Here is a 144,179-nt window from a genome sequence, read left to right on the forward strand (position 1 = left end):
TCCAGGTATTTCTGATGCCATCACGCCAATAGACTGATACCTACTGTGGCACATTACTTTGGGGCTTCCCAAGTACAGTGGTCTGGGCCTGAAACGGTCACCCATGTACAAACCATCCAGACAGGTGAACCTAAACACTAATCCCAACCTGCCCTTGCACCATGCACAGGTGGATCTTAGCACGGGAACTCCACGTGAGGCTGCGGGTGTTCTGACAAGACGGAGAGTACCTCCCATACCTCACCCACAATGCACTGCTCCCCCCCTCCCTCCGTCCTCTCCCCTCCACCCAATGGCAAGTTAATGCTCAGATTGAACCAACCTCCAAACACAGAAAAGCCCTGCATGCGGCTTTGTTGGCTTCCGGAGAACTCAGTCCAATTTGCCACCAATATCCAGGCTGGCTTTTGATTATGTTGATGATTAAGACTGTAAACAAAACAGCCTTTCTCTACTAATTAATTCCCTTCGAAGAACTCTAAAGGTGTTTAATTACCCAGTTTGAAAAGCAGCGGTTACCGATCAGGCTGGTGGGCCTGCACGCCTCTCCCTGGCCACCTGAACGCAGTATTTTCTTGTTTTCTCTGCTTCGCGCACCTCGGATGGGCCGCAGTAAATCCTGTCAACTAAACGCCTGACAAAAGTGCTCTGATGTCAGGTATAAAGAATACCACCTACAGCTTAACGTCTGAAAAAAAATTCGGAGGGCCGAAAACAATGATGGCTTTTGTCTTCCTAATGCCCAGTATGCAATCGAGTGGAAATGCTACTTCCATCCGTAATCTATAAATGAAATTAAAGTTGTTGAAAGACACAGAGTGAACCAGAAGCCTTTGTTTCTTTGCAGAACAGGAAAAATTTAAACCACTAAATGTTTTAGCAGATTTACTAAATTTCCAATTAAATCATGAAATCTATTATTGCAGAGCTCTGAGAAGGCAGTGTCTTCTCTCTCTCTCTCTCTGTCTCTCTCTCTCCTCTCTCCTCTCTCCCTCCTTTCCTCCCACAACACAAATATGAGATCTGCAAACCAAACTCTGCCCCCCCATCTTTAGCCTCGTCCTAGTGGGAAAATCAGGGTGTAGAGAGGGCCACAGCTCCAAGGGGAATGAGGCCCGCTCAGCACTGGTTTTGCAGCATGACCTAGGCCAGCTTTGTGTGTGTGTTGGGGGGGGGGGGGGCGGACAGCAGCAGCAATCTGCCCCATGTGAAGAGTCAGGGCCCCCAGAGGGGGGGAGGCAGCCTGGCTGCAGCATGAAAGCTCAGGAGCTCCTGCGTGGGGAGGGAGTCAGATCTGCTATACAAGAGCACCCTCTGTCAGCTGGCACAGAGGGCTGGCTGGAGAGGCCTGTGGCCTGGACTGGGAGAAAGGACCCGGGAGCCTGTGTACGAAACCGGTGGGGCTGGGGGCCAGTCAGGAGAGAGATTCTGTCTTCCAAACTAGACAGAACACTCACCTCTGGAACAATAGCTGGTGCAGGCAGGGGCGATGCTGCTTTTCCAAGGGCTCTCCATGTTAATCCGCCCCACCAAATCCAGCCACTAGGAGCCTGAATGGTCCTCCAGACACCCATTCAGTAGAAAATGACGGGTGATTTTTGCCCTTGTCTCCGGAGATCTCCGGTGAGCACCGCTACTCTGGCTGACATGTGTTTGTTAAGATAAAGCACCAGGCCACTTTGGGGGTCCTCCCAGGCTATTACAAAGAGCAAGTGGTGCCAACTCGGGCTCTGCATGGCTTTTTAGAATTGAGCTGTTAATTTTTTTTTTTTTTTTTACATATGCACCTCTTTCTGAAAAGGATTTGAAGCAACTTACTATAAAGGCAAACACAGTAAGTTCATTCAACTAAAATTAGAAAAGCAAAGCTATGGAAAGAGGGAGGAAGCAAGCAGTTTGACTGTGAAGTGTAGTAGTTGCTGTGATTTAACATCAGATTAGGTTCTGAGCTTCCTGGCAGCCATGGCGAAAAGGACACCCACTTAGATAATCCACATACCCTACTAGAAAGAAGCAGAATAATTCTCCAAGAGAAAACATTTCTTTTTTCCTGGCATTAAAGTTTCTTTTTAGAGACTTTGTAGAGGAACTCTGAAAACATTATACAGTGTGTTTGACAATCATTTTATATAGCAAATGCAGAAGCTATTTTATATAGCAAATGATATAGCTATTTCTTGCTATAATCTTCAGTACTTGTCAAAAGCATACTTCAATCACAGCTCAGTGGTAAATTTTAATGAAAGAAAACAGCAAGGGATGAGGAGTAGCTAGATAAATATAATTCAGATTTTAGCTCTTTGGTATTTTACTCATTCATTGGGACGTTAGATACATGCCTATTAAATGTCAGGTTCTAGGTGTGGGTGTTAGAGCAGTGAACGAGCAGGCACAGTTCTACTCTCGAGGTCTTATCAGAATTTAGCACCTTCAGAGGGGTGGTAGATAGTAAGCAAGTTTCCTTGAGCTTAGTTGCTGCATAAGAACAGGTGTAACAGATAGGATGCTTTCAGACGTACGTCTCAGAAATCCCACCTCATACTGTCTTAATGAGAAAATGTGGTCCCTTTGATTCAGCAGTTCAACAACACTTTCTCTGCCTACTGTTGGCCCATCCTCAGGCTTATCGCAATAAGCTGCAGTGGTTCTGGGACTCACAAAGACAAGACAACCTCCAGCACAAGGCAGGGGACCATTCCTTCCTGCGGCTTTCACTTGGGATGGAGGAAGTATTTTGCAGCATTCAGCAGACTTGCCCTTTTGTCTCATTGACCAGAATTGGCCCAGATGCCCATTCCTGATCCAGTCCTGGCAAGAAGGATGAGGTTACCCTTAGAACATTCAGGCCAACCCTGGAGCTGAGGCTGGACTGGCTTCCCCTGTGGTTCTTGGGCAAGTGGAGAAAGAGGATACTTGAGCAAAATTGGAGTTATGTGAGGCAGGAAAAGAAGGCTTGGGGGATAAAGGAATGCTGGAGTAGACTGTTAACACTGCCAGTTAGTCTTTAAGTGCCACCCCCCTGGATGTCAAGATTCATGAAGGTGAATAATCACTAAGGCTGTTGGAGCGTCTGTCTGCTTAGCTTCCTCAGAAAAAAAGATCAGTCTTACCACTGCTTTATTATTTTTTATTTTTTATTTTTATTATTATTTTTTTAAATAGGATGTTACACAGATTTAGAACTTTTTTTTCAAAATTTTTTTTTACTTATTCATTTTAGAGAGAAGAGGGAGAGACAGAGAGAGAAAGAGAGAGGAGAGACAGAGAGAGAGAAGTAAGGAAGAAGCAGGAAGCATCAACTCCCATATGTGCCTTGACCAGGCAAACCCAGGGTTTTGAACCGGCGACCTCAGCATTTCCAGGTCGACGTTTTATCCACTGTGCCACCACAGGTAAGGCCCACCACTGCTTTATTTTTTAAGTTAGACTTACCATTTCTCATACCTTCTACCACTTCTTCAGTTTAGGTCTTTACTTCCCTTTGTACATATTAAAAATAAATTCTCCTAACTAGCCATACTACCTCCAGTTTTACTCAAATCTAATCCATCCTCTGCATTGTTAGCACATGCTTCCTAAAAACAGTGACTCAGGATACTTAAGAATGTCAGTGCTTCCCAACTTGACCTACAGATTCAATGTAATCCAGTCAAAATCCCAGAAAGTTATTTTGTGAGTATAAACAAACTGACCAGGAAGTTTATACAGAAAGGCAAAAGACCCGAAAGAGCCAACACAATATTGAAGAAGAATGAAGTTGGAAGACTGACACTACCTGACTTTAAGACTTACCATAAAGCTACAGTACATTGAGATAGTGCAGTATTGGTGAAGAACAAATAAATCAATGAAACAGAATAGACCACACACACACACCCGGAAAAAATCAGATTTATACAAATATAGTTAACTGATCTTTGACAAAGGAGTATAAGTAATTCAATGGAGAATGAATGATCTGTTCAACAAATGGTACTGGAACAACTGGACATCCACCTTATGCCTTCATAAAAATTAACTCAAAATGGATCATTGACCTAAAGATAAAATGCAAAACTGAAACTCTTTTAGAAGATACCATAGGAGAAAATCTAGGTGGGCTTGGGTTGGGTGATGAGTTTAGATACAACACCAAAAGCACAATCCGTGAAAACATGGTTATGTTGAACTTTTATTAGGATTAAAAAAATTCTGCCCTGGGAAAGATACAATTAAGGAAATGAAGAGACAGGCCACTGAATGGGAGAACATATTTGCAAAACACACATCTGATAAAGGGCTTGTTTCCAAAACATACAAAGAGCTCTTAAAATTCAATAAGAAAGAAAGCACATTAAAAAATAGGTGAAAGATCTGAACAGATAACCCACCAAAGAAGACAGAGGGATGGAACATAAGCATATGAAAAGATGAACAAGTCTTATGTCATTAGGGAAATGCAAATTAAAAGGAGATACCTCTTCATACCTATCAGGATGGCCCAAATTCAGAACACTGGTAATACCACATATTGGCAAGGATGTGCAGCAACAGAAAATATCATTCATCACTGATAAGAATGCAAAAATTATACAGCTGCGTTGGAAGACAGTTTGGCAGTTTCTTAAAAAGCTAAACAGTCCTATCATATGATCCAGCAATTGAGTGCTATGGTATTTTACTCAAATGATTTAAAACTTTATGTCCATGAAAAACCCTGCCTTCAGCATAATTGCTGAAAACTTGGAAACAATCAAAATATCCTTCAATAGGTGAATAGATAAACAGGGATACAGCCATACAATGGAATATTATTCTGCAATGAAGAAAAATAAGCCTTCAAGCCACTAGAAGGCATGGGGGGAGGGTTCTTAAATACACATTGCTAAGTGAAAGAAGGCAGTCTGAAAAGACTATATACTGTATGGTTCCAACTATGTGACATTCTGGAACAGGCCAAACTATAGAAACAGTAAGAAGATCAATGATTGCCCGTGGCTTCAGGGGAGGTGGGGGAGGATGAATAGGCAGAGCAGAGGTGTTTAGGGAAAGTGAAGTTCTTCTTGCTATAATACAGTAATGGTGGGTAGATGACATCGTGCATTTGTCAAAACCCATGCAATGCACAACAGCAAGATGGAACCTAATGTAAACCATGGACTTTAGTTGATATTAATGTATCAATTGAGTTAAGATTAATGTTTCATCAGTTGTAACAAATGCACACATTAAGCAAGATGTTAATAGTAGGGGAACAGTGTGGGCTGGGGGAGAGTGAGGAAAGGAAGCAGTATGAGGAACTCTGTACTGTTTTATCCTGAAAACCTAAAATTACTCTAAAAAAGCAGTCTATAGCATCACAGGAAAGACCCTGTCAGGGTAGTACCATTCTTTCCAGCTTTTGCTTCACAAACTTTCTTTAAACATCCTTTGCATTTTTGAACTTCTCATTGTTCTTGAATATGCTATGCCACTTTTTTTTGAGACTACATGTACTATGCACTTTCTTAGAATGCTGTTTTCTCTATTCATTGACTGGCAAACTCCTATTCTTTAAAGCAGGGGTTGGGCACCTTTTTAGCTGAGAGAGCCATGAATGCCACATATTTTAAAATGTAATTCCATGAGAGCCATACAATATATTTAACACTAAATACAAGTAAATGTGTACATTTTATGTAAGACCAACACTTTTAAAGAACAGTAAGTTTCTGAATTCTTTTTAATAACATTGTTATGTTGTTGCTAACCAATGATGAATAAAGTACTTCTTACCATTAATGCAACTTCTGGTGCTGCATGGTTTTGCAGATGGCTTTGTAGTCTGGTTGATACATGGTGAGGTTAAGCTTCATGCAGGAGTTGAGACTTCCATTCATTAAATGTGATCATAGGTTGGTCTTAATGTTCCTTAGATGTGAGAAAGACTGCTTACATGCATACATAGAGCCAAACATTGTCAGTACAGCAATACTCACACACTGCAGTGTGTGGCATGTGACGGGAAGCGTGTTCCAAGTTTTGACAATCAGCTGGTCTGTGGGTTGAAGTTTTTTCATTTCTCCCCATTTGTGTTTGCTCGCCAACTCTGCTTGCTGTAGTGCAAGTCTTTCCAAATCTTCATTCAGTGACTTGAACTTATTCACCCACATGTCTGAGGCCTTCATGTCAGCAGCTTGTAGCTCAAAATCTCTGACGGAGACACCGGGGATATAACTCAGATAGGCGCTGTCCACTGCACACTCTTGTGGGTGAGTGATGAACTTAAAAAGACGAGTGCACTCACGAAATTCTCCAAAGCGTGCTTTGAATGATTGCAGGAGATTAGATGTGAAGCCTGCTAGCTGCTGGAGATCAAGAAGTTGAGCAGGGTCACTTGCTGTGCATGCATCTTTAAACTCTCCCAGTTTTTCAAAGTATAGTAAATGACCTGTTTCAATGTCGGCAATGAAGAGTTCCAGCTTGTTTTTAAATGCAAACAACGCCTTGCGTTTTCACATTGAGCTGGTTCAGATGTTCAGTCATGTCCACGAGATAGTAAAACTTCAGGAGCCACTTAGTGTTAGCTAACTCAGGATGCTCAACATTTTTCATTTCAAGAAAAGTCTGAATTTCGCTCAGACAAGCTGCGAAATGGCTGAGCACCTTCCCTCTTGACAACCAATGCACATTGCTGTGCAGAAGCAGACCAGGATAATTATTCCCAACTTCATCCAGCAGTGTTTTAAACTGGCAATCATTTAAAGCTTGGGCAACAATAAAGTTGACTACCCGAATGACCAGCGACATCACCTCACCAAGCTGCTCGCCACACATCTGAGCGCAAAGCACCTCCTGATGTAGGATGCAGTGAAAACTTAGGATGGGTCTCTTTTTATGTTCAGGAAGAAGTGCTATGAATCCTCTGTTTTTCCCCACCATGCACAGAGCACCATCAGTACACACCAAAATAAGGTTATCCATCAGTAGATTTTTTTCTTTAGCAAACTCAGTGAAAGGCTTGAATAAATCTTCCCCTCTTGTGGTCTCTTTCATAGGCAAAACAGCAAGACTTTCCTCATGTAGTGTGTCACCAACAGCATACCTTGCGATCACGCTGAACTGGGATAAATGGCTTACGTCTGTTGGCTCATCCAAAGCGAGAGAAAAGAATGTTGCTGCATTTATGTCCTTCACTTGTGTTGCCTCAATTTGATTTGCCATGATGATGGTATGATCGGGAACAGTTCTTGCCGACAGAGGCATGTCTTTTATTCATTTGATTATCTTGTTTTTATCTGAAAAGTCATCAAAAAGTTCACTGGCAACATCAAGCATGAATGTTTTGGCATACTCCCCATCTGTGAATGGCTTTCTGTTTCTCACAATTGCTAAAGCACCAGCAAAGCTAGCCGAATTCCAGTCACCTTGTTGGGTCCAAACATGGAATTGTTGCTGACTAGCTTGCACTCTGCACAGTAGCTCTTGACATGCTTTCTTCCTGCTGTCCCCCGCTGGATATTTCCATGCAAATGTAGTATGGCATGAGTCGAAGTGCCACTTTATATTTGACCATTTCATGATGCAATTTTATCATTGCATATTAGACACTCTGCAGAACCTCCTCTCTCCACAAAGGTGAATTCCTCTGTCCATTCCTGCTGAAAAGTACGATACTCCTCATTTTTTTCTTTTAGCCATCTTCTTTGTCAAAAGGGTTTCTGCAATTAGCTAGCTGACTACTTGATTGAAAGGAAGGAAGTGTACTTCCTGACCTCACAACAACCCGTGTACATTATGCATTATCCAATAAAAATTTGGTGTTGTCCTGGAGGACAGCTGTGATTGGCTAGAGCCACCCGCAACCATGAACATGAGTGGTAGGAAGTGAATGTATTGTAATACATAAGAATGTTTTATATTTTTAACATTATTATTTTTTTATTAAATATTTGTCTGAAAGCCAGATGCAGCCATCAAAAGAGCCACATCTGGCTTGCGAGCCATAGGTTCCCGACCCCTGCATTAAAGTAAACATTGCTTGCAGGCCTACTATGTGCCACCCCTGTCAGAGTTCCTATCTTAGAGAAGCCAAAAGTCTGTTGGAGAGACAGCAACTCAGAGAACCATTATATTTACATTACTAAAATATTCAGGCTCACTTGGTATTACTGATTAGTTTTCAATGTCAGAATTATCCTCATAGTTATAAGATGGCTGCTAGAAGCTTCCATGTTTCTTCAGATGGTAATGTCACTACTCAATGGTAGAGAGATAAAATGGATGGTGGAGTATCAACTATCATGTGTGTTACTAATGTATATATTCCCATGTAAGTAGTGTACCCATTTTTAAGGGTAGCAAGTGAGGCTCAGGGAAGTTCAGAAATTTGGGTAATTTTGCTCAATTAGAAGATGGCAGAGTTGGCATCCACTCAGGGCTTTGGAAGAACAGTGACCTGGTTCCATGACCCTGGGAACAGTTAAGCTGTCGCTAGGGCTCCTGGTGGCATACAACGGAGTCTGAATCAGACCTTGAGCCAGAGGGGAAATGGATCAGCTGAGAATAAGGGAAGGAAAAAAAGAAGAGTTAAGAGGAAGACACAGCCAAACCCTGGGATGTATAACAGCCATAGGCACTTAACGATGGGCTAGGTTGCACTTATTATATCATGCAATTATTCAAACCTCTACGGAATAAATATCATTGCCCACATTTTACGGGTGAAGAAACCACAGCTCAGAAAGGTGAGGTAACTGATCCAGACCTTCAGGAGGCAAATGAGAAGGGAGGATGGAATCTCAAGCCCTCTGGGCTTGGAGCTCAGGCCTCTGACCATGTGCCACATGCCGGCTCCTCACCCAGGCTAGGGCTCCTCAGGAGGCTGCCTCAGGCCCCAGTCCATACGGCTGGGGTAGGCAGGCTCAGCTCCATCTGAAGAATCAGGGAAATACACCATCTCAAGAAAGCACCCAGGTGTAACAGTGCAGTGTAAAGGCAGGTTGGGTAACAGACTCAGCAAGCAAGGTTTGAAGGCTCAATGTGGTGCACTGACCTCCCCGAGAAATATCTCAGTTTCCAATAAAATTACACATTTTGTTCTAAATATATAAGTGTAAAGTTATGTGGGAAGCTTTCTACCAATCTCTGAAGGCAAAGAAATAGGACTGTGGCCAGAAAGCAGTGCTGAAGGAAGTGTTCCTAAGTGGGGACTCAAGGGACTTCGGGAGGCTGGCAGTGTCCCGCTCCTGACCAGCAGAGGAGAGGGAGGAAGGCTGTGTCAGGTGTAGCAAGCACCGGGCCAGGGGGTGAAGGATCTAGGAATAGCTGGGCAACACTGTGACCCTCCAGTTACCCTGCATTGAGCCAAGAGAGGAAGGGCAACAACGTGTGACAACGTAGCAAAGAAAACAGTATTGCCATGCCTGAGGTCTCCTTCTCTTTTCTGCTGTTTACTAAACTCCATCCAGAGCACACACAGTGATGTTGATAGGTGACCCCGTGATGAGGACTGCTAATTGCCACCAGCCTCAGAGAACACCAAAGTTTCCAGAGGGATCACGTGGCTTTCTCTTCCAAGTTACCCAAGGCTACTACAGATGGTATCTGGAAATGCTTTGGAAAAGAGGCAGGAAGAGGAAATACCTTTCATGCTTCCAAATTAGGGATAAATTGAAGATCAAGTTGAAGATCATGCCTAAGTGAACAGGGCCTAAAAGCATAGTTTGCTCCTTGGCTGTCGTGGGCAGGAGTGAAGAGGATCCTGAAGGCGGTGATCTGCTCTCCCCCAGCATGGGGTCACTGCTCAGTATCCTGGGGGTGGTCTGGACAGAGAATCAGGGAGACTCTGGGAATGGGAAACTGCTAAGTTAGCTCAAAGATCACACTTCTGGGAAGGCAGGCTGTAGAGTGGCATGGGCCTCTCTCTTTAGGCTTACCAGCACCTGGCTGCCATTGGGAAGGCAAATGCCACCTTACCCCTCTGTGCTGATATCTTTCTGTGTCCTCTTATGAGGACACCCGTCATTGGATTTGGGGCCTGCCTTATTTCAGTATGACTTCATTTTTTTTTTTTTATAGAGACAGAGAGTCAGAGAGAGGGATAGACAGGGACAGACAGACAGGAATGGAGAGATGAGAAGCATCAATCATTAGTTTTTCATTGCACATTGCGACACTTTAGTTGTTCATTGATTGCTTTCTCATATGTGCCTTGACCGCGGGCCTTCAGCAGACCAAGTAACCCCTTGTTGGAGCCAGTGACCTTGGGTCCAAGCTGGTGAGCTTTTCCTCAAACCAGATGAGCCCGCGCTCAAGCTGGTGACCTCGGAGTCTTGAACCTGGGTCCTTGGCACCCCAGTCCGATGCTCCATCCACTGCGCCACTGCCTGGTCAGGCAGTATGACTTCATCTTAATAAATTACATTTACAAAGACTCTATTTTCAAACAGGGTCACATCTTGGGGTTCTGGGTGTACGTGAGTTTTTGGGAGACACTATTCAACCCAACGCAAATGGTGAGTCTTTTTCAGGCTGATGGAGTAGTTCCTGCACAGGCCCTCCAGGTAGGAGAGAGCTCCGAGTGTGCGGGGCCAGTGTGCCTAGCATGTGGGCTTAAGGAATGGGATAGAGCCAGGGGCTCTTGGAGAGAGAAGCTGAGCAGATCATGGAAGAGACAGAGAGGAGCGGGACACCAATGACATAGACCCGAAGGAGCAGAGTCCTTGAGAAGGAGGTTGGCACTGGATTTCAGGGTAGGCTTGTGATGGGGACCGGAGGGTTCAGGGGTTCAGGAGCGGAGAAGGGGAACATTGGCACAGAAGCAGGTTGGTCTGATGGCAAGAGAGAGAAATCCTTGCTAATGGCTTCCATTTTCTCAACTAAATAGGAGATATCTAAGAGGTGGAGGACCAGGAGCTGGAGTTCGGGTTTGAGAAGAAAGCTGTAACAGTTGCCCCGGAGAGGAGGGATCACACTTACTGGGACTGCTGGGCAGTGTGAAAGCCCTCTCAGGGTTGAGGTTCATGGGCACATGCCCACTCTTCTTCCTTTCCACTGCCATGTGCCTGACCCAGACTGCGTCATCACACCAACAGACACAGCACACTGACCTTTTCTGATTCCTCTCTTGCTGGGGTGGAGGAAATAAAATATTCAATAATTCCCATCTCCCCCCTTTCCTGTGCCAACCTCAGGTCCTCTAATTTCTTGAGACAATCCTGCATTACTAATTTATCCATTTCTGAATGCACATTTATTTATTTGTTGTATTTTTCCAAAGTGAGAAGCCGGGGAGGCAGACAGATAGACAGACTCCCTTATGCACCTGACCGGACGGGGATCCACCCGACATGCCCACCAGGGGGCGATGCTCTGCCCATCTGGGGCATTGCTCCACTGCAACTGGAGCCATTCTAGTGCCTGAGACAGAGGCCATAGAGCCATCCTCAGCACCCAGGCCAACCTTGCTCCAATGGAGCCTTGGCTGTGGGAGGGGAAGAGAGAAATAGAGAGAAAGGAGAGGGGGGAGGGGGAAGAAGCAGATGGGCTCTTCTGTGTACCTTGGCTGGGAATCAAATGCACATTTATTTTTGATTTAAAAGAAACTGTTGGCTCTTGTGTACAGTTTGTGAATAAGCTTTTTCAAGAAACAAACAAACATGTTTTTAACTCTGTAATTTGAAGTGTAGCAGATAGTGTGTTGATATTCAACATTTACTCCAACAGCCTTTGGTGCTGCAGAGCCTGGGAAAGACACTTGCGTTCCCCAGACTGGGGTTCCGGGTGTGAGTGTGGGTCAGCCACTCAAACGCACTCACGGGGCGTTTGGAAGGCGGCAGTGTTACACAGCCCTCGTTTCTGTGGGTTTTGCTGGCAAGCGCAGTCATGATGTACATTTAACTTTGCTCTGTCTGACCACTAGTTTTGTGTGTGTAGAAAGCAGCAATGGGCCAGCCGTTTGCTGGTATGGATTCTAGTGGGCACTTGGTGGTTCTGGCTGTAGCAGATGCAGGAACCTTGTGACCATAGTGGCTTCCTGGGGGTGCCAGTGGTGTCATGGTTCTGGATTTGGAAGCAGGAACAGTAGCTTTCCATTTTGGCACAGAGCTTCCTGGAGCTCTGCTGGTGACTGGGTTCTTGCAGGGCAGTATTGGGATCAGCCTGGAAAGGTTCAACTCAGACCTTGTCTCTTCAGCCCTCCCAGCAATCCTGTGAGCTGCTGAAGGCCTTGTAATAAGTCCCTTACTGCTGAAACTAACTGGAATAAGTTCTGCTAGTTGCAACAGGACCCTGACTAATATACCATGAGTCGTTATTTGCATTAGTAAATATATCTTCTGATTACAAAGATTTTAAGGCAAAAGAATCAGCTATGTAAGACGAAAGGCAAGAATTGTACTTTTTTTTTTTTTTTTGTATTTTTCTGAAGCCAGAAACGGGGAGGCAGTCAGACAGACTCCCACATGCACCTGACTGGGATCCACCCAGCACACCCACCAGGGGGCGATGCTCTGCCCATCCAGGTGTCGCTCTGTTGCGACCAGAGCCACTCTAGCACCTGAGACAGAGGCCACAGAGCCATCCTCAGCACTCCGGCCAACTTTGCTCCAATGGAGCCTTGGCTGCGGGAGGGGAAGAGAGAGACAGAGAGGAAGGAGAGGGGGAGGGGTGGAGAAGCAGATGGGCGCTTCTCCTGTGTGCCCTGGCTGGGAATCGAACCCGGGACTCCTGCATGCCAGGGTGACGCTCTACCACTGAGCCAACTGGCCAGGGCCTAAGAATTGTACTTTTTATTGGCACCTGCCACTCTGTAGGAGCTAAATGAAAATTCTCGCCATTTTGGGTGCACATACAACCTTCTGGGACAATCCCACCAATAGGATTTTTGAAGATTGGGTGGGAGGCTGAGCTTTGGAGCTGTTAAATTTCACATGAAACTTGAACTCATCCTTAAAGTTTATCCCCCAAAATGGAACTCTTAAATTTACAAGGCCTGTAGGTTGAATTCTTCTGCACCACCCTTGTGATGACAAACTGTCTCTCCCCGCTCTGTTTTCTCTCTCCTTCCCGCCCCCTACTCATCCACCACACACACACAAGGGAGGTGCCCATTTGTAAAAAAAACTCTGCGATATAAACTAAAGTTTCAAAGGAGAAGTGACGACAAGGTCCCCAGGGAGGATCCTGGGAGAAAGGCTCACTATTCCTGTGTGGAAAGCAGCAGAGCGAGAAAGGGCTGCCCGTGACGGGGAGAGAGGCCGACAAGAGCCGGTCTAGGAATGGGCAAACCTCTCTTTATCAACTGGTCCAGGTTCCATTTCTCTACGACTTTAAGATTAGGTAATAATGGCTCATGATACAAAATTCAAAGCTGAAAAATGACACAGGGAGTCTCCTGGCACCCCTGAGACCACATGTCCGGCCCCCCACCCAGAGGCCGGCTCGTTTTCCCAGCGGGTGTTTCTGATCTGGGGTTTGTGGGGGAGAGTCTGTGGTGGAGTGCGGGAGGGGACAACAGGATTTCAGACCCACCTGTCTGCTGCCCGGCTGAGGGTCTGACCACGCGGCGTGGACAGGACAACCCGTGGCTACCCGCTCCTGGCCACTTGGTACTCAGGAAATAACCGGTTCCCTGGCAGGAGGCAGCCTCTGACTTTCTCTCTAGCACTGTTGTCTGCTAGGCTTTGTTACAGCTTACTCACACAGCCTTCCCTTTGGCGGCCAGTGAGTGCTTATGGATGAGTGTTTGTTTATAGGTCATGTTTCTGTCCTTTTAGGATCCGAATATGTGCATCTGAGGCAGGAGGCTGTGTTTGTTTTTAAACTAGGTGAGACTGCCAAACACCCTTCACCTATTGTGCAAAGCTGCCCTATTAGGAGTTTACACAAGAGAAATCTGTGCCAGTTAGAGAAAGAGAGAGAGAGAGAGAGAGAGAGAGAGAGAGAGCACCTGAATAATCTTTTTGGCAATTCCGAATGTGACACGAGATTCTCTCTTTCTTAGCCTTTCTGTGCCGTGTCCCTGATAATTTTAGGGACTGCTATGTCTCTCGCTAGGAGAATTAACATCAGCAGCTTTCAAAATGACTTACCAGTTAACCCCTCCAGAAATCTTAAGACATTATTCTTTTTCTTCTCCGAATTTCCCATCTCTAAGCCTTCTAATTCTCCTTCAAATTTCCATCTGTAAAGTTAATACAATCCAATAAGAAAATAATGTGCTCTTGAGACGTTGACGTGCTAGAGCCATTTTTATCCTGCCCTAAAGCCTGGAAAGTTTGAATTTTCCTTAGGATAAAAAAAAAAAAAGTAAGAAATAATAGAATAATTCACTGTACTGTAACAATTAAATCCAGCAATTTAACATCGTGCATTGGTAAATATAATGCTCACAACCACCAAAAGTCTACCCTGGTATTGACAGACAAAACCAAAGTTATAAATCTAAACCTCCTATTCTGAACCACATTCCTAAATGTAAATAAAGCATCCAAGCATGTTGCTACATATCTTTACAGAAGCAATTACAAACAAGCCTTATCAGTCGCTAAGTCACCAACGCACACAACGCTTATCTGCTGTGCCCTCTACTGGATAGAGTACACAAGGCAAGCCGCATTATTTCCAATTAATTTTTGGCATCTTCGCTCTGCATCTGCTTTAGGAATGCAAGGCGTGAAATTTATAGTAGCAGGTTTAATATTCCGTCCGGCCAAAATTATTTTGCTACAAGGACTTACCTTTGGTGGAATATTTCAGATTGGCAGAATTTTTTTGTTTGTTTTTTGTTTGTTTGTTTTTAATACATAGATTGCTTTTCTCCTCGCAACCCACTGTCCAAACTCTCAAGCTGTCACCAAACTCAGTACGTGGCAGGAATAATTTCACGCTGAGTAAAATGTGTTTAATTTCACATCCTGTAAGAATAATTACTTAGCATAATGCCACTTATAATGTATTTCTATCTGCAAATGCTAATGAAGCTACAAAAAACATGAATCATCTCTGGAAAGAATTAGGGTATTATGGGTGCTTTGCCTTCACTCCCTCTTCCCCTGTAGCGACTATCTGAAGAGAAAGACCTGGACCACAAGAAAAGCCCGGATGGAGCCGGCTGCCTTCCAGCTGGGGGTGAGTCCAGTGGCTTTGTGGGGAGTTTAATCCCACAGACCTCTCCTGAGCCTTCCCAAGATGCTGGACGGAGAGCTCTGGGCTCCCTGCAGATGCCCGTCCTCATCCAGGTCCCACTGGACAGCCACTAGGAGGGGGCTCGGGCCCACGGCCAACAAAGACCACCTCCCCTAACAGCAGCAGCGCTGGAGACAAGGCCTGTGGCCTTTGGCCTTAAGGAACTTGTCTCTTTGATCACTGGTGCACCCACGTCATAGAGACCACTATTCTGTCTATTGCTCATCTTGAGGCTTAAAGCAGTCAACAAGGAATGACAAAGCGTAAGATGGAAAAGGAGTGCTTTGCCCTTAAAAATGTTTTAAGGATAAAACGTTTTCATTTTGAAATAATTTTAGAATTACAGAGAAGTCTGTAATACTACAGGAGCTATTGAGTCCTTCTCATTGCTCTGTGGAAGTGGACCTGCTCTTCCAGCAAGGGTGTGCCCCGAGGGCCGGAATGAATCCGTGCGCCTCCCTCCAGGAACCTGGGTGGCGGGTCTCCAGGAGTGAGGCCCCAAGCCTAAAAGCACTTGACTGCTTCTCTTATGTGTGTCCTCCTTTCTCTGTTACTACGGCTGGCAATGGAAGGAGTGAGAACATTTCTTTGCTACAGGTTGACAGCGCCAAGTGTTTCGTTCTGTTCTGACCAGGGTTACTGAGAGCAGCAGAAGGTCGAGGCAGAGGGTTATGGATATTGGTGCGGAGAGGAGGACCAAGGTGGAAGTGTGGGTAAAGTGACCATTCTGTGGCCCCGCGCTGCCCTTTGTGGATTCGGGGGACTCCAGATAACCTGACAATGAGATGCAGACATCTCCATGGGGGGTGGGGAAGCCAGTTAATTTCTAGAACAGTGAGAAAGCAGGTTGATTTCCTCCACAGGGTGAACCATAGTGGCACTGACAAAGAATAGTTGGGATGATTTTTGAAGACTTGCATTTTGGTTTCCTCCCTGTCTAGAATCTGGAGGTCCCTCCCCTCTCCCTCAGAAAATCTAGCACCCAGAGCGGGCACATTGTAGGAGCTCAAAAAATGGTTGCTGATTAAATGGATAAAAGAAATAAGTGAGCGAATGGGATACTCATTTGTAAAACATATTATTGGGTGCTCTACTCATCCCCACTTGGAGATCTGTGACCCTGTCCCCCAGCAGGGTTTTGAAAGCCCAGCAGTGGCCCTGAGGTCAAGACTCCAAGCTTTCTGTCCTAGGTCCAGCCTTGAAGGGCATAGAGGAGCTTTGTTGGGAGGAGACTATTATTTTTAACAGGTCTCTGGGACCAACAGAATCTATACTGTTTAAGAGAAGATAGAATCAGATCAAATGTATAAACGGCAAAACATCAGTTTGGGGAGAGGTGGCAAATGGTAACAATGAAGCCTCCTCCCAGGTGGGCCATGGTGTGGGGAAGCCGGCAGAAGGGAAGGGGGGTCTTGCTAACAGGTTCCACGGCACAGACTTCCTTGTGTGCGCATGCGCCTGCAGACTGACGCGGTTACCCGATTGTTGGGACTGGTTTTTCATCTGCTCAGTGCTTCTTGTTGCTTTCTTATAATTGCCAGTTTTTCCTGTAATTTAAATAACATAATCATAATTACCACTATAATTTAAATTGAATTATGTAAGTTTTCCAAATGCATATTTAGTGAGGATCTTTTTAAACATACGAGAGAGAACCAACGCAGCAGGAGGCTCTGAAGACTTCTGTTACTCGGTTCACAAAGCAGATGAGAGCTGGCTCTACTGCACGTTAATGAAAACAGCCAGCAGTATGAGCAGCTGGTGTGCACCCAGCACTGTTCAATGCACTTGGTATGGATCAACTCATTTCCTCCTTCCAGAAACGCCATGACCTAAAGTCCATTCGTTAGGTCCACATTCTACAGAAAAGGAAATTAAGGCTCCCAGACGTGTGCTTAAAGTCATCCAGCTAGTAAGTGGTGGAGCTGGGAGTCTAGCACTAACCACTATACCCTACAGTGCCCCTGGTGCAATCTAGAAGAGGAAGGCCTGTGCTTTCTAAAATGGCCTGTAACCTGGGGCTGGCGATGGGAGCAGTGGGAAGGACTAGGTTTCTGTTCTTGGCTCTTCTAGGGACAAAGTGAGCACACGGGGCACACATTTTTGAGTGTGCTTCTTCATGCAGGCATAAGAACGACAGTGGTCCCTCCCTCGCAGGCGGGTCCTAGTGGGTCCTGCAGGAGCCTGCACACTGTTATGGGAGCTTGCAGGATGAGTCACTATAATAAAAAAAGGCACACAGAATCTATAGCTCCTCAAAATTTCAAGCAGCCACGTGTTTCACATGACAGGGTGAGCACAGTTATTATGGAATCTCATGGCATTGCTTTAAAACAGTCCTAGTTTTGATTTTCGTATAGGTTCACACATTTAGCTCATAGCATTCAACAGGTTTGAGCTCTGTAGATCAACGACGTCATTGTTCACGAGGGGATGTGTAAAAGGAGAAAAGTATCGTCCCATAAATGCTAACCCTGTGACATAGGTCATCTTCAACAAATGCACAGATGCGTGCAGCATGGTTTGTGTGGTCACATCAGAAGGAGTTGTTGTCTCATGATTGACACCAAATTTACTTGCTTCCCAAAGATAAAGGGCCAAATTACTTCCAACTCTGACAGTAAACGCAGGAAATTTAGGTGATTTCAGACCACTGAAGCTACTCAGTAAATACTGAGTGGAATTATAATACTTGTTATTGTTATGTATTTTAACAAACCATACATATATGACTCGAGCCAAATTTAGAAGAAAGTATCACCTAAACACTGACTTGGTAAGGTTCATAATGAGGAAACAGACATTTAGGTCTTCAGAGGCCTCTGGCCTTCCGGACACTTAAACTTTTTTTTTTTTTTTTTTTTTGTATTTTTCTGAAGCTAGAAACGGGGAGAGACAGTCAGACAGACTCCCGCATGCGCCCAACCGGGATCCACCCGGCACGCCCACCAGGGGCGACGCTCTGCCCACCAGGGGCGATGCTCTACCCCTCTGGGGCGTCGCTCTGCCGCGACCAGAGCCACTGTAGCGCCTGGGGCAGAGGCCAAGGAGCCATCCCCAGTGCCCGGGCCATCTTTGCTCCAATGGAGCCTTGGCTGCGGGAGGGGAAGAGAGAGACAGAGAGGAAGGAGGGGGGGTGGAGAAGCAAATGGGTGCTTCTCCTGTGTGCCCTGGCCGGGAATCGAACCCGGGTCCCCCCGCACGCCAGGCCGACGCTCTACCGCTGAGCCAACCGGCCAGGGCCAAACTTTTTTAATTGAATGGCTGACTCAAACAACCATCATGGTGGTCTTGGATTCTGGAAGGAAAAGTCGAATTTCCAGTGGAGCTAGAACATATTCTCTCCTGCAAAACAGAAATACTGTTATGTTTTGAACTCTACTCAGGAGGGGGGAAGGAATACAGAAATGAATACAACATTCATTTATTTTTTGAATTACAGTTGACACATAATATTAATTTCAGAAAGTACATTTTCCAAATGAAGCTTTTGGTAGCTGATTCAGCTGGAATGTAATTTATGCTACTTAAGTACCTAGATTTCAAAGTGACATTTTCTTATCATACTAAAATCTTTTTAATTTGGATATATATTCCAAAGTCCAGAATGGGGAGAAAATTCTGTCAAAAGCTAGAGATACTAGCCCTAGCTTGGTAGCTTATGGTTAGAACATTGTCTGGTTATGCCAAGGTTGCTAGTTCAATCCCCAGTTAGGGCACATACAAGAATCAACCAATAAATGCATTAAAAAAGTGGAATAACAAATTGATGTCTCTCTCTCTCCCTCCCTCCCTCTCTCCCTTTTCATCTCTCTCTAAAAAACAAACAAACAAAAACCCTAGACACAACTGGCCCTGTTGAAAACAGGGAAAAAGGAAATTTCACTCTAGAGGTTTGGAGGAAGAAAAAAGAAGTTCAACATATAGCTTTTAAACAAGTTCCTATGACAGGGTTTCTGATTTCACACACCATTTACTTTTAGAAAAGGTCATCATAATTTTAATATGGCTGCATTATTTGGGGACTTTAATGTGACAGAGTTGATAGTAGTATAATGTAGATGCTTTCATTTAACTGTGATGGAAGAGGAAAAAGTATACAGATTGAGCCAAGAACCTGGCATTCTAGGACCATCTCTTCCAGTGCCTAGCGACATTAATCAAGTGGCTTACTTAGTGTGGGCTCAGTTTCTTCATTCATTACACTAGATTAGTCATGCTAGTTATACTAGATGATCCCTTACTAACTTTTTTGGCATTAACATTCAATAACGTTGGATTAAGTTCTGCTAGGCCAACATATGTTAGACAAGTATGCATAACATATGTGTACTATGTGTACATATGCACAACCACACATATATATGAAATGAGTTTCATGAAACAATACTTCCCCTTGTAACTTCAGATGCATTATGACATTTTTTTTATTTCATTAAGGAAATCCATTCAATTTCCACTAAATTAATGTTATGACCCCCTTTGATAATTACCTAGCCAGGCACAGTTCTGGATTTGAGGACCTGTCACCAAATGAGTGCAGGTGACTGCATGCTAATGGTAAAAACTCTGATCACTGAAATAAATTTTTTAAACTGTGTAGAGACCAGTCCACATACTGAAGGAATGTTCTATAATTTTAGTGAACAATTATGACACACTAAATAAAAACAACCACTAAGTAAATATAAGTACTCTCCATCAGCGAACTTACCTGTTTTAAGCTCCGCATAACTAAACTTTGCTTTTTCATTCTTCTATGAGCAAATCTTAATTTTTTTTAACTTCCTCTCACCTGCTAGTCTGGATTTTAACTCTTCCATCAAAGGTACTCTAGTGTTTTTTGGTTTTTTTTGTATTTTTCTGAAGCTGGAAACGGGGAGAGACAGTCAGACAGACTCCCGCATGCGCCTGACTGGGATCCACCCGGCACGCCCACCAGGGGCAATGCTCTGCCCCTCCAGGGCGTCGCTCTTTTGCGACCACAGCCACTCTAGAGCCTGGGGCAGAAGCCAAGGAGCCATCCCCAGCGCCAGGGCCATCCTTGCTCCAATGGAGCCTTGGCTGCGGGAGGGGAAGAGAGAGACAGAGAGGAAGGAGGAGGGTGGGGTGGAGAAGCAGATGGGCGCTTCTCCTGTGTGCCCTGGCCGGGAATCGAACCCGGGACCTCTGCACGCCAGGCCGATGCTCTACCACTGAGCCAACCGGCCAGGGCCTCTAGTGTTTGGATAAATGGATCATCTTCTATTTATAAACAATCTCCTTTAAAGTTTCTATAGTTTTTGTTAAGAGTATTTTAAAAGAGCCATTGACCTTTTAAAAACAGTAATACAACAATTATATAATGTTTCCTTCCACTTTCAAAACCTATTTTGAGAAAAGACACTGTAAGAGGATCGTAGTCCTTGCATCCTTTACCCTGTCCTCAGATCCTCAGCAGGCCCCCAGCTGCAGGTTTTGAGTTCGGTCCCGGTATGCCAGGGTGTCCCAGGGATTTCTTGTGTCTTAGATGATACTCAAGGGTCTAAGGTAACAGGTACTTCATTTAAGTCCCATCACACCATAATCCGAGGAGGAGAAAACTGGGTCTGAGCCCCCACGCAGTGCTCCCTTTCTTACTTTAATTACACACACTTTCTCATGTAATTCCACAAGGATTAGAGATATTTCCGATGGTTCAACCATTGGGAATATTTCATTTAGATGAGAGAAATCTTGAAATACCTTCTTTAAAAGGTTGCATTACAAAATAATGTACCCCCTTTCAGGTAACATTTTTAAGTAGAAGATAATTATGGTCTGTGTGTATACTATTTTAAAAAACAGGACAGCCTGACCAGGCGGTGGCACAATGGATAGAGCGTTGGACTGGGATGCAGAGGACCCAGGTTTGAAACCCCAAGGTCGCCAGCTTGAGTGCCGGCTCATCTGGTTTGAGCAAGGCTCACCAGCTTGAGCCCAAGGTCACTGGCTCGAGCAAGGGGTCACACAGTCTGCTGTAGCCCCCCAGTCAAGGCTCATATGAGAAAGCAATCAATGAACAACTAAGGTGCCACAATGAAAAATCGATGCTTCTCATCTCTCTCCTTCCTGTCTGTCTGTCCCTGTCTCTGTCTCTGTCACACACACACACACACAAAATTAAAAAGCAGGACATAATCTCTACTTACTAATTTATAATATAATATTTAATAAACTTAAAATATAAAGATTGTTCTCTATCATACTTACCTCCCCAGTACTATTTACATACATTTATAAGAAATTCTAGCCCTGGCCAGATGGTTCAGTTGGTTGGAGCGTCGTCCCAAAATGCAGAGTTTGTTGGTTTAGTCCTTGGTCAGGGCACGTACAGGAACAGATTGATGTCTCTGTCTCTCTCTCCCTTCCTCTATCACTAAGAAAAAAAAAAATTCAGTCTGACCTGTGGTGGCGCAGTGGATAAAGCGTCGACCTGGAAATGCTGAGGTCGCCGGTTTGAAACCCTGGGCTTGCCTGGTCAAGGCACATATGGGAGTTGATGCTTCCAGCTCCTCACCCCCTTCTCTATCTCTCTCTCTCTGTCTCTCCCTCTCCTCTCTAAAATGAATAAATAAAAAAAATTAAAAAAAAAAAGAAAGAAAAAAATTCTAAACAAAATTATAAGAGTTAAATCTTAGAATCTTCGATTTGGCTTAGTTCTATTCATCTCTCATTAAACCTTTACTTAACACTGTTCTCATCTAATGGCAACTATGAACAAAGACTTGAGATCACTGGGTCCTCTGGGAAGTTGGATCACTGGGATGGGAACACAGTCCATTATTTATTTGCCTGTGTGGTTTTGATCTATATCTTGAAATTTTCTTAACCTTATCAATTTGACTTTTCTAAAATCATCAGAGTATTTATACTACTAAAAATTAAGCCTCACCAATAACATCTGGGATTTGCAGAAAGGACCCACATAACTCCACATATAAAGGTCGGTAATTGTGGGTCTCATGGTTATAGTCTTGGAACCTCTACCAGGCCACCCCAACCCTAACTTTCTTTTCTTTTTTTTCCTTCAATATGACATAAGCTAATCTTTCCAGCACATACAATTTCTACCAAATATGTTACATTGTTGAAAAGCAGTCAGAATTTTTTTCCCAGAAAAACCCCTTTCTTGAGATATATTCCTATTAGCTTATTTTCCTATATCCAGGTAAGTACATTGTGCTCTTCCTGAGGCTTTTTTAATACCATCCATGCTGATCTCAATCAAACAGACCTTTAGAAGGTACTGACAATGACGTCTTCATCGAATATGATTGCTGCTTCAAGTGTTAGCTCCCTGTTTGCTCTGTAATTCTATGCCAAGATCCTGGCCTTTCGATTTCCCAGAATCCCTGGAAACATTACTTATTTGTTTGTGCGTACAAGCCTTAGAATGGATTTGCATCCACAACAAAATATGAGGATGAGCAAAATAGGAAAGCAGTGTGAATCTCTTATTGGGTTGGAAACATTTTCTTTACCCACCATAGGACTTGGACCAGTTAGAAGAACACAATTTTAGATAATACCCTACCCTGGTGCATTTATAAAATAAACCAGAATTAAAACAGAAGGATTTGCTGTAACAAGATCCATTTTTTTCAACCTTTGCTATATTTTCCTTAATATTAAAACTACTAACAATTTTAAATTCTGAGGGATATTGATATGAGCTATGATTAAGGACTCATATTATTTAACTTTTAAAATATAAATTAAAGAAGTCATTAGGGTATTAAAAAAAAATAACCCTGACACTTAAAATGGGCTTTATTTAAATATCATGAAGGCTAAATAATCATGTTTTTATCACCAGAAAATACTAAGAATATGGACAGAAATAACACCTCAAAAAAGTACTCTAGTAATGGACTCCCTTCTATTTTGGCTACATTTTAAGTACTAGAACTAAAGTATTTTTTAAAATGGATACTTTTAAAAACACAGACGGGAGGAAAATCAATAGGAAGAATGGAGCATCCCTCCCATCAGCAGGAGCAGGGCTGGGAGGAGGCTTGCTAGAGAGCACAGAGCCACACAGCTCTCCCCACTTGTCCTCAGAGTGTGCCAGCCTCGGGGCCGGGCAGCGGGGCTCAGCAGCATGTGGATGGACAGACAATTCTGCTGGCTCCTACTTGCTCCTCAGGCCAAAGTCCAGGCAGAAGTTGGCCTTGCGGGGTTCCTGTCATCCTGCCAACCCCAGGCACTCCAGGGACACTGCTAGGAAAATGCTGGCCAAATCCTGCATGAGAAGTCACCTCCTTCACATTCTCTTCCATGTCGGGGGCTGGACTAAAGGAAACCCCTTCTGTCAGATGTTATGGTGTTTGTGCACTAGCCAAGGAAGAGTAAGAAAGAGAAAAAGAAAGCAACTTATTTAACCTCACACAGTGGAAAGGAACGGAGTCTTCAAAGTAGGTGATCTGGGAATGAAGCCCGATGTCCCCAGATCTCAGCTTAGTTTGTTTTTTGTTTTTTTTCATTTACTGATGGTTTTCAGAAATTTAAATAATTATGATCCTATCTACTTTGGGACATCATATCACTGCTTTCTCAAAGAGAGTGGTCCAAAGCCATTGTCGGACAAACATAGAGTAATCTGTGCACCCACCATTTGACAACAGTCACTACAAAAAACATATTCAGATATATGTAATAGATAAAAAAATTAAAAATATATGTATATATAGCTCCACTGTACAGGTAAATTTAAAAAGCAGAGATTCTCCAAACGATGTTTCCATTGGCCCTTCTTAAGGCTCTGAGTATAAAATACTACTTTTAACGAGGTCCCTCCAACACCATGCGTATGTGCAGAAGCTCAGGGGAAGATTGACACCCCATGTCTTCAGATGTCTGGGAACACACATGACCGTCTCACGCACGCCACCTCTTTTCTGAGCCAGTAAAGACAACGCATTTCAGGCAAGGGAACGTTTATATGGTTTTTATTGTACCTTTCTTTTTAGGAAAGTGGAAATCAAAACCTTACATAATTTCTTTCAAGTGACAATAAACTTAAACAATTTATCAGTGCTCCCTTAAATTTTTACAACACGCTGAACTCCAACAGGTTTTTGTTTTAAGGTAAACCAGGTTTTTGGTTCCTCCCTGTGGAGAAGTTACTTTCAAGTCAGTGAAAGTTCTTGGCCCATGATTAAAAGTCTTTGCCAATTAGTACTCAACAACTTCAATTCATTTTTTTCTGGTTCAAGATGAGTAGGAGCCTAATAAGGCTGTGATAAAAGGGCAAAAGGCACCGAGAGCCAAAAGCGGATTAATGAGCTCCTCCATTTATTTGTCTTCCTAACAGCTGAACTGTTACAACTATTGACACTCTTCAAAAGGTTCCGCTCTGAACCCTGTCCAGGCACTGCAGGCTCCAATGGACATCTTCAAATCCAGAGAATGGAGGGGCAAGAGCTTCCCCTGTGTGGTGCCAAAACCAACAAAGCCCCATGGATCAGGTAATGAAACCTCAGCTTTTCCCCCTTTGAGATTTATTTACTGGCAGCTGACAAGGGGCAAATTCAGCTCGGATTGTGCAGTCAAGGCCCTGTCAAGCTTTTAGAGGCACCCTTGTCTTGAAGCACCTTCATGACTGGCATTTTACTCAAAAGCCCTCGGCACTGGTCCTTAACAGCTTATGACATCACAAAGGACACTCCAGACAGATGCCTACATGGCATCCTGCAGCATTTTAAAAGAGAATTAGTGGTTTTAATTATGGTCGTAGTATGAAAGGGAACCATGCAAGCTCCGCAGGAGACCTTTGATCAGACCCTTTTGCTAGTACAATGCCACGGAACTGTGACTATTCCTGGTAAGGGGCCTTTTCTTGCTGAATGACTCACCAGTGATCTTTGAATGCAGACAAGCTTCTAGCCCTCCCTCTTCATTAGTGAGCATTTCTATACAGGAGCCTATATAGTGCCTGGAGTCTAGGAGCTATACAATTGGGGGGGAAAGAATCCCTACAGATTCGGGCCTCTACTTAGGAAGTGCTGAAGGACTCTGAGTGACTTTATTCATTAAAACAGGTTGCTATTAATTAACTGTCATAATAAAATAAAGAACTATTATTTGCATTTCTTACTATGTTCTCTTTAGTAATATGTATAAAAGATGCTTGTAACAGAATGAATTTATTGAACCACTTCCCCATCCTCCACCTCAATCCCTGTGTTTTTTTTTTTTGTTTGTTTGTTTGTTTGGGTTTTTTGCATTATGGCAGCTGGAGCCTACTAATTATTGGGCCCAGATTTATGAGCCCAAATAGAAGAAAAATATAAATATAAAATTAATTAAGGAGCTACGAAATCCTTTTTACTTGCCCATCAGTTTATGCAACTGAAAAACAAACAACGAATTAGCTTCATTTTGCAGTGCTTACACAGAATTCCCTAAGACAATAATACCCCAACTTTTCTCAAAATATCATCCAGTTGGTGTTTAGCTTGAAGCATGAGATTATGAAACAACAGATAATTAAAAAAAAAAAAGTTCTGACTTACAGCATTACAAGAGTCACTCTTTTAAAAAATCCTTTTCACTTTTGGGAAACGGAAAATGTCTTTGGTCTGGTATTAAGGTTTGAAGAATTTAACCTTCAAAACTAATCCCAATAAGCAGGGCCCTCAAAAGATTCACAGCTGATATTTATGTGTATGAATAGAGATTGTGACAGTAGAAGAGTGCTCTGCTCCAAAGATTCCCACTGAAACGCTAATTTGGGGACATGGGATAGCCAGGTTGCATGAAGAGCACAGTCCCAACCGCCCCTGAAAACCTGCTGCACCGTGTTACTTCTATGCAGGAAGTCAGTCTTCAATTTTTCTTTACAGTTTCTTTCCTTGGAGGAAAAAGTTTTGGACCTCGATATTCTGAAAGCAGGATAACAGGCAGATTTCCCACATCTTGCCGTCTCAGACATTTTTCATACTTCTCACACTCTGCAGTTCTTTCCTGAGGTGCTTCAGAGCAACTGAAATGTCAGCCAGCTGCGGGTCGGCGCGCGCCTTCCGCGCGTAGAGCCGGAAGTGCCTGATGGTTTCAGACAGCAGGACCTCGGGCTCCGCGCCTCTTCCCCGCAGCTGCAGCCGCAGCATCCGCTCGCATGCGATGGCGTAGTTCTTGTGCCAGTTCGCTGGGTGTTCCTTTTGTAAATAGACAATCTCCTTATAAAGCTGGAAGACAGCAAACACGTTGATATTTTATTGTTATCCCTTGATTTTTTCCCCCCCAGGAATCAGAAACACAGAGGAATTAATAACACAAGGAAAAAAAGTCCAAGCAGCCCACAGTAAAAATCTAATCGTTGCTAGGCCATGCAGAAAATGCAAGGATGTTACTGTAATTATTACAGTAGCAGGAGGCAAATGTGCTTCATCTAAAACGGCTTCGGGGCTGTTTCGGATGTTGCAGAAGGAACCTGAGACACACTGTGTCAGGACAAATGCCCTTCCTCGAGAAAGATGTTCGTTCTGGGAAAGGGATTTAGTTCTAATTCATGGAAAGCTATTTACTCAATAGGCAGAAAGGTTGAAACTCTAAATTTAGCTGTTAGAGGAAAAAAATAGCTTTCTTCTGAAAACCGCATGGAAGAACTTGAAGGAATTTAAATTTTGTTCCTCATTTTAACAAAAATTTCTCTCTACATTATAAACAACAGTGATCACAATAGCAACTTTAAAACAATTCAAACAAATCCAGCATCAAACAGGTTGGGCATAATGGAATTTAAGAAATATCCTTAAAGCGAGATATCAAAAATCTTCATAGTACCCTATAATTACAAGTTTGATAAAGTGAAAACTTTGCCCACAGGAATTAGGAACTTTGTTTCTCGACATCAGAGACAGTATTATTTGGACAGAGCTAGAATTTTTGAGACCGAGTTTTCTGGTGGAAAAATATGAAGACTGAACAAAACTAGATACATATCTGCAAAATGGCGATTACACTTGGTTACCGGGGAATTTCAGAGGCTTCTTGGGGGCTGTCGGTTGGAGTTGGACCCACAGCAACTTGAGTCTCCCAGCGGACTCTGTGGGGGCCCAGAACAAGCAGTGCTGCTTTCTCTGGGGACAAGTGCTTTTCGAATTAGAACTATGTTTGTCACATCATTGACTTGAAAGGGACCCCATGTATCACCGATTCCCCCAGCGCTTACTCCAGAGCAGGCAGATGCATATCGAACTTATTTTTAAATAGCATCCACACAGAAAGTTCCACAATCCATGTTTGATATGCCATTTTGATATTTAATAATCTCCAGTTTTTAGGTGCCTGTTAGAACAATCTCCCCCTAAGTTTCCTTCACAGAACAGGAAAGCCATCTCGCACTTTCATAGATACACTTTCAAATACATCAGCATTATGAAGTCAGCCCCTTCCCTTTCACTCGCTCGGGAAAACACTGTTTTAACACGGTGTCTCCACCCTTCCTCACAGTCTTCTTTCCTCTGCCTGTCACCTGTTTCCCTGAGGCTCCCTCCCACGAGGGTGACAGGGAAGCCCATGGCCCACTGCCCAGCACAGAGCTGGCGCTCGGGAACCATTCTGGCTCTCTCCTAAATTTTCTAAATCCTACTAAGGTTCTGGAGTCCAAAGCCAAGGCCAGCACCGCACTGAGCATTTGCTCAGTGGCTCAGGAGAGAATGAGGGCTCACTCATGACCGCCCTGCTGCAGTCTTCAGACATCAGAGTAACCATACCAACTTTTCTAGAACATTTTACTACTGACACATCAACTTGTTCTGGATGGCCTACCAATGCCACATGTGCTGTGTCATTTCTCAGCACCTGGAATTCTCTTTCCTTCTGTGTGTGTCACTGAGACATCCAGCTTGGTGGACGGTATTCTGTTTACTGGGGAGCACTTCAATTTCTCCAGTGTATCCCTAAAGATAGCTGAGATTCTCTGTGCTCCCCCACTACACCTGAACCTGATGTCCCCTGAGCTTAATGTTCTGTATATGCTATTCAACAGGATAATGTAATAACAAAAGTATATTTTATACCTAACAAGAATGTTTTTGAACAACCAGTACTCGGGTGGATTTCTGTTGACCCATAAATTATCTGGCTTTATTTGTCTTTCAAACAATGTCTTATACCTGGAGACATAAGCTCAGGAGACATGAACAGAAGTCTATAGCACAGTCTATAGACTTCTGTTCCTTGAAAAGAGTAAAGATTACAGGCCCCCCAAACAATAAATGAATTAGCTTCAGTGCCTAGCAACTGACCATGGAACAGACTGTGGATGAGAACATAAAATGTTAGTAAGTCTCAGATTTTTCTCAACTAAATACTGTTTTTCACAGAATCACAGGGTATTATAGACTAACAGGATATGATATGACCACAATATGAGAATCTATAAAGTTTAAAGCCCCCCCCTTTTTTTTTGTGACAGAGACAGAGGGAGGGACAGATAGGAACAGATAGGAAGAAAGAGATGAGAAGCATCAGTTCTTCGTCATAGCACCTTAATTTTTCATTGATTGCTTTCTCATATGTGCCTTGACCAGGGGGCTACAGCAGACTGAGTTACCCCTTGCTCAAGCCAGCGACCTTGGGCTCAAGCTGGTGAACCTTGCTTAAACCAGATGAGCCTGCGCTCAAGCTGGTGACCTCAGGGTTTCGAACCTGGGTCCTCCGCGTCCCAGTCCGATGCCCTACCCACTGTGCCACCGCCTGATCAGGCTTTTAAGAAAACGACTGAAGGCTGGAAAGGCTGACTCACAGCTGACAATCAATGGCAGAGCGAGCCTTGAACCTGGACCTCCCGACTGTGGGACAGAACTGCAGCATGTTGCCTCCTGTCATCTACCCTGCTGTCGCTGAGTGGGCACCTCCAGGACTGTGCCTCGTCCCTGTGGTCCCTCCTTATGGCATGTCCTCCCGCCCCCTCTCTCTCATTACTCTGCTCCACCATCTGTCTCGCCAGCTCCTGATCCTCCGAGGTGGAACTCCAGCGGCGTCTCCCCTAGAAGCCGTCCTTCCCCTCCCTCCTGCCATCCTGCTTGAGGGTGAGCTCATGTACAGCTCTCAGTTCCCTCAGTTCCTCTGCAAACATCTCGTATCACTTACAAGAGTGAACTTAACTAAGGGCTTTATCTTCTGCCTCCCTCTCTGGCCTGCTACCTCTTTGAGCAGGGACAGTGCTTGATCATCCCCACCATGATATTTGGTACAGACTAGCTGCTCTACAAATAGTCTGTGAGTGCATGAATGAATGAATAAACAGTGAACCAGTGATCACAAAATGTAGAAGTAAAATCAGTCATATGGTTGGACACTGCTATTCTGACTCCACAGCAAATGAATGCCGTGGCTGGGCAGACCCACAGCAGCCCAGAGCCAGCAGAAATGCCTCCGCTGCTCAGATGCAAACCCCTGGTGTGGTTCTTTCTCCTTGGCCCAAGCCAGGACGTCTCTCTCCTCCAAAGCAGGCTCTCAGACTGTGCAGGTGTCTGCCGAGCCTAGTGCTACAGATCACAGTCAAGCAGGGACTTGTTAAGACAGTGCAAAAGCAGCCTCTGCTCGGCACCCTCACTTCTCAACAGAAAGAACTGACTGTGCAAGCGCCGCAGTGCTGTTGGGCTCTAAGATCTGTTTGGCCTCCTGGGACCAGTTAGAAGACAAAGCTACTCTTTATCTTTCTCATAAAATCTCCACCAGCCGTGGCCGTATCGTTTCAAGTGTAACAAAAGGCCGTGACTTCTGCAATAGAGGGCAACCTGTCAGAACTTCTTTTTTAAATGTAGCCATTATATTAGTGACTGTTGTAACAAATCACCACAGATATAGTGACATAAAACAATACAAATTTATTATTTTATACTTCTGGAGGTCAAAAACCATAAAATCATGGGTTTTGTAAAACTAGTCGGGCCGTGCTCCTTCTGCAGGCTCTGGAACCCGCTGCTCTGCCCTTTCCCGCCTGCGGAGGCTGCCCGCGCGCCCGAACTCGCGGTCCCTTCCGCCACGGCCCGGCCACCGCACGGCGTCTTCAGCTCTTCCTCCCTGACCTCTGCTTACACTGTCACGTCTCCTCCTCCAACCCTGACCCTCCTGCTTCCCTCTTCATAAGGGTGCTTGTGATCACACGGGGCCCACCTGGATATGACCCAGGATAACCCCCCCTTCAAGATCCTTAATCACATCTGCAGTCCCTGGTGCCACATAAGGGCGTATATTCACAGGTCCTGGAGATTAGAACATGGACCTCTTCAGGGGGACCATTACTTTGCCAACTACAACCATTTACTGTAGACATTATTTGTGATATTTACGAGTGTTTTTCCGTGTACACTGCGTTATAATGCTAAATGAAGCTGGAAACAAAGAAAGTAAAGTAACAACTCTACTGTGATACACCCGCTCTCCATCCCAATCACCCCGCCCTCCCACCAAATACGTATGTGAAGGTATAACCTACGTCATATGCGTGCGTGTAGAGTTGAGCTTTCACATTTGAAGGCATATTCGCAGTCTCGGCCAGGTTAAAGATGAAGAACGGTGTTTTCATCCTGGGGTGGAACGGCAGGGGGAGGAGGGACTTCATTAACATTACTTTGTCCATTTCAAATTCAAAGCTAAATCTGCCAGACTTTTCCACTGATAAGGAACGCGCAAAACCCTTCACTGCATTGTTTTTACTTCTCTCACATTCACACACTTACTCTGAATGAACAGTAACCCCTACTTCCCCCTACTGCCAAGGCACTGCTTTCATGATAACTGCCAAACCTTTTAGAAAACAAGCTTCTGTTCATCATCACTATTACATTATTCTCCCTTTAGATGTACGTTATTGTCTTTTTGTTTTGTTTTTTAGATTTATTGATTTTACAGAGAGAGAAGGGGGGATGTGAGAAGTATTGACTCATAGTTGTTCACTTTAGTTATTCATTGCTTGCTTGTTGTATGTGCCTTGACCAGGTTTCGAACCAGTAACCTCAGCATCCTAGGTCAACGCTCTATCCAGTGTGCCACCACAGGCCAGGCTAGATGTACATTATTGTTATGCAAGAACAGCTGGGAACGGGGAGACTTGCTGAGTTTGTCAGCACATCCCTGAAGGTGCCTCCTGCATGGCTCATGCCGTGTGTGACCAACTCCTTAAAACTGCACTTTTGACCATGTGACCTCATCAGAATTGTATTCAGCATGCCAATTAAATCAATACCTGCCCGGATAATAACCTGCTTTCTTCTTTATGTGACTGACCCCCAGCTTCCCTGCATTCAGTCACGGTAAGGAGTATGCAAACATACAGCATATCTCTGTACAGTTCTTCAGAGCAAGTATTTGTCTCTATAACTAGGCTGATAACTTGAAATATGCCATTTTCTGACATTTTCAAAAATACTGCTGCACAAACTATAGTATGTCTATTTTTATAATTGCTGTTTTGGGGCTCTATTTCTTGACAATTTTTTAAAAAACCTTTTTAAACTTATAAGTAAGCCCTTTATACACCAGAAGTCCAGTCTCAGTGCAAAGCGTAGTGCCCGACAGAGTGGGCTTCCTGCCTTTGCTGCGCGAACTGCGTCCTATGTATGGGGTTCCCCCATCGGCATCAGCTAGAACTTTTACATTAATATTTAAGCCACAGTCTGTTAGCATTAGGTGTTTTGAATATTTTTAAATGACAGAACCTTGAGAGTCAGTAGCATCACCAGGAAGTACGCTGTACAGGCACAATGTAAAAGTACAGCATCTAGCACGTTAATATTCAAATCTCTTTAACCTGTCTGATTGCTCCATTAATCTGTGAACAGCTCGGGGTTAGGAACTGTGTCATATTTTATGTGTGGTCTCCATGCCTGGCCTCTAGGAAGTATTCAATACGTGCTTAAGTAATGAACTAGCTCGTTACACGTGGAGGCAGGGAATCATCAACTTCTCCTCCATTACACTCACTTGGGTTTAGTTGAGGCAGGAGAGGTTAGGACTTAACGAATATTCCCGAGTTAGACTCCATCACTAGTAGCTTTGTGGTCTTGGACAAGTGACCTCTCCACTTCAGTTTGGTCTTTTGTAAAGTGGAGATAACAATAACTTCTTGATAGGTTGTTGTGAGGATGAAATGAGATTATTCATTGTAATGATTAGTACACTGCCTCAAACAAAATGATTGCCCCCAAAATGTCATTTTTGTTATCACCACCCACCCCTACTCCCTAAATGAAAAGTGCCACAGGCTATTTCTCCTATTAGAAACGGATCCCAAACACAAAAGTGCAGATTAGTCACCTTGCTTGCCACATCTCCTCATTGGCCACAGACTCCCAGGAAGATAGATCAAACCTGTAGTTACAAGAAAACAGTAACATTTTTCTGGTAGCTACATTTATTGCTATGGATGTGTAATCTTTGTTTTATAATCTGACAAGACAAATAAAAGAGACTGGGATCTTGAAGTACTGATAGAGACCGAAGTAAAAAACTTACTCTCCCTGAAAAAGCTGATTATTAGCAATTTGAAATTTGGGTAACTGTGTTCTTAATCTGCATAATGAGCCATAGTGCCTCATGGGAACAAACAAAGGATTGGTGGGAAGAGGCTGGAGACATTAGAGGAGCCAGCTGATCTAAGAACTGTCAGGCAAAGGGGAGGGGCTGAGGCGGCGTTCACTCTGGACACAGCTGAGAGCCAACAGGCTGGGAAGCAGGGGGACAGGCCTGCAGAGAGGGGATACCTTGCTTTGCTAAGTCACTGCTGGGCCTCGATGCTGCTCAAAGAATGCTGGCTAAACCACTGACTGATTTTTTTCTTTCTTTTATTTCAAACTTATGTATCTATTTTGACTGAATGCAGTAAATGAGTTATGTTGTGTATTTGTATTGTTATCAGCTGTTTACAGGATAGGTTATTTTCTAATTTCTCCTGACGATGGTCACAGAGTGATTATCCATCTCTGATTGGTGCATAGCAATGTGGTTTGTTTGCTTGATTTAAGTAAAAAGCCTTTATAGCATTTTTCATATGATCTTGTCTGTTGTCCTTGAATTATAAACAATAATTATCTAATCTTTAAATAATCCATAGTTTTATTTTTTTATAGAGGAAAAGAGAGATGGGGTAGGAAGGGATGGAAGGAGGAAGGGAGGGAGGGAGAGAGAGAGAGAGAAGCATTAATTCATTGTTACACGTAGTTGTGTATTCACTGATTGCTTCTCATATGTGCCTGGGCTAGGGATTAAATTGGCGATGTTGAGCTCAAGTCAGTGAGTTTGGGATCGAGCCATTGACCCTGGGTTCAAGCTGGTGACCTCAGGTCTCAAACCTGCGACTTCAGCACTCCAGGTCAATGCTCTATTCACTGTACCACCACCAGTTAGACTAAATAATTATATATTAAACATAGGCAATGAAAGCACATTTCTTTATATGGTGACTCATTTGCCATATAGGAGAAAGCTGCTTCAAGGAGGGCTAATCATGCCCAAAACAACACTAGTAGGCTGATGACAAACAATCGTGAAGAAAAAGTTACTCAAGTCCTGGTCCTCCCTACAGAGAAGTTATCCGCTACGCTTAAAGAAAGAAAAGTATGACGAGTGTATGCTGTGAAAACTATAACAGATAACAGAGTGACTTTTAAAGCTTGGTCACAGTTAATGAAGCTCTTCCACTTTTTGGGTATGAGAGATAGGCTGGTTGACAATGTGCTTTACAAGATTAGGAAGTGGAAGTTCCATGCGTCTGACTATTGTGTCCACTCAATCACAGCCTCCCTTTCCCTTCCATCACCTCACTGTTCTTCAAACACTACGGGAAATACATGTTCTCTTTCTCTATTACGGTACACAGTGGGCAGCAAATGACAATGTTAATAATTAATAAAAAACAAAAATATCCAAAAATTAAAAAGGCATCTTAAAATATAGTGTTTTTCAGGCACACAAGTTGCTATAATTTGATAAAAATATAACTGCTGTTCATACCGTCCATATTCTTCAGTCCAGTTATACATATTTCTTGTCAGTCTAATCCACTCCTCAGGGTTGAACACAATCTCCGAAGGAACTAATTTGTCACAAGAACCCCATGGCCAAAGTGAATAGTTCTTTTTCCAGGTTGGGTCACCTTCATGAATTCCTATGCAAACAAATGTTTCTTTTCTATTAAAAACAGAAAAAAAAGATATATTTTTACCTTAAAGTTTTAAATATTAAATATATATAACTCCCGAAGGTCATTTTGACTCTTTAAACCTTAGTTACCAATAACCCATTTGTGAACATTTTTTCCTTTTTTTTTTAAATTAAGTGAGAGGTGAGGAGGCAGAGACAGATTCCTGCATGCACCCTGACCAGAATCCACCCGACAAGCCCCCTACGGAGCAATGCTCTGCCCTACTGGGGTCACTGATCTGTTGCTCAGCAACCAAGCTATTTCAGTGCCTGAGGTGAGACCATGGAGTCGTCATCATCTCCCAGAGCCAAGTTGCTCGAACCATTTCAGCCATGGTTGCAGGAGGGAAGGGGAGAGAGAGGGGAAGAGAGAGAGAAGAGAGGGGGAGGGGGCGGAGTGGAGAAGCAGATGGGCGCTTCTCCTGTGTGCCCTGACAGGAAATTGAACCTGGGACTTCCACATACAGGCCAACGCTCTACCGCTGAGTGAACCAGCCAGGGCCAGGAACATTTCTATTTATTTAAATCTTTCCCAAATAGACTAAACTTTACATTAGTGTGAAAAAGCTGTTTGGGGGGCTGGAGAGTAGTCAACAGACATACACGATAAAACCCATCTGTTTGTAACACTATAATAACTTACCTATGGGGCAATAATATTCATAAGAGAAAAAATGTAGAGCAGAAAAAATGTTGAACATTTTTCATATATGTAGGAATGTTCATATACGTCCTCATGCCTCCTGACTATCCAGAGTACGATCATGTGTAAGGAAACATTAAAAAAGGCAAATATATGTTCTTCTTGTTTCCATAAATTGGTTATGAAACAAACATGATTTTAAGTTAATAAAACTGTAACCGGAACTAATTTTATTTTTGGAAAAAAACTAACTCCCGGGGATCAGCAAGCATGAAAAAAACTCACTACTCAAAGCATTAAAAAAAACAATATCTGAAAAGCCTCCAGTTTTGGAAAAGAAACATCTGACAGATTCAAAAAACTCAGTGAACCCCAAACAAGTTAAACTCAACACCTACCAAAAATGAAAGTAAAATAAAGATATTTTCAGATAAAGAAAAATAAGAACATTCACTGCTAGTAGCCTTGCTCTAGAAGAAATGCTATACGAATATCTTTGATGGAAGGGTAAGGACATAAGAAAGAAACTTGGAATATCAGGATTGGAGGGAGAAAAACAGATCTGGTAAATGTCTGGAGTAATATTTTAGACCAGTGATCCCCAACCTTTTTTGGGCCACGGACCGGTTTAATGTCAGAAAACATTTTCACGGACCAGCCTTTACGGTGGGAAGAATAAATGTATCAGATGACTGAGACAAGCATCAAGAGTGAGTCTTAGACGGATGTAACAGAGGGAATCTGGTCATTTTTTAAAATTAAAACATCGTTCAGACTTAAATGTAAATAAAACAGAAATAATGTAAGTTATTTATTCTTTCTCTGCAGACCGATACCAAATGGCCCACGGACCGGTACTGGTCCGCGGCCCGGGGGTTGGGGACTACTGTTTTAGACTACTTTTTATCTTAAGTTTTAAAATATATGTAGACAGTTGAAAATAAAAATGTCTGATATAGTACAGATGACAATACAATCAAAAGTGGTATGGTAAAAAGGACTTATTTGGCAGTAAGTTTTCTACATTCCACTTGAAGTACTAAACTATTAATCCTAAATAGACTGTGAAAAGTTAAGTATGTGTACGGTAATCCCAAAAGCAACCACTAAAAATAATTTACCAAGAGACAGTAAAAATCACAATAAATAATTTAAAATGGAATACTAAAAAAGTCAGATTATCTAAAACAAGGCAGAAAAGGGGGAACATTAAAATAAAAAACAGAGAGAACAGCCTGACTGGTGGCGGCGCAGTAGATAGAGCATCAACCGGGGATGCTGAGGACCCAGTTTTAAAACCCTGAGGTCTCCAGCTTGAATGGCATGATCCCATGGTGACTGGCTTGCACTAAAGGTTGCTGACTTGAGCAAGGGGTCACTGGCTCAACTTGAGCCCCCCAGCCAAGGCACATATGAGAAGCAATCAATGAACTAAAGTGACGCAACTATAAGTTAATACTTCTCATCTCTCTCCCTTTCCTCTTCTCTCACACAAAAAATAAAAAGGTGAACAGATAAAAAAGCAAATAATAGCCTGACCAGGTGGTGGTGCAGTGGATAGAGCGTCGGACTGGGATGCAGAGGACCCAGGTTCAAGACCCCGAGGTCGCCAGCTTGAGCACGGGCTCATCTGGTTTGAGCAAAAGCCCACCAGCTTGAACTCAAGGTCGCTGGCTCCAGCAAGGGGCTACTCGGTCTGCTGAAGGCCCACGGTCAAGGCATATATGAGAAAGCAATCAATGAACAACTAAGGTGTTGCAACGCGCAATGAAAAACTAATGATTGATGCTTCTCATCTCTCTCCGTTCCTGTCTGTCCCTGTCTATCCCTCTTTCTGACTCACTCTCTGTCTCTGTAAAAAAAAAAAAAAAAAAAAAAAAAAGGCAAATAATAAATGGAAGGCATAATCTAAACCTGTCAACATTTACATTAAATGTAAATGGTTTAAATACACAAATGAAAAATAGACATTATTAGAATGGATAATAAAACAAGACCCCAAGTATATGATATCTACAAAGAAGCCTTCTTTAAATATGACAAGTGGTTAAAAGCAAAAGGATAAAAAAAGATATAATATAAAAACAGTAATCAAATTAAAAAACCCCAGAAAAAAATTTTTTTTGGTAAGTACAGAGAATGATACTAATAAATTCAATTCAATGAAGAAAGGATAATGTTTTCAACAAATAATACTAGGACAGTTTGACATTCATATGCAAGAAAAACCCCTGTATTAACCCCTCCCCATTATAAAAATTAACTCAGAATGGATCATTGACCTAAATCTAAAACATGAAACTATAAAACTCTTAGACAAAAACGGAAGAAAATCTTCATAATCTGGCATTAGGCAAAGAGTACCTTAGATATATGATACCAAAAAGTATGACCCATAAAAGGAAAAAAAAAATTGATTTCATCTAAATATAAAAAAACTTTTATCTGCAAAATATAGTTAGAAAGGAACAAAAGTTAAGCTACAAACTGGGAGAAAATATTTATGAATCACATATTTGACAAAGGATTTGTATCTAGAATATTTAAAGAACTCTTGAAACTCAATGGTAAGAAAACAAACAATCCAATAATCCCACTCTGAGGTATAAAAACATATTCACACACAAACCTGTACATTTATTTATATAAATGTTTATAGCAGCTCTACTCACAAATGCCCCAAATTGGAAACAGCCCAAGTGTCCTCCAACAGATGAATGGATAAATAAATGGTATTACAGCCATACAATGGAGTACTTCAACAATGAAAAGGAATAAACAATTGACACATACAACAACTAAGATGGATCTCAAGGTAATAGGGTAAGTGAAATATGCTAGTATCAAAAGGTTACATACTTTAAGTTCATTTATATGACATTTTAGAAAAAAGGTAAAACCCTAGTAATGGAGAACAAATAGATCAGTGGTTGCAAGGGTTAGGGCTTTGGGGACAGCATGACTACATAGGAACAGCACATGGGAATTTTGAAGGTCATTGACCTGTTCTGTGTCCTCATTGTTGGCAGGGTTACACAAACGTATACACGTGTTAAAATTCATAGGTCTATACAGCAAAAAGAGATAAGTTTTTGCACATTAAAGACAAAATAATAAATGTTCAATAAGTATTAGCTCTCTTCCTTTTAAAAAGTAGCTATTTAGAGAGCTTTCATTTATTGCTGATGGTCCAGTACCTGGGATAAAGCTTCTCTATCAGGTGTCTTTCAATGGTTCATGTCTTCTGACTGAATAATTTCACTTCTGAGAATCCACCTTAGTAATTTGAATTTCTACCTCTTCCACAAGAAAACTACATACACAAAGGTATTTGTTGTAGCCTGTAATTTTATAATAGTTTAAAAAAATTAAGATATCATATTAAGCTTCTACTAATAGTCCAACTCTACTATTATTAAATTATAGTACATGTACCTACTAAATAATATTTTCACAGGAATTATAAAAAGATTTAAAAAATGTTTTTATGAAACTCAATAGGAAAAAATAGGATTCTTCCATATTGTGATTTCAACTTTGTAAAAAATACACATTTTTTATGTATTTGTTATTTCTGAGTAATAGGATCACATTTTTTCTAGTTTTTAAGAAAACAAACTGATGCCAACAAACAATATTTATCCTGTGGCCTTGGCCTTGGTTAGTCAAAGATATCAACAGAGTTATGGCCCAGAATGTTCATCACCATGCTATCGTGATAGCAAAAGTCAACAACACTGTCCAACAGTAAAATATTTGTTAAGTTATCATGAATCTATGGGAGAATATTATACTGGCCAAAAACTGATGTTAATGATGTTTTATTGAGTGCACAGGGAAATGCTCATAATGAGATATTAGGTGAAAAAAGAATGGACAGGAAACTCAATATTATCCCAGCTACGTAAAATACCTTTTGCAAGTATTATATATATACATGTATGTGTGTATATAAAGAAATAATTTGTTAAAAAATAAATAGAATCTCACAAAGTTTCCTAAAGTGTTTACAGTGGTTGCCCTTGAAAGGCAGATGATACTGATCTCTATACTTGTCTGTCTGTCTGCAGTTTTCACAAGGAGCATGCTTATTTCCATAATGAGGAAATGCCTCATCCATGCCTAAGGATAAACCCTTTGCGGCCTGGGCCCCACCATCCCTCCACACTCATCACCTCACCTAGCCCTCTAAGCCCTGAGCTCTAAGCACACGTGGCCGACTCCAGTTTCTTCTGGAGCTCCACAAGTCCTTTCCGTACTTTGCACATGCAAATTCCCTTGAATCAATCTTCTCCCACCCACTGGACAAATTCCTACTTAGCCTCTATGTCTCCAACACTTTCTGCATACTAGCATATCAGCCTTACCAGATGATACACAATCATTTATCTGTTTCATAGTTAAAATACCACCCGAACCCCTACAGAAGACTGTAACCGCAGTCTTCATGTCCATGCAGCTTTGCTTAGCGTAGTTGTTTGGACACTCTGGATACCCAATATTTATTAAATAAATGTTGAATAAATGCTCCAAGGCAGAATTAATTGCTTCCTCAACCATGCTCCCAGAACATTTGGCTTATACTGTCAGTTAAATCATCCATTCAGTAGACCAGGGGTCCCCAAACTTTTTACACAGGGGGCCAGTTCACTGTCCCTCAGACTGTTGGAGGGCCGGACATTAAAAAAAAAACTATGAACAAATCCCTATGCACACTGCATATATCTTATTTTAAAGTAAAAAAACCAAAACAGAAACAAATACAATATTTAAAATAAAGAACAAGTAAATTTAAATCAATAAACTGACCAGTATTTCAATGGGAACTATGCTCCTCTCACTGACCACCAATGAAAGAGGTGCCCCTTCCGAAAGTGCGGCAGGAGCCAGATAAATGGCCTCAGGGGGCCGCATGTGGCCCGCGGGCCGTAGTTTGGGGACCCCTGCAGTAGACAAACACTGAACAGTTACTATGTCTCACACTCTACAAAGCTTTGCTAGTCCAGAGCTTATCCCATCTTATTATGGCCAGTTGTATTCGTATCTATGTAGCTATACAACTGGATTGTGGTTAACTTAAATTTGGACATGAGCCTCATATTGCCAGGGCCTAATATAAATTGGAACATGGCACATTCAATAAATGTTTGTGAGGTTGAATTAAATACAATTCACACACACGCAAAAATGTCTATTTGGGGATGCTAATGGTTCTTAGCATTTTATTCCAAAATAGAACAATTAAATGTTACTCTCACAGCATGTTTATTCCCATTACCTTCATATTACTTCATGAGCCACAGTAAACTTCAGGCTCTGAACACCAAAAGTATATTATTATGTTCTTAGTAAGGGATAATTTAACTTTGCAATTTACAAAGATTTTCTAAAGTCCCCATTATAAGAGAATAGAAATTATGAAATAAGTTTTCTTCTTCATACTCTGAATACTCCCAAGTATTTCACAGACAGGAGAAATATTCAGCACTATACTATTGGAGGAGTTATTAGTTCTTGACCTTAGTTATGAATAATTTTATGTTCTCAAGTGCAGAATTCACAATTCTTATATGTTATCTCAGTCAATATAACTGTGTTTTTCTTATTTATAAAAATGCCTTATCCTTTATAAAAAATCCTTAAGCTATTTTTATGTAGTGATTATTCCTGGAAAACATTTTCTTTACACTTAAAAGGGGGCCATGGTGTTTTTCAGGGGGAAACTATAATTGCTTGCGATCCACCTGCAATGAATTCAAGTAGGCAGGCACATCTCTAATTTCTCTGAATGGTACTAAGATCTTATTTGCTATTCTTGCTAATCTGTCTTTATTTTTCCTTTACCCAGAACAATAACATTTATTTCTGCCTGGCCTCATATATGCTCAGATATTCAATTTAATTACAAAGATAATCTCACCAGTGACAGGAAAATAGGTGTAGAAAATTGGTCTTTTGGATGAAGCACAGCTGCTACATAAAACAATTTTAGAACAGCTTAAGATTTTAGAAAAGCTATTATATGAAAAGAATGCTTACTGTTTATTTATTTCAAGAAAACGATAAAGATTAAACGTGACCATTCCACTAGGTAATATTCCCTCCACAGGATTCCACCGGTTCCCAGGAAAGTTGACACCTGGTAAATGCTTTGCCATCTTGGGTAAATACCACTCATAAGTCATCATCTGCCAGAAAAAGAACATGTGATGTCATGCTTTAAATATATTTCTTTAAGAAAAATCAAATTTAGCAAATACAACAAAAAAGTTCTAAAATGTGGATATGCTCATCCGATATAAACATAATTAAAAAATACATACAAGCACAACTGAGGTGTGTGGCACTGACCACTCTTAGAATGACTTAAACCTTAGATTTCATGTCTTAAGTTATGACTGCCATTGGCAAGGTCAGGGTCTAGTTTCATTTTGCCTCCATGCATTTGACAAACTATTCAGAATGATCCTCCCCCATTCTTATACTTAGAGAATAAGCCAGCTTACGCATCACTTCCCCTAGGATGCCCTCCCCAGTCTCCACAGCAGAATATGCTCTTGTAGCACTGGTACCTACCTCTGTTAAAGCTCTTAGCCTATTCCTCGCTAGACTATGACGTCCTAGAGGGAAGGGACTGTATCTTCTCATTTTTGTGCCTCTGCACCTAGCACATTGCCTGGCATAGAATAGTTCTCTAATTATGTTTGCTGAAGTTGAAATGTCTTTGATGGCCAGACTAGACAATCTAGGCAAAATAAAGATGTGTCAAAAAAATAAAAATAAAAGATGCATCATCACTCCATTCTTTCCTTCACTCAAAAGAGTATTGCTCACCTATAATGAAGAAGGTATAATCCCTGCCCTGGAGAAGCTCGATCATCTGATAATCCAGGTTTCAAAGATAAAAACTCTTTTCGCTAAATTAAATTAATTACATATCCTGACATTTAAAATAAATCATTAATAGCAGATAAAGACATTTTTCTCGATTTTATACTTTTATATGTATAATTTTTTTTAAGATTTCTATTTATATTTTCAAAGCTTTGTTAAAGTTCGGATATCATTGTTTTGGCAATTTTTCATATGTTTTACTTGCTTTAAACGTCATTTAATTAGAAGTCACTGAGGGCATACTGCAAATGTCCACAAAATACTTACTGAATTTTATTTTATTACCCAACAATTTCACTTCTTGGGGATATTAACATTAATTAAATACCCACAGTATGCTATGACATGGTTTATTATTTAATTCTCATAAACCTTATTATGTGAGAATAATTATATCCGATACTGTCGACTGCCCACTCAGCAGTTAATACCTTCTTTTTTCTTATTAACGCAATCATGATTTTGATCAGGTAACCAGGGTAGCACTAGGCTTGGGTCTAGTCGTTCCGCTTTGCTAGTGAATAGGTTAGGAGTGGGCGTATAACCCAATACTGGTTAGTGGGGCCCAAGTGGAGGTCTGCGAGGGGGTTCTGGGGCCCATGTTATTCCCAACAGAGGGAGGAGCTGGGGCAGGCCCCAGGAGAAGTACTTGGCTTGGTTTCATGATATGCTGCTTGAAAGGGGGCATACGTGACACTAAGATACCTGCAGAAAAGCTGCCCTGGAACACTGACCCCGGAACTGCTTGTGGTTTCCTAAAACCAGCTCTCTCCATACCACTTGCTATTAAAGCTTCTCTTAATCAGGTATTTTGTTTCCTGCACTCAAAAGCATTCTATGTTTATATGATGATCATTTCCATTTTATAAATAAGGAAACAGGTTCTGAGAGAAAAAATCATTAGCTCCATGTCATGTATTCAGGAAGTGACAGGATGAGGACTTGAATTTAGATCTAATTAACACTGAAATCCACACTTCTCAACTATAGTAGCTGCCATCCCAAACAGTGTTTAAAACCATACTCTGATACCATATTATCAACAAATAATCTAGCCTTTGTCCGAAGCTGGACTGAAGATCAAATTAATCAATCAGTATACTAGATATAAAGGCAAACTGCTTATAAAAATGTGTCATTTGTAAATGTCCCTATATTTGCAAGTCTGTTTATAAATTTTTCTCTAAAAAAGTTTCATTAATTCAACAAAATGTATTAAATAAGTATTGTGCCTAATAGTTTATTCATTCAAACTAATCCTAGTTTTTCTTTTTTTTTTTTAAGATTAAAAATTTCTCTTTTCCTGCCTGACTTGTGGTGGTGCAGTGGATAAAGCATCAACCTGGAACGCTGAGGTTGCCGGTTCGAAACCCTGGGCTTGCCTGGTCAAGGCACATATGGGAGTTGATGCTTCTTGCTCCTCCCTCTCTCCCCTCTCACTCTCACTTTCTCTCTCTCTCTCTCTGGTCTCTAAAATGAATAAATAAAATCTTTTTTAAAATTTCTTTTTTCCTGATGATGGCTCTAAAAACACAAGAGATAGACTTGTTCCCTTTTAAGTATTTATGGTTTAAATAATAAATCTTACAGTTTAAATATATTTCTTCAGTTTCATAGAATTGTTTCAAAAGACCTCAAAACTTTCACAAGTTCTCTCCAACAGTATTTCTTTTCATAAGATCAACAAAGTTCACACAAAAATTCTATAGCAGAATTGTGATTAATAATTTCTATTTTGAGTGAAATGTCTACTTACCTGCAGTATGACTTATTTCATATTCAACCTAATTTATTTTAATCCCTGGACCAGTGTGCAGTGTTAATTTGAATGTAAAAGAACAATTTAAAAATAAATTTATATTTTCATGGTTTATCATGTGAACTAGAGACCTAGGATATTATTTGAATCTAACATAAAACACATTCTTAAAACATTCAATTTAAATAATGAAGAGACAATTCATAGGATTTATATCATTAGTTAAAATAAACAAAAGAATGTGATATATATTCTACCTAAGAGTGATCATAATTGTACCTGTACACTGTTAAAAAATACATTTTAAAATGAAAAAAAACATGGTTTTAAATTATTATAATTACTATATTCTAGATATATTTTCATATACTTACTTCCTGATCCACTAATGAAATGTCTGGCCTCAGTCCCTCACAGTAATGCATGTAACGGAGAGAATTTCCTGGCAAATCTCCTCTGAGTAAGATAATTGCATCATGAGGCATAGAGGTTAGAAGGTTCTTTGCAAATTTATCAATCACATAGTTGTTCTTTTGGTCACAAATGCTAAATAAAAGGATCAAAAACACATTAAACTAGCAACATATTGCTTTAGTTTTAATCAGGCTGGGTGTTTTCTTCCCCATGCCTTTCTCATCGCACAATCTACCTTAAGTTTTTCAAAGTAATCAAATTTATATTTTCTAAGAGTATGCCTACAATATCTGAAAAGTGAACACTATCATCTGAAAAAAAGATGTGCAAATAAAAAAACAACAACAATGCATTATTTCACTTCTGGAATTTATAATCATGTTTATTAAAAGAGAATCAGGTAGTACACAAGAATAAGACATTTTTTCCCCCTAAAAGCATATCCAATTTTACTAAAAAAAAAAGTCAAGCTTCTGATTCCACTCAGAATTTAAGATAATTTCATGTTAATTCAGTCAAAGGCATGTTCAGAAACCCAAAAAAGAAATCTGCCAGTTTCTGGCATAAACTAGGATGACATCTGTCTGACTCCTGCATGCAAGACAGATGCTGTGTACCACTTCCTGGACCATGAGCTCCCTGGGCTCCTCCCTCCCTTCCAGACCAAGTGATCATTAGGGAATGAGACCAATGAGAGGGGAGGGAAGTACTAGATGGTTGAGTCGTTACTTCTCCCCAGGTATTATAACAAAAGCAGAATAATGCCCTTCAATGATGAGGTAGATGTTCTAACTTCAAAGAAAAACTGGCATAAATGCTGAATGCTTCCCAAAAAACAAAACAAAACAAATGTCCTGGTTGGTTGGCTCAGTGGTAGAATGTTGCCTGACATGTGGAAGTCCTGTGTTCGATTCCCAGCCAGGGCACACAGACAAAGAGCCCATCTGCTTCTCCACCCCTCCCCCTCTCCTTCCTCTCTGTCTCTCTCTTCCCCTCCCACAGCCAAGGTTCCACTGGAGCAAAGTTGGCCTGGGTCCTGAGGATGGCTCCATGGCCTCCACCTCAGGCACTAGAATGGCTCTGGTAGCAACGGAGCAACGCCCCAGATGTGCAGAGCATCACCCTCTAGTGGGCATGCCGGGTGGATCCCTTTGGTCGGGTGCATGTGGGAGTCTGTCTGACTGCCTCCCCGCTTCTAACTTCAGAAAAATATAAAAACAAACACACAAACAAAAAACTACAAGAGTAAAAGCATCAAAAAGCTGAACAAGCAATGTCTTTCCTGTTCTCATCAGGTCCATCGCCTTTAATGGTACTGAGAAGCGGAGCCTATACTTGAATCACTGGGTTAGCATCACAAAGCAAATAAACTCTTCCAGGAACAAAATATTACCCTTGCCTTTGTAACAGATGCAACTTTCCTCACGTGATCCCCTACTTTGCAGGGTGATGCCTGACATTTCACCACCCAGCAATGTTGCTATCTATTGCATTTACCTGGGGAAAATAAAAGAATCAAAACAAAATAAAACCACCCAGCCTGTGCTGACATCCTTGGTGTTGAACCTGGACTGCCCTAAAGAGCAGAGCCGGAAGACAGGATTAAAGGTTGCACACACTGTGGGCTTGGCAAACCCTTGGAAGAGTCCGGTCTGGAGATCCCAGCAGGTCTCCTGGTCAGGCAGACTTCCTAACACTGGCTTGACCCAGGTATAACAAAGAACATCTGTTTTTAAAGTTAAGTTGAAAGAGGGCATTTAACCTTGTAAAAGACCAATCAAATCTTTCTATAACAAAACACCAACACTCTTCCACTTCTGCAATGTTTACTCAATACTGCTAGAAATATATACATGAACTACCATCTAACACTTGGGTATCTTTTATATTAGAGTGAGATTTTCATTAGAACGATTATTTAAAAGATTTTGAATAATATATATAATACTAATAATGCCTAAAGGTTAAGAAACTTTTAGAACTTTATTTCAAAATAATGAATATTCATGACTAGAATGAAGTAGATAAGAAAGGAAGGAATCTTTAAAGCATAGCGTGAATCACTGGCCCAAATATCTTTCCTCTCCATCTAAGTGGTCTTTTACATCATGGGACTTTACATATGCTACAGATTCTACAAAGTATTTCTCAGGATACTTAGAGGAAAATATGCAAGTAGTTCACATGCACCAACAGAACCCTTGTTTGCAATGCCCTGAATTACACATCAGTCACACTGAGATTCGGGTTCAAAAATTTAGAGCCGCAGCATTCAGACCAAGTTGTCTCAACATGAAAATCAGTAAAGTCAAAGATGAAATAAAGTCCTAAAATCTAAGTACCCAAACATTGCTTGCTTGAGTACTACTTTTCATAAAAATAACCACTTCTTGCCCTGGCCGGTTGGCTCAGTGGTGGAGCGTCGGCCTGGCGTGCAGAAGTCCTGGTTCGATTCCCGGCCAGGGCACACAGGAGAGGCGCCCATTTGCTTCTCCACCCCTCCCCCTCTCCTTCCTCTCTGTCTCTCTCTTCCCCTCCCGCAGCCGAGGCTCCATTGGAGCAAAGATGGCCCGGGCGCTGGGGAGGGCTCCTTGGCCTCTGCACCAGGCGCTAGAGTGGCTCTCGTCGCGACAGAGCGACGCCCCGGATGGGCAGAGCATCGCCCCCTGGTGGGCGTGCCGGGTGGATCCCAGTCGGGTGAATGCGGGAGTCTGTCTGACTGCCTCCCGGTTTCCAGCTTCAGAAAAGTACAAAAAAACAAACAAACAAAAAAACCCCACTTCTTACCTGTAATTAGAATATATTTGGTAAATTACAAAAAGAGTCGCTGAAAGCCACTCCAGACACTGTAGCCCGTTGGTGTTCAGCACCCGGTGGCTCTCAGAGACCAGCATGGCCAGCCCGACACCAGCGAGCACGGCCACCACTGCATTGCTCTGCATCCAGAACCGCTCCACCTGTCAAAGAGGAGCGCAGTCAGTACGTCCAGTTGACTGACTTGCAACCGATCTGGTAATTATGTATTCTAAAAATTTATGGCATGCTCCTAGTTGCTTATGCCTGCAGTCATTCAGGTCTTGTTAACTGACTTCTCCAACCCAACTCCATGCTACTTTAGTTTTCGATTTTCAAACATTCCTTCTTCCCAGTTTGGCATGTGAATCTCCCCCTCTGGATTCACACATTCTTTTCAAAACTATGGACTTTAGGTTGAACTCCTGCAATATGTAAAGTGGAAGAGGGGGTGGCCTGCCCTGTGGTGGCGCAGTGGGATAAAGCGTCGACCTGGAACACTGAGGTTGCCGGTTCGAAACCTTGGGCTTGCCTGGTCAAGGCACATATGGGAGTTGATGCTTCCTGCTCCTCCCCCTTCTCTCTCTCTCTCTCTCTCTCTCTCTCCCCTCTCTCTCTAAAAATCAATAAATAAAATATTTTTAAAAAAAGTGGAAGAGGGGGAGAAATGCATTTGCTTTACTCCTGAGGTTCCCTTCCACGTGCAGAAGTTCCTTACTTTAACACTCCTGGCCTCTCTCTGCCCTCTTCCTTCTCTCTCCCTGTAGAACTGTAGCAACTGAGCCGACTGGGCAGTTTGGGAGCTGGGACTGGGCTTGCATAGCCCTCTCGTCCCCCTTTTTCTCTTGGAAATGAGCTGCCTACAGGAAGCTCTGGTCCAGTGGCAGACTGTCACCAGTGGGGCGGGGTGGGTGCAGCACTACCTGTGACTGGTGGGTAGGTCTGCCTATTCTGGATGCAGGGCGAGGAAGCCCCCTTGCTCACAGCATCATCAGTAACACAAGTGACTCTGCCACTCATTGTACTGGTTTATTTTGTTTCTCAACTGATTCAGAACTCAGTGATTAAGTAGGGTGTTATTTACAAGGCCACATGAACACACAAAAATTGTGTTTCAGCTGTTAAAAAAGAGCTGTCTACATTTACAGAGTTTCTGCTGTAAGGAGAATTTCAGAAATGGCGAAAGGAAAAAACAGACATGTGGTTGCTCTTTTACACAGGCCTGAACTGGTGAGATAAAATATAATAAAATGTGTTCAATAACTTAACTTTTGCTTTATAATAATATATATACAATTTTAACTATTTCTGAGACAATCTGCTTTCTACAAGATTCATTAGACAAATTGGCACATTCTTCACAAACTTTCTAGTCAAAGGATATATATCTAAATGAAACTTACCACACCCATGAAAAGTGGTTTTGAAATATCTAAATTTGCTCTCCAAGCAAAGAACAATGAATAAATGCAAAACATTCCAGTAAAAAGCCATACTAATGCTGGATTCTGTCTGTCCCTATAAAAAATCAAAATATGTGCAAAAGTATTTATATACATGAATATCAATAATATTACATAGTTTTAAACTATAAGAAAATATTTGGAACTATAAAACTTTCCATTTTTAAGTAGAAATATGAAGAATCTCATTTTCTCAAATCTGAATTGGGATAACCAAAACATAGTAATAAACTATACCATACTACATATTATAGATAACTAGGAATGTGAAGCAAGGAATAAAAAGTTAAAATTTTCAGAATACAAATTATTAATCTTGTTAAAATTTAAGATGTAATTGAATAATTCAAAACAAAAGAATAATATCATGCATCAAAATAATAAAATGACCAATCTCATTGGTGAGAATGCAGTTGTATGAGAATGTATGTTGGTACAATCTTTAAGAAAAGTTCATTTGATAATATACATCAAGAGCCATAAAAATATTCACATTCATTGATTTAGTCATTTGATATGTATGCATAAATCTTTAAGCAATAACCAGGAAGTGTGGAAAAAAGTGGAAGCTATCCGAAGGTCCTCAAACAGGAAAACATTTTATTTTTTGTATTTTTCTGAAGTGAGAAGCTAGGGGGAGGCAGACAGACAGACTCCTGTAAGCGCCCGACCGGGATCCACCCAGCAAGTCCACTAGGGGGTGATGCTCTGCCCATCTGGGGCATTGCTCCGCTGCAACCAGAGCCATTCTAGCACCTGAGGTGGAGGCCACGGAGCCATCCTCAGCACCTTGGCCAACTTTGCTCCAATGGAGCCTTGGCTGTGGGAGGGGAAGAAAGTGATAGAGAGAAAGGAGAAGGGGAAGGGTGGAGAAGCAGATGAGTGCTTCTGCTGCCTGGGAGTCGAACCCGGGACTTGCACACGCCAGGCCGATGCTCTACCACTGAGCCAACTGGCCAGGGCAGGAAAACATTTAAATTAACTTTCCTAGGTTATAGGATGAAATATTATACAGACATTTAAATGATTTTAAATGTTTTTCATGGTATAAAAAAATGCTCACAATATAATGTTAAGTATTAAGGAAACAAAACTATAAATGTATATACATATATACATATACATAAATATACACTTGACAGGCTAGAAAGTAAATGAACAAGAAATTAATGTTAATAGTGCTATTTTTTCAGTTTTCTTTATTATCAGAGGCTATTTTTATCTTCAGAGGAATTTAAATAATTGTTTGCTTCTTTTGCAAAGAAATTATAATAATTGGCTATGGGCTAAGTAAGCAAAGTTTAAGACTCACCTAGTTAGATTGTAATACACTGCTCAATCTTCTAAAAACTCTAATATATAATCAGAAAAAAACCTAGCAAAAAAGTAATATACATTTATCTTCATAGAAGTGGTTAGAGTCATATTTGGAATATAAAATACTAGTGGTAATGTTCTACAGTGACATACTGAAAATAAAAATTTAATTAATAAACAGAGAAAAATAACAGGAAAAAAAATTATATTACTCACTTTCTTACTAAACATATATTAGCCCAAACTGCAAGGGCTTGAATGTTGAATGAGAGTTCGGTTCTCATATTTGTCACCTGAGAACTGGAAAAGACAATTTAACTTATTGTTGACAGAAAACAAATTTATTCCAAATAAACCATTCTTTGTAAATTCCAAATAAAATATTCTTTGTAAAATACATCAGATCATGCATAGAATAATTTTAAGGACTGAAGTCAGATTTGAAAATTATTTTATCTTCTTTCAAATTCAAGAGAAAAAGTGCCACAAGAAAGAGTTAAAACAGCTCTAAGATGTTCTCTAATCATAACATTTGGTTACTAACTTATATAATTTGGGATAGCATCAGAACAAATAATTCTCCAGTATTTGTGATACAGGCATATTGTATTGACAGTGTAAACCAATTTGTATTCCTGATTGGTTTGATAAGAAGTCATGTGAAATGGGTTTTTGAACTTCTCCATGGCTTCCAGTGATTAGCAACTGAAAACAAAATTAATTCAAACCATTTGGTTCAAAAAATGTTCAAGGAATCTCTGAGAAATGCATCCCTTTTTCCTTACAATTAACCTAAATTCTTCCATTAGTTCCATTAACTAATTAACGAATAAGCATTTTCTGAGTGGTATCTGACTTCTAAAATAGCTCTAGCAGTCTCCATTTTTTAAAAAAGAAGTGATTCTAAATATCAGCTCAAAAAACTTTCTTCTCCCTACTGGCAATTTTACTGGAGAAAAGATGATGCCATGATTATAGGAACCACACAATGTGTGTTTTACTAATGGAGGCTCATCTACTATGGGAAGCTATCTCTACTCATTTTCAAACACACTTGAAAAATTGATTCCAGCATGAGGTCCATTTCCAGCCATTCTTCAAAAGGAATGAAGTCAGACTCAAAATTAATTCTTAGAGATCTGTTGCTTAAATGTAAGCTCTAAAACATGGTCACTGCCTAGGGTTAGATTCAATAATTTCCTTGTCAGGGATTGCAATTTAGAGATACGCATGGGGAAAGAATTTAATTTGCTTGACTGGCAAGGAGCAGATGATTAGGTTCCATCATTTTGAAGGATTTTTTAGTAGGTTAATTATGAGTTCCCTTTCTCAACACTCTTGTCTACCTGAAACAATTAAACACTAGAAATTCTCTCACTCAATCAGAGAGTGCAAGAACGATGCTTCCATTTTTACATTATAATTTGCATCGAATAAATAGTGTGAGTGGTCATCACTCTTGTCAAGATTTTTTTCTGGGTGTATAACCAAATTGCTGTTACTTTAAGGTAAAGGAGCCCTTTAACTACCCAGTATATGGCATTCATGCGCAACTTATAAAAGTTAGATGTCTAGTCCAAGGATTGCTCTTGAGAGTTCTCTGGAGTTCATGTGGGGTTGGTTAAAGCAAAATACACCAGCATTCCTGCGTGTGAGGACCCTGAAAGGTGGGCAGGGAGTCTTTCAGCATGGAGCAGAGCGGGACAGAGTAAAAGCCTGGAGACAAGGGCAAAGCTGTCTTTATCTTTAAAGGGAAAGTGAGCTTCTTGCTACCTACTCCCCAGCAAAATAGAAACAGGGGCCATAGAAGCCTCAGTCAGACATAAAAAGAAGTATGTGAAATCAATTGTGAGAACCATCAAAGGTTATAAAGAATAATTTGGAGGCAGAAAAATATTTTCAAGATACAGTATGAAATAAAAAACAGGAGGCTAGCCAGTATGGACAGGGGTGAGCAAAAGTATGTTTACAGTGTGAGTAAGTGAAAGGGTTTATTCTTGTATTATTATTTATTTATTATTTTTCCATACAAAAAACTATAAACCTACATTTTCAAACCCCTGTATATTATAATCCTATTTTTAAAAAGAAATAAAAACATTAAAAATACTAGAAGAACATATAAAAACATTAATAGATTAATAATAGTGGTTATCTCTGCACATTGGAATTATACTTTTCATCTACTTATTTTTACTTAACTGTATTTCTAAACTTTTCATGATTGTGTATCCTTTTTATGAAAAGCAAGGGAAAAGATAATTTAAAAAGATAAGAAGGAAGGATAGAAGGAAGAAAGCAAGCTAGCCAAGTAAACAAGATAGAAATTATGAGGACCTATGAACTGGCTCATACGTAGAGTTGAAATATTCTCCCCATATTTCAAAACTGTTTTTTAAATAGTCCTGAAAATCCCAAATTAATAATTAGAGATTGCTTTAGTGTTGTAGAAAACTACTGTATTCCCCATGTATAAGACACACCCTAATTTGGGGGCCTGAAGTTTGAAAAAAAAATGTATTACATAAAGTTATTGAACTCAAATTTTATTCATCATAAAATTCATACAACTCATCACTATCAAAACTCCTATCCATTAGTTTATCCTCAACTGTCTGATGACGAATCACTGTCTTCATATATTGCCTCATCCTCAGTTCCATCTATGGCATTTGAAATGCCACAACCACTGTTTAAGATGCACCCAGTTTTTGGACCCCAAATTTTTTGAAAAAGAGTGTGTCTTATACATGGGGAAATACAGTATTCTTTCCAAATTTTATATTAAAAATATTATAAAAATATTATAGGATTGATATGGATATTTTTCAAGTTGTCTTAATCTATATAAGTTTTAAAGCAAATATTAACTAATTTTTTAAAAAATGCTAGTAGATAATATAGATGAAATTTTTTGCTTGAGCTAGCTTTAATAAGGTTGAATGTTAAAAATACATACGTCAAAAAAAGAGCTTAGGATAGCTTAAAGGAAAAGTCTTAAGAGACATTAAATTAAGCTCTGAAGAATTAAAAAAGCATAGCATAATCCAAGATAATAAGAAAATAATTGTTCAGCTTGATAAAGACTATGTGATAAAATGTCTGTGGAAGAAAGAAGATATATAAAACCAGAACAAAGAATAAACTTTTTATAAAGCAACACTACATTGGGTAATTTCATATTAAGTGAAAGTTGAAACATTTTAGTTTTATAGGGTCTATGTAGTCTCCTAATAATCTCATTACTGTTGGATTTATTACTAATTTTAAGTTTTCTTTTATGGTAGAATATTGGACAGTCTGCAAAACAACTGTTAACTATGTGGGTGAAAACTACTCACAGACATATTTCACAAAGAAACTCAGACATCCCCAAAACCATTTAACAGGAAATTTTTTTTTTAATTTTTATTTATTCATTTTTAGAGAGGAGAAAGAGAGAGAGAGAAGGGGGAGGAGCTGGAAGCATCAACTCCCATATGTGCCTTGACCAGGCAAGCCCAGGGTTTCGAACCGGCGACCTCAGCATTTCCAGGTTGACGCTTTATCCACTGCGCCACCACAAGTCAGGCCCCAAAACCATTTAAAGGAACAAAAAGAATTCATTTAAAAATAGTTTCAAATATTTCATACTCACAGTAAAATTTGATACATACTGGACCCTACTTCAGATTTGGCCTAGACATAAATGAGAAAAGTTTACTTGTACAACCAGTAAACTAAAGTTCTGTTAGGCTATTGTATTTAACTATCTTGATTTAAAAGATACATACTTTAAATATACAATGCAATATCTTCTACATTCAAAGTCTTTACTTCAGAGCATACTGAATTTTTTTTATCAATAAATCATCGATAAATCAGGGTACATATATTCAAAGAAAACATGTCCAGGTTATCTTGTCATTCCCATACTGAATTTTTAAAGCAAAATCAGTAAAAACTGAATATGGACTCCCTTTAGGAAGAATTTCAGAAATAATAATTGGCTAAAAATCTGTTAAACTATTCCAGCAGAAATGATTAACACATTAATGAATTAATAGACCTTATACTTTTGTTAGAATCTCTTTAATCTCTTTTTTGGGCACTTTGATTAGAGCTCATTATTATCTGTTAGTCTATAATTTCAAATTTTTGTGTGAATTACACAAATTTCAAATCTGGAATGGTCCTCAAGCAATATTTTAATGGACTGGCCAAGATAAGGAAACCAGAATATAGATTTAAAGTGTCAAATTCTTAAGTAAAAAAAATAATAACTATCCTTTTAATAACCTATTTTATTACAAAATATCTCTGACTTACAAATAATATACATAATATATATTCAAGTGATAGTTTCAAAAAACGCTATTAACCCACCATTCTTTTAAGAAACAGAACTGTCTGAATACTAGGTATCTCACACAGCCTTGCCTTTCTCATACACCAGTGGTAATGATTATCATAAATTTTGTATTAATTATTCCCCTACTTTCTAAAAATATTCTATTCTTTTGTATATATCCTTAAACAACAGATTGTTTAATTTTTGCATGGCTTACAATTTTGTATAAAATGTGAGATTTGCCTTCTTAAGACACAAAAAGCACAAACCATTAAAGAAAAAATCGAATACAACTGTTTGTATTAAAATACTCATCTATTTATTCTTTTATTTTTCAGATGTTTACTGTAACCACTTTAGTGTTTTCCCCCAATTTTGCCCTTTTGACTTCTTTAGACAATATGAAATTTCACACATTTAGCAAAATATTTTATAAACATTTATACAAAGGTATTATACTAAATACTAACATGAACACTTCATCAAGTCTGTAAAACAAAAGTTTTGTCAACGTAAATTAAACATTTTGAGTTTTCTTTTCTTTAATATTTTCCAAATATTTTAAGTCACAGACCAAGAGCTCAAAGTGATACCTTACACTACAGAAAGTATTGGCAGGCGTCTTTTCAACACTTGTTATCCTAAAAAGTATATTCAGGATGATGTCAAGTAAAGCGATTCAATTTTTTTTCTTACATATGTTAGAGGCCACATTTCATTGAGCATAAATAACTGAAATGAAATAACTGAAATGTTACATAATAACTGAAATGAAAATTCTACATACTGTCATTGATAAATATTGTTTGTTTGTTTTTTGCAATTGCGATCAAGGTAGAACTTGGCAGTTTTGCCACTTATTCCTTAAAAGAGCTTTAAATATAAATTTACCAGGCTAAATGTTCCATATTCTTCTCTGAGAAAGTGAGTCAAAAATCCTGGCAACGTTGTCTGGTCTCCCCAGGTCCAGCGGGCTTGATTGAGGTAGGATGAGATAGGGAGATAGATATAGGGCAGCAAACCAGCAGAGAAGTACAGACTCAACTTCAACAAAGAGCCCAGGGAGAGTTCCTGCATCAGAGCACATTGTGTTGTGTAACAGTGTTTATTCTAGTTGATTCATCCTGGAACTTCAAGAACATATCAAAGGAAAACATCAAATATGTTTACTCAGAGCTGATCTCTCAATTTATATTAAGTCACTACAGAAGACCATGTTAAACCTTCCGATTACCGCGGATTACTAGAAAATTGCATCAGCCTCCACTTCTTTGCATGGCAGGTGAAATCCGAGTGAAGCAAATAATATTAGCAAAGACTCAGGAATATCATGTATAGTGCATCTTTTACATTTAAAACCATGTCATGACATGCAGCATTGCACAAGTGAGATAACCCACTTGGACATGATGACATTGTTTGATGATTTTGAATATATCCAAAATATTGCCCTAATACCAATTCATTTCATCACTCTCATCAGGAATTGAGTTTTAACTATATACTCTGTTATGATTATACATTGACAATATGATTCTTTCTACAAGAGTTTTGGACATTTCAAGGAAATATTTGGTACAAATAAAAAAGCTAGCTTTTAAATAACCCCACAGCTTACACAAATGCTCTTTATTTTCAATTTACAGAATAGCATGGCATACGAAAGAATTTTTTTGTGTGTGTGACAGAGACAGAGAGAGGGACAGACAGACAAAAAGGGAGAGAGATGAGAAGCATCAATTCTTCATTGCGGCACTTGAGTTGTTCATTGATTGCTTTCTTGTATGTGCATTGACCAGGGGGCTAGAGCAGACCAAGTGACCCCTTGCTCAAGCCAGTGACCTTGGGCTCAAGCTGATGAGCCTTGCTCAAACCAGATGAGCCTGTGCTCAAGCTGGTGAGCTCGGGGTTTTAAACCTGGGTCCTCTGTGTCCCTGTCTGATGCTCTACCCACTGCGCAACCGCTCGGTCAGGCTACTAAAGGAAATTTGTTGTTCTATGTAACAATGTTGCCTGTATGAGAATATATTTCTCATCTGTGTATTTCTAAAACAAAGGATAATATTGAGAAAGTCTTATTTATAAGTCCAAAAGAGTTCTGGCATACTACTAGAAAGATTCAAATAGCTCTAGCTAGGCCTGACTGGTGGTGGCGCAGTGGATCAAGCATCGACCTGGGACACTGAGGTCGCTGGTTCAAAACCCTGGGCTTGCCTGGTCAAGGCACATATAGGAGTTGATGCTTCCTGCTCCTCCCCCTCTTCTCTCTCTCTCTCTCATCTCTAAAATGAATAAATAAATAAAAATAATTTCAAATAGCTCTAGTAATTGGGAAAGTGGATCTCTGACAAATATCATTGGAAGTTGCCAATTTTTCCTTTATAAAAAAGGAATATTCATATGTGACAATGAGTACAAGAACCAGGATTTACATTCACCAGACGGAGAACAAGCAGTTGCCTTATTTCAGCATTTTCAAACACATATTCTTAATTGGTTATAGATTGTTTTTATTACAGTACTGATTTCATTTGATAGTTCTAAAGTGGTAATGAGAAGCATAAAAAATGATGACATGAAGAGTGTAAGACTTAACTAACTGAACCACATGCCTTTGCTATTCTTTTTTTTGTGACAGAGAATGAGAGAGACAGAGAGAGGAATAGATAGGGACAGAGAGAAAGAAAGGGAGAGAGATGAGAAGCATCAGTTCTTCGTTGTGACACCTTAGTTGTTCACTGATTGCTTTCTCATATGTGCCTTGACTGGGGTGGGGCTACAGCAGACCGAGTGACCCCTTGCCCAAGCCAGTAACCTTGGGCTCAAGCTGGTGAGCCTTACTCAAACCAGATGAGCCTGTGCTCAAGCTGGCGACCTTGGGGTTTCGAACCTGGGTCCTCTGCATCCCAGTCGGATGCTCTATCCTCTGTGCCACTGCCTGGTCAGGTGCCTTTGCAATTCTTTTTTTTTTTTTTTAATTTTAAAAAAATTTTTATTCATTTTAGAGAGGAGGGAGAGAGAGGAGAGAGAGACAAGGGGGGGGGGGAAGAGCTGGAAGCATCAACTCCCATATGTGCCTTGACCAGGCAAGCCCAGGGTTTCGAACCGGCGACCTCAGCATTTCCAGGTCGACGCTTTATCCACTGTGCCACCACAGGTCAGCCACCTTTGCTATTCTTAAAAGTAGTCTTAAAGAAAATAAATGTTTGCCTGACTGATGGTGAATAGAGTTTCGGCCTGGAATGCTGAGGTCGTTGGTTTCAACCTGGTCAAGGCATGTATGAGAAGCAATCAATGCAAAACTAAGTGGAGCAATGAGTTGATGCTTCTCTCTCTTTCTTTCTCTCTCTCTCTCTCTCTCTCTCTCTCTCTCTCTCCCCTCTCCCTCTCAAAAAAGAGAGAGAGAGAAGGAATGAAATAAAGAAAGAAAAAGAAAATAAGAAAAAGAGGAAAAATGCTTGTATTTTGAAGCTTCTGTATTTTATATAGTTCAATTTAGAATGGTAAGATGCAGTTTTCTTTTTGTGTCGGAAATAAACAGGGAGACCATTACATGAGAGTTATTTCACAGAGTCTAAGAGAGTGGTTCCAAGTCCTAACTGCACATATACTACAATAACTTGGAGAGCTTTTCAAAAATATCAATGTCTGGACCTCACCCCATATCAAATAAGTCAGAATTATTTTAGAGTGACATCACACACACGCATATATATACGTACACATAAATATACACACACACATATACATACATTAATATATGTACACATATATGCACCCACGCTTAGTTTTTTAAAGATTCCCAGATAATTTGAATGAGCAGCCAGAATTGCAACCAAGTGATTCAGAACTTCTTCCTCTGCCTCAAATCCAACACCTTGTCTCTTCATTAGTAGACCTCACTTTCTAGCCTCTGTCATTTAAATAGTGGAAATGAAAGGTCCTTTGGAGTCACACATCCCAACAATTCGTCTTTCATCAGTAGCTGACCTTAGTATAGGGCCAATAGGCTCTCAAACCAACCTCCTAACTTGTCAATTCCGAGTCCTACGTGCTTTACACAAAGCATATAGGCTCTCCTCTCAAACTACTAACACAAAATACTTGGTCGTTAGGTTCTTGCCAGAGAACGCACCTCTCTGACATCTGAATCTACGTTCTTTGATGTCATAAGCCTGGCTAAGAGTGACACCAATAAGTTGGCAACATACATAGATCATTCCTAACTTCAGTCCTCCTCACAAAAAGACCAACAGACAACTATCCATAGACAACAGACCATTGTGAAAACACCAGAATCCAGGGCGAGGCTGAAGCATGCCCCTGGAACACAGCCTGACAAGGAACGACTGCATTAGAGTGACTGCATTCCCCCTCCCCCAGGCCAGCACAGTGCTGCATGGGGAGGGCAGCCCCGGGCTACGGGTTTTCCAGTGCGAAAGAGTCCACGTGGAAATCCAGTTCCTCCAGCATCGCAGGACACTTTCCAGGAAGCCCACTCTAGTCTCACCTCATGGGGACCACTAGGGGGCATTTGCAGGGCTCAAGGACCGAGGATCAGATAGCGATGGAGAAGGGAAGCCGGCTTACAAAGCAACCAGAGCTCAGGTCTTGGGGAAACTGCATTTCTGCTTGCCTGAGCAGAGATCCAGTCAGCAGTTCTGCCCTTCTACACTAAAAACATTCCGATTTAATTGACCTAGAGCATACCTAACATAATAAAAGCCACATATGACAAGTCCAAAGCTACACCATACTCAATAATGAAAGATCAAAAGCTTTTCCTCTAAGATCAGGAAAAACACACGGGTGCCCACTCTCATCATTCCTAGTCAACATAGTACTAGAAGTCCTTGCCAGATCAACTAGGCAAGAAAGAGAAATAAAAGGCATCCAAATCAGAAAGGAAGAAGTAAAATGATCTCTGTTCACAGATAAAATGATCTTATACATAGAAAATCCTAAAGATGCCACCCAAAACCTGTTAGAACTAATACACAAATTCAGTAAAGTTGCAGTATACAAAATCAACATGTAAAAATTAGTTGTGTTTCTACATACTAACAATGAACTACTTGAAAAAAAAAAGAAAAGAAAATGATTCCATTTATAATAGCATCAAAAACAATAAAACACTTAGAAATAAATTTAACCAAGGAGGTGAAAGATCTGTACACTGAACACTGATGAAAGAAACTGAAGATGCAAACACATGGAAAGATACCCTATCCTCATGGCTTGGAGGAATTAATATTGTTAAAATGCGCATACTACCCAAAGCCATCTACAGATTCAATGCAATCCCTATCAATATACCAAAGGCACTTTTTACAGAAATAATAAAAATAATCCTAAAATTTGTATGAAACCATAAAAGATCCTGAACAGCCAAAGCAATACTGAGAAAGAAGAACAAAGCTGGAGGCATCACACTTCTTAATTTCAAACTATATTATAAATCAGGATGGTACTGGCATAAAAACAGATACATAGACCAATGCAACAGAATTAGGAGCCCAGAAATAAACTCAAGACTATTCAGCCAACCAATATTTTACAAGGGAGTCAAGAATACTCAATGGGGCAAGGACAGTCTCTTTAATAAATGTTGCTGGGAAAATTGGATATTCACCTGCAAAAAAATGAAACTGTACCCCTACCTTATACCACTCAGAAGAATTACCTCAAAATGGATGAAAGACTTTATGTAAGATCTAAAACCATTAAACTCCCATAAAAAAAATACAGGAATAAAGCTCCTTGATTTTGGTCTTGGAACTGATTTGTTGGATATGACACCAGAAACACAACTATAAAAGCAAAAATAAATAAGTGGGACTATATCAAAGTAAAAAGCTTGTCACAGAAAAAAAAAGTATCAACAAAATGAAAAGGCAACCTGTGGAATAAGAGAAAATACTTGCAAACCACATATGTAATGAGGGGTTAATATCCTAAATATATAAGGAACTCATCCAACTCAATAGCAAAAAACAAAAACAAACAAACAAAAACAACCACAACAAATAATCTGACTAAAAAATGGGTAAGGGGCCTGAATAGACATTTTTTCCAAAGAAGATGTTAATCTTACTAACAGATATATGAAAAGGTGCTCAACATCACTGATCCTGACCAGTGGTGCCACAGTGGATTGAGCATTGGCCCGTAATGCTGAGGGCCCTGGTTAGAAACCCGGAGGCTGCCAGCTAGAGCATAGGCTCGTTGGCTTGAACATGTGCTTGTCAGCTTGAGCGTGGGGTCACGGAGTTGAGCACGGGCTTGCCAGCCTGGACATGGGATTGCTGGCTTGAGTGCGGGATCATCAGCATGATCCCAAGATCACCGGCTTGAGCCGAAGGTCACTGGCTTGAACAAGGGGTCATTGGCTCAGTTTGAGCCCCCAGTAAAGGAACATATAAGAAGCAATCAATAAAACAACTAACGTAAAGCAACTATGAGTTGATGCTTCTCTATCTCTCTCCTATCCACACCACCTCCATTCCTGGCTCTCTCTTAAAAAAAAAAGTTAATAAAAACACAATGAGATGTTATCTCACATCTGTTATGATGGCTATCATTAAAAAGAAAGAAATAATGAGTCGATGAGGATGTGGAGAAAAGGAATGCTTGGGCACTATTGGTAGGAATGTAAATTGGTGCAGCCACTTTGAAAATAAATAAATACATAACTACCATATGATCCACCAATTCCACTTCTGGGTATATATCCAAAGGAACGAATCACTACCTCTGCATGCTCATGTTCCTTGCATCATTTATAATAGCCAAGACATGGAAACAACCTCAGTGTCCATCAATGAATAAATGAATAAAGAAAATATAACATCTGCATCTATATCTCTATGTACATTACATTGGAATATTTTTTGCCATAAAAAGGAAGAAATCCTGCCATTTGTGACAACATGGATGGACCTTCAGGGCATTATGCTGAGTGGAATAAGTCATAGAGAGAAAGACAAATACTGTATGATCTCACTTACATGTGGAGTCTAACAAACTAAACTCTTAGAAACAAAGAGTAGTAGGTGGTGGCCACGGAGGGGGGTTATGGGCTGAGAGAAATGCATAAAAGTAGTCAAAGGGTACAAATTTTAGTTATAAAATAAGTAAGTTCCCGGATGTAATATACAGCATGCTGACTACTGTTAACAATACTGTATTGCATATTTGAGATGTGCTGAGAAAGTAGATTTTAAAAGTTCTCAACACACATAATTGTAACTATGTGAGGTAATGAAGCTGTTAGCTGTAGACTAACCTATTGTAACCCTTTTGCAATACATACATTCATTAAATAATCACACTGTGCAGTTTAAACTTACATAATGTTATATGTCAATTATATCTTAATAAAGCTGGAAAAATAAAAAGAAGTCTGGCTAAGATAACTAATACCAGGATGTCAATGCATCCCTATCTGTGGACCCACCAATTCACAAGAAAAATATTTGGGCTTCCTGAAATCTTTGCTGAGTTACATTTTTTAATGTTATATATTCATTTTTTTTATTAAGAATTTATATAATAGAAGGCCAAATAAAGCACTTTCTGTGTATGCTATAAGAACACTATTAAAGAGAGTGCCTATTATGCTGTTTACTATCCATTACATGAGGTCTTATATGATTGACTTAAAAAAATCAAGTTCCAAGAAAAAGTTGATCTTTTCTGTCAATTATGTTTCCTTTTTAATTATTTTTATGACAATAATAAGAATTTTAGAACTCCATTATTCTTTTGGCTTTGTTGCCAAAAAGCTAAGAAAGAAAATTTATTAAAATACAGTAAATACAACTATCTGAAGCTCTGATATAATTATTTCCCTATTTCTATATAATAATTTTATTATACGTGTTTTTCTAATATAGTTCCGATGAAAGCTGAAACAATGAAATAATAAATGTGCCTGAGGTGTCATTAACAAACAACAAGTAAATCTGCTCCAGCACTGGCTTTGTACACAGCCTGTTGGAGCTCCTGGGAGGAAGACGGACAGAGCTTGTCTTTCCAAGGACCTGTGTCTAACTCAGCTCCCTACCTTGTCATTACCTACATCTCCTCCTGCCTAAACAAGCAGTTTTCTTGTATTACTTTATACCACCATTTACACTCGTAATTTTTTTCCCTTTCAGAGAAAAAAAACTAAAATAATCATTTAAATTCTAGAGAAATCTGAGAAAAGAGAGCTGTCATTTGCCAGCCATTTTATTATTTACTTCACAATAGCAGCGATGGGGTCTGTTTTGTTGAGAGCTGACTCTAGCACCTAGAGCAGCATCTGGTACAGAGCAGGCACTTGATAAACAGTTGGATGAATGAATGAACTATTATTAATACATTGCCTTTGTTGCCTGACCAGGCGGTGGCGCAGTGGATACAGCGACGAACTGGGACACGAGGACCCATGTTCGAAACCCTGAGGTTGCCAGCTTGAGCACGGGCTCATCTGGTTTGAGCAAGGCTCACCCAAGATCACTGGCTTGAGCAAGGGGTTGCTCGCTCTGCTGTAGCCTTTGCCCCCCCCCCCCCGTCAAGGCACAAATGAGAAAACAATCAATGAACAACTAAGGTGCCGCAACGAGGAACTGATGCTTCTCATCTCTCTCCCTTCTTGTCTGTCTGTCCCTATCTGTCCCTCTCTCTGTCTCTCTCTGTGTCTGTCACAAAAATAAATAAAGTGCAAAATACATTGCCTTTGTCTTAGAATGTGTAATAAAACAACTAAGAAATTTTGCTATTGTTGTTTTCAGTTCTCTTAGCCTGTTCTCATCAAGGTGCTGCTATTCAGCATCTATAAGACAGTATGAAATAGGCCAGATGCCACTGCGACCAATACGGCACAATTTTTGTAAATCTTGTTTTTTCAATATTGTTAGGGCCTAAGGTAATTTATTTAATATATAAAACTAAAAAAAAAAAACACAAACAATTAAAGCCCTATGATACCGCATATATTATACTGGACCTAAATAAAATATTATGAATTTTCATTTTTACAAAATTCAAAAACCTACCTTCTCTTTTAAAAGTCGAAAGAGAATCCATGGTATTATGCACAAAATATAGATTACTATTGTGTGCTGATTACATAAGCTAAGGCCACAGCAGAAAGCACCAATTTTAGCTATCTGAAAAGAAATAGAACAACAAAAAAAGTTAAATATTCACCTAAAACTCTAAGTAAGCATAATAGTAAAAAAACTATTCTTTCTATTAAAACCAAGCATATCATAGGTCAGGTTAAAAATCAGTTGCTTAGGTGCAAGCAGTCATGCTTTACCAGTCACTAATATTTACCATTATTTTTTATTAACACTTTTCGTTCTTATCAGATCATTGCAGTTTGCCCATAAACGACTGTCTTCAAACTAATTTTAGAAAGTCTTGTGTGATAACTAGATAAGTCTTAACAGTAATTGGATATCGTTTAATCCTTATTTGAGTAAAATCTGTAACTAAAATTCAGCAAGTCTTTGCTTTACTTTTTCTATTGAATTAAATACATGAAATATAACAACACTATTTATTTAGAACCTGGTTATCTATGGGTGGTATTTTTACTTATTTTGAACATGTTATTTTCATAATCTGAAAAAAACATTTATTTTAAACAAACAGCAAAAAGCCCTCTAATAGCATCACAGATCTGTTTACGGAAATCACAAATAAACCACAACGGTTTTTTGTTTCTATATTCTCTAACAACACAATGCTGCCTACACTAAGATGATTTGGTACTTTCCAATGTGTATACAGACTGTAAGCTCTTAGAAGACAGGCTTCCTTCGCATTTCAAATTATCTGATTATAGTGTCTGTCTTAGAATTCACTGTAATCTCTTCTGAACTACTCTATTTTTACATGAGACTTTCCTTTAAAAATGTACAAATTTGATCTTTTCATTGCAATTAGGGAATAAGTCAGTATACTGTAATGATATCTAATTTAAAGTGGTCTATCTAGAGTTTAACATCTTATGGTCACACACACACACACACACACACACACACACACACACGCACGCACACACACATGAATGATGGCAGTAGAATTAACCAACAAGCCTATCACACAGGACTCAGTGGGGATTTCAGAATCCCCTCATTCTCCAAAAAACTTTTGAACTTCAAGGAGGAAAAAAAAATCCCATGTTTCTTTTTTTTTTTTAATATTTTATTTATTGATTTTTTAGAGAGAGAGGTGAGAGAGAGACAGAGAAGGGGGAGGAGCAGGAAGCATCAACTCCCATATGTGCCTTGACCAGGCAAGCCCAAGGTTTCGAACCAGCGACCTCAGTGTTCCAGGTTGACGCTTTATCCCACTGCGCCACCACAGGTCAGGCCAAAAATCCCATGTTTCATAAAGGCTCTCATGGTTCACAGAAAAAGACCTGAGACTATTTTCTCTCTCAACATACCTAGATTACCTTGACAGTAATCAGAACAGATAAACACTATCTAAACCGAAGTTAAAAATACAGCATCTATCTAAATATTAAAACAAAGAGTGATTTCACTTTGATCAAAATACGTTACCTTTGATCTTTCTTTTGCAGTTGCTGCCTCCTCGAAATGCACAGTAAGAGCCATAAGCAGCCCCACAAACAGATTGTTTAAGCTGAAAACCTCTGCTGCAATGGACCACTGCCATGTTAGACGAGAAAATGAAAACACCCCCGCAGCAAGGATTCCTCCAGCATATGAGCCAGAAAGCCTGCAAATACAGATAACATGAAATCTTCTTTCCCAACAAAAAGAACCGACTTTATTTTCCTTTTTATAAACTGTAGCAGCAGAAATTATGACAGTCACCCAGCACTATCCCAACACATTACATGGTTAATACATCCCTTCATGTAATAATATTTTCCAATAGATTTTAATTAGAAAGTCCATATATTAACCTATTAACAAACAAACCTACTTGGTGTCCTGTGGATGAAATGGGGTTTAGTTCTCAGATGTAACCTCTAGGATTCAAGCCAGTTCAGAAAGCCTGAAGAGATAGTAGCTAGAGAGATAACAAACCCATGTCATTTTTCTTGCTATAGCCACAAAGAATGACAGGCTAGTTAAGACTGAGATGTTTAATTGTAAAAAATAAATGAAATAGCAAAATATCTATTCAGGACATTCTCATTCTCACTTCCTGGGAATGTCTACATCTAGGTACTGTCTACTCTCATCTCCCAACATATGGCAGAGTATGTCTTGGTCATACTATTTGGTGATTTGAAGATCTTATTAGCTAAGTTCTTACTTAGTTTCTGATGATTTCTTCTTTACATAGAGTTGAAGTTTAAAATGGTGTATTTTTTAAAGAGAGGATTGGGGATGGGAATTTTAATAACATAAGAAAAAAACAAATGCTACACTTGGAAACAAATTTCTCACCCCCCAAATGCCAGCAAAAGCCATATATTTCAAGTCAGACAGGAATCCAGATCTCAATTCAGAGATCAGATTTGAGGCTGGTAATATGGTTGAATATACTAGAGCATATCAAACCAAAACAACTTTCTCTATAAATCTACAGCTATGAAAATTAGAGCTATTACAAATATCTGTGTCTAACAGGTGTTAAGAAATTCAGCAAGCATTACTGTACCTAGTAACTATGATAGTATATGGCCTCACATCATTACTTTTTAACTGTATTGTTTTATATAAAAAGTTATGTAGTAATTCTGTTCTTAATCTAATTTCATAGAAAAAAAGTTAAAATACAAATTTTAATATCACTAAAATCGGTTTTTCTGAGTGTCTCTTTGCAATTAGTTTGTTTTCTTCCTTTTATAAAAATCCTCGGTTTCGTATTTCATCAGAGTCCCACATTCTCCCAGTTATCCTGACTCCCCACACTACAGTCATTTCTCCCTTCCAAATTCCTTTCAATTTGTATTCCTATGGCTTTGACTTATTTTAATAACTTTCTAACTTGTCTTGTTTTCCAATCTATTCTGTAATATCATATCAGATTACACTTCCTAAACATACTTTTCATGACAACCTAGCCCCAAACTTAGGGACTCTTCATTGCCTGTAGGATAAATTTGAAATGAGTCAGCCTGGAGTCCAGGCTCCCAATAAATTGAACCCCACCTACCTAGCCAATAATTACCAACACTATTTTCTCCACCAATTAGTCAGACTTCTCAAAATTACCTAATAAAACATGCCTATTCCCAGCGTCATATCTTTGCTCATATTGTAGCCCTGATGTAAATGTCCTCCCTGCACCTTTCTATTTATTCAAACTCCACCCTTCTCCTCAAATTTCTCTTCAATTCTCAGGTTTCAAGCCATCTCTGAACATCTATAGCATGTAATTGTCTGTAACCACTATTCTGACATTGTTTTTGAAATGTGAACTGGAGTTAAACTTCACTTATACAGAGTGGGGCAAAAGTAGGTTTACAGTTGTTCATATGGAAAAAATAATACAATAAATGAGGAATAAGGCCCTGGCTGGGGGCTCAGTGGTAGAGCGATAGCCCAGAGTGTGAATGTCCCAGGTTTGATTCCCAGTCAGGGCACACAGGAGAAGTGACCATCTGCTTCTCCACTCCTCCGCCTTTCCCTTCCCCTACCCTCCACAGCCATGGCTTGACTGATTTCAAAGAGTTGGCCCCAGACACTGTGGATGGCTCTCTGACCTCAAGCCTTAGGTGCTAAAAATAGCTCAGTTGCTGAGCAATGGAGCAATGCTCAAGATGGGCAGAGTATGCCCCATAGGGAGCTTGTGCTGTGGATTTGAACTGGGCACATGCAGGAGTCTGACTCTCTGCCTCCCCTGCTCTCAATTTTCTTTTTAAAAAAGGAGTAATACAAGAATAAATTGTTTCATATACTTACAAACATATGCCTACTTTTGTCCCATCCTGCACTGAAAGCATCTAGCCCCAAGCACAGAAAAGAAATTTAGTAAAAGAATGAATTAATCTTAAGGTATTAGTAACATTTTAAAAGGAAACTCTAAGATTCATATTACTTTGGTCAATATTACTTTGGAAATTCAGTATAAGATACAAGATTCCTTCCTCTATTTAAAAGTCAATTACCATCTTTGGAAAGAGAAATGGCTGATTTCAGGGCAGGGGTATCTCAAGTACAGAATAAATTTGAAACACCTTGTGACAGAAAGTAAGAAGGCGCTCATTGGCGAAATGGTGATAATCTGAACATCAAAATAGTTATACTATTAGGTTGTAACCCAATGAATAAATAAGAATCTATGAATATAGTGATATAAACAAATAGGGGAGAAGGGAAAGTCTATGGAATACCAATAACTCTAAAAAATGATAGAATTAGAAGTCATTATTTGATATAACAGTAATAATCAGTGGACATGAAAATAGTGGGTAAAGTTTTACAGTAACAGAAATACGTGCATAGTCTAAAGGTATCTCCCTATAAACAGATTAATTGCAAAGGGAAAAATGGTAACTTTACAGTGGCAGACAGTCTTAACCACATGATCAAAGGTGACAGCCCAGTAAGGGGACAAACATCATATAGTTTCTGATCTTTTCAAAGGAAAGAATAGTATAGCTATGATATTCCTGCCAAAAAATGTGTTACCTGAGTCTAAACATGAGGACACAAACTCAAATTGGAGAACATTCTACAAAATAACTGGCCTGTACATATAAAAAAATTTCAAGGTCTTATAAGACCAAAACCCCCATGAGGAACTGCTCCAGATTAAGGAGAATATATGGATATACAACAGAATAAAAGGCATGATCTGGAATTTTCTTCTGCTATAAAGTACGTGATGGAACAATCAGCACATCTGAATCAAGGCTATAGATCAGATAATAATGTTGAATCGATGATAATTTCTTGATTTTGAGAACTGCACTGTGGATATGTAAAAAAGTGATCTTTTTAAGACACGTAACCTGAAGTAGTTAAGGGTAAAAGGGTACCATATTGTAGCTCACTCCTTAATGGTTAAAACAATACCCATAGAGTCAAGGACAAAGCAAATGTGGTAAAATATTAACATCTGGGAAACCTGGGTGAAGGTTAGACAAAGACGGGACTATTTCTGCCACTTCTCTATAAATCTAAAATTATGTCAAAATAAAAAGTTAAAAAAAGAAATCAACAAATTCCTGAAATTTGCTAACATTTATTGAGATTTTTTGCCTGCCATATGCCAGGCATTGCTCTAAGTGCTTACCTTATATAAATTCATTTAATTTTTAACCACAATATCACAAGTAGATGTTATTTATCTCTTTTCAAATGAAGAAACTATGGCCCAGAGAGACAAAGTGATTTTTGCAAGGTCCGATGGTAATTAAGTAGCAGAACTGGGATTCAAATTGTTCATCTAGCTATTAATGCCATTATATTATGAGGTAAAAGATGGTTATTTTTGGTTGAATGTCAAATAATTTATTCTATTAATGTAATATTATACTTTTATTTGGTTAAATATGTACCCCCTGGACTAAAGAATAGAATAAGTTTTGCCACTTATTAGAATTGTATTTATTTCTCTTTGATCAAACAACACACTATCAGCTTGTATTGTATTCAGCATGTCTCAAGACTAGTTTAAACCTTTTTTATTTTCCCTGAAAGGGCAATTAGTCAGTTTAAAGCCATCAGTTAATTAAAGAGAGATGAAAAGACAGTCTTCATAAGTATGAATCCTCAGGAAGAAAACTTAAGACTCATTGATTTTTAACACATTATTATGCTCAGGAAGACATCCTAAAGTGCTTGAATTGTTGACATTAATTATTGGAATTACTGCCTTTTCAAATACTTCATAACGTTTTAAAAATTGAAGAGAGTAAGGTAAAAAGATCAACTTCATGATAAAATTTATCCAGTGACCTTAGACTATTTTCAGTTAGTTACATACATTAGCATTTTATTGAAGACTAATCCTACATCAGCAAGGTTTATAATCTGAATCTCCACCTACCCCCCATGCCAAGCTCAGGATGGTTTTACAAAGAATAATCTATGTATTCTTACACTCAATTTTCCTTGGTATCAGAGAAATGATTTGTTAGACTGCTGAGCAAGGTTACAGAATTGAGGTAACTAATTATAAAACCAGTAATGAAAATCAAAGCCTATAAACTTGATCTTTTTTTTTCTTCTTATTTTTCTGAAGCTGGAAATGGGGAGGCAGTCAGACAGACTCCTGCACGCGCCCGACCGGGATCCACCCAGCACACCCACCAGGGGGCGATGCTCTGCCCATCTGGGGCATCGCTCTGCTGCAACCAGAGCCATTCTAGCGCCTGAGGCAGAGGCCATGGAGCCATCCCCAGCACCCGGGCCATCTTTGCTCCAATGGAGCCTCACTGCAGGAGGGGAAGAGAGAGACAGAGAGGAAGGAGAGGGGAAGGGGTGGAGAAGCAGATGGGTGCTTCTCCTGTGTGCCCTGGCGGGGAATCGAACCCGGGACTTCCTCACGCCAGGCCGATGCTCTACCACTAAGCCAACTGGCCAGGGCCCTAAACTTGATCTTTTTAGGATCTCAAATGCGCTTGCTTAGAAATCAAACCAAGTCTTAAGAAATTTGGGTTGTAGTCCAATATAAAACGAAGACAAAAGGGTAATATTTTGTTTTGTTTTTAAATTTTCTGCTCAACATCTAAAATCCTTTTCTATGCTTGAGGGATAACCAGTTTATGAAGCACATCCCCCTAATATGCAGCCTCAAAATACAAAAACTTTGTCAGCTTCCCTTGCAGCTAGAGCAGGGGTTGGGAACCTTTTTGGTTGAGAGAGCCATGAATACCACATATTTTAAAATGTAATTCTGTGAGAGCCAGACAATGACCCCTGTACGTTATGCATTATCCAATAAAAATTTGGTGTTATCCCGGAGGACAACTGTGATTGGCTCCAGCCACCCGCAACCATGAATATGAGCGGTAGGAAATGAATGGATTGTAATACATGAGAATGTTTTATATTTTTAACATTATTTTTTTTATTAAAGATTTGTCTGCAAGCCAGATGCAGCCATCAAAAGAGCCACATCTGCCTCGTGAGCTATAGGTTCCTGACCTCTGAGCTAGAGCATGGGTGTATGACCTGGCTCTATTAGAAGCACTCACCCTGTTCTTTGAATTGGAAACTAGTGAGGCAAAGAAGCAGGAATGGGGACAGAATACATTCAAACATGGCTGGCGGCATTTCTACATCATTTCCACAGAAAATGATGGTAGCACTTTCAGAGTCAACATTCAGAATCAAAGTCAGCTGGTAGTGCAATCTGGGATGTCCGGTGCCCAGAGAGGACCGCTAGTGGTGATTTCACTAGAACACACCTGCCTAGGACTCTGGATGTTTCAGGCTCAGAGTGTGATAATCCAGCCCTTCTAGAAATTCCCTGGGCTCTCCAACTTCATTTTCTTTCTTTCTTTTTCAATTCCAGATTTGAAAGTTTCCTTTTGTAAAAAAAACAGCTTTATTAATTCATATGCTATATAATTCATCCATTTAAAGTGTACAAAGGTGTTTAGTATATTTTATAAATCAAACTGTGAATGTCTCTGAAAATGCACATATTTAACTGCACTGCCTTTAAAAGTTTGCTTTATGCTAAGATTTAGAATCCATCAAGATTTACTAACCATGGAACATGTACAGATAGTGGATTAGGAGAAGTGGAGCTACTGCAAGACATCTGTTGTGGGGACTCTCCACAAACTGCGGAGGGATACATTAACAGGGACTTGTCGGTAACACGCTATCTATGCTCAGCAGGGGTAGGGCTGCAGAGACCGTGGCTGGGAAGTAGCAGCATCAGTCTGAATGGCTGTGAAGTCAGCAGCAGCCTGAGCCAGGTTAGGGACTTCACTGAGTAGGCAAGTCAGACTGACAAGAGGGAAAGGGAGTTAATGAACCACGGGGTGTGCATTGGATGGGGAAGGAAGTAAAGCCACAGGAGTGTGGAGGGAGGAGACAAAAAGGATGAGCAAAGGGTTCTAGGTTTCACTTGAGTGAAAGACAAGTGTTGGGGCATCGAGGAAATGAGTGGATTGAAAGCTGAGGTCATAGTGAAAAGTGGGTTGGGGAAGGGTGCGTCAAACTGTGTTAAGGATGAAACGTCCCTGTTAAACAAGAATGAACTCTGCTATTAAAGGAGCCCATGATGGAAAAGAGTTTAATAAAGCTGTTCTCAAATTCTTAAAATTTTCATTAAAACTGTTTGTGCTGACAGACAAGCAGTAAACCACACATGAATAACTCTGCAGGATGAGTGCAATGTGGAAAGACAGGTGTGAGGCCCAGAGCCGCGATACCACAGGCATGCTAACACGGAGAGGTGACACCCCACTTCAGTGAACAGCACGCTGAATCTGGGCCTTGCTGACAAGTCAAGGAATGATGTCAGCAATGGCAAGGATGAGGACTTTCTCACTCTCCTTCACTGACTCTGTTGTTAGGCAGTCTCATTCTATTGCTCAAGGTATATTGCATTATCTGAGCATGATTCCTTTCACTTTAGAGAAAAAGATACATGACTAAAGAGCAAGCTGATGTCAGGATGCTTCATAAAGGGAAGTTTTGGGGTCATGGCTAGGCACAGTGTTATCCTCACATGGTCCACGTCTGCAGCCTCTACCCTCTGTTCTCACTCTAGCACTCCATTGATACTGCTCTCGCTGAGGTCCCTAATGGCCATCTAACTACCGCATATAATAGGCTTTGGGGACGTCTCCCCCAGCCACACTTCACTGAGTTGACATCTGGGGCCTCACATCTCTCTGCTTTTTTTTCCTTCTATAGCTCTGGATCTGCCTTCTGTGTTTTCTCCAAATGACTCCTCTTCTTGCATAAACTCCTTTAAAGCCACTGTTTCCCAAGATTTCATTCTCAGGAAATTGTACTCATTCTACTTCCTCTGCCTGGATGGCTTTATCTACTCTCTGGATGGCATCTGACAGCAACAAACTGAAGAAACCATATCAGACTCCGGCAGTGCCTCCCCCTGTATTTAGGACGTACACATCTCTGATTGTTTTACACCTTTCACAAAGCCACTCCAACTCTGGATGTCCCAGAGAACTTCAATGTCAACACGTGCAAACTTAATTTCTCATAGTCCTTCCGAAAATGGCTCTGCTCTTACATTCTCTTTTCACTATCTACCTAGTTGTCTAAGATAAGAGACCTGGGAGTCACTAAAGCTCCCCTCCTCTCTCCCTGTTGAACATATCATATCCTGCCAAATTTACTTCGTAAACATTTAAAAAATGCATCCTCTTTTCTCCATCCAAACCACAACTGCCCTGTTTCAGCTATTATCACCGCAGGCTCACACCAATGCAACAGCTGTTTATGTCGTGTGCCTCCACCCCGAGGCCCACCATTGCCACCAGAGTGAGGGATCTAAAACTCACTTGATCTTGTCCCTTTCTGCCTCCAGTCCTTTAATGACTTCTCTTTACAAAATCCTCATCACAACAGACAAGGCCTTTTAGATCTGATCTCCGCTTCATTTTTTCATATAATCCTCAAACTTTGGGTTTCAGCAACATGAAACAACTTGTAAGTCCCTGTACTTACAAGCGGTCTCTCTCCATCCCTGCGTTTCTTTGCAAGTGAGGTTCTGTTCTCTATAGACAGAACTGTTTTGCCTTCACTTGGGCAATTCTCACTGGTTATTGACAACTCAGCGTGAGCATCATCTTTCCAGAAAATGTTTCCTACTTCTACTAAGACCAGGGTAGTTGCCCTTTTCCAGATTCTCATTAAATATATTTAAAAAGTACTGAATACAGATGTTTTTCTTTTTCTAAATAAATACAATTCTGAGGGATAGAAATATTTAACTGTAACCCAATCAAAACATAGTAAGGAAACCAGATTTGAGGGACTTAAAACTCGAATGTATTACAAAGCCAACAGATTTCATTTTGGACCACTGATACCACTGGACAGCTATGTTAGCATATTGGTGCATTTTTTAAATTAAAAGACTATCTCACTTCACATGTGTGCATGTCCCTAGGAAAGCTATTTGATTTTTGAAAACTAGATGTTTTTCCACCTTTGTATACATTTATTTGTCATAATTTATCTTTAGTTTTCAATGCTCTCTAAATAGCAATGGTTTCTAAGTACTTCAACCTAAGTCCAACCATTTCCAAATAATGGTTTATAAAATTATTTCTGCCGTTATTTATAAATAATCTTTTTTTAATTGCAAAAAAATTAAAAGATGTTTTGGTACTAGGATAAATTTTGTTTCTTTTAAGAACCATGTCCTTTATCATTGTTATCCTTTACTATTATAAAAGAGGTGTCTTAGCAACAAATAAACTTAGCAGAAATATTCAGTGATTCATTTTGAATTTTTACATTAATTTTTTAAAAATATAAAGTGATGTCCAAGAGAATATCTTACAGATACTAAGTAATAATCATTTCAGCATTCTGTACTTTAACTCAAGTATTTAAATATTCTTACAGCAAGACTATAGAAAAGATAATTTACTTTAAAAAGCACTTTGTCATGTGTGATTTATTGCGTTTATAACATAAATATGTCAAAAGAGAATTATAAGTAAAATACAAAAGGCTCACAGTTACTCATAGTGCCTTTCACATACTGAAAAGGAAGTCCTTATATTTTCTCAAATTTTTATAATATTTTAAACAAAATACTTCAGAATTTCCATCTTACATCTTATTGAATCAAATATTAGTGAACCTTCCCTATCAGTTAATCACTGTAAATTTGAAATTAAAAAGACATTAAATGTGTAGAAGACTAAGTGATGAGAATGTCTGAGACAAATCTAGTCTTAAACTTTTTGAGCAAACAAGGTGATAGAGTAAACACCTTTTTTTCTATTTATTTATGCATTTTAAAAAAGGTATAAATCCTATCCATCTACAGAATTCCTAGATCCTCCAATTAATCCACTGTCTGTTTTGATTGCTGGGGTGTTTGTTATGTTATGAGCCAATTATAATCCCTCTCAATGAAGGGTGCCCTGGAGTGGGTGGTCAGGCAGATTAGCTGGAATTAATTTAGGGAATAATTCTAACTAAAACACACGCACTACAGAATTTTTATTTTCCTGAAAAGGCTAAAACATACATTTATAACGTTTTTTGGAAGAGTTAAATTGTCTTAAGTAGAGTGCAACACACACTATTTATAATCTGACTGTATATTAGACCAGTGGTCCCCAACCCCCGGGCCATGGATTGGTACCAGTCCGTGAGCCATTTGGTACTGGTCCGCAGAGAAAGAATAAGTAACTTACATTATTTCTGTTTTATTTATATTTAAGTCTGAACAATGTTTTATTTTTAAATAATGACTAGATTCCCTCTGTTACATCCGTCTAAGACTCATTCTTGACGCTTGTCTCGGTCACGTGATACATTATCTGTTCCACCCTAAAGGCCAGTCCGTGAAAATATTTTCTGACATTAAATGGGTCCGTGGCCCCAAAAAGGCTGGGGACCACTGTATTAGACTGTTAAATGAATTGGTAGTACAAATTTCTGGCTAAGTAACCTTCCTTTTAGAAATAAAGGAAAGAAATGTCCAATCTCACATTATTATTTAAACATGGGTTCTAAATGAAATTTTGTTCTGATCCCACAAAATGAGCCATTTGGTATCACCCATAAAATGAATTGTACAGACAAACTCTACCTATGTGTCTCCCAAACAAGACAAACCTTTGTCACCTACCCAGAGACTAAGTCTGATTTTTTTTTTCAATTAAAAATGACATATTCAGAAACACCATCGTGTTTTTTCACTTGGCAATCCAGGAGCCCTACTTCCAATTTTCATTTTATTGTTTATTTTTAATTTATTGTGTTGACATGGTTTCAAGTGTCCCACTCAATGTATCACTCCCTACCCCCCACATCGTGCCCCAATCCCATGCAAAGTCTCTTTCATTTTGTTTTAATTAATGTCTTAATTATTATTTTTTTTAAAAAACAACCATGGAATAAGTTTTTTTATTTACACTTAATGTGCTAGAGTGACATCTTAAAATTTAAAAACACATTTTCAACTGAAATTGGTGAAATTATTTCAACAGTCAACTGAAGAAAAAGAAGAAAAATTCAAATGAGATTAAGAGTAAAATGAAGTCTCTTCACCAAAAGTCACTACTAAATTGCCAAATAGTCTATTTTCCATGTTAACTTAGAATACCCTATGATAAATCAGATGAGAAAAATGCTTTCTATTCTCAATCTAATTCTCATAGAGCCTCATAGAAAACGTCAAAGGAAACATTTCTTCAAATGAAATACATATTTTTAGAATCTACTCTGACTCATAGAGGTAACATCTAAGGAGGCTATAGGATGCTCACACGTCAAACACCATTCTATGGTTATTTTAATAACACAACTATTGTATTGTAAAAGATAGTCACACGTCAATACTAACAATTAAAATCAAATTTTTACATTGTTTGACAGGTATGCTCAATTTTCAAGGTTTCATACCAACTGAGTAAATCAATAATATGGATGATTCAGAATATCAAATATTTCAAGTTATTAAAGTATCTTTTATATAAATAAATATAGTTTATCTTACATATTTTATTTATTACACATTTATTTTTAAAATATAAAATACATTTTGCAGTATATCTGCAATAATACATCTACCAAATTGCTCGTTATCTGAGTTGATACTAAAATCATGTAGTTCCCATTCTAGGACAAGCCAAGTCATTAGTCAATGAGGAAAGATACACCAAGAGTATGATAGCCAGTAGGGGAAGGGTGATCAGGAATCTCAAGTTTTACCAAGATAATGCAAATGACAGACTTTTCCATGGGGGGGAGGATGGGGTAGGAGTACGTGAAGCTATTGAATATTAAGAGCATCTTAACAAGTGTGAAGCTCAGAATTCTATGGTTAAAACACAACTGCCTTCTCTTTGGTCCACAAAATCCATGAGACCTAGTTAAGATTCCTAAGAAAGGTACTGATTGTGCAGTAGTTTTCTCACTGATGGAATGCTATTCACCTGTTGACACAACGGATAAATCCGGAGGTTACAATTTAAACCATCGACACAGGTTTGCTATTGATGATAAGGTATAGTTTTCTTTCCACTACATGGTATTTGATTTTCATGTGTAGTCACATGTTTGTCTAACCCTCCATCAAAAGGCAAAAAACAAAAACCCTGAAATTCCTTCAGAACACACATTTGACGTGTCTCATAAAATCCATGAATGTATTTGCCTTTGGTGTTACCTGCATGCAAATAACCCAACATGAAGAATGCATTACCTTTCTTCTACATGGAAAACTCTTTGAAGTAAGTGGAGTCGAATAGGAAGGCCACAATGCAACATCTGGGCACAATTGTTAAATTACTCTTAGTGTCAACTCATATTGACAACTAAAAAAAATGCAATGGATTACAGTGTGGTAAAGCAAGAAGGTATCATTAACAGTAAGTCTACCATCTCCATCCTCCCAAGTTCTTATTTTTCTGGGTCTTGTTCATGAAAATTATATAAATGCTACCTTCTGGCTCACTCCCATACTCAACACCCATACATTTCTCTCTTCAGTGTGCCTAGAGAATGGTCACACTGGGAAGCTGAGCTACGGAGAAGAAAGGTGTCCGGCTGAACCTGTCTCTCTCGGTGGCAGTAAACTCAACACTCAATAAATATGTACTGAGCATCTAATACATGCCAGGTACTCCATAGGCAAGTTATAGTCGGCCATTCAGAGAGCTGTAGAATCTAAATTTTTTCTTTTCATTTTCAAGTTTAGATCTAATGAACGTTAATCAATAATTTAGGACACGGTATATTATTAAAGTTATATCTATCTCTGAAGCCACCACCACACCTAAAAAATATACGTAAAACATTTCCATCTTTAATAAATTTGCGAATAAGTCCTTTTCCCCACATTTTATAAAAATTTACTTTCACTCCAGATAAAAATCCTACCAAGGTCTGTTCTAGTTCAAGAGATTCAATCAAAAGGAAAGGAACTGTTCTACCCTGAATTTTCAGCTATATAAATAAGTGTCAACTACCAGTACACTAAAAGGAAAAGTACAGAGTATTATTGCTGACTTTAAACCACTAAATAAAATAGGGTTGGGGTGGGGATTTAAAAGCTTTCAAAAAGGGAAAAGGCAAAACTGAAATGGAGGGAATAAGATTATGAATAGCTTCCATAAATAAAATGTAATCACACGATTTCCATTACAAGTAAGATTTATGCATTAACCTATAAATGAGAAAGCTATTCACGGTTTAGAACAATTCATTTTATTATGTCCCATCAACTTATAGCTGATATCTAAAAGAAAACCACTGAACTGGGCTTTATAAGAAATCACCATCATTTACTTTACATTTTACTAAGTTTTCATGGTAGGAGAAATAACTTGCACAACGGGAGGCATTATCTTCTTAAGGCACAGCCTAGTTTAAAATAACTCCCAAATTACAGATTTTCATCAACATTGTTCGAAATGTTTAAAAACATACAAGACCTCAATGTTAGCTTGTTACTCAATTTTGATAGCGTATTTCATATTCAGTAGCAAAACTGAAACTGGTTGAAAGAATATTCCAGCATATTATTCTCAAAGGCGCTGGCCAAGGCAACACACTAAGTCCTTTTCAACTCAAAATGCAGAAAATGCTGCAAGATTTTTTAAATGTTCAGATCCTAAAGGTATAAGAAGTAAACTTAAAAGACTGAAATAGCAAAAATCAACAAAATGAGGGTATTGAACTACTTTCATTAGCAACCTTAACCAATTTAATAATAGAACATTAGAACTAAGTAGTCTTCCTATGCAGTTATGAAGTATAACTTAATATATCAAATCATTAAGCCTGTTTTCTATTTCTATAGCTTTGAAAAGCAGCAAATCTATAGGCGTTATGATCTATAATTTTATTTATAGTTTTTTAAAATATATGCATTTGTTATAGCCATAATGACCAATGACTAGTTCCGGTGGCAAAATCTCGGCAGGAAACAGATTTAGCAATTTAAATGTTTTATAAGTTTTTGTAATTGAGGAAACTTTTCATAATCTGACATTTGTTAAAACCACTTATTAGAAATTATGCAGCACAGTAGCTGTGGAAATATGAGCTAGCTTCACAATTATAAAGTCAGCCTATGTAGCCCTTCCCTATTGTATATAGTGGCATAAACCCCACGGCGGCCTATCAGCTAACTGGCAGGCAGGGGGCTGCTCTATTCAAAGTGAGAGATACAAGCTGCAGGGCAAAAACCTGGCAGCTCCCATCTGACCCCACAATCCCCTACTGGTGACAGCTCCAAGCTCCATGGCAAATTAGGCCTTCTCATATTACAATTGGAGAAGACAGATTCCATTAGCAGTATCTGAAATTGAGTGGAGAGCTGCACTGTTATCAGACTTGACTCATAAGCACTGCTATTAATCAGAGCTATGATAGCATTTATATATTTCAAGCTATCTGCTGCCGCTGTGATATTCTGCTACAAAGGGTTGATGGGACTTAGGAAAGTGAACAATAGAGCTTTCTGGGAAAAGCAGAGTAAATCAAGAAAGTCTATGACTTCCGCACATTCTGAAGGGATTGTGGTTTACATAAATTTTCTCCCAATTGGAGATTGAGCTCTTCCTCATCTTACACATGGGATTTAGTTGTCACTCAATGGTAACAGCTGTGAAAAGGTGAAGCAGCCCACCGCTCAGAATATTGCCTTCGCTTTTAAAGCAATTAACCCATGAACAGGAGGATACCTGGTGATATCAAAGGGATTAGGCCAGGCAGTGCATTATTAACATTTCCTTGAACTAATTCTAACTCTGACTAGCTGTCAGAAAAGACTCTACAGTCTTAAAAAAGAGTTTTTGCCCTGCTTTTTTCCCTTCAAAATGAAGTACTGCTATTTGAGCCTAATATGGCCCTCTACTTATAAGAAAATGCAAATGAACCAAGCTCTTAATATGCTTAACCAGTCTGAGTCAATGCAATTTTAATACAAGTATGAGAGAAATATATGATCAATTAGCCAGGGATCAAGACAGATATTCTCCTGAATGGAAATTAATGCTCCAGTACTTTCCATTCTTCTTCAACTACAAAAACTTGGTAACTATTTGTTACTTATGCATAGTTACCTCTGAAATTAGGCAGAGCCTCACATTATTCTCAATGGCAATAATCTAAAATTCTCTTTGAGTTGGAAAATCCAAATGTCCCTTAAGCAGGAGATTCTATATTCTCTAAGGTATGGCATTTTCCTCTTCTTTATTGAGTGAAATCTTAGCGGAAGCTGTAAGAACAGCAGACTCAAGAGTTCAGAATCAACCGTTCCTTTTCCCAAAGTTTAATCAAATTAACTTTTAGCAGCAGCATAATGTTTAGAAATATAAAACTTATAAAAAATGAAATACCCCATAAATAAAATATGAGCACAAAACAACCCTCCAGAAGATATTTAAATTTTACTAAAATTGGATGTAGGGTCTTTGCAGTAAACAAACAGTTTCAATATACCTTTAATTAGTATTATTATTCATATATTCTAGATACCTGCTTGACGACAAGAGAGCTGACTTCTTACTGTACAATGTTAATGGTGTTAGAAAGTTCTTCTATGCAAGTTTCCTGAAACAGTGCCTTTTAGAAAAAATATTTGAAAAGCTGCTATTCAATGATTACTGACTTTGTCTTTCTTTAAAATATGCACTGAATTTTTATCATAAAACTAAAACAGATTTACTTTCAATTCACAAAGGTGCTCAACAAATATTGCTGAATGAATCCTTCTGTGGTCCCCCATTTGGCCCCTAATAGTTTTTAAAGGACATGCTGGCTCTCAAGCCTGTTGAGACTATATTCCTTGCAATGTAACAACCAAAATAAATGATACAAGATAGGCCCTCATCTGAGATCATAAACACTGTGAGTCTTTCCCGAGGTAAAGAATTTTTATACAATGCTATCAACTCCATCCTTTTTTAATAATACCAGAACATCTGAAATGTAAGCACACTGATGTTTAATGATGTGATTTTAGTGTTCCTTCCTGATTCAGTAGATAGGACCTAGTTCAATGTTCCATAGAAAATAAGTCTGAAATTCAAGCATGAGGTAATGCTGAGTGGTATTCATATTAATGACTTACATTAGCTGTAACTTTTTTTATTTGGTATTAATGGGATTTATAAATTTCAAGTCTGATACTTTAAAGAAATACACTATCAAACTCAAAACTCATTTACTTTAATGGCCTATAAAACTGTATTACATAGTCTTATATGCACAGATGTACTTAAGAAAATGAATACTATTTCATATAAATGAAATGTATTAGATTAAATTCCCTTAATGTAACGCATGTTTAAAAATACCCCTGAAGGGGACAATACATAAATACATACAGAAAGAACTGGCACAATCTTACTATTTTAATTCAATCAACTACAGTGACACAGATAGCTTTCCATGTGCTGTTTTACTCATATGCTTTTCTGCATCAGGGCAAAGCAAATATATGTGAGTTCTTGCCAACCATTAGAAAATACTGACAAAAAATGCAGTGTTAATGACATCTTACTGCTTTTAAAAGCAAGAGAAAGATGTAAGAAAAGGAAAAATTACACAGCGATTGGAAACAACGAATAAAGCGTTCTTTCAACCTAAGTCATGTTTACCGAAAAACTGGAGCTTTTTACATCAACACATTTCAACAGAAATTTGCTTTTGAAACACAGTCTTTGTTTAAAAGGTACAGGTCTTTATGTCCACCCCAAGAGCTAAATACAGTGAATGCTATGTGAACAATTACCTGAAAAAAACCCTAAACCTGTTAAAAGAATTAATTTACTGCACACCAGTCAGCATTAATCCCACATGTGCAGTAATGTTCTCTTAAGTGATGAGGGAAAGAAAGAATAAAACGGTTTCCTGGATCAAAACCCTTCAATATTCAACAACAAAATGGAATGATGATTTGGTGTGTAAGTGAATAAAGTAGTGAAATGTCTCCTCCACTAATTCTGATAAAGGAGTCAACCTGGAAAGGAATACATTGACTGCACGTTGGGACTGGGAAAAAGCCGTCACTGTAATGGCTGTACAGAAACTGTGTCCTGCTGTTGGGTTTATATTCACAGAAGAAAGGTTTTAAAGGTTAAGTTCAGGTCATACAACAAATGAAATTGTAACAAGCCAGCTGACATTGTATAATGTCTTCTTCCACTCAATCAATAGGCTACTGTTAGTCCTATTACCATAGAGATGGCTTGCTCTTTCCTGAAGGGTGTCTATTGTTTGACAAAACAGATTTGCCACTTGAACTAGGTTATTCCCAAAGGACGTGTACCTTGTCAATTATTTGTACTCAAAGTAATAAAGTATTTTCATATTAAAATGTATGTGAGATAATATTGTTGGAACCCTTTCTTAAAAGAAAGCAACTCTCACAAAGTACTTTATTACTAAATTAACTCAAATATCCAGTTTTGTCATATTAAGTTTTTGATTTAAAACATGTATCAGTAAGTATATAAATTTATCCCTAAAACTATATATTAAAAGAAAAGGACTACAGGCGAGTCAAGCATAATAATTAATAAAAGATATTTAAAAATATGGAAAACCCAAAGGGATATTACTATCCAAAAGTGTTTGGATTCTATCAAGATAAAATTTTTTATATATGATTTTTATAGTAGTTTTCATGCAGAACAGCATCAAAAATTAATATACTGAAAAACAGACAAGTTTTAGAAAGCAAATCCCTTTATTTGCATAAAAGCTTTTTATAGCCACACAGGATTTAAATATATATATAAGTTATAGAGATGATTTTTTTATATACAGATTTTAAACTATCTAAATACAAGTATTAATTTTCTTTAAATGTGTTTTTCTTAAATGTCTTGTGAAAATGAATAATTCACACATTCAATACAAAACAGGTTAATCTAAATTTCAGCCTAAATATTTAAAAATTAAAAAATCAGTTTTCTTATCAATAGAAATGACAGATTCTTAATTATAAAAGACTCAGAAGAAACAATTCTAATAAATATTATTCTAGTCATTTATAAAAAGAAAATATTTATAACATAACACAAATAAATCCAAGCAGAGATGCTACTTTAAACATTTCATACTTAAAAATTTGGCTATCATGGAAAACCTGTAAGACTAAACTAGAAACAAATTAAATAATATAGATAAAAATTTAGTCAATGATCAACAATTATAATATCTGAATCTGAAAGCTTTCTACAAATAGATTTAAAAGTATGAAGTCATAATTATGTTAACTTTCGCCTTACTATAAATAATTAAAAGAGAATTCAGAAAAGAATTTAGCTTAAGGGCACTATTACGACTAATGCAAATAAAAACATTTGCCTCCAAAATGACATTTGAAATTATGTCTATTCAAATTATACTATATTTACACACAAAAGTTATTTGTTTTATAACCACACCTGCGATCATTTTTTTAAAAAGTGTTTTAATTTGGTTTTCCTTTTGTAGGAAGTATAATTTGTATTTTTCACTATAGTCCTTTTAGGCATAGGTTAGACTGAGGTAAGAATGAAGGCAACAGAAACACCAAAGACAAATGAGTTTACTAACATCCTAAACTAATGACCCGTTTTTAAAAAGCAGGGTAGTCTTTCAAAATGAGAAAACCTTCCATCAGTAAAATAAGTGGGGTCTAATTTGCCTAATTTCCCTATAGCTATAATAGAACAAAGTGAAACCTTACTGAAACCACATCCCAAATTGATTTCCTTAGTTAACAGCCTCATTTCAAAAAGTATACAACATGTGCGTGTTTAAGGACAATATAATTAGCTCTGAACCTGACAGGCAGCTGCCCATCAGCAATACTGTGAGTAATTAAAGGATAGTTACCATTTATTCAAAGACAAACTTCATATTGTTGAATTAAACTGGCCCATCTGCATCTTCATAAAATGACAAACCTTATTAGTTCTGCCTAACCAGAGAACTGTGATAATGATCAGGTGACACCTTCACTCCATTGTATGAAGCAGAACTAACTGGGTAATCATTTAAGGGGACAAATGCATATGAAAGTACTATAAATTAAGAAAGTGACACCGTATGAGTAATATTGGAAAACCATTGAAACAACAAGAACAACAACAAAAAATTTTAATACATGTATTTGGGCTATAAGAAAACTACATCTCCAATTAGTCAAACTGAATTTTAACTAATCAACTACATTACCTGAAAACGGTGAAAAAAAGTAATGATGCAGCTACTGCTCCAAATAAGCCACACAGAAGATTGACTCGGTAGGCAACTGAACCAAAAGGAAACAGTACAATTGCCAGTTTGGCCACCAGAGTGAACAAAGGATAGCCAGGAGGATGGGCAACCTACGGAAAAATTCCCAACAGTTAGGTTTTCCTCTGGGAAAGGAAGGGTCACAGTGGCTTTAATTGAGAAGTAGCCCTCTCCTCGGGCAAGTATCAAGATTAAGAGCCAATGACGAACTGTTTGAATAGTGGTTTTCTATTGTAATCCTTTTGTGCCGATCCAAATAAATATTTTCCTTAGTGGATTTGGCAGCATCTATCACATGGTGTGTCACCTACAGAAGGGGTGACATATTTCATTGTCAATTCTTAAGCAGTTTGTTCTCTGGGTTCACAGTACATTAGGGTCATTTAAAAGGCTATTGAAAATAAAAAAGCAGGTTCTGAAATATCGAATTGGTGAGAGTTGAAAGACCACACTGCTGTGGGATTACCACCACGCTGACAGTCCTCAGGTCTTGCCTAAAGGGATCATGCACCATAATAAAGTTTATTAAATAATAAACTTATTAGAACTGTTAACCCGATTTATTTTATTCTCCACAGCTTATACAAAATTTGGGGTGATAATAAGCCAGCTACTGTATATATAGTAAAGGCTTTGCTTTATAATTTAGTTTAATTGGATTTAAAACTTAAAGTAAATTGTCACGTACTGTACTTATAAGTTACTAAAAACTGGGGTTTAAAAATAAATTAATCTACTTTATTCCATGCTTAATTAAACTTTCTTAATTCCTAAAACTGTTAATGAGAGCATTGATTAAACAATAAAACTAATACTTACTCCAAGCTCATGTGCGGCTGTGATCAGTTCCCCTGTGAAAAAATAATGTAAAACCAATAATTACTATTAGGAAATGACACTCCTCCAAAGTTTTCAAAATCCAAATGCTTGCATTGGGGTTTTGCATTAATTTGACTGGATAAACTGTAAATCTGCAGAGATTTAACAGCATGAATAGTCTAAGAATATTTTCTACCTTAGGTCTTATTCAACAAACTATCTTTGGTAGCTTTTAATAACTGGTCAGTAAAAATGCAGGTGAATTCTATTTTTACAAAAATGATTATTTTCCCTCCTGAATGTTGTATATACTTGCATATATGTTTTTAAAAACTCTTACAGAGCATTAGTATAATATGCTCTATTATCCTTCATGAATTTAGTACAAAACTGTCTATAAAGATGTAACCTTACAAAATGTAGAATGTGCGGACATGACGGTTCAACACTCCCAAAAGTGCGCCATACTCCCCCCTCAATCTGACATTTGAATACCTTCTCTGCATTAATTAGGCTGAATACCATAACAATTTCCAACTGTTGACTTGATCCAGGTTATTTTGGTAAGCTCCAACTACCATGACATATTTTTCAAACCATGTACATAGCCATTTATACTTCCTTGCCATTAGTAATAATTTCTAAAATTATAATGCATTAATTTAATGTTTGTTAATATTTGAAGTATCCAGAGCACAGGAACTATTTTTTACTCATTCCTGAACACTGTAGTACAGTACAATGTAAGAAATCAATATTAATTGATGATTTATGAAAGCTATTAGGGAATGTATTAATGTCCATTTTCTAGTCTTCAGAGAATGTCAATATTATTCATTTTTACTGACTACCTAGCCACAATGTAGATCAGGGGTCCCCAAACTACGGCCCGCGGGCCGCATGCGGCCCCCTGAGGCCATTTATCCGGCCCCCGCTGCACTTCCAGAAGGAGCACTTCTTTCATTGGTGGTTAGTGAGAGGAGCATAGTTCCCATTGAAATACTGGTCAGTTTGTTGATTTAAATTTACTTGTTCTTTATTTTAAATATTGGATTTGTTCCTGTTTTGTTTTTTTACTTTAAAATAAGATATGTGCAGTGTGCATAGGGATTTGTTCATAGTTTTTTTTATAGTCCGGCCCTCCAACGGTCTGAGGGACAGTGAACTGGCCCCCTGTGTAAAAAGTTTGGGGACCCCTGATGTAGATAGATCTCTATGCTCTCTGGCCTGGACTAGAGCAATAGCAATGATCAATCTTCCACTTCACATTCATATTGAAATAACTTATTAATTCTACCCCATAACCAATCCCCCAACCCCCCAAAAAGGCCCGATCATATCCCTCGTCTAAAATGTCTCAATGGCTGCTCCCTGTTTAATCAATGAGGTTTAGATTCCTCAGCATGACATGCAAGCCCTCTATGGCTTCAAGCTCCCTTTACAAGGATGATAGCCATGAAACCTACACTTACCTCCCTACAATCAGTACCCACTGTCCTCTGGAATGGTCCTCTTTTGTGCCTATCACTCATTTTCTTACCCAGTATTCTCTCCTAAATCATTCAAGGCCTAATTCAACTGCCCCTTCCCAGCTAATTCCCCCGTTGGAATCGATCACTTCCTCCTTCAGAGAACCTGTCTGAATCTATTTAGCACTTCGATTGCCTTATAGTCTAGTTAGTAATTTCATTTCTGTCTTTCCACTAAGTTAAAAATATTATCCTATTCATTTCAGGATCCTGTCAAGACATCACCACCTCTCCCTCCTCTGGCCACACACAGACTCTAATTCAAGCTCCAAACATAGAGGTTGACAGAACGGTGTATCACATTGTCATCCCTGCTACTGAGACACCCCTCTTAAGTGAATGACTGCCCACAACATGGAACCCCCATAAAGGTACCCGAAGATAGATATTGCTCACTTAAGTCAATTACTTAAGGGCATCTTTTAAGTTATCTGGAGATATTCAAGAAAACCATAGAAACCAAAGTTACTTTTTGTATCTTACATACTTTTTAAAGGAATTGTTTATGGTCTAAAAATATTTTAAATGACTCTTCCCTTTGTAACTACTTGTCAAGTATATAGTTTTACTCTAGAATAAGATAGCACTTATGTCTTCAGTCCAAAACCATTTCAATTATTTTGTTCTTAAGTTTCTGTAGGTGTGAGGAAGGAAGTACAGTGAAGTTCAAAATTTCCAGGTTACTAGTCATTGTCCTCTATTTAAAATCTATCCAGAATTAACTTTTTTTTTTTCATTTCTCTGAAGCTAGAAACGGGGAGGCAGTCAGACAGCTTCCCACATATGCCTGACCGGTATCCACCCGGCATGCCCACCAGGGGGCGATGCTCTGCCCATCTGGGGCGTTGCTCTGTTGCAACCAGAGCCATTCTAGCGCCTGAGGCAGAGGCCATGGAACCATCCTCAGCGCCCCGGCCAACTTTGCTCCAATGGAGCCTTGGCTGCGGGAGGGGAAGAGAGAGACAGAGAGGAAGGAGAGGGGGAGGGGTGGAGAAGCAGATGGGCACTTCTCCTGTGTGCCCTGGCCTGGCCCGGAATCGAACCCAGAACTCCTGCACGCCAGGCCGACGCTCTACCACTGAGCCAACCGGCCAGGGCCTCTAACTTCTTTTTATCATTAAGAAGTCTGTATGCTGTTCTTTGCTGCAGTTGTTAGTAGAAGGATAAATCTGGAATGTGACAAACTCCTATCAAATGTTGAACTAAAAGCTATAGAGAAGATGCTACTATTCACAGCCTGCAACTGTATCTTTGATAAACAGCTAATGGGAAATATTAAAGTTGAATATGATCAAGAGAAGAAGGGGAAGTGAATAGTGAAAAACAAAAATAAAAGAGCCTCCCCCAGTCCTTGCTTTTTCCCAACCTTGTACGCCGGGACTTCCTGAAATTTAAGTCCTCCTACCACCTGCAATCAGAATGAAAATTTCCTGACCATACCCCAAACTTACCTACATTTAAAAAAAAAAGAAAAAGAAAAAAGACCATCTGGCATAGGGGCCCAAGTTTCTCAGGTGATTCGGAAGTACATTCAAGTTTGAGTACTATAGCTTGTTGTAAAACTGGGACACAAATGGGTGGCAAGCTCAGTTGTTAGCAGATGCTTTACCTTTTAAAAAACAAGGTTCCGCCTGACCAGGAGGAGGCGCAGTGGACAGAGCGTTGGACTGGGATGCGGAAGACTCAGGTTTGATCGAGACCCCCAAGGTCGCTAGCTTGAACGCGGGCTCATCTGGTTTGAGCAAAAGCTCACCAGCTTGGACCCAAGGTTGCTGGCTCGAGCAAGGTTACTCGGTCTGCTGAAGGCCCACGGTCAAGGCACATGTGAGAAAGCAATCAATGAACTAAGGTGTCGCAACGAAAAACTAATGATTGATGCTTCTCATCTCTCTCCGTTCCCATCTCTCTGTCCCTTTCTATCCCTCTCTCTGACTCTGTAAAAAAAAACAATGTACCTTCATATTATACTTTTTATAGTAATTATATTGTCATATATCAAGTCTGTTAAAGACAGCATCCTAATACAAATTCATTTTCCCCAAGAATAACAAATTGAAGTGAAGGTTTGATTTCTGCCCTCTCCTCCAAGGGACTGGGAGTGCTCCTGTCCACTAATCAACTATGTGTATCAAGTAGCGCAGAACACCAGAAGGCTACACAATGTGATGGATTTATGCAGTATAGTTTAAGACTTATCAGGAAGAATGATACATGCTTTATATTGGTTTTGAGATGGGCCTGTTTATTGACAGAAAATATATTTCATAAACACAAAGTTTCAAGACCAGATTATTCAACATAAAATTATCAATGATATGATTATATACAAATTTTACCAGCAATACTTGGAAGAGTTTATTTATCATTCCCCCAAAATGAACAAAAATATAGAAGCAACCACTACTGAGAGTCAAACTAAACAAATTAGAGCACCTCAAAAAGTTTGGTAACTCCAAGTGAATAGATAAGTTTATTCTTTTGAGAAAAACCAAAAAGAGTATTAATAATGACAAGGCAACAATCATAGATTTTAAATAGTTTACACATTATTCTATATGTGAGGACAGACTTAACAATTTTGTGAAATTCTTTGACAGACAGCAGAGGTTAAGAGAGCATGTTTTAAAACAGAGGTCTCAAACTCGCGGCCCGCCGAACAATTTTGTGCGGCCCACAGACTAATCCACGAACTACAGTTTCTGGTCGGTTTTTTTTTTTTGTTTTTTTTTTTTTTTTCATTTTCTTTTGCATTTTTCTGAAGCTGGAAACAGGGAGAGACAGTCAGACAGACTCCCGCATGTGCCCGACCGGGATCCACCCGGCACGCCCACCAGGGGGCGATGCTCTGCCCATCCTGGGCGTCGCCATGTTGCGACCAGAGCCACTCTAGCGCCTGAGGCAGAGGCCACAGAGCCATCCCCAGCGCCCGGGCCATTTTTGCTCCAATGGAGCCTTGGCTGCGGGAGGGGAAGAGAGAGACAGAGAGGAAGGCGCGGCGGAGGGGTGGAGAAGCAAATGGGTGCTTCTCCTGTGTGCCCTGGCCAGGAATCGAACCCGGGTCCTCCGCACGCTAGGCCGACGCTCTACCGCTGAGCCAACCGACCAGGGCCTTCTGGTCGTTTTGTGACACTGAAAAGTGTTGCGTAACAGTTGCCTTTTGTAGACCTAGTGTGGCCCGCCGAACGGCTGTGATCTTGCTCTGCGGCCCACATGCTGAGTTGAGTTTGAGACCCCTGTTTTAAAGTCAATCTTTCTGGATTCTTCCCTTGACTGCCACTACTTTCTAGCTGGGTGACTCTGGACACAACTTAGCTGTAGTTGTGTCATCTATATAAGGAACATACTGATAGTTATTATCTTACCAGGCAGTATTTGGGAGGACTAAAATAACAACCCATGTAGAGCACTTAGAACTGTGCCTAGAACATAGTTACGTGCTCAGTAAATGTTAGTTATTATTATTCATTGCACCACCATACTTCAGGCTCAAACAACCATGGTAAGTAACTGTCAGGGGTTTTCTTTTTTGAAAGGTCAGAACCAGCCTCTGACTAATGCTCTCAACTATGAAGTTATTTCTCTCATTTAATATAAACTTTGGAAGCATGGTAACTCCATTCCCCACCACACTAATGAAACAATCCTCCTACGTGTTCAATAGGACCTGAAAGAGTACAGGCCATGAACATCAAGGACCCTCAGATGTGGGAGGCAGCCTCGAAGAAGACTCCTAATGATCCCCAACCGCCGGCTGTCTCACTGTATAATCCTTCCCCCCACGAGTGTGGCCTGGATCTACTAACTTCCAGGACTGAAATAGGGCAGTGGTATATCACTTCCAAGATTAGGTGACCAGCTGACCAAGGGGCCACCTCTCCTGACAGAAGTTAGCTCACCCAAACCCACTTGGCAAAGAACTGGAGTGGGCTGAGAAGTGCATCCTCCCCAAAGGGGGAGGTCTGCAGCCCCAGCCTCCACCACACAGCAGCCCTGTCCTGAGAAAGAGCACCCAGCTAACCTGCACCTCGGTTCCCGATCCACAGAAAACAGAACAAACGTCCCTTGTTTTAAGCAACCTAAGTTGGGAGTTATCTTGTTACACAGCAAGAAATAACTAGTGCCCGCAGCCTCTTCAATCTATAGACTCACTTTCTAAAGTGAGGGTACCGACAAAATGGCCATTCTTAATTATTATTCGATGATCACTCAAATTGGCAGCAAAACAGAGGCTGGACCTTGTTTCTCAGACCAAATATAGAGAAAGAATTCGTGTGATTTAAATGGCCCACGGGTCATGATTTTCTTTTTAATAGAAGTAACTTGTTTCAAGGCGCAGCCTAGCTTCCACTATTTTAAGGATTCCCCCCCCTCCTCCCCCAAATATTCTGCAAAGCTGGTTCCTTCTCAATATTCACGAGAACACCACCTCTTCGGAGGCGTTTCTGACTAGCCATTCAGAAGGAGCCACTGGCCGGCCAGGCTCAACCACATCTCCCTCCTGCTGTCCGCGCTAACTGACCACCCCTGAACGCGCAGCCGCTGACCCGGCAGTTCGTGCATCTGCTCGAGCGGCACTGGAATCCTCTCCGGGACACTCGCTCACCCCTACTGTTAACTCCTTTGTCTGGAACACAGCAAGAACTCACTAAATAATCGACTTGGGACTGAGAAGGAATGGAAAGCAAAACTCAGGCCCAGAAAAATGATCTGGGGATGTACCGAGGTCTGTGCGTCCTGTCGGGCGAAACGAACAGCCCCGTCTCAAAAGCCTGACACCTGGAGATCAGAGTTGGTTCTGGGACGCAAAACCCTCGGCACCGGCGCGTGGCCGGAGGGCGCGAGCCGACCCGCCCCAGGGAGCAGAGTGTGGACCCGCGGAGAGAGGCAGGAGGCCCGGCCCTGAGAGTACTTTACCCGAGTCTCCCCCCGGCACCGAGGGGGGCAGCGTGAGGGTGAACACGGCGGCCACAGCGGCGAACACGGCGACACCGCCGCACAGGCCCCCGGGGCTCCGCGGCCCCACCCGGGCTGCCCGCCCCGGGGCCGGGCCCCTGCCGTCGCTATGCAGACCCATGGACCAGTGGGGACCCAGGAAGGAGGACCCCCGCAGGCCCCAGGAGTCCAGGCACCACGGAGCTTCGCGGGCGGCGTGAAAAGCGTGCAGTCTGCGGGACGGGCGTGACTTCCGGGTTGGTGCTCCGCAGGCCGGACTGCACCTCTCTGCACCGGGACGGGGGGGTGCATAAAAATGTCAGGCCTCGCAAGAACCGAGCCCTGGAAGTGTTTTTCACGTGTTGGGGTTTAAAGAATTATAATATTCTTCTAAAATGTTCATGCTGGAAAACGTTTTCGCTTAAGAAGGCAAGCATGGGCATGTGGCTGCCATCTCCATGGCCGGTTCCCCCCATTCTCACTGATTTGGTAGGGTCTAACAGAGACTGACGCTGGGTGGGAAACCGTGAGTGAGAAATAGCTCCTTCTGCCCCCTGTGGTGTGGGGTGAAACGACACGTGAGGACCAAGATCAGCCTCCTGGAGCCTAAACTACATATACCTGTACATATATGTTAAAAACAAGTGGATATGTGCGCGTATGTGCCAAGGCGATAGCTACTTCTATCTCACGTGTTAAGTACGGTTAATTGTAAGCCGTGTGCTATTTTAAATCGCTGAGTAATTTTCAGAGATTAAAATACGCCAATTGGTCTATTTTATTTTTTCTGATGGCATGATGAGCTGAGAAATTTGAGTTTCTGTATTAGTAGAAATAATTCATACCCTGATGATGTTGTCTCTTATTTTAATGAAGAGGGATATTTTGATGAAGATATGACCAGAAAGTAGGAAATGAAACAACCTATTGCAGGACCATGTAGTGCACTCCTAGTAACATTTTTGAGCTTGCATTTTACATTATTATAGCAATTTTTTTCTGGAGTGGGAGGGGAGAAGAGCAACCTTTGTAAAATGCATCTCGAAGTACACTGAAGATCAGTGGCCATCTAAAACTTGTTATCTGACAGGAACACTGTGTCTCAACTGTAGAGGAAGACACATCTACATTGACCGGCAGTCATTGTGCTAGCATAATTTAATGTTTCTCAGGTATTTAGATAATGCTTTCTCACCTAGATCGTGAGTTCCTAGAGGGCAGGACCTGTGTGATAGGCGGCTCCTAAAATGGCTTCCAGTGATCCCTGACTCCTAGTATTCACTCCTTTGTGTAATCCTCTCCCGTTGTATGTGGGGTGGACCTAGTGACTCCCTTCTATCAGGAGAATAAGGCAACAGTGACAGCTGTCACTTGGACTGACTTTGATCTTGCTTGTTTACCCTTTGTGATCACTACCTCTCTTGCCCTCTCACTTGCTCACTCTGATGAAGACATCTATCATGTTGTGAGCTGCTTTATGGGAAGGTCCACGTGGCAAGGACCTGAGGGTCACCTCCTATCCACAGCCAGCGAGGAACTGAGGCCCTCAGTCCACCAACCTGCAGGGAACTAAACCAGGACAACACCATTTGAAGGAGGTAGAGAGTGGATCCTTTCCTACATGAGCCTTGAGATAATGATAGCTCCTCCCAAGACCTTGATCGCGGCCTCTGAGAATCCCAGAGGCAGAGGGCCCAGCTGTGCCTCACACAAATTGCTGTCTTACAGAAACTGGGAGAGAATCACTGTGGTTGTTTTTGTCCACTAAATTCAGGGGTTAATTGGTTACTTAGCAATAGATTACAAAGACAGGCTGCATTCTATTTATAGAGTATAAAAATAGGCCAATGAATAATACTATTTCTTTCCTTTTTAATCCATTTCATCTTCTTCTTGCTCATGAGTTTTATAAAAGATAAAATGTTTATCATGGCAAATTACTTTCAAAAGGGCATAATTATTTGCCCACATTTGGGAGGTAGTGCCCGAAGTATGAATTTGGGAATTGTACATGTAAGGATGATATGAACGAATAAGTTTAAAGAGGCTTAGTGGAGAGAGCACAATGTGGAGGCTAAATGTTAGCCTGTATCTTTCCTTAGGGAATGGCGAGAGAAGAAAGCAGTGGAAGAGAGGATGTGTCACAAGAAGCTAAGGAAGAAATAATGTCAATGAAATATATGTGGTCAGGTTGTCATGGAGAGGTGAAGGACGATGAAGAGGGGCATGGCTAGGTTTTATGAGGTTTGCATTTACACAATTTGGAGAGTCATCTAAGCAAAAGAGTATAAAACTGCAGACAAAAATTAGGCACAGACATTCAAAGGAGCCTGTGCTAGTGACCGTCTGGGGAACTTAAGCTTCATTAGTTTCACAGTTAATTTCCTTCGAGGATGAAGAGTGGCCAGTTCTCTGTGTCTACCTCTACCTCTCAGTTAGCATGCTGACTCTTTGCTGAAGCACTTACTCCTCCAGCTTCAATGACAGCATGCTCCTTTGGCTTTCCTTTACCCCTGGCCTCTCTGCTTCTGCCAGACCTCCAATTAGACAGTGCACCGGGACTGACTTGTAGACTTTGTATCTTTTTGCCTTCGTTCCCACAATTATTTTACTGAAACTTTAAATAGTAACTACAGGCTGATAAAACTCAAAAACTACATACCACCACCATCTCCTTTAAGCTACAAATTTTTTTTAAGCTAACTGCTTTGTGATTTTCCCATTGCTATTTCTAAAGGGTATTTCAAACCTGGAAGACTATGTCCATCTTATTTCCACTGTATACTTATGTCTCAAGTGGTACCTAGAACAAAATAGTACTTAACAAATGTTTGTGTAATGAACGAATAAGAGAACAATAATAGATCATTGATATATCCATTAGGGATCTCATTTAGCTACTAGGAATCGAGACCCTGCTACAGTGGTTTAAACATGCGAGTATTTACCTGTATTCTCTTATATAAAAGAGTCTGGAGGAAGTCAGTCCAACACTGGTTTGGCAATTTCTTTATGCCATTAAGGATAAAACTGATGATAAATCCCTTTATCTTTCTGTACCGTCCCACTGAGCTTGTATCCTCAAGGTCATGTCCTGATCCAAGATGGTTGCTAACATTCTAGACATTCCCTCTTTATCTGAGGAAGAAAAGAAAAAAGATGGAAAGAGAAGGGCATTCCCTATCCTTTCTCACAAGTGCTCTGGAAATGCCATTCAACAATTCTGCTTCACCTCACTGACCACGAATAAGGAAAGGGGGCAAAGGCAGCTAAGAAATGTACCTTTTCAGCTAGACAGATTTGCAGATTCTATTACAAAGGAAGAGTTAGAGCGTAGACACTGGGAGGGAACCACTAGGCCCTGGTATAGTTCTATTTGGTGACCTGGAGGTATCTTAACCTTGAAAGTTCAAGACGTCAGCTGCAGTAGAGTAATAGATATGGAAACCAGGTAATAGCAGGCTAAGAAGTGAGGAAATGAAAAGAGAGAAAATAAAACACACTTAAAAGAAGTTTTGGGCCTGACCAGGTAGTGGCTCAGTGGATGGAGTGTCGAACTGGGACACAGAGGACCCAGGTTCAAAACCCCAAGGTTGCCAGCTTCAGAGCAGGCTCATCAGGTTTGAGTGCAGGCTGACCAGCTAGAACACGGGTTTTCTGGCTCAACCATGGGATCATAGACATGACCCCATGGTCGCTGGCTTGAGCTCAAAGGTCTCTGGCTTGAGTCCAAGGTTGTTGGCTTGAACAAGGGGTCACTTACTCTGTTGTAGCCCTTGGGTCAAGGCACATAGGAGAAAGCAATCAATGAACAACTAAGAAGACTAAGGAGCTGCAACAAAGAATTGATGCTTCTCATCTCTCTTCCCTTCCTGTCTGTCTCTATCTGTCCCTCTCTCTGTCTCTGTCACACACACACACACACACACACACACACACACACACACACAATATGTTTTAGCAGTGAAGGGAAGAAAAGAGGTAGTATGGGAATTCACAGGTATTGTATATCAAATGAGGGTTTTGTATTAGTTGTTCTGTATCTTTTGCTTTGTTTTGTAATTCAAGGAGGTGTCTGGAGAGAGAGTGATTAAATAAATAAGTACAGGAGAGTGGAGGGTATAGATCCACGGAGGAAAGAAGAGAAGGGATGAAGACAGAAGATACTAGAGTTAGAAAGGAGGAAATTTGAGGTGACACATGACAGTTGATCTGTGTATGCTCTGCTTTATTCCACAGGGGCTTAGAAACAGCTACTATAATGCATAGTATGAGACGGGAAAATATGTATATTACTGAAAATTCAACCAGAGCTGACAGATCTAATAGGAGATGTTTATTACAAGGAATTCTCTCATGTCATCGTGGGGCTGGCTGGGTGAGTCTGAAATCCTAGCACAGGCCGTCAGGAAGGGCAGGCTGCCAAGAAGGGCATCCTGGGTTGCCAGCTTCTCTAGCACTTCATCTGGGATATGTATTTAAAAAGAGGCACTTTTTTCAGGCAGTACTTGGAAAAAATAAAGAACATGTTGGAACATCTAAGTATTGCCTGGAGAGGCCATTACCTCTTTCATTTCCTTCTGGGCTTACTCCCCGAAATAGAGCCTTTAGTAGTTTCTGAACCTTTGTATGTCTGAACTTATCTTTTCTTTCACCCCTTTCCAGAAGGATGATTTAACTGGGTAGAATTTTATTTTATTTATTTATTTATTATTATTATTATTATTATTATTATTATTATTATTATTTATAGAGTCAGAGAGAGAGAGACAGATAGGGACAAACAGGCAAGAAGGGAGAGATGAGAAGCATCAGTTCTTCATTACGGCATCTTAGTTATTCATTGATTGCTCTCTCACATGTGCCTTGACCGGGGGACTACAGCAGAGCGAAGGACCCCTTGCTCAAGCCAGTGATCTTAGGCTTCAAGCCAGCGACCCAGTGCTCAAACAGAAGGAGCCCACGCTCAAGCTTGCAGCCTTGGGGTTTTGAACCTGGGTTCTTTGTGTCCCAGTCTGATGCTCTATCCACTGTGCCACCACCTGGTCAGGCTAACCAGGTAGAATTTTACATTCATCCTTTTCCCCCTCAACACTTTTATAATTTTTCCCCCCTGGCATCTACGGCTGAAAAATCTGTTCTCAATCATTGGCAGCTTTTAGACTTTTTTATTTTCTTCATCTTCATTGTTTTAAAATTTTCTATGACGGATCTGGTCGTAGATCTTTCTAACTTTTATTCTGTTAGGCATTTGTTTGTTCTTTTTAATGTAAAGATTCAGGTCTTTTAGTTTAGGCAAAAATACCAGCCATTATCTTTTCCAAGATTGCACCTCTATCGTGTTATCTTCACTTTACTTCCAGAACTCTAGTTGACTTACACCTTGTTTCTACACGTATTACTTCTTTTCCACTTATCTCTCTGAACTATATTTTGAGATATTTCCTTAGTTCTTTCTTCCAATTTACTAGTTATCTCTCCAGTTATAAAAAGGCTATGACTTAGCCTATCTGATGAATTTTTAACCATGGATAAGATCAATTGTATTTTTCACTTCTATATCTAATTGCTTCTTATTCTTCACTGTTCCATTGTTACTTAATAATTATAAAGTTCTTACTTCGTAACTCCCAGTTTCTCTTTCACAGCTGCTATTTTCTTCTTAATATCTTGAAGCTTGCTCTATTTGTTTCCTGAGCTGCAGATTTTCCTTTGTTAGAACTGTTGATTTTTATTTCATGCCATTGGACCTTTACTGATCTTGAGATTGTTTGCATGCTTATTTGCTGGTGTTGTATCTTCCCCATTATATTCTGAGACTATGTCATGGTGGCTTCCACCTTAACACTAAAGGATGCATAGCTTCAAATTAGGTCTTAACTTGCTAGCCCAGCTTGAGGTTCTCACCGTCACGCTGTGTGGCAAGCCTCTAGTCTGATTTCATTTTGTGACTCATCATTTGTCCCTGGAATTTTGTTCATTTTCCCTCCTTCCCTTTCATTGTGGAAATTTTCAACCCTACACGGAACTAGGGAAAATAGTATAATAACCCTTTGGAACTCATCCCTCAGCTCTGAAACCTACCACTCTATGGCTAATCTGGTTTCGGTGACCCCTTCCCCTGCTTTTTGATTTACTGGATTATTTTAAAGAAAATCTCAGGCATCACTTCATCCATAAATGTTTCAGAATGTGTCTCAGAGATATGGAGTGTTTTTTTTAAAAACATAAGTATATTGCCATTATAATACCTGAAAATTAGCAATAATTTCTTTAAAATATCAACTATTCTGGTAGTGTTAAGTATCCCTGGTCGTCTCATAATTTTTTTAAATAGCAGTTTTGTTTGAATTAAGGTTCATATAGGATCCAGACATTGTCCTTGGCTCATCTGCCTCCGAAGTCTCCTTTAACCCTTTGAGTAGTACGAACGTTCATACGTCCTCGTGCCTCCTGACCATCCAAGAGTACAATTGATTTATTTTAAAAATGTGTAAGGCAACATTAAAAAAAAAGGCAAATGTATATTTTTCTTGTTTCCTTAAATTGGTTATCAAACAAACATGATTTTAATAAAACTGTAACTGGAACTAATTTTATTTTTTGAAGAAAAAAAACCTCACTCTTGTGAGTCAACGAGCATGAAAAATACTCACTACTTGGCCCTGGCCGGTTGGCTCAGTGGTAGAGCGTCGGCCTGGCGTGTGGGGGACCCAGGTTCAATTCCCGGCCAGGGCACACAGGAGAAGCGCCCATTTGCTTCTCCACCCCCCCTTCCTCTCTGTCTCTCTCTTCCCCTCCCGCAGCCAAGGCTCCATTGGAGCAAAGATGGCCCAGGCGCTGGGGATGGCTCCTTGGCCTCTGCCCCAGGCGCTAGAGTGGCTCTGGTCACGGCAGAGCGACGCCCTGGAGGGGCAGAGCATCGCCCCCTGGTGGGCAGAGCTTCGCCCCGGTGGGCGTGCCGGGTGGATCCGGTCGGGCGCATGCGGGAGTCTGTCTGTCTCTCCCCGTTTCCAGCTTCAGAAAAATACAAAAAAAAAAAAAAATACTACTCAAAGGGAACATTTCTCCCTCCAGAATGTGGGAGTTCCACAGGACAAGAAACTGGATTAATTATTCTCTAGGATTTTCCAAATCCTGGCTTTTGTTATTAACATTTATGCACCAGTCACCTTTCGCTTTACCAGTGCCCCGTGGTGTTAAAGACCCAGGGGTTTGGAAGGACGGCCTCAGGAGAGGGAGCTCTTAGGAGTGGCCGGGCCCTGAGGGGGCGTCGTGGACATGGTGGTCAGAGAGCAATGCAGAGTCCAACTGCAGTCGGGCTGGGCAGTAAGAGGAAGGAATGGTGCCAATGTATCAAGCCAGAACCCCATTATTTTTATCCTGAATAAAAACTGAGTCAGAATTGAGATAAATGCACAGATTTTCTTTAAATGAATATTTAAGGGACACCTACTCGGTGCCAGACACTTTGTCAAGAAAGTTACATAAGTTACAAAGCAGTGGCTAAAACTGTGGATTCCCAGCTGACCTGCTGGGGCTGGAGGCCTGCCTCCAGCTGTGAAACATGTTAATTCCTGTAAGGTGCTTAAAAACACTGCCTGCGGCTGGAGGGCGGGAGTAAACACTCCAAACTATGTTACACATTGTGGGGCAGCTGTGTTAGGCTTGCTTGCTGGTTTACCGGCTGCCAGCACTCTGCCTGATTGGTGCACGAGCCCGTGGCAGCACCACCTGTGTACGGCATTCGGCTATGGGTGCTCGTGCTCACGGGCATTGAGGATGGCAGATTGCCTGACCACCGCTGTGAGGGGCCAGTCTTACTGCTTGTTTGCCTGAGAGGCGGCTTACCCCTCCCTGCCTGTGTGCTTGTCCGCCGTTGTGAGACTTTGTTAAACAGAACGGCCCAACGCCTTCTGGCTCTGCAGTTTCTCCACCATCTGCCCGAATCCAATGTGGACCTGCCTGGTCTCAGCCCCACCAGCATTACCCACATCCCCAGCCACCTGTGAGCTAGGAAACATCTTTATTCCTATTTTACAGATGAGGAAAGGGAGCTCTGGAGAAGTTGGGTAACTTGCCCAAGTTGCACAGCAGTGAGTGGTGTGCAGGAGTTCAGACGCACACATGTCATCTCGGCGCCCATCCACTAAGCACCATGGGTGACCAGCTCCTCTGTAGTCCTTGATTTTTCACTGAGTCCTTGAGTTCATTTTGAAAGTGCCCCGGTCTTGGGCTCGGGTTGGCCCCAGAGCCTGAGTGTGTGGATGTGTGAGTGACAGTGGAGTAGGTGGCAGGGACGGGGGTCATGCTGAGAAGTGGCTTTACTTGTGGGAATTAGTGAGGTTTGGAGGCAGGAACCCAAGCTGTCAGAATAGTATGGGACTCCCAGTGGGGAGGGGACCAGAGGACATGGAGGAGCAGAGGTGTGTTTGTAAGGCCACAGACGCAAAGGAGCATTTGTGAATCCCTTGGCAAGGAGCAGAAAGGCGATACAGGAGACCAGGGATGGATTTGAGAGGTATTTCTTAAAGTAGGGTGAGAAAAGAGGTGCCTTAAAGAATGACCACGTGTGCCCAGTTTTCTAACGTGGCATTTCCGAAACCTGGCTGACCATCAGAAACATTTGGCAGGGCTTTTTAAAAATTGTGGATTCCGGCTGGTCCGATGGTAGTGGGTTATCAGAACTTATTAACTTAGTGTCACTAAAATTGTGGATTCCTGGGCCCACCCTTAGAGAATCTAATTAGTAGTTCTAAGTAGATTCTGGATATCTGCACACTTTCAAAGCTTCCCACGTGATCCTGTTGATTAGCTTGGTCTGGGACTCACTGAGCTAAAGTTACAGCTGTTCATTTCACAGATAAGGAGCAGACACCAGGGAGGCTGAGCATCTCTCTCTGATGGCAGACCTGGAGGTGGGCATTTGTCCAGTACCCTTCCCAGAGTATTCGATGCTCCTGTCACTCTATTGGGTGGGCAAAATACTTTCGGGGAAATACTCCCAAACAGAAATACTCCCAAATTTATCAAGTAGGATTCATCCCTATAAACTCGATGTAACCATGAGTTCTGTGCAGCAATCTCCCTCTACAATGCCTAAGTATGGATTCCATTCCCAGGCGGGATGTGAATGGCTCAGAAATAGGAAACCACATATATACATTTTTAATTTTTATATCTCTAACTTCTCCCACGGTACACTTAATAAATATCAATTAAATAGCTGCGATGACTTGAAAAAGCCAACATATTATATAACATGAGTAGTGGTTAAAAACTCAATATCGTGGTAGGAAAACATTTACTTTTGTGTCAATCTCAGAATTCTTTTTCTTTTCTTTTCAAGTCTGTCAGACCTCTGCCGCTTTGAAATCACAGCTTATTTGGTCAACAAGATAAACCCGAGAAGGAACAATACACTAGTTCCTTTCTGAAGGCAGTTCTGCCCAATGGGACCGAGTCAGCCCTGAGTAAGTGAACAGGCCGGCAAACACCTCGCCTGGCGAATTTCCTGCCCAGGTGGAGAGCAGCGATTTTCCCTTTGGGTAATAGCAGGATGCCACATGGAGCCTAGGACTCGTATCACCTCTCTCTTACAAAGAAGAAAGCTAAGGTCCAGAAAATTTGAGTGAAACTCCTTGATGTCACCACTGACAGGCTGAGGAATTTGGGACATGTCCTCTTTGCCTACAGGATCACACTGCCGTCCAAGTGAGAGGCAGAGAGCCGGGTTCGCATTGTTCTTGTATATTTCCTGCTCAGGGAGCGTCTGTAAATTACACAAGCACAGAGGCTGAAGGAACCTCAAGAGAACCAAAGGAGAGTTGGGGTCCCCTCTGGGGCTTTGCTATCATACACCGTCTTCATGGGTGTTCTCAAAACCTGGGACCTCAAAACCTGGCATTCCGGGGGCTCCTCGTCTGCATAGTCTTGGAAACAGGAGCCGGACAGATGGCGCTCACGGCCCCAGGAGGCGGACAGTCCAGCGGGGGCTGGCTCCCCTGAGCTCCTGCAAAGGGAGCGGCAGGTGAACCATGGCTCACAGATGTCCGTGCGGGTGGGGCTCTGTTTGGAAGCTGGAGGGGCCGCTCATCACATCACTTGGCTTAAAGCTGTACTGACAGAGCAAATGTACCGCTGCTATCTAGATTCTGCTTTTGTACGAGGTGGTTTCGACAGGCGCTAGGTGAAGATCATTTTGTTTGTGGGGAGGAGGTCCTGAGATCTAAGCTACCTCTTCATGTCTCCACTGTGCAAGAAAAACCTTCAACAGAAGAACATTCACCATCACTGCCCAGCGGAAATGGGGGCTGGAAGGCCGTGTACTCTGAATCTAACTGAATTCATGAAAACAGAGGAGCACTGAGCCCCACACAGGTGCTTGGGCACCTCCAGGGACCCGTCCAGGCCCATGCAAGGCAAAGAAAGCCCTGTGCACTGGGCCACCTGAGATGGCTCTTGGGGCCGTGGTCCCTTCTAGGGCCGATCTGCTCAGGGTGGCCCCCAGAGCTGGGCCCCCAGACCGCCTCCAAGCAGCTCCATACTTCTGTAAAAGTGGTCCTAGGCTACCTTCTGATCAGAGGTATATGGTGCGCCTCAGAGTTTGTGGGCTCCGCACCCTGAGCAGAGAGAGGTTTAGACATCTAGGGAGACAAGTGGTTCCAGCTACGAGGACCTTGCTTCGGGCTTTGTCGGAGCAACCAGGGCTCATTCCTGGAGAAGGAAATTACATCCCATCAGAAGCTGTTTAAAGGCCCAGGAGCAAAAGGACCCTGGGTCACTGGGGTCACCAGGGCACTGAGGGTCCAGAGTGCCTGGAGAGAGTCTCAGTGACCCTCTTACTTCCTTCTGGAGAGGAGTCAAGATGGAAGACAGTGCTCTGACTCCGCAGAGGGCTGAGGGCGGGGGAGGTGCTGCGAAATGTGCTGGGGTCACACGGATGAGCCTGGTGCCACCCTCCCGCTCGCCCGGCCTCCAGTGCAGACACACGGGCTGGCTCTCGTCACTACCCCACACCTCCAAGACTGGGACAGGGCTCTGCTGCCAGGGACTTGGGACGAGCGCGATGGATGCTCAAGGAATTACTTCGCCCCATGCCACCTACCATACATCCATGCATTGGCACCACAGCGACACTAATTTTTATAAATAAAGTCAGAGTTATTGCCTAACAAAGATAACTCATGGATGAAGGGGAAGTTATATTTGTTAGCACCCCATTAGAACTAAGTGGAGCTAATTCAACTACAAAAATGAAACTCACCCAAAATACTGTCAAGTGTTAATACTGAAGGTAAAGCCTTCAGTTACACCTTCATCAAATCCATGAACAAAATCTAGTCTTACCAAGACACTTACAGGGGCACAATATTAGATGGAAAGATGCTTTTCTAGGTGTTTTCATCAATCTAATTATATATACCTTGCCAACAACCATCTAAAGAAATTCTGAATCTTATGGCACTAGAGCACCCTCTAGTGGTGGTGAAGCAAAGCAAACAGTTCGAACTGCTACAATTATCCGAGGCAAGGGAGCACTGATAAATATCCCCTGTTTGGGCAAAAGGTTAGGTAGACTTGCCTCAAAACAGCAAAAGAAATTAATAGACTGTTATATGACGACTCCAAGATTTATAATTCTTTAAGAATAAGACAAGTTCTGTTTTATTCGATGCTTAACGCCAAGGACAAACAAACAAGACTTATTAAAAATCTCAAAACAATCTAAAATAACACCCAATCCAGTGAGATTTTTAGGGAAGCTTTTTTTTGTTTTTATTTTTTGTGTTTTTTTTTTTTTTTTAATCTAAGCTACATTGGAGATTCGGTTTAAAGAAGGGAGAGGAAGCAGATACTAGATATAATACTAAAACAAACTCCCTTCAGCCATGACAGTGTTATTACAAACTTGAGTGAGTACCATTATTGCAGATAAATAAAAACAATGGACCAGAACCAATTTTTCATAAGGAAATATCATTCAGTTTGTCGCAAGCCTTGGTGAAGACTTTTCTCTGGTCTATCAAGTGATGGTTAATATAAATAAGAAATCCGTCTTTGGTTAGAGATAGCACTCTTATAAAAGCACAGGTATATTCTTAACCAAGTAACAATGTCACCGCCTTTCGTGTGCGTCTGTGTGTGTATGTCTAAACAGAAGGAAACATATTCACTTGGTTTGAAATGTAAATTATTCTCTTAAAATCAAACTAACACAAACTGGAAGGAAAAAAAATCCAACAACACACCTAAAAAAAAATAACTTTTTTTAAAAAAAAGCCAGGAGCTTTGTTTTCTATAGTGTTTAGACTTAAAATATAGAACTATTTAGAAAGAATTAAAGAGATTATATTTATTTGATTTCAAGTTATCTCAGCAAGAAACACATTTTTCATACCTCTTTGGAAGAACAGCAGGTCAAATGACACATTTGTGAGTGACTGTTTGAAATATTTCAGCCACGCTGCAGGGTCCACCTGACCTGGGCACCACAGATTGAGGGAACAAAGGCTTGTGTTTTAAATGTTCCTTTAAGAGCCTTTCTAGGGAGTGGAGGGGACGCGGGAAGCTGTCACAGGCCTTCCCTTTTATTTTTTATCCTATGACACTAATCAGTTTAATTATATTTCTAACCCATGACTTAGGCTCATAATTAACTTTCCCAAATGCAAACATTATATAGCATAATTCTGCAACTTTGCAAGAATAATACAGTTTGTTTCAAAGTCACCCACATCGTTCAACTCCAAAGAGTTTCCCAATATGTGCAAATATTATTTCTCTCTTTGAGTAGGTTTTGTTCTAGAATCTGCTCACTAACAAAGGTAGGGCTCTTATTTTTAATGCTAAAACAAGGAGAACAGGTTTGTTACTCAGGAGATCTGGGGTCTAAAAAGGGGTTCACTTTATTAGTTGACTAAATGAAAATCATATATTCATGTAAGCTTAAATGAGGCTGCAGTTCCCTTATTAAACAGAACAATTAATATTACAAGTGTCTGAAGATCACTCTCGAGAGGACTCCACTGAACGTTTTCGAGAGTAATTATTCTAAACAGAGTAGAACACAACCCTTGTTTAGGGTGTAACTCAATCTAAGGACTTGTGAGTCAAATGCTGAGCCCTTTAAAACTACAAACCTTTGTCTGTAGTTTTACCTTTGGCCTTATTAAAGAAATTCTCCCAACTCCATTTAAAGGGATAGATTGCCAAGTCCTAAATAAAACACCAGATCCTAAAATGAAAATGGTCAGACCTCACTGCTACACCTGATACTTCCAATACTGATTTCCTCCAAGCTCCCCTTTCTTCACCTCCTTTGCCCCAGGCTTTCATAAGCCAGAGAGATAAAAATGAAATTCACTTCCCAAATGCTAGGATTGCTGGTGCAGAACGTAACTAAATATCAGCAGCTGTGCCAGGGCACCTGGGGCCATATAAGAAAACTGACAAAAGACTTTGTTATGAACAAGATCCAGGTTCTCTGCTCATCTTGGCTTCCCGCGCTTTAAGGACGGCAGGGAGAATTGCAACCACGGTATAAAAAAAAAAAAGGGCGGGGGTGGAGAAAAATTGTGTGTATGGGAGAACTTCTTAGGAAAAAGAGGATAAAACAGATGTTCCTAAAGCCACAAAATGGGAGAGAAGTAATGCCAATAATATTGCTCATGACCACTGCTTCCACACTCTACTGTATAAATGTGTCACGTGGGGGGATCAGTTAAGACGCAGATTATGAATCGGCTGGTCTGGGGCGGAGCCTGAGACTGTGCATTTCTAACAAGCGCCCACAGGACGCTGCTGCAGTTGAGCTGAGGACCATCTTTTAAATAATTAAGGCCAGCGCCTGTTCACTGCCTTTCAAATAATTTGCCCCCGCCCTGTATTATTACTGTTCCAAAGTAGTTTCACTTAATAGTTTTTACTCAAGAGATTTCGGGAAGACAAGCACTGAGTACTCCGTTTCTCTGCTCGATCCCTTAGCACCTAGCGTGGCACCATTATGAGAACGAGAGAGATAAAGTTGTAACAGCAACCGGGGCAAACCTTCTCAGAGATGATGGAAGTAACTTGTGAGGAAGAAAGCGTAAGTCCAAGGACAATTACAGGATACTGGCAGGAAAGATGCCGAGGAGCCTTTATAGTCTGTCATGAAGGGTGTTTGGGAAAATAATCCCTGGTCTCTTTCTAGCCGTCAGCTCAGTGTGTACAGGATGGCGCTGTCCTCTCAGAGAGAGGCAGCTTACAGCAGGAAAGAACTGGGTTCAGGGGCAGGCAGACAGGGTGAACTCTGTGACCCTGATTTAGCTTTAAAGCTTACGTTACTCACTTCTTAAACTATACTGCTCACAAAAATTAGGGGATATTTCAAAATGAATATGAAGTGATAAAAAAAGAGAAGCATTTGATTTTTTTTTATTAAACAAGAACATCAGAAAGCAAACGACAAGTTAAAGAAAGTTGTTCTATTATGCAAATGAGATGCAAAACCAGTTTTTATTTCATTGGTGAAAATGCACTATACAAAAGGCTAAAAGCACTGGATTATCTGCACGTTCCCTGATCCCCTAATTTTTGTGAGCAGTGTAGGATGAACACATTTACATGTAAGTTGATTTTAAGGATTTGAAAAGATTCGTATAAAGTACCCAGCACAGTGCCTGGGGACAGTAGTTGCTCACGAAATATTAAGTGCAATCAATTCTCCTTCTGGGCTTGCTCTAACCCAGTGGTCCCTAACCCCCGGGCCGCGGACCGGTACCGGTCCATGGGCCATTTGGTACCGGTCCACAGAGAAAGAATAAATAACTTACATTATTTCTGTGTTATTTATATTTAAATCTGAACGATGTTTTATTTTTAAAAAATTAGCAGATTCCCTCTGTTACATCCATCTAAGACTCACTTCTTGAGGCTTTGTCTCGGTCACGTGATACATTTATCCGTCCCACCTTAAAGGCCGGTCTGTGAAAATATTTTCTGACATTAAATCGGTCCGTGGCCCAAAAAAGGTTGGGGACCACTGCTCTAACCCGTGTTTTTAGCCTTGGCAGCTGTGCTTTAGACTCACCTAGGGAGTAGGGGGGAAAGGAAAGCTTTTAAAAATCGTGATTCCCCCACCCCTGGGCCACACCCCAGATCAATTAAATGATAATCTAAGGAGGTGAGGGGGGCATTTTTAAAGTCCCCAGGTGGTTCCAAGTTCAGCCTCTGTTGAGAACCACTAGTCTAAATGTAGCTAATAGGCACCAGCTAATTAGCCTCCCCAAGGGGTGGTGGGGAGGAAAGGAGGAGGGTGAGAGGCTTCCCACCCCCATGCACACCCCCAAGGCTTGTCTTCCCTTTTTTCACCCCTGCTGGGACAGCAATCTGCCAGCTCTCAGTGCTAATCAATTTCTTCCTAGTTACTGATCTGCCCCAGGGGGACATCCACACAAGCACCACCCCCGCCAGATATTTGAGCTTGGAATACTTTGTTTATTTGTAGTTTGTGGTTATTTACCTTCTCCTTAAGTGATGGAATTACTTTAATTATTGTCCCCTGCATTTTCTGCAGTTTCACCAACAGTGAAATCAAAATGGGGTCACATGAATAAACTAGTCACCAGAAAAACTTACCCGGATATTTGGCCCCTGGACAGCTCACCCCACAGTGTGTCTGAAGTTTCCTGGGGAACTGTGTGGGGTGTCTCACACGTGTGCTTGAACAAATGCAGTCTGCCACCATCCTGGTTCTGTCCCATCATATCTGTGAGTTCAAACTACCTCCAAGGACTGTGACTAGTAAATAAATAACACACACTGTTGGGCAGATAAAATATATTATGCTCACTTTGTTAAAGATGGTGCTGCCCCATGGAAATCTGTCGCCCAAGTGATATTAATGTGTGTTGGGGGCGGGCTGTGGGCAGGCAGGATCCTTGTAGCCTGGGGCTTGGTTTTGGGATTAAGCCTTTCCCACCCTTTTTGATGTGGGGTGGTACAATCCCATGTGCCTCAGAGAAGAAGTGACTTTGTATTAGAGACTTCCCCTATTTTGTATATTGGATTAAAGGTTATGAATCTACACTATAAAGTGGGGGCAGAACGGGAGCTTGCTCTTGGTTCCTGAGATTATCATTAGAGAAGAGAGCAGAGAAAGGCCACGTGGAGGAGGCCAGAAGAAGCAGCCAAGATGGCGGAGTGTTGAGTGAGAGGCCAGTTTGTGCAGAGTTCGTGCAGGTAGAAGGAAGGAGATGGGGAACAGAGATGAATAAGTTTGGTGAGCTATTCAATAGAAACCTTTGATTCTAGGAAACTCAGATAAGTCAGTAGCTTTGTGAGCACTGAATGTGACTGGGTTTTGGAGCCCAGTATGTATTTTTACTTGCCCACCGGGTGCAAGCTAGGATTAAAGATGATAGCCCACCAGTTTTTGGCTCCATTGTTTCTTTACTGACTGTCCGAATCCAATCGAACCTGCATGGGCCGGGCGGCTGTGATGGTGGCCCTGGCTACTGGCTTTACACACACGAAGTCCATTAGCTTAGTGCTTGGAAAGAGGTGTGTTTTTAATAATGTTAGGGTTTTTACAATTAACAGATGGCACTTGCCAGGCTTGGCCACCCCTGCCAGGCTTGGCCACCCCTGGCCTCCCTTTGGTGGGCACCACTGCTCCTTCCCAATGCTGACCCCCCCCCCATCCCCAGCAGATTGTCAGATTGTCCTCTCGTGTGCTTGGCCCATGGTCTGGAGACTGCACAGGGATTTGTGGCAAAGTAGGGCAGAGCCCGCCCTTCGGGGAGACACATTCTGTTACACGGTACTATGAGGCACCGTTCGGGCCCCAAGTCTCACTAAGCTTTTACTTCCTCTTCTCCCTCTGATCCAGGCATAGGTTCCCACCTTGTACTTCACCAGCATTTTGCCCTTTATTCCTGTAGTGTTGCTACCAGGTCAGTTCCCCCTTCCCTCCTCCTGGTGGACCAGCTACATTGGGTCATTAGACATAGCTGAGTGTCTGCAAGGGGCACCACTTGGGCCCAAGCTGGGACACTGATGTGTTTGCCCACCAGGAGAGGAACAGGACCCTTGTGGGTACCGGTTGGTACACAGCCATCCACACCCTCCTCTGCTACCAACTGATGAACAATTATTGTGCACCTATTAGGTCATATGGGAGCTAATAGAGTCCAGACCCAGTCATGCACTCATTAGATTCTTTTTGAGGTGATATAAGATATGAACTCCAAGGAGGAAGGTTCATGTGAACTCAAGGAATTTATCTGCTGAGGTGGACTCCCCATTGTTAACAGTGGACCCAAGTTTTATGAATAAGAGTGTAGCAGTCGCCCTGGCCGGCTGGCTCAGCGGTAGAGCGTCGGCCTAGCGTGCGGAGGACCCGGGTTCGATTCCCGGCCAGGGCACACAGGAGAAGCGCCCATTTGCTTCTCCACCCCTCCACCGCGCTTTCCTCTCTGTCTCTCTCTTCCCCTCCCGCAGCCAAGGCTCCATTGGAGCAAAGATGGCCCGGGCGCTGGGGATGGCTCTGTGGCCTCTGCCCAGGCGCTAGAGTGGCTCTGGTCGCAACATGGCGACGCCCAGGATGGGCAGAGCATCGCCCCCTGGTGGGCAGAGCGTCGCCCCTGGTGGGCGTGCCGGGTGGATTCCGGTCGGGCGCATGCGGGAGTCTGTCTGACTGTCTCTCCCTGTTTCCAGCTTCAGAAAAATGAAAAAAAAAAAAAAAAAAAAAAAAAAAAAGAGTGTAGCAGTCAATTGCTGACAGGGACTCCTCGTGGCACTCTGTGTCCTGGGAAGAACCTCAGACTGAAACCTGGCTCCCACATTGTGCCGGGCTTCCTTACACCAACAGAGTCACCACTGCAGAGGAGCCCTGGTTTTTTGCCTGACCTGTGGGGACGCACTGGGTAAGCACTGACCTGGAATGCTGAGGTCAAGGCACATATGAGAAGAAACTGCTGCGAGCTGATGCTTCCTGCTCCTATCCCCTTTTCTCTCCCTCTCTCTAAAATCAATAAATAAAATCTTTAAAAAAAAAAAAGACTCTCATTTAAAAAAGAAAAAGAAAACCCCTTGGTTCTGGTTTTGTTCTCAACCAGTGGACTGAGACCTCTCCTGTCCAATTAGAACTTCACAATTATATCCTCATTTGCATCTATACCCACCAATCAGAATTGCTCTATAATGGCCGATCAGAACACACAATACCGACCAATCAGAACTTCATGATCCAGACCAATTAAAACTGTAAAAATCAGAAAGCCTGATTTGCATAGAATTGTAGCCAACCGGGAACCTGGGCAGGGATTTTCCCTATGAAAGGCAGCCTCCCCTGGTCTCCGAATGCCCTTCTCAGTTTCTGCAAGAGGCTGATGGTTCCTGGGTTCACCTGAAGCCCTCTTGTTCTGTCCTGCCTGCCCCCCTAAAGAAGCTCTCTTTCCACTTTTCTCCAGGGCCTTTTGATTCCATTTAAATAGGTCTGATTAAGAGTGCATTTAATAACCATAGGAAGTCATCGAAGAAACAGATTCTGGGAGTCAGCCTGACATGTATGAGCTAGTCAGAAAAACTGTCAAATCTAAGAAAATGTCTGAAAGCAGAGTATTGGTGAACAAGGAAGGGAGTTCAATGGGAGTGGTCAGCCCGGCGCACGGACGATATGGAGGTGCATTTTCAGGAGAGGGTCTAAAAACAAAATCATCTGAAAGTGGTCCACTTCTTATCACCAGCAATTTTAGACAAGAGGCTATCCTGGTAGTGGTCCTTCTTTGCCAGAGTAATTCTTATATAATGCTATCAGCTGGGTGCTTTAGATTTACCCTCAGAAAGCAGTCATCTTTTTGTCTCAAATGTTTGACCTTCTCCATCCATCAACTAAATTAAGTTTTGTATCTTTAATCTCCCACTTGATACCATTTGAAGAGTCTAGTATTTTGGGGAGTCCTTTCTGGAAAGTACAAGTCAGTTTATTCTAATTTAGGATGAAAATAGGACATCGGAGAGGGGATTATGGACATAAGTAATTGAGAAATGGGCAGTGGGTTTAAACTCCTCGAATTCTGTCTTCAATCTTTATTTTTATGACTCCCTCATATAAACCTGTGTTCCACCAGAAAGCAGTCTGCCCATGGTTTCATGGACAGCTGGAACATAGACATTGGGAAGGCTGGGGTCTTGTCTTCGTACTGTTTACTGATGTGCCCAAAGCCCCAAGATTCGTGCCGGGTCAGAGAAGGTGCTCAACAAGTATTTGTTGTGTCTGGGGAAAAGAAATAATTCAGGTGTCTTCTGATAAAACTGATGCGAATCTGTACCTTCTCCAAGACGATGCAATATTGGGATCTTTTAGAATGAGAAGAGGGGCATGTGACCTTGTAGTCTGGTCCAGGTTGCAATTCTCTGTCTCTGCAAAACGTGAATTGCCAACAACCAGTTGGAGATGGCTCTGGGTCAGTAATCTCATTCCAGAAACAGAACAGTTCTTTCTTCAAGAGCCGTTTTTGTAAGGTTGGCAGTTGCCTGCTAATTAAGGTTCATGGAACAGGGGCGGTAGCAAAAAACAACAACAAAAAACAACAATAAACAAACAAGAGGAGATGGGGAGAGAAAACAAAGGGGGAAAAGAAACTGAAAAGAGGCAAAGATGGAAACAAAGAAGATGAGCTTTATTTTAAATCTTTTTATAGTCGAATGACTGAATAGGCAGATTGCCTTTTCTCCCCCTCAGCTATGCATCTGCACTTGTGAAATTGCTAGAAAAATTTAAGTCGTGTTAATTTTGTTTGGATACACCCGTCTATCTAAAGCAGCTGCAGTCGAATGTCCCCCTAAGAGCTCTGATCTCACACAGGAGATTTGTTACTGCTTTAGTTTCCAAAGCCTCTGTTTTAGCAGTCATGGTGAATTAAAGATAGATTCACCAGAGGCATTTTAACATTTCTTAAGCGAAGAGATCAGGACTCGGGTCCCCCCTGAATGCTTCAAACAGATAGCTAAGAGAGCAATCAGCCAAGTTCTACCAAGTTCTAAATCCACTGTAATACTGTGCTTGTATGTAACTTTGATCTGTTCTGGGGACATAGCCTGCACTTCTATTCTGGTACCATCATCTTGGAAATGTGTGTCTTGTTCATAAGAGACCCAAGGTCCTGGCCGGTTAGCTCAGTCGGTTAAGAGTGTTGTCTTGAAACAACACGGTTGTGGGTTCGATCCCCGGTCAGGGCACACACTGGAAGCAACCAAAAAATACACGACTGAGTGAAACAACAAATGCTTCTATTTGCCTTCCCCTCTCTCTCCCTTCCTCTGTCTTTCTTAAATCGATAGATATTAAGCCCTGCCAGCCGGATAGCTCGTTCGTTGGAGCATAATCCCAAAGCGTGAAGATTGAAGGTTCAATTCCCTGGTGAGGGCACATACAGGAACATATCGATGTTCCTGTTTCTCTCCATGCCTCTCTCTATCTCCAAAAAAAACAAACAAAAACCCTTAGAAAGAAGGGATAGATCAGGGTGAGGCAATCACCACTCCTGGGGAAGTGTCTCCGAGGTACTGCAGGTGCTATATTAGCATTGTCCCCTCAGGATGTAGTTTCAAAGGTATTTGATTTATAATTAGCACTGTGTTTGAATTTGGGATTGAGGAGGGCAAAGGAGGCAAAGTGCGATTTTTACTTCTTGCGAGGACCCCAGAGCGCACCGTCCTTTCTTTTTTTCAAAACGCCCTTGAACTAAAGGAATCTTCACCACCTGTAAGTCTCCCATTCCATGGTGTCAGGGTCGCTGACTCATAAGAGTCCATTGTGAGCATCTGTTTCCCACCTTCAGTGATGTCAGGCTGGTAGCTTTAAACTGGCCAAGAGTGGGAGAAATCATGAAAATTGCATAATCAGGCTCTCCCCAGCCCAAGAGCTGGTTTGCACGGGCATACCACTGCCCAGCCATCTTCCACAAACCAGCGTAATCCTCATTTCCTCAGAAATCTTCAACTGTACTCCAACACAACAATGATTTCCTGCCTGCCACAGCTGCGGGTACTCACGCTATCTATTCCTCATGTAGATTGTAAGCTCCATGAGAGGAAAATCAATGTACTACATACACATCTATATACCTTGTGTGGTTTGTCAGAATGAAAACAAATATCAGGAGCCAACATGATGTTAAAGAAATAAGTCCCTGACAGATGGTCATGCAGTCATCAGAGTGTAGACCTGGGACACTGAGGTCCTAGGTTTGAAACCCCGAGGTTGCCGCCTGACCACGGGCTCATTCGGCTTGAGTGCAGGCTCACCAGCGTAAGTGTGGGATCATCAAAATGCTGCCATGGTGGCTGGCTTGAAGCCCAAGGTCGATGGCTTGAGCAAGGGGTCACTGACTGGGCTGGAGCAGCCCCCTGCCACAGCTCCGGCCCCGGCCCCATTCAAGGCACATGTGAGAAGCAATCAATGAACAACTAAAGTGCTGCCACTATGAGTTAATGATTCTCATCTCTCTCTGTTCCTGTCTTTCTCGCTTGCTTAAACAAAAAAGTTACTAATATTTAGGTGCTGGAAAATGTAGGCAAGTTGAAGAAAAGTCAAGTACATTTTGAAATATGTAAAAAACCGTATTGTTGGAAAATAATTTAAATTAACCACATATAGCTATAGGTAATGCCATTTCCAAATTGTTGATAACTAACAGGTTTGTGATTTTTGGAGACTCTGACATGCCTTTCCTGCGAGTGCAGTTGTGGAAGCCGAGCGCCGATGCCCTGTTGGCTCATGACCGACGTGCTTCAGCCCTGCGGTCAGGCGTTCAAGGGCCGGGGAGCAAAGTATGTCACAAGGCACCCTCTTTTTAACCTGCTGTCTCGATAATCACTTCTTAAATGGCCATTAATCTTTCCTCTGCTACTAATTGAAAAAGTGATGTAAGTCATAATCTGTGTTCCCTACCCAACTTCCTAGTCCTGATTTCTACTAAATGTGTTTTGGGTCAGGTTATATCTTAATACCAAGCACTAAAGCTCCATACATAATGTACCAGTAATGGATACACATGTTTATAAATATTTGTTTTAATACTAATGTCAGATTATTTAGAGCCTAATCCATTCTGTTGATTGCAACTAGTGGAAGTGGAAGTATAAAGATTTCTATCCCTACATTAACACATTTTATGGGTCGCAAAGCCACTTTTTCTCTGCTAAAACAGAAGGTCACGAACTAATAAAACCCTCACTTTCTGAGGGTTTCATTTGACTTAAAAAACCAGTTTTAGAAAAGATTAATCTGCAAAACTGGCTTGTAGGAGTACTGGTAACTAAAACATCAGAGTTTATAAAATGTTGCTCTCAAACCGAAGTCTGTTCCTCAAAACACTTGTTAAATGGAGTAGAAGTAAATGCTAAGAAGTACTCTGCTTAAAGCTATTTGTATAAATGTGCTGTCACAGATGAAAACTACGTGACTTGAAGCAATCTCCCAAACAACAAACAAAAGACTAAGAGGAAAGACTTGGGTTTCTACATATCCTGTCCCCCCTGAAATGGCTAAAGTTCCCGCTTTATGGCCATTAATAGTTGTAATTCTCTGGCTTATTATTACTGAGTTTGTTCGCTTCGCTTTCCCCTCTATCCCATGACCGCTCTATGCATCTGTTCAGTAAGTGACGCTTTTGTGGATTAAAAAAAGCAGGACAACCATCTCCTCAGCACTTTGCTTCTAAAAAACAAGGTAATCCCTTCTCCTTCATGCTCAGTTACTGACAGTCTTCTGCCTGATGCTAAAGACGGTGTTGTCCTTTTCTTTCTAATTTCCGGGTTTCTACTATAGTCTACTCATTTCTTGTTTCTCTGGAATGGTCTGTTTACTCTTTTCACTGGGGCACAATGAGGTAAAAGTGCTGGAAACTAGGTCTGAGCCAGGTAACCTGACCCCGCTTCACCCACCTGGCCTTCCTATCTGCTGCTCTGGCTCTTGGCAGCTGCTGCAAGACGCAGGGCCTCAGGCCAGCAGATGGAGGCCATCTCCCAAGAAGGTCTGGAATCCCCTGTCTCTCTGCTTGGGATGTTTGCTTTGAATTGTACCAGGATGAATATATAGCAGTGGGTAAAAGTAGGTTTACAGGTGGTATGGAAAAAGACATACAGGTTAAGATTATAATACAAGAATGAACCCTGTTTCGTGGACTCACAACTGTAAACCCACCTTCACCCACCCTTGTATTGCAAACTTTCCCCACCTTAAGTGAGAAAACACTACTGCAGGGGCCTTACCAGAGCTGAAACACGTGTTGGGTGCTTAAGAAATTAAATTTAGCACAGGCCGGATAGCTCAGTTGGTCGGAGCCTGGTCCCGGAGCACCTAGATTGCTGGTTTGATTCCTGAGTCAAGCTGGATGTTCCTGTCTCTCTCTTTCTCCCTGCCTCTCTCTCTCTCTCTCTCAAAAAAAAAAAAAGGAGGGAGGGAGGGGGAATTAAATTTGCCCAGCAGGAACTTAGTGAACACTGGATTTTAATTTTTAAGAAAATGGGAACTCCTTGAAATTTTATAGTTTTTTCCCCCCAGTGAGACATTAGAGATAAAGAGACTTGTCCAAGTCACTTTGTACTGCTTCTCTCTGAATGGTTATGCAGCACCAGTGTTTTCTCTCGGCCCAGAGGGCATCATTTAGCAGTCCTCCTCTACCCCACTCCCAGCGCATTTCCTTTCCTCTGCTCCTGGGGGACCCTCTGTATCTGGTCTCGCCACATTCAAAACCATCATCCACATCGCCATTCAAGGGATAGTTTCAAACAGAAATCGTATTATGTTATTCTACTTTTGAAAACTCTTTACATGCAAGTCTTACTTAGCTCCTTAAAATGGCCATTGAGAGCCTGGTCCCCTTGAGAAAGTAAAAAGCACCCCAGGCAGCTAGACTGGGATGTCCCCAACTGAACATAAACTGTGCTCACAGAACAGCGATGAGACAGCTTCTCTTGACAACCACGTCTGGAACAAACACACCAGGGTCCTCTAAAAATCACAAAAATGACTCGAGTCTTATCTCCCGGCTAACATGGAAGATGTTTCCATTGACAGTGCTAACCCAGCTTTCATCCTTCCTTCCAGATAAAATTCTTAAATACCCAATTAATAATTCATCACCACGCAAAGACACATGCAGCCCCATGTTCATTGCAGCATTGTTCACAGTGGCCAGGACATGGAAACAACCAAAAAGCCCATCAATAGATGACTGGATAAAGAAGATGTGGCACATATACACTATGGAATACTATTCAGCCATAAGAAATGATGACATCGGATCATTTACAGCGAAATGGTGGGATCTTGATAACATTATACGAAGTGAGATAAGTAAATCAGAAAAAAACAGGAACTGCATTATTCCATACGTAGGTGGGACATAAAAATGAGACTAAGAGACATTGATAAGAGTGTGGTGGTTAAGGGGAGAGGGGGGAGAGGGAAAGGAAAAGGGGGAGGGGGAGGGGCACAAAGAAAACTAGATAGAAGGTGACAGAGGACAATCTGACTTTGGGTGATGGGTATGCAACTTAATTGAACGACAAGACAACCTGGACATGTTGTCTTTGAATATATGTATCCTGATTTATTGATGTCACCCCATTAAAAAAATAAAATTATAAAAAAAAATAATTCATCACCCTGTTCTTTTTTTTTTTTTTTTCATTTTTCCGAAGCTGGAAACGAGGAGGCAGTCAGACAGACTCCCGCATGCACCCGACCGGGATCCACCCGGCATGCCCACCAGGGGGCGATGCTCTGCCACATCCAGAGCCACTCCAGCACCTGAGGCAGAGGCCACACAGCCATCCTCAGCGCCCGGGTCAACTTTGCCCCAATGGATCCTTGGCAGCGGGAGGGGAAGAGAGAGACAGAGAGGAAGGAGAGGGGGAGGGGTGGAGAAGCAGATGGGCGCCTCTCCTGTGTGCCCTGGCTGGGAATTGAACCCGGGACTCCTGCACGCCGGGCTGACGTTCTACCGCTGAGCCAACCGGCCAGGGCCATCACCCTGTTCTTGATGGCACTCAGTCCAGAAGGGGCCCGCACTTTCCTAAACTCTTCTTAGAAAGCCCAAGCCAAGCCCCAATTTTGTAACGAGCCCCTCCACTTCGTTCTCATTGAGCCGCTCCACGAACCTTCTGCTGTTCATTCCCTCGCTAGCTTATTGTTTGCCTCAGGAGCGGGTTATCGATAGTTTTGATCCATTGGTTTTAACATATCTCTCCCCTCCACATGTCACTCCCTTGGCTTTTTTTTTTTTTTTTTTCAAAACCCAACTCATTCGTCAATTTGTGTGAGTACTTCCAAGAACCGATGCACCTTTTTGGGTCAAGTTCCCATTGCCCTGTGTTAACTCTGAGCGAGAGCCTGTGGTGTAGTGTAGAGCCTCAACATCTGCGCACATTGACCGCAGAAGGCCAGGTTCAAGTTCTGGCTTTGGCAATGCGTGACCCCAGGAAGCTTACTTATTATGGCAAATGTCATAACCCTGACTAATTCCATTTTCATTAGGACCCATCGACACTTAAATGACCGTGAAACCAACTGCACACACATTTCTAGTCCTGGAGCTTACACTGATATCTTTCTTATTTGGAGCTTAATAAGACAATGCCCAAGATGACTAAATAAAGCATGTTCATTTCCTTTGCCTCTTTGCTTCTCTAATTTGCACACTGGGATTTAATCAACTTGCTTTATTCTAGAGCAGTGGTTCTCAACCTTTCTAATGCCGTGACCCCGCAATACAGTTCCTCATGTTGCGGTGACCCCAAACCAAAAAATAATTTTGGTGGCTACTTCATAACTGTAATTTTGCTACAGTTATGATTCGGAATGTAAATACCTGATATGCATTATGTATTTTCCGATGGCTTTAGGCGACCCCGGCGGGGTCGCAACCCACAGGTTGAGAACCACTGTTCTAGAGCATGGTTAGGAAACACTTATGAAAAATCGGCTCTTAAGGGACAGAACCAGCAGAGGGTCTAAGGATTAGGTGCAAGTTTCAATCCTCAGACTTCTATTCTGACCACTTGAAACAGCCAGCCAGTCTCTATCTGAAAATTTGTGATAATACCATCTTGCCCTGAGAGTAAATGGGGTGGGTGTATAGACCCTTGGAATTGGTGATTCTCAACCTGTGATGCACATTAGAATCATGTAAGAAGCTTTTAAAACAGATGCCACTAGAATCTATGTAAACACAATAAATTAATAAAAAATAACAAAACAAAACAGATGCCTGGGGCCCACCCCCTCCAAATTCTGGAGTCAGGGTGGGGCATTGGTAATTTTTAAAGTTCTGTAGGTGACTCTAATAGTCAGGGCAGAGCATCACTGGTCTAGTTCTTGGCAGGAAAGTTCTTTTAAAAACAACGTATTTTCTAGTACTGGAGAATGGGTAATAGAGCAAGCATGGACATCTATATCTAATAAGTGATGATTGATAAAGGATCACATTTTATGAAGACCCCAGGCACCCCTTACAAGTACAGGATCTCTCCAAACTAAAGAGAAGTAAATGATGGATAGACTCACAATAAAATTCATGCTGTAGAAATGAAAAACATTAACAAATTTGGAAATGTATACTGTTGTAGAGATCAGAGAATTTGGAAAGGAAATGAGGCCAGAAGCTAATCAGATGGAAATATTTCTATTTGCACATTTCTCCAGAAGGCAAAGTAGAGATTGCAACTAATATATCCATACGAGTGACAAGAATATTAAGTTTCCTATCATTCCCTAGTTCACTACCTTTCTCAGCATGTTTTCTGTCCTAGTTCTTGTGAAGGTGAGAATAATATCAAACTCATTAATTGTCTACATTTTAGATATGATAAGACTTTAGTGGATGGTGCTAATTAAACCACAAAACAATTCCTCTTGCTGTGGTGTGCATTCCAAGTTAGAGCAATTAATTCACTCACTTAAACTGATCAAGATTTAATTACCATCACTCTGTGCAAATTACTCCATAATTAAAGTAATTTGGTTCATTCCACTTGCTGACAGTGTCATTGAACAGCCATTCATAGACCCAAAAGAAGTGATAATTAACTTAAAGAATAGCTCAGGGCAATTTTACACAGACAAGTTCACTGTTAGTTATTCCTAAAATACCTAGAATGAGGTGAGGTTGTGGAGAGAAAATTCTGGGAGAATACTTAAACAAAAATGATAAAAAAATAAACAAGACTTTAGGGTTTTTTCTCCCCAAAATAAGATTCCCAGCAATTTAAATAATTGTGGTAGCTATCATTATAACCTAACCATAAATTAGTGCTATGGGCAAAACAAATAGAACTGGAAAAAATTAAGTACTTAAATACTGGTTAGGGCTAAACACACTGCGGTGGATTACTGCCTACCTGAGGGTTGGTAGGTGTGGTACAAAATATCCTCGTACAAAAAGAACACTCTCTCTTCAGAGAGAAACCCAAAAAGTGTTTAGAATTGCAAAACTCAAATTTGAAAGAAGCTTTGGGACACACACACACACACACGTGTGTGCCATGGAGATAAACAGTTGTCTCTACTTACTCCTGGAATCATTGTTTTATATAGTTAATTGATTAGTTCTCTGTCCAGAGAAAGTAGAGATTTGCTTAAGGATTTGAGACAGCACTGCTGGGAAATGCTAGAACTGATCACCGGTATGTAATTTGCCCAAGACCACAGGCCTAGAGAGTAGAAGAGCTGGGGTTGAGACTCTCAGCTCCCCAGAAGGCTCACTCAGAGGCAAATTACATTGAACTGCACAGAACTGAATTATATTGTCTTTCTGGGGCCTGACCAGGCAGTGGCACAGTGGATAGAGCGTCGGAATGGAATGCAGAGGATCTAGGTTCGAAACCCCGAGGTTGCAGCCTTGAGTGCAGGGTTGCTGGCTTGATCATTGGATCATAAACATGACCCCATGGTCGCTGGCCTGAAGCCCAAGGTTGCTGGTTTGAGCAAGGGGTCACTCACTCTGCTGCAGCCCCACGGTCAAAGCACATATGAGAAAGCAATCAATAAACAACTAAGGAGACTCAGGAGCCGCAGTGAAGAATTGATGCTTCTCATCTTTCTCCCTTCTTGTCTGTTTGTCCCTATCTGTCGCGTGCTCTCTCTCTCTTTCTCTCTCTCTCTCTCTCTCTCTCTCTCTGTCACACACACACACACACACACACACAAATAAGTTAAAAATAAATAAATTTCATCTTGACCATTCCCAGAAATACAATTTATTTAAGTTGGCCTCCCCACTAAAGGGCCGATTGAATGACATGTGGGTAATGGTGTCTCTGCTAGTATTTAAGAATATTGGGAATTTTTTTTTTGTATTTTTCTGAAGTTGGAAATGGGGAGGCAGTCAAACAAACTCCTGCATGCGCCTGACCGGGATCCACCCGGCATGTCCACCAGGGGGCGATGCTCTGCCCATCTGGGGCATTGCTCTGTTGCAACCAGAGCCATTCTAGCGCCTGAGGCAGAGGCCATAGAGCCATCCTCAGTGCCAGGGGCCAACTTTGCTCCAATGGAGCCTCGGCTGTGGGAGGGGAAGAGAGAGACAGAGAGGAAGGAGAGGGGGAGGGGTGGAGAAGCAGATGGGCGCTTCTCCTGTGTGCCCTGGCCGGGAATTGAACCCGGGATTCCTGCACGCCAGGCTGAAGCTCTACCACTGAGCCAACCGGCCAGGGCCTTTTTTTTTTTTTAATTTTTAAATTTTATTTAGAAAATTTAACACAGTAAAATTGATCCGTAAGAGTACATATATTCCAGGTGAACATTTCTATAGCATTTGAACTGTTGATTATGTTGTATACCTTTCACCCTGGGAAGTCTCTGAAAGCCTGGCTTTTAGAGAATTTTCCCGCAGGCGATAGCCTTCTCCTGAACACAGCTTCTGAAGGGTGGTCCTTTAGCTCCACCCACTGGAGTGCCACTCAGGGACTCTCCTGAGTTCCACGTGCAGAGTTGGGGAGAGGGTAAGGGGCACCACATCCTCCTGCCTTTTCTTCATTTTTTTTTTGATGCAACTTTGAAATTTTCACCTTTCACAGGCTTTGTGTGAGATATGATTAAAAACTCAGGAACGAGGCCTCCTTTTGGCGAGGTACTGCTGATGAGCCACACTGGGGGAACGGCTCCAGAACCGAGCCCTTTCGGGAGGTCCTGTGCCTGTCTTCGCCACTACACTGGTAAGGAAATTAGTTGGACTAAACAGCTCTTTTCATATTCTGAGAATTAGGAGGCAAGGGAACTCATCCAATGTCACAGGTCTAGCTGGTATGAGACTTAGGGCTGGAATTTCTGTCCTCCTAGAACATGCCATTTCCACTGGACAATGACTGAAGCAAACTATAGCACAAATGACTCTATTTCTTTTTCTTTTTTTTTTTTGTATTTTCTGAAGCTGGAAACGGGGAGAGACAGACAGACTCCCACATGCGCCCGACCGGGATCCACCTGGCACGCCCACCAGGGGCGATGCTCTGCCCCTCTGGGGCGTCGCTCTGCCATGACCAGAGCCACTCTAGCACCTGGGGCAAAGGCCAAGGAGCCATCCCCAGCGCCCGGGCCATCTTTGCTCCAATGGAGCCTTGGCTGCGGGAGGGGAAGAGAGAGACAGAGAGGAAGGAGGGGGGGGGTGGAGAAGCAAATGGGCGCTTCTCCTATGTGCCCTGGCCGGGAATCGAACCCGGGTCCCCCACACGCCAGGCCGACGCTCTACCGCTGAGCCAACTGGCCAGGGCCCAAATGACTCTATTAATCCAAGCATGGTGTGTTACCCATTCATGACATCTCCGTGTATGCATAGAAAATTTAGCTTAATGCTTGCTCAGCCTTCTCTTAGAAAAATTCCTTCTGAAATCCTCTTTCTTCACTGACCCCATTTGAAAATACGAGAAGGGGATGTTAAGATATCATTTAAGAGATAAGGTGTACTACACATACCCTCAGAAGATTCTTACTCACAGATTAGTAAGCCATCTATTTCCTGAATATAATGAAAAGATTAAGGATCTATGGACATATTGGATTAAACATAACATTAATTTCATCCATTTCTTAATTTTTAAATGTGGCTTCCAGTAAATTTAAAACTATGTATGTGGCTTGCATTATATGACTATTGGACAGCACTTCTATAGAATGTTGGCAAAAGGCTTTAATAAAGTGGAAAATGGTGGAAATTTTAAATGAGAAAATAATAGGAATCTAGGAGGGGCATGATATGGTCACCTGAGTATATGTGTGTAGAATTCAGGAACAAGTGTATGAGTTATTAAAAGTACATCTGTACAGAATATCTTCCCGTTAAATGGCCATTTAGAACATATAGAGTGAATGTATCTCATTAATACAGTAAGTAGTTATCAAGTACCAGGCATGGTGCCCGACACTGGTTTTCAAAAGCTTTACCCTTCTTCTTACATCTCTTTGGCCAGACCTGGGCTGCTAATCCCCAGAGGTTAATAGGATCACCATAAATCTGGGAGGAAGAATCTACCTTTCTTGAGATCAAGGAATCTCTGCCTAGTACCTGAACGAAATCTTGGGTGTTATTTTTTTAAGATTATTTTTATTTAAAAAAAAATCTGGCTGTTTTTAAAGTAGAGAATAAAGGTAACAATGGCTGTATGCCATAGTGTCCAAATTTTAAAATGAGCAGGTTCATAGCATTCAACATAATAGAGCTCTTAAATTAATAACTAAAAACATCATTCAGGCTCATTCACATTTGTTTATCATCTCTCCCAAAACTTCAGCAACAGACATCAAGTTTAGTTTTGCTGACATAGGACTCTAAAAACATGCATTTCATTTCCACTTGAGTTAGGCGAAAAAAAATAGTTTCAAATTAAAAGAAACAGAAGCATATGGTTCCGTTCTTCTTTATTCTTAAAGCCAAGGAACTGGGTAAACTTTAGCACTGACTTTTTTATTGGAAGGTGGAAGAGCAGATGGGGGAAGGTTCAAAGCTTTTTATAGAAGATAGATTTTCTTTGATGCAATATACTTATGATTACATTTGTAAGGATGTATAATAAATGACCACAAAGTCATATCTTCCTCTGGTGACTCAGTTTTGTAGTCACTTTTAGCATGGACTGAAGTAAAAATGTATATCATTAAGCACTTGTTCATGGGTGTAATAACCCATCTTTTTAAGCCTTCTAAGAAGGTATTTGAGACTATAGAAAAGAGAGAGGATTCTACTGAATTGATTCAATAAGCTTTCTTACACGAGAATGAGGCACATTTAGTAATAGGCAGATGTGGACATTATTCAAAGTAACCTTGCACATTTAATACCATTAATTTGTCAAAACTAATAATATTAATTCATTCAAAAATGAGATTAAACCAGGCACCCCTTGCAGCCGTAATCCATGACTGATGGCTCTGAGACATGGACAGCACAGCGCCCCCTGCAGAGCGAGCAGCACACACATCGCAGATTGTGATGAGAGACCACCTAGTATCTCCTGTCTTCAGTTAAAGCATCTTTAAAAAAAATCGCTCGTCTCTCTGCACTCCTTGAATGTTATATTTTAGCAGCCAAACCGACGATTTATATTTAATGCCAACAGGGTAGAGTCACACAATTATTTCTCTAAACAGCATTTAATGGAAATCAGCAGGTAAGAAGAGTCCCACCAGGCTCACAAAATGAGGGTCGCTGCAGTTGACTTTATTTCTGACCATGTAAATCAGGTATGGGCTCATTAAACGCAGCTGACCAGAAATGGTGCAACATGGTGTCACTCTGAATTACGAAGGACACCCATCGTCCCTTCTCTCATTTCCCTCTCTTGCTTCTTTGCAATATATTAACACACCATACCTACTTTTCTCCAGTCTTTTCTCTACTTTTATTCATTTCCTGAGTGTCTACTTGACTAGAGCTGGGCATATGAAGATTAACAGGAAATGGCAATCTTTCCCACGGAGAGCTTTGCCTGTTGGGAGCCACTGTGCTGCATGGAAAAGAGCATACAGCTGCACTGGAGTCTGGCAGCTCCAGCCTCTGTTCTAGCTGGAATTACAATAGCTAGCTGTGTGACCTTGGCCAAATTACTTAGCCTCTCTGAGCTTCTATTGCCTCCTCTATAAAATGGAGATAACTACCTAAATGTTTACAACATTGTCATGAGAATAAACTGGAAAAAAAATACATAAGACAATTAATATAATGGTACAATTAATACAACCTAGCAAATGGTTATTTTTACAATGATAACTAATATTGTATTTATATAAGGTAGCCAGCAAAGCATATATAAGGTAGACAGTCGATAAATATTCACTCCCTTCTTCCTTGTTATTTAAATTGATAATTTTCTGGTGCTGGCCTTGGGGAGTAGTGATGTGAAAGGAATTTGTTGGGGGTACATTCCCTCCTCTGTGGCCCCCATCCTCCGGGTGAGGGTCCTCTCCCCCAAGCTTCTGTGTCTTCTGTTTAAAGCACCTGTTTTCAGGAAAGAATTCTGAACTTTCTCCAGGCTGAAAAATGTGAGTGAATAACAGATGAGGGAATTAAACTCTAATGGTAGAAGTTTAGTCACCAGCCGCTAGGCAGGGCAGACTTCTGCTTTTATCAGGGGCCAGGCGCTGGAGAGAACAGGATACATCTACCCTCTGAGTCTCATGGCAGAGCTGTTGTAAATAGTATATTTTTGTGATCAAGACAAACACGTGAATAGTCAAAAGGGACTTTCAGGTTTCCTATGGCAGGCATTGACTCATGTTTCTTTTCAATCAAACCGTTTCCCCTCTAAGACGAATTCCTGTGATAACTGTTAGAATAAAAAATAAGCATGTGACAGTCATACTAATAGTACTATTTATTTATTTTTATTATTTTTTTGTGTGACAGAGACAGAGAGAGACAGAGAGGGACAGATAAGGACAGACAGACAGGATGGGAGAGAGATGAGAATCAACAATTTTTCGTGGCAGCACCTTAGTTGTTCATTGATTGCTTTCTCACATGTGCCTTGACCGGGAGGCTCCAGCAGACCGAGTGACCCCCAGCTCAAGCTGGTGAGCCTTGCTCAAACCAGATGAGGAGGCCGCACTCAAGCTGGCAACCTTGGGGTTTCAAACCTGTGTCCTCTGTGTCCCAGTCCAATGCTCTATTCACTCCGCCACCACCTGGTCAGGCTAAATGTACGTACTGTGTAAGTACATGACATGAATTTTCTCATTACATTCTCTAAAAATTCTAAGAGGCAGGCAACTTACCTTCATTTTACAGATGAGAAAACTAAAGCCTGAGGTGCTAAAGGCCTCAACTGACTGGTAAAGCCAGGACTTCCAGCCCCTTCTGAATGAACACAGAGGTATCTTTAACACCGCCCTAGGAGACACACTCACAAAACTGAGGCTCAATACACTATAGGAAGTGAAGTACAATTTTTATTGTTATCATGTGTTTATAGATGAAGTTTTTCTTTATGGCTACATTTACCAAAATGGCAAACCACACAAATAAACCTGAGGGGAGCAGCTGATGCCTCTGGGTGACCTTTTATGTAGCAGAAAAGCCAGCATGTCAGCATGGCTGATGGTGTGGACTGTGCGTGGTTCGTGAAGAGAGAACACAGGCACTTTCTTATGGGCAGTGAATGTCCGGCATGGCAGAGTGTGGTGTTTCTTTCATAGGTTCAATTCAATCTCTAGTTTTTCTTTTAGGTAGGAATTAGGGACAAGCCAAGATGAAAGCAACTTTTGTAAATGCACTGTGGTGTGAAGGGGCTTAATATTATGGAAAATATTTTGGAATGGCAATAAATGAGAAAAGGTAGTTCAAGATTAAAATGAAAAGCCAAATTGCGGTCTCACTGTTATGGGTCTTGCTTATCAGTCTAAGAGATCTGGATGTTCCCTGGTAGCAGTGGGGACCAACTGGAGGTGTTTAAGACAAAGTCATGGTCCTGGCTGATGGCTCAGTGGATACAGCACTGGTCTGGCATATGGATGTCCCGGGTTCGATTTCCAGTTAGGGCACACAGGAGAAGTGACCATCTTCTTCTCTCCCCCTTCTCTCCCTCTTCCCCTCCTGTAGCCAGTGGCTTGATTGGTTTGAGCCTGGTCCAGGGTGCTGAGGATAGCTCCATTGGAGCACATCAGCCTCAGGCACTAAAAATAGCTTGGTACCCGAGCATTGGCCCAAGACTGGGGTTACCAGATTGATCTGGTTGGGGCACATGCAAGAATCTGCCACACTATCTACCCTCCTTTCACCTAAAAAAAAGAAGTCATGAATGAGCTCTGAGTTTTGGATGACCTGGGCAGCAGAGTGGAGAATGGGGGAAGGTTAGGGGGACTGCAGACAGCGGGACCCACAGGAACGTGAATTTGATAGACTCCCTTAGACACACTGAAGACCTAGATGAGAGCTTGCACAATGCACACGAAGAAGAAAGGACATACATTCAAAAGATGTTTGGGAAGTAGTAAAGTGGGAGAAGGGGAGGCAGCCCACTGATTACTGTGTACAGATTGGGGATCATGAAGAAGGCTCAAGGATAGCTCAGTTACTAGACAAGAGATGAAAATTTAATTTCCCCTTGAATGCTGAGAGGGTCCTCAAGTGGACAGCTAGCTTAGCGATCTTGCTACGAGTGCAGGAAGAGCAGCAATGGCACATTTGCCAGGTCATCCTTTCCCGACGAAATGAGCAGCTTGCCCTGTAGTAGGCCTTTTTTAAAAGAGTAAATTCGTGGAATTGCTAATAATGATGATTTTAGTGGACACCTTCAGCATGAATGCTGAAGATCAGAAGATATGAGATAACAGAACCAACAGGTAACTTAGCTGAAAACTGAGTTCAAGATCAGCACCGTGGAGTATATCAACGAAATTAGAAAACACACTGCCGACCAGCGTACAACTAAACTCTTCCAGACAGCGTGAATGTCAGAGAGCTTAGAGATGAGTCCAAATTCTTCCAGATTTTATTTTTTTAAATTGACTATAAAATGCTCAAAGTATAGACTCACGCTGTTTTTGCTCATCTCCTCTTCACCTCGTGGGTGTGAGAGAGAGAGTCTTGTCCTAGGATTCTGGGGAGAGTTGGATATACACACCAGACAGAACGGATGGGATTGTCCCCCGGTGTATTAGTCCCCTATACTCACAACCTGGGGGAGAAGGACCCTGCATGCCATGCAGAGCCACATAGGGGGTGTACCTGGGAGTGGAAGAAATCAGCAGGGGCTGTGGGAGGCTGGCTTTGTAGTAACAAGTGGTGAGATGACCTCTGATTCCCATAGGAGCATGGGCCTGTTGGAGTATTCCACAGGCTTGCAGGGAGGTAGAACTCACGGGGTGGAGGAGCAGGTGGGGAGCAGCTGCTCTGGCTGCTGAGGGAACTAGCTGTGTGGGAAGCCTTTCCCACTGGGTGGGTGGGGGCTGGGGGCGTGTCTGGCAAGAATGCGGGAACTCAGAGTTAGGACTTGGGGGCCCCTATCAGCCTCCAAGATGTCAATACAGCATGGGAAATTTTAGGCCTTTCAAGATAGCTATCTAAATATGTTAGCCCCTGGCCACCTGTGGCTGTTGGACACCTGAAATGTGGCTAGTCTGCCCTGAGGTGTGCTGTAAGTATAAAGCATATACCAGATTTTAAGGTTTTAATACAAAAAATGTGTAAAAATATTATTAAATTTTTTGATTATATGTTGGAATGATGATATTTTGGATGCATTTTTGGATTAACTATAATATATTTGAACTTTTATAATATATTTGTGTTGTTACCTCTTTCATTTAATGTTGACTATAAAAAAAACCTCGGTTATATATCTGGCTCACATTGGTGGCTGGCACTGTGATTCTGTTGGACAGCGTGGCATCGACTTTCCCTTAGAAAACTGAGACACCGAAGATACCTGAAAATTGTGGCCTGACATCTGTGTAGCATGGAAAACTCTTACTTAACAGACCAAGAGGTTCATTTTGGCTATTCTGGTTATCACTCCATAGAGAGCCCCCTAGAAAAGACGAGGTTTTTTCCCTGACCTCGACCAAGTCTCAGCCTTCATGACTAGCATGATTTGCTCGGCTCAAGTTCAGAAGAAGAAGTTTTGCTGTTATGTTACTGAGCCGAATTTTAGCAAAGCCACAGAAGGACAGGAATGCCAGAGTTTTGCTGCTGTGATGTATGTTGCCGGCAATGCTCCAAACCATCACACAGGATATATTTTTAAGCTCCTAGTATTGATTGTGCTGGACCAAAATACAACAAACTTCAACTAAAACTAATTGACAAGTAAAAAAACAAAACAAAAACACCAACAACTGGTCAGTCATCTGGTCCACAAAATTGAAGCCAGGAGGCCAGACATATCAGACCAAATAAATCAGAATTAGGATAATTTCACATACTCAGGGAAAACAAACAAACAAACAAACAAACAAACAAAAAACCCAAAGTGCTATCTTTCAAGGCAAAACCCGGTGGTGTCCAAAGAATGTTTCTTTGTTTTTTAATTGAAATATTCTACGAAGTGCTAATTTTGCAGTTTGCTGCTCAGGAATGAAATGTAACCAAGGAATTTGGTTTCACAATAAGCAAAACAACTGCTTTCTGTCCAAGTATTAGAAATAGTTAGTATATTCTCCCAGGAAGAAATACAAATGGCCAACAGATATATGAAAAGATGCTCATCTTCTTTAGCTATTAGAGAAATGCAAATCAAAACTGCAATGAGATACCACCTCACACCTGTTCGATTAGCTATTATTAGCAAGACAGGTAATAGCAAATGTTGGAGAGGCTGTGGAGAAAAAGGAACCCTCATCCACTGTTGGTGGGAATGTAAAGTAGTACAACCATTATGGAAGAAAGTATGGTGGTTCCTCAAAACATGGAAAATAGAACTACCTTATGACCCAGCAATCCCTCTACTGGGTATATACCCCAAAAACTCAGAAACATTGATAAGCAAAGACACATGCAGCCCCATGTTCATTGCAGCATTGTTCACAGTAGCCAGGACATGGAAACAACCAAAAAACCCTTCAACAGAAGACTGGATAAAGAAGATGTGGCACATATACACTATGGAATACTACTCAGCCATAAGAAATGATGACATCGGATCATTTATAGCAAAATGGTTGGATCTTGATAACATGATACGAAGTGAAATAAGTAATTCAGAAAAAAACAGGAACTGCATTATTCCATACGTAGGTGGGACATAAAAGTGAGACTAAGAGACATTGATAAGAGTGTGGTGGTTACGGGGGGGAGGGGGGAAAGGGAGAGGGAAAGGGGGAGGGGGAGGGGCACAAAGAAAACTAGATAGAAGGTGACAGAGGACAATCTGACTTTGGGTGATGGGTATGCAACATAATTGAACGACAAGATAACCTGGACTTGTTGTTTTTGAATATATGTATCCTGATTTGTTGATGTCACCCCATTAAAAAAATAAAATTATTTAAAAAAAAAAAGAAATAGTTAGTATACATTAGCAAGAAGCCAGGAAAATCTCCTAAAAAACAGAGAGATGCAGTTTTTGTATGCTATTTATAAGCGATCCTACTAAGGTAAGGGTCCTTATATAGCTGAGCTCAGTCAACTGGCTCCACCTCCGGACGACCTCTGCACTTTCCCCGTATGATAGTCCCCACCTGAGGGAATGCTTAGCTCTGCTTCTTTAAGTTTTCCCAAAGACAAATACTCATTTCAATGTTAATAATAAATAATAATAATCTCCAAATATTACTGTGAGACAGGCATCAGGTTAGGAATTATACATATATTAACTGGGCTTTATAGCAAATCTGCAAAGTTGGTAAAGATTAGATCCCTGTTCTGCAGATGAGGAAAATGAAGCTCAGGGACACTGGTTTATCATTCAGAAGTGACTTTGGCCACAAGTACTAGAATAGCTGACAGCTGGTGGCTTAAACAAGTTGAAGTTTATTTGGCTCATGCAATGAGATGCTATGGGGACGCAGTCTAGGGGTGCTGAATTGGCTCAAAGATCCCAGTCTATTCACTTTTCCATTCTGTCATTTAGAGTGGGTTGGCTTTTCTTGGATTCATCATTGCCATGTGCCTTCTAGACTTCTAGCAGGAAGAAGAGGACAGAGGCAAAGAACCCTGCCAGCTAAGGCTGCCCTTGTTAATTAAAAGTTTCTCCAGAATCATATCCGAGATCTCATCTGCCAGACATTTTCTCATGGCTACCTCTATCTGCGGGAAAGGCCAGGAAACAGATTTCTTATCTGAACAAGAAAGACTAATGCAGAAGTCTTTTGGCAAGAATAACGGGAAAGTGATCAGGCAAGTAACTGCAGTGTCTATGACTTTAGGATTGGACTCTGTAGTGATTTCATTTCAAAACCCATGCTCATGTCTTAAATGCTTTGCAGCCTCCTAAGGACACTTATCATATTCCTAGTGACTGGCACAGAGTAGGCACCGAGGTTTGTTGACTTAAGGCACCACGTATAAGTATTGGTATCCCCTTACATGAGCGCCTTTCTTATAATTCCCCGTGGATGGTGGTGAATGCAGCACAGTTAGCTGCTGTTCAGTTTAACAACATTAAATTAGTCTTTGCTTAGGGAAAAAAAAAGGCAGAAAGCTAAGCCTCGTTGCTTCACTAAGTGATGTTTTTAGACAATTTGGAGACCATCTACATCAGTGGTAGTCAACCTGGTCCCTACTGCCCACTAGTGGGCTGGGTGTTCCAGCTTTCATGGTGGGCAGTAGCAGAGCAACCAAAGTATAAATAAAAAGATAGATTTAACTATAGTAAGTTGTTTTATAAAGATTTCTTCTGCCAAACTTAGCGAAAATCCGACAGAAAGTACTTAGTAAGTAATTATTATTATATGCTTTAACTTGCTGTAACTCTGCTTTATAAATTTTATAAAGTAAAGTTACTTCCCTACTTTATAAATCACCATTACTGTGGAACCAGTAGGCGGTTAGAAAATTTTACTACTAACAGAGATACAGAAGTGGGTGGTAGGTATAAAAAGGTTGACTACCCCTGATCTACATGAAAAGATTTTCCCAACAGCTAGACATAGAAAACAATTCTGAAAGTACTCGTGTCTCTTCCTCTATCTAAGCCTTTGCTAACATGTTTTTATCCCGTAAGACCTGCCTCTAATCCTTTGCGTTTAACTAGCAAGTTATTGGGACTAAACTTCACTGTTGGTTGAAATGTTTTCTTCCTTAGGAGACATACGGGGTATTAGTAGATGGAACAAGGAATATATTAGTAGCTGGAAAACAAATCATTTCCGTTTACCTATATGTACGCATGTGTAGACTTAAGAGCTATGGAGGAGGATTTTTTCACAGACACCAGCTGATGATAGAACCTCATGGCCGAGCATTGGGAGAAACGGGAGAAGTCATCATAAGTATCTTTCTTTTGGGATAGTGACAAGTCTGTCATAGAGACACCCTCAGGCTTTCTGAGGCAGTTCCACTTTAAATAGTCTGTTCCTTGGCAGATCAAATGTTTGAGTCTTGATCTGTCATGTGGCAAATACAAGCTACTAGTGATCATTGGTAAAATTTTCTATGAAAATGGTGTGAACCCTTTAGGTCCAGCATGTATGAGGGATTCAAAGTTTGGCAACTCCCTCCTCTCTGTTCCCTTCTGTTGCTTTTCCTTGTGGTAAGTTTCCAGGGGTGCAGCTCACATGTTCACATCAAGGCACGTCTGTGTCCAGACCGGAGATTGGTGTGCTCTTAGGGCTAGCCAGTTTCTTAAATTGGGAACTGTTTTGGGAATTGCTAATGATCAACAATCACATTAGATCCACTTTTTCTGAAATCATTGCACTTGGTTACAGATACGCTCATCAAATGGATGTAGTTATAACCTTTCCCTCAAATATAATAAGCAAAATAAATAGCTTGGCTTTTTAAAGTTTTATTATATAAACAGCATATTTTTAATTCAACTTTATGAGCTGCTTGGCTATTAACTAGGAATATCACTGCCATTGTAGGACTGTAATTATTTTATTAATTAATGCCTACTTGTCAACGGTATTAATTTTTGATATTTACTCCCAATTTCATCCAAAGTATGATATTTTCTATTGAAATACGCCCACATTATTTTCACATGGGGCACGGAAATGACATTTTACTCATTTTATGATAAGCGAATAAAATTTTAACCCAGTTTTTGTTTGTTTGTTTGTTTGTTTGTTTGTTTGCCTTTTCCCCCTCCTGCAAAGCTCTGACATTTGTGAACTTTGACTAAAATGCGTATTTAAAGATACTACAATGATCAAGACTTTCTTTTAGACTTTAATTTGAAAATGACAACGGGCAAGACTAACAAAGGGCAGATAGTTAGTGCTCTGCCTCATCTTCTGGCTTGTCGGTTCCAAAATTTCAATCTCACAGATAGCAGCTCGGGGTGTTTCTTTAAGATGGAATTTGGCCGATGGGTTCTGGAGGCTCTAGTCAGAACCACAGCGTCTCAACACACCCACATCCGTAATCCTAGAGTGGGCTCGAATGCAACTAGACTGTGTGAAATGTTTTTATTTCCTATTGACTGGTTGTGTACTTCCCTTGTGTTAATCCCTTGTTAATGGACACTTTCTTCTAGCAGCTGAGATCTGAGATGTGTTGTCTTTGTGATTCTAGCAGATTTTATTACTTGGATATCTTTGTTTTCATTATTTTGAGATTTGGGGATGCTGTCTGTTTCATTGATATTGATTCTCTCGGTTAGAGACGGCCTGGTCTCCCACTGTTTCTGTTTGTGTTTGATCTACCAGCGGTGGGAGGGAATCCTCACTGCAGACGTTTTGGTTTCTATGCTTCAACTGGGAAAGGCATGGTTCAGAGCCATTAGCAGCTTTCTCAGCTGAAAACATGTAAATGTGGCTTTCATCCGCGGTGGGGGACTTGCATGTTGTCATTTAAACGACCTCAGGGTATCCTTCTGGAGCACTCATTTTGGAGAGCAACGTGGAATTTTAGAGAGCTTTGGAAATCACTTTGCGAGAAATCCAAAGAAAAATACAGTTTCTTCCTTTAGCGATTAGCTCTGCCTCTCTCTAGCTGTGTGACTTTGGGTAGTTCATTTAACCTCTCCAGGGCGCATTTTCCTTACCTTTAAAACGATGATACGAGACCTGGTGATCTAAGTTCTCTCTCCCATTGATTAACAGATGAAAAAGGAATAACATTATCTTCAGCTGTTATTGTATGCCTAGGCGTTTAAATACTTCATTTCAATGATACATAGTTATTTCACATAGTAGCCGTCCTGTGGGTAATTATCCCATTTTGCGGATGAGATAACTAAGTTAACATACATGTGCCAGTTCTAAGACCTATGCTGAGATAGAGTTTGCTATACGGCTGCTTAGTCCTTACTGTCTAGGAAAGTGTGCCTTCTGTCCCCACCAAGACTGTAAGCTTCTGGAGGGGAGAGACAAGACTTTGGCAGCGCCCCAAGCGATTGGGCCACGACCCAGAACGTGCACAAACTGTGCGGTACCAGGCCTACTGCAGATGGCGGTCATTCCGGCTCCTCCCCAAGGATTCTAGCTGTTTATTGCCTGTCATCAGACTAATTGCGAGAGAGATGCTCCTCTCTGTTCAAGATCCCTTTCCAGGTAACCTATCCTTTCACTTATTTATATAAGAAAGGTTAAGAACTAACTAAGGCCCTGGCCGGTTGGCTCAGCGGTAGAGCGTCGGCCTGGCGTGCGGGGGACCCGGGTTCGATTCCTGGCCAGGGTATATAGGAGAAGCGCCCATTTACTTCTCCACACCCCCTTCCTTCCTCTCTGTCTTTCTCTTCCCCTCCCGCAGCCAAGGCTCCATTGGAGCAAAGATGGCCCGAGCGCTGGGGATGGCTCCTCGGCCTCTGCCCCAGGCGCTAGAGTGGCTCTGGTCGTGGCAGAGCGATGCCCCGGAGGGGCAGAGCATCGCCCCCTGGTGGGCAGAACGTCGCCCCTGGGGGGCATGCTGGGTGAATCCCGGTCGGACGCATGCGGGAGTCTGTCTGACTGTCTCTTCCCGTTTCCAAAAAAAAAAAAAAACTAACTAAAAAAGAAATAAGTACTTTTAAAAATTTACTAAGTATCTGTGTTAGTAATGATTTTTAAAAATAGTACGCATGTTGGCAGAAGTACTTTATAGCTGCTCAGTTTTTAAAAATCTAATCTAAATTGGCTAGAGGTTATACAACAGTTGTAATAAAAATGCTACGTATATGAGAAGAATGCATGCTTCTGAACTCCTCCTTCGTTATCAGTGGCGGTCTGGGCTGGACGTCCCTGTCTGTGCAGGAGGCTGGGCCGGGGCTAGAGGCATTTTTTTACCTGGAGGTGAAGGAACAGGTGGGCAGGTCCAGACTGAGACAAAAGAACATAACTTGGATCCGGTCAAACTAATATTCTTTACATTTATGTTCAATATGTAGAAAAAGCTGAAGGCTTAACCGTGGGAATGTAGGAGAACAACACCACTGGTGTCAGCAATGCAGCTCTGGCCTCCAAATCTCTAATTCCCACCAGTAATGGTTAACTGAGCTCATTCTTCTTAGAAGACAGTTTAAAAACCCTGATTGTGCCTGACCTGTGGTGGCGCAGTGGATAAATCGTGGACCTGGGATGCTGAGGTCCCCGGTTCTAAACCCTACGCTTGCCTGGTCAAGGCACATATGGGAGTTGATGCTTCCTGCTCCTCCCCACTTTCTCTCTCTCTCTCACTCTCTCTCCTCTCTAAAATGAATAAATAAATTAAAAAAATTTTTTTTAAAAACCCTGATTGCCCCTTCTAGCCTGCCCTTTGGGGTTTGGATCACTTATAACTTAAAGAGCTTTATAAAAAAATTATTTCCAATGGGTTAAAGTTCTCTTCCTGAAGTGTTCTAGTAAAGATGGTTTTATTCATCTCCTTCCATTGCTAGAGATGCCATAGCAGGGTTTTGAGCACCTGTTCTGCTGAGCCACCTTTCCAGCCAGCTCTGGCCTGGTGATATGGTTTGATGACCTCCTGCTCAACTACCTATCTACGGACTGACTTGTCAGCCTGCTTGAAGATTACCATTAGGATTTCTCAGAGGAGGGAGTGTGTAGATCAGTCGTTCTAAATTCTACCGGCACATCAAAATTCCTGCAGGAGCTTTTAAATATTCCCCAATGCCTGGGCTGCACCCCAGACCAATATTTCAGAATCTGTCGACATGGCACCAGGCAGGAATACATTTAAAAGCTCCCCAGATGATTCCAGTGTACAGCCAAGATTAGAAACCATGGCTTTGGAAGGACTGAACTTATATGGCTCTTACCTGGAAATGTGCAGTGCATTCATCTGGATCTATTTATCTGGAGTTTTTGATACATTTATTTGTTATCACCTGTTGAAAATTCTGGCTGCTTCATCCACTGGTCTACAGAGGTATGAAGAAATAGACTTTTCCCTTTTTAAAAAGAGGAGTGGGAAGAAACTTGAGAAACCAGGGTGTAGTTAATCACAGCTGCCTCAAGCTTGTAGCAAGGCCGGCTCTGTACTCACTGGGACTATAAGGGTTAATGAGTGGCTAATCCTGCCCTGGAGAAACAATTAGGGAACAGTTGCCTTGTAGAGAATGAGGACAAGAAAGAGCTAGGGATAGAGGGCAAAAGAGGGCATTGAGTCAAGGATTCCACTTAGAGGATGCGTTGGAGAACAGAAGATTCAGAATGGCCCATATCATTGTATCTAGCCTCTCCCCCACCCTTTGTCATACTTCAGGGACTTCCCATTCCCCTGCTGTCTACACTATGTCCCCCTCCTAGATATCCACTTAATCTTTCACTTATTAAACTTTTTTTGAGTATCTGTAATATGTTAGGCTCTTTGCTAGGCCCTATGTCAGTGGTTTTTCTATTAGAATACCTGTCAGAAGGTAATAGCAAATGTTGGAGAGGCTGTGGAGAAAAAGGAACCCTCATACACTGTTGGTGGGAATGTAAAGTAGTACAACCATTATGGAAGAAAGTATGGTGGTTCCTCAAAAAACTGAAAATAGAACTACCTTATGACCCAGCAATCCCTCTACTGGGTATATACCCCAAAAACTCAGAAACATTGATACGTAAAGACACATGCAGCCCCATGTTTATTGCAGCATTGTTCACAGTGGCCAGGACATGGAAACAACCAAAAAGCCCGTCAATAGACGACTGGATAAAGAAGATGTGGCACATATACACTATGGAATACTACTCAGCCATAAGAAATGATGACATCAGATCATTTACAGCAAAATGGTTGGATCTTGATAACATTATACAAAATGAAATAAGTAAATCAGAAAAAAACAGGAACTGTATTATTCCATATGTAGGTGGGACATAAAAGTGAGACTAAGAGACATTGATAAGAATGTGGTGGTTACGGGGGGAGGGGGGAAAGGGAGAGGGAAAGGGGGAGGGGCACAAAGAAAACTAGATAGAAGGTGACAGAGGACAATCTGACTTTGGGTGATGGGTATGCAACATAATTGAACGACAAGATAACCTGGACATGTTATCTTTGAATATATGTATCCTGATTTATTGATGTCACCCCATTAAAAAAATAAAATTATTAAAAAAAAAAAAGAATACCTGTCAGAATTACTTGGGGACTATATATTATATAATATATATGTGTGTGTGTGTATGTATATATATGTATATGTATATGTGTGTGTATGTAAAGTGTGTTCGTAAAGTCATGGTGTACTTTTGACCGGTCACAGGAAAGCAACAAAAGACAATAAAAATGTGAAATCTGCACCAAATAAAAGGAAAACCCTCCCAGTTTCTGTAGGATGATGTAGCAGCATGTGCGCATGCGCAGATGATGATGTAATACCATGTATACAGCGGAGCAGCCCACGGCCATGCCAGTCGAGATGTGGACGGTACAGAGGGAGAGTTCAGTGTGTTCTGTGGCTCGCTAAATTTGAATCCGTAACCAAAGCGCAACATGAATATCGGCACGTTTATAATGAAGTGCCATCACATAGGAATAACATTACTCGGTGGGATAAGCAGTTGAAGGAAACCGGCAGTTTGGTGGAGAAACCCCGTTCTGGTAGGCCGTCAGTCAGTGACGAGTCTGTAGAGGCTATATGGGATAGCTACCTAAGGAGCCCTAAAAAATCTGTGCGTGAGCCCACATCAAACTGCACTGAATAGGTATGAAACTGGGAGAGTTTTCCTTTTATTTGGTGCAGATTTCATATTTCTATCATCTTTTGTTACTTTCCTATGACCGGTCAAAAGTGCATCATGACTTTACGGACACACTGTATACACACACACATTGTATTTTTCTGAAGTGATAAGTGAGGAGGCAGAGAGACAGACTCCTACATGTGCCCAACCAGGATTCACCTGGCATGCCCACTAGAGGGCGATACTCTGCCCATCTGGGCTGTTGCTCCACTGCAACCAGAGCCATTCTAGCACCTGAGGCAGAGGCCATGGAACCATCCTCAATACCCAGGCCAACTTTGCTCCAATGAAGCCTTGTCTGTGGGAGGGGAAGAGAGATAGAGAAGAAGGAGAGGGGGAAGGGTGGAGAAGCAGATGGTTCCCTCTCCTGTGTCCTCTGGCTGGGAATCAAACCCTGGACATCCACACACTGGGCCGACGCACTACCACTGAGCCAACCAAGAAGAATATGTTTAAAAAATTATGTTTCTGCCCCAGCCCTGTCCCATTAAAAATGGAGGTTTCCAGCACTCACCTCAGTACTTTGACTTGGCAGAGCTCGAGGCACATGGAGAGCTGTGTTTTTAAACACGCCCCCATCATTCTGATGAAATCGAAGAACCTCAATGTGAGATGCTAGCCCAGAGGATATATATAGAGAAGTCACATGTAGTCCTTGACCTTGAGGAGAAAAATGATGCACATAACAAAGAGCTATGGGAGCCAGAATGCAGTACCAAAGCGCAGGGTGCCCAGCCCATGAGCAGTGAGGGCTGGTCCAACCTGTGCTCCACCCACAACGAGAGCTGTCCTCCTAACTAGAAAGGACTAGTCACAGCCTTGCCAGAGGGTCAACCCAAGACTAGTGTAAGATCCATAGGACATAACTCACTGTTCCCTAAACTGGGGGACTTTGGAGCTTAGTGTCTTCTGCCTCATCCATTCTTGTCTACCTGGAGAATCCCATCAAGTCTTCAACTTTTAATTAAATGTCACCTTCTGGATAAAATCTTTCCCAATCCTTTCAAAGCCCAGGTGGTGCATCCTGCGGGCTCTCATGGTGTTTTGTGCCATGTCTGTGTGCCTCTCACTGGGTCTGACGTGGCCTTCAGAGCAAGTGGTACCTGTCAGTCTCAGTATTACCAACACCTCCCCAGGGGCTGGCACATGGCAGACGCTCGATAAGTCTTGGTCGAGTGAAATCCTGAGGACAGAAACAGGTGACCACTGGACCCCTTCCTACAGATAGAAGCACCCCGAGTAGAGGGAATGAGATGGGAGGATACACCCCCTCCCCCAGCATAAACTGGCATTATGTCCACCACACTCCAGGCATGGTGAGGAACCATGGGATGGGAGCATCCCTCCACGAAGACCAAGGCATTCAGCATGCTAATGGATGTAGTTCCTCCAGAGCTCCCAGTCCCATAGGCAGCTTGGCTACCCAACAAGCCAAGAATGCTTTTGTAACAAACTGAAATAGCTGACACATAGCGTGTTCTGTGTGCTGAGCCCCGCTCTAAGCACTCACACAGGTGACTCATCGACTGCCCCTATTTTCCAGATGAGGAAACCGAGGCACAGAATAGTGAGTAGATGTACCCAAGGGTGTAAATCTCAAAGTGGCAGAATTGCACGGACAGTCTGGCTCGAGTCTAGGTTACCCCACGTGCTCCAGTGCTCTCTGTAAATACTGGGAAGTGTTCATTTTCTTTTTTGGCAGAAGTGGGGGAGAAGCTCATCATGTGTGCAGGACTCAATGTTTTCACTTTATTAAGTTTTCATGTCACTAAAAATCATTTAATCTCATTTGCCAATCCATCTGCGGCAGTGACTCATCATCTTCAAGCATTTAATGCCACCCCTGAATCTATATTAATTCACTCAGTTGAGACTGAGAAGTCAACATTTTTGCTTACCTCTTCAGCTGCTCTATGAGAAAACAAATTGACCGAGCAGAATCCTTTCCAGTACTTCGTATGATTTTATAGACTAAATTATTTTAGTTATTTAAGCTTAAATAATTTTTGATGATAATTGCCTAATGCTCTCTACCGAGCTTGCTTTTTTGACTCCTTTTTATTGCGTCAAGGTACTCATTGAAAAGGATTTAAAATTATTGCTTAGAATGCTATTTCCCTCAACCAAGAGTAAAGAGCATTATATATCCAATAGCCTGTTAGCTCACCTTTTTCATTTAACTTTTCAGAAGTTACCCGCACTTAATATTTGCAAGCAGTAAAGAAAAAAAAAGCTTATATATTGATGACTTTCAGAAATCAATGCAAGTGAGCTCAGGGGGAACTGGCAGGGATACAATTAAAAGAAAAAAACCTTAGGAAAGGCACAAGGGAGGTGCTTTTCCAAAGCACCCATGGCTAGCACTTGGATAGGGACAGAGGCATTGGAGGATGCCTGGATGGGAGGCCTGGTGCCAGAGCCTGCAGCAGACAGCTGTCTCCTGCTGTCCAAAGCAGGGGCATTCTGCACCCACAACCAAAGATCCAGAGACTTAAGAGTTTTTGCATTTGTTGGCAATTATGCACTAACTCAGATAAATCTTTTTTGTAATGAAGGAAGGAAAAAAATAAACAAATATACTCTAAGATAAAAGAAAAAAGAACTCTCCTTTCCTGACCAGTGATGCTAAGTGGATAGAGCAATGACCTGGGACACTGAAGTCCTAGGTTCCAAACCCTGAGGTTGCCAGCTTGAGCGCAGGGTCACCAGCTTGAGCGTGAGATCAACATAACCCCAAGGTTGCTGGCTTGAGCCCAAAGTTCACTGGCTTAAAGCCAAAGGTTGCTGGCTTGAGCAAGGGTTCACTGACTTGGCTTGAGCTCCCTGGTCAAGGCACATATGAGAAGCAATCAATGAACAACTAAAGTGATGCAACTATGAGTAGATGCTTCTCACCTTTCTGCCTTCCTCTCTCTCTCAAAAAGAAAGAAAGAAAGAAAAAAATGGTTACTCTCCTAAATTCTACAGATCACCCTAATAATATGACTTGTGTTCTAAAAGTCTTCAAAATACTTAGAAATTTGCATTCTTTCCTTTTTTAGTGCTGAAAAAATTAATTAATTATTGGTTCTGGAGATGGGGTAGAAGGGCATGGGATGATTTAGGACTAGGAGGCCCAATAAGATAAAATTTTCCAAAGGGTTCTAAACATGCCTCCTGGAAAAAGACAAAACATTTCATGTCTGATAGTGAGGCGATCACGGTAAGGCGATAATGTTTAGTACCCTGTAAACAAAATTCTAGCGAGGAAACTACTTGATTGTAGGGTAAGAATATGTTTAGTTTTGTAAAAACTCTTCCAAAGTGACTTTGCCACTTTGCATTCCCACCAGCAATAAAGTAGAGTCCTGTTGTTTCACATCCTTGTCAGCATTTGGCATTATCAGTGTTCTAAATTTTGGTCATTCAAATACATGTGTAGTGGGATCTCATTGTTTTAATTTGTATTTCCCTGGTGACCTATAATGTGAACCATCTTTTTCATATGCTTATTTGTCATCTGTATATCTTTGATGGCATGTCTGCTAAGGTCTTCTATCCATTTTTAAAATTGATTGTTTTTCTTATTGTCGAGTTTTAAGAGTTCTTTGTATATTTTGGATAATAGTCCTTTATCAGATTGGTCTTTTGCAAATACTTTCTCCCGCATTGTGGCTTGTCCTCTCATTCTCTTGACATTGTCTTTCACAGAGCAGGGTTTTTTAAACTTTAATATAAAGTCCAGCCTATTATTTCTTTCATGGATCATGGTGTTGTATCTAAAGCAGTATCATCATACCCAAAGTCATCTAAGTTTTCTCTTATGTTATCTTCTATTGTTCTCTATTTTCTATTTTGATTCTGAGTTAATTTTTTGATAGGTGTAAGAACTGTGTCTAGATTCATCCCCCCCTCCCCCCCCCCACAGGAGGAGGTATACTCTTCTTTCATTCTTCCTTCTGCTTGGAAGGTGCATATGATGGCTAGAAACTTGAGTAGCCACTTTGAAACATGAGATGCTGTGAGAATGATGATGGAGTGTCCAGCTGTAGAATACCTCTCCTTGATGACCATGGAACTACCAGCCCTCAGGTGCCTTCCCTTGACTTCTTTCAAAGGTGAAAAAGAAAGACACTTCTATCTTGTTTAAGCTTATGTTTGACTTTTGTTTATTTGGGTTTATTTTTTTTTGGGAGGGGGGGCGGGATCATGCTATTATATGCAGCCAAAGCTAATTTTAATAAAGCTGCTTTTTATTGCTCATTGTGGTCATTATCAAGTTACACAAACCTTTTTAGGTAGGGAAAGCTGAGACAGATTTTTCTTGGTAACCTAGAACTTAGAAACTTATTGATACACTGAGATATATCTAATAGCTCCCCATTTGCACAAAAATCTACAAAACAACAACAAAACACAACTAAATTTGATGGCTAAAAAAGTAAGGTATAAACGTGAAGAAAAGCCTAAATAGAAGATGTTTCCTGAAGGGGTAAATAATTGTTAGTTTCTGTTTCCCCTTCCTCCTACCAGCAGATCTCCAGAAGAGGGACCCATTCTCATATCCTGCTGCTTAATAATAAGCATGGTAGACATCAAACTGATCTGGTTCGCAGCAATGGCTGATGCTGGTGTTAATCCTACTAGTTCACTACTTCTTTTATCAATGCAACTCAGCTGCCATTTTCTCTTGGCAGTAAGTGGTCTGAAGCCCTCAGCTGGTGTACACTTTCAGATGTGTGAAAAAGACTGACACAATGTAAATCACCAGTCTTTTCTCTCCTAAAACCACACACTTGATTCAACATCTACATTAGAGCTGTCGGGAACACGTCAGCTCAGTATCAGGAAAATAATTCCACATCCTTTCCTAGACACAAGATGCCATTCTGCAAAGCATTTTTTTTTTTTTTTTTTTTTTGTATTTCTCTGAAGCTGGAAACAGGGAGAGACAGTCAGACAGACTCCCACATGCGCCCGACCGGGATCCACCCGGCACGCCCACCAGGGGGCAATGCTCTGCCCCTCCCGGGCGTCGCTCTGTTGCTACCAGAGCCACTCTAGCGCCTGGGGCAGAGGCCAAGGAGCCATCCCCAGCGCCCAGGCCATCTTTGCTCCAATGGAGCCTTGGCTGCGGGAAGGGAAGAGAGAGACAGAGAGGAAAGCGCGGCGGAGAGGTGGAGAAGCAGATGGGCGCTTCTCCTGTGTGCCCTGGCCGGGAATCGAACCCGGGTCCCCCGCACACCAGGCCAACACTCTACCGCTGAGCCAACCGGCCAGGGCCCTGCAAAGCATTTTTAAAAAGCAGTTTCTACTTTCTTCAAGCAGATGGATGGTTGAAGTGTAAGTTGGCTAGCCCCTAAAAATGGGCTTTTCAACAGAAATCCAACACAATGTCAAAGTTGTTGCCATTTCTTTAGAAAGATGATTAGTGAATTGGACACTGTTCTCCACCAAAGGGGCCTGAGAGAGATCAGCAGGATGTAGGACCTACTTGATTCCTCTACAGGCCAGGGACATCTCAACATGATCCTGAGTAGCTGGTGCTAGGGTTCAAACAGAAGAAGTGCTTTGGATGACTCCCACCATTTTTTGAGGATAAAGGACTTGAGCTTAGATCTGGCAAAGAGTTAAAAATAATAATCACCAGCAGTAGACTGTTTTTGTTTTCCATTTGTGCTTATCTTTTCCTAGATCAGTCATGGTGAATATGTGATACTTTTTTCACTGTTTCCCTTTCACACCCCTGAAAAGTGTGGATTCTTTGCATTCCTGCTGACTGAGTCCAAGTGCAACTACAGGGTAATTCTCAACACAACAGTAGGCGGCCACTACCAGTCCATTGGTTTTGCCATAAAAGTGATTATTGGCTCCCAGCTCTGGATGCTTGAAATTTGGTGATCGTTATTTTACCCAATGCTGTTGGATAGGAGCCAAGGCCTTACTGTTGTGTCTGAGTCTCCTCGAGTTTCTAGTCGTCTACACTTTCATGCCTCGCCCATGACTGCCAGTGTCAGTGTTTTTCAAGTGAAGTAAAAATGTAAAGACACTGGTAAAGCAACCTAAGTTCAGATCGCCTTTTTATTTTTAGAATCCCTCCCTCTGCCCTCTGCCGGGTATTCGGTTGACCTTGTCCATACCTAATACATCTGCAATATTTTTTTTGGACATCTGCAATATTGGGGGGGGGGGGCTTCTCACATTGATCAAGTTATACTGAGACATTCAACTTGATTTTCATAGAAACAACTCTTTGTGAGCTCACATTTCATCATCTTACATAATATTTAATTAAATTGCATAATTAAAATAACTTCATGTAAACAGGTTGGGGAACAATCTTAACAGAATTTCTGGAGGTGGACAATGCACTGGTGGCAGCAGAAAGTCCCAGCATGGCCACTGGGGCTGAGCTTCCAGCCTTTCCTGAGCTTCGGTCAATAGTTCTGCAGCTGCAGTGGACGGTGGACTAACCCTCCGCATCACTTACATGGCGGTCAGTTAGAGACTCCACTGTCAAACAGAAGCCTCTAACGCAGGGGTCCCCAAAGTACGGCCCACGGGCCGCATGCGGCCCCCTGAGGCCATTTATCCGGTCCCCGCTGCTTCCAGAAGGGGCACCTCTTTCGTTGGTGGTCAGTGAGAGGAGCATAGTTCCCATTGAAATACTGGTCAGTTTGTTGATTTAAATTTACTTGTTCTTTATTTTAAATATTGTATTTGTTCTCGTTTTGATTTTTACTTTAAAATAAGATATGTGCAGTGTGCATAGGGATTTGTTCATAGTTTTTTTTTATAGTCTGGCCCTCCAATGGTCTGAGGGACAGTGAACTGGCCCCCTGTGTAAAAAGTTTGGGGACCCCTGCTCTAACGTTTACTATAGGTCAGTGGTCCCCAACTTTTTTTGGGCTACGGACTGGTTTAATGTCAGAAAATATTGTCACGGACCGGCCTTTAGGGTGGGACGGATAAATGTATCACGTGACCGAGACAAGTGTCAAGAGTGAGTCTTAGACGGATGTAACAGAGGGAATCTGGTCATTTTTAAAAAATAAAACATCATTCAGACTTAAATATAAATAAAACAAAAATAATGTAAGTTATTTATTTTTTCTCTGCGGACCGGTACCAAATGGCCCATGGACTGGTACTGGTCCGTGGCCCGGGGGTTTGGGACCACTGCTATAGGTAACACTAGGGCATGTTTTCTTTTAAAATAATTTAAGGCCCTGGCCGTTGGGCTTAGTGGTAGAGCGTTGGCCCCAGGTGTGGAAGTCCAGGGTTCTATTCCCAGCCAGGGCACAGAGGAGAAGTGCCCATCTGCTTCTCCACCTTTCCCCTCTCCTTTCTCTCTGTCTCTCTCTTCCCCTCCTTCAGCCAAGGCTCCACTGGGGCAAAGTTGGCCCTGGCACTGAAGATAGCTCTATGGCCTCCACTTCAGGCGCTAGAATGGCTCCAGTTGCAACAGAGCAATGCTATAGGTAGGCAGAGCATCACCCCCTGGTGGGCATGCTGGGTGGATGCCGGTTGGGCGCATGCTGGAGTCTCTCTGCCTCCCTGCTTCTCACTTAAGAAAAATACAAAAAAAAAAAAAAATTTTAAAGGGAAACCAATTAGTTTTGAATGTTGTCATTACTTTTCTTGGGGGGGCAGTAGGAGGAGTAAATCATTTTTAATGGAGTTTTTTTTCTAAGCAACTGCCCTGGCGGATGCTGCGATGCTGCCAGCTGTAGACAGAACCCTGCGCCCCAAGGCTGCTCACAACTTGGCAGCTGGTCCTAAGACTGCAGAGCCTCTCATCTCACTGCTGCTGTTGACTGTCGTTTACTATGATCCCCACATAAGAGCCAAATAGAGGAGCACAGTCTTTCTTCAGGATGACTTTTGTGGTTGAACTCCCATTGCCAGGGGGATAGCTTCTTTCCAAACTCTGGTTTGCTTTCTTGACTGTGGCCATCACCATGTCACCAGTCACCCACAGCAGCACGGGGAAGTCTCGGGGCCATCCTTTGATCCATCGCACAAGTAATACACAGAAGACCAGAAAAATACAAAATTGCACATATCCTTTCCTCTACATCTTAAACACTGGAAAAGGCTATGTTTCTTTTTTTTTTTTTAATTATGGTGAAATATATATATATATTCATTTATATATAAAACATTGAATTTACCCCTTTAACACATTTTATGTATATCATTCAGTAGCATTAAGTCTCCTGTTCACAACCATCACCACCAAAGGTGGTTAAGGTCGGTTGAGGCCCTGGGCAGAAAAGAAAATATTGGGCCCCTTAAAAAAAAGAGAGACAGGGAAAATAAAAATACATGTTAACCATATATTTTAAAATAAATTAAAAATACTATGTACTATTAATGCTAAAATTGCACATATGAAATCAAACTT

The 144,179-nt window shown here is 41.1% G+C and overlaps 1 protein-coding gene across 2 annotated transcripts; it reads right to left on the reverse strand.

Moving 5' to 3' along the window:
• Nucleotides 1–24,100: 24,100 nt before the first annotated feature.
• On the reverse strand, nt 24,101–90,821 carry TMEM260 (transmembrane protein 260). Of its 2 annotated transcripts, XM_066341901.1 has the most exons (16): nt 90,535–90,821; nt 84,092–84,123; nt 83,213–83,364; nt 64,496–64,673; nt 62,975–63,088; nt 54,825–55,004; nt 53,241–53,281; nt 49,820–49,903; nt 48,227–48,341; nt 46,818–46,987; nt 43,991–44,162; nt 41,003–41,151; nt 34,132–34,308; nt 32,437–32,490; nt 30,617–30,707; nt 24,101–26,354 (listed from the first exon to the last, which is right to left on the reverse strand). In XM_066341901.1, the coding sequence occupies exons 1-16, from the start codon at nt 90,692–90,694 to the stop codon at nt 26,094–26,096; spliced, it is 2,130 nt and encodes a 709-aa protein (XP_066197998.1). In that variant the 5' UTR covers nt 90,695–90,821; the 3' UTR covers nt 24,101–26,093. The 2 variants fall into 2 exon arrangements, with proteins under 2 accessions (XP_066197998.1, XP_066197999.1); XM_066341902.1 differs by lacking the exon at nt 83,213–83,364 and having other exon boundaries at nt 90,535–90,651.
• Nucleotides 90,822–144,179: the final 53,358 nt, after the last annotated feature.

Source organism: Saccopteryx leptura, chromosome 6 (assembly GCF_036850995.1).
Source record: "Saccopteryx leptura isolate mSacLep1 chromosome 6, mSacLep1_pri_phased_curated, whole genome shotgun sequence".
Lineage (NCBI taxonomy): Eukaryota > Metazoa > Chordata > Mammalia > Chiroptera > Emballonuridae > Saccopteryx > Saccopteryx leptura.

Coding starts and splice junctions, on each gene's coding strand:
- TMEM260 (XM_066341901.1), bottom strand. CDS start 90,694: ATGGGTCTGCATAGCGACGGCAGGGGCCCGGCCCCGGGGCGGGCAGCC. Junction 84,124..90,534: donor GGTGCCGGGGGGAGACTCGG/GTAAAGTACTCT, acceptor ATTTTTTCACAG/GGGAACTGATCACAGCCGCA. Junction 55,005..62,974: donor TTCGACTTTTAAAAGAGAAG/GTAGGTTTTTGA, acceptor GCTCTGATGCAG/GAACTCTCCCTGGGCTCTTT.